Source organism: Mobula birostris, chromosome 8 (assembly GCF_030028105.1).
Source record: "Mobula birostris isolate sMobBir1 chromosome 8, sMobBir1.hap1, whole genome shotgun sequence".
Taxonomy (NCBI): domain Eukaryota; kingdom Metazoa; phylum Chordata; class Chondrichthyes; order Myliobatiformes; family Myliobatidae; genus Mobula; species Mobula birostris.
In genome coordinates this window covers 96,010,728-96,154,906 of record NC_092377.1, presented here as the reverse complement: position 1 = coordinate 96,154,906, position 144,179 = coordinate 96,010,728, and the positions used below count along the sequence as shown (strand labels likewise).

At 44.9% G+C, this 144,179-nt stretch overlaps 3 protein-coding genes and 4 non-coding genes across 7 annotated transcripts; 6 read left to right on the top strand and 1 right to left on the bottom strand.

Annotated features, from left to right (window-relative positions):
- Positions 1 to 28,989: 28,989 nt before the first annotated feature.
- Positions 28,990 to 42,387, top strand: LOC140202255 (transcription factor Ovo-like 2). The gene is made up of 4 exons (XM_072267132.1): positions 28,990 to 29,345; positions 30,206 to 30,405; positions 32,333 to 32,519; positions 41,596 to 42,387. The coding sequence occupies exons 1-4, from the start codon at positions 29,246 to 29,248 to the stop codon at positions 41,892 to 41,894; spliced, it is 786 nt and encodes a 261-aa protein (XP_072123233.1). The 5' UTR covers positions 28,990 to 29,245; the 3' UTR covers positions 41,895 to 42,387.
- Positions 42,388 to 46,956: 4,569 nt separating this feature from the next.
- On the bottom strand, positions 46,957 to 64,080 carry mgme1 (mitochondrial genome maintenance exonuclease 1; the record flags this gene model as incomplete). Its single annotated transcript, XM_072266885.1, has 5 exons — positions 46,957 to 47,951; positions 50,278 to 50,410; positions 53,145 to 53,358; positions 54,185 to 54,785; positions 63,886 to 64,080. Coding segments are annotated over 5 exons (1,290 nt in total), but the record flags the coding sequence as incomplete, so codon positions are not given.
- A 458-nt stretch (positions 64,081 to 64,538) lies between these two features.
- snx5 (sorting nexin 5) lies at positions 64,539 to 139,774 on the top strand. The gene is made up of 13 exons (XM_072265721.1): positions 64,539 to 64,697; positions 73,230 to 73,328; positions 109,654 to 109,764; positions 111,251 to 111,372; positions 114,586 to 114,709; positions 119,348 to 119,443; positions 122,246 to 122,351; positions 122,476 to 122,551; positions 123,834 to 123,873; positions 131,402 to 131,488; positions 132,295 to 132,454; positions 135,897 to 135,982; positions 138,226 to 139,774. Exons 1-13 carry the CDS (start codon positions 64,659 to 64,661, stop codon positions 138,271 to 138,273), a joined length of 1,194 nt encoding a protein of 397 aa, XP_072121822.1. The 5' UTR covers positions 64,539 to 64,658; the 3' UTR covers positions 138,274 to 139,774.
- Positions 89,059 to 89,172, top strand: LOC140202383 (U5 spliceosomal RNA). Its single transcript, XR_011887098.1, has one exon. It is a non-coding gene; the product is annotated as a U5 spliceosomal RNA (small nuclear RNA).
- LOC140202389 (U5 spliceosomal RNA) lies at positions 95,218 to 95,331 on the top strand. The gene has a single exon (XR_011887104.1). It is a non-coding gene; the product is annotated as a U5 spliceosomal RNA (small nuclear RNA).
- LOC140202388 (U5 spliceosomal RNA) lies at positions 99,809 to 99,922 on the top strand. The gene has a single exon (XR_011887103.1). It is a non-coding gene; the product is annotated as a U5 spliceosomal RNA (small nuclear RNA).
- LOC140202382 (U5 spliceosomal RNA) lies at positions 103,479 to 103,592 on the top strand. The gene has a single exon (XR_011887097.1). It is a non-coding gene; the product is annotated as a U5 spliceosomal RNA (small nuclear RNA).
- Positions 139,775 to 144,179: the final 4,405 nt, after the last annotated feature.

Sequence of the window (144,179 nt, the reverse complement as noted above, 5' to 3'; positions counted from 1 at the left end):
CTCTCTAGCCTCCCACGTAGTCAAATGATGCACTTGCTCAGGCCCCAGGGATCTATCCACCTTACTGTGCAGTGAAATTCCAAATGCCTAATTTGAATGTCCTCCAAAACGTCACCACTTGTTTCCTTTATCTCTGAGCCACCATGACTTTCTCCTCAGCAAATACCAAGGTGAAATATTCATTAAAATACCCGCACACCTCCTGTGACTCAAGACGTAGGTAGACTTGCTCCCTCTGTAGCCACCCTTCTAATCTTACTATAGCTATAGAACCCCTTGGAATTTCCTTAATAGGCATCTGTTAGTCTCGTAAGACTATGGATTTGCGCCTTGGAAAGTTTCCAGGGCGCAGGCCTGAGCAAGGTTGTATGGAAGACCAGCAGTTGCCCATGCTGCAAGTCTCCCCTCTCCACGCCACCGATGTTGTCCAAGGGAAGGGCAGTAGGGCCGATACAGTTTGGCACCAGTGTCGTCGCAGAGCAATGGGTGGTTAAGTGCCTTGCTCAAGGACACAACATGCTGCCTCAGCCAAGGCTCGAACTAGCGACCTTCAAATCACCAGACGAACACCTTAACCACTTGGCCACACGCCAACACAATTTCCTTACTACCTGCCAGATCTAGCGTATACCCTCTGTTTGCCCTCCTGATTTTGCCCTTCAGTGCATTTTTATATTTAGCAAAGGGTTTGCTTGTCCTAGACCATCTGAACCTAATGTATGCTTCCTTGTTTTTCTTGTCTTTCTTTTTCAATCGTTTTATTAGTATCGTAATGATAAAGATTAATGTAACATAGTAATCATACAAAGTTATTGGGATTACATTGTTGTAATTATCATATATAAATATAAACCCAGTTAGTACATAGATATTAAACCTCCCAATCTTACAGGGTACAAATATTATATATAAACAAATTAACATGAAAAAGGAAAAAAGAAAAAAAATATATATACCCCCCAAAAAAAGCTAATCTAACAAGACTAACCAACTAAACTACAGAAAAAAAAGACATGGGCTGTTGTGAAACATAAAAAAAAGAACCATTAGTGTTGTTGACTCCGCTCCCCTCAACATAGACTGAAAAGAAATAGAATAAGTTTGGAGAAGGTCAAATTACATCATATGGAAGTGTTGAATAAATGACCTCCAAGTCTTTTCAAATTTAATAGAGGGATCATAAATAACATCTCTATTTTTTTCTAAGTTTAAACACAACACAGTTTGAGAGAACCAATGAAATGTGGGTGGGGGGATTGATCTCTTTCCAATTCAGCAAAATGGATCTTCTGGCCATTGGTGTAAGAAATGAAATCATCCGACGAGCTGAAGATGTTAAAAGATTTGGTTCTATCATTGGTAAACCAAAAATTGCAGTAATAGGGTGGGGTTGTAAATCAATACTCAAAACAGTTGAAATACAGTAATATCAAAGATATTTTTCCAGCATTTTTTTAAAAAAAGACATGACCAAAACATATGAGTTAAAGAAGATATCTCAGAGTGACATCTATCACATATAGGATTTATATGAGAGTAAGAACGAGATAATTTATCTTTAGACATATGAGCCATATGCACTACTTTAAACTGTACCAACGCATGTTTAGCACATATAGAGGATGAATTAACTAATTGAAGAATTTTTTCCCATTTTTCAATAGGTAAAGTAATCTTAAGTTCCCCCTTCCCAATCACTCTTGACTTTATTAGTTACGTCTGGACGTATTTTCATAATTATATTATAAATGTTTGCTATTACACTTTTCTGAAAAGGATCTAAACTTAAATTTTTTTCCAAAATATTCGATGAATATAAATTCGGGAAGGTAGGAAGAACAGTATTTTTAAAATTTCTAATCTGTAAATATCTAAAGAAATGGGATCTCGGCAAATTATATTTATTAGATAATTGTTAAAAAGACATGAAACAATTATCCAAAAATAGATCACAAAATCTTTAAGTTTTTCTTGTCTAGAGCCACGATAACATTCATCAGCCAAGATTCCCCAAACTTGTCCAGTTTACCCTTCAGTCTAACAGGAACGTGTTGCTCCTGACCACTTGATATCACACTCTTGAAAGCTTCCGGTCACCCATTCATTCCTTTCCCTTCAAACAGGCTCCCCCATTGACCTCTGCTAGATTCTGCTTAATTCCCCACAAATTAGCCCTGTTTCAGTTTAGCTCTCTAACCTATGGATCTGGCTTATCATTTTCCAGCACTATTTAAAAAATAGTGGAGCTATCACCTTTTGAGCCAAAGTGCTTCTTGACTGCCTCTTCAATTACTTGCTGTGCCTTGTACCCTAAGAGGACGTACATTATTGCACCCTCTCAAGTAGATACTGACTCTGGAAACTTTTAGTTTTAAAACTTTCTTCAATGCATTTCACAATCTCCTCCCCATCCAGGCCCATTACAATCTGGGTGGTCCTGTCAATACCAGGGAAATTAAAATCTCCCACTAATACAGCCCTATTATTCTTACAGCTATGAGCAGTTTCTCTATATACCTGTGTGTGTGTTGGAGGAGGAGGGAAGAAAGGGGTTCTATGAAACAGCACCACAAGAGCATCTCTCCCCTACCCATATGGCTTCACCGGATGATCCCTCAAGAATATAATCTCTAAATACTACTGTTACACCCTCCCTAATCAAAAAGGCATCACCCACTCCTTACTTACCTGTAGCTTAGTCACTCTTTGGCTTCTGTATCCTGAAATGTTGACTGCCAGTCCTGCCCTTCTTTCAGCCATGTTTCTCTTACGGCTGTAACATCCCATCCTGAGAACCAATCCATGCTCTTGGTTTGTCTGCCTTAATTGGTAAACCTCATGTATTGAGATAAATGCAGATTGCCTGCTTTTACTGAGTCCTTGCTATTGTGATTAGTAAACTTACTCTCGCTGGCTACTGCTTTATCCTTTGACTTAGTCCTGCTCAGAGTCCCACCATCCACTACCTACCCCCGCCCCCCAACCCTCACCCTGCCAATCTGGGATACTGGCTCCTCTCTGGTTCACATGCAACTGGTCCCCCTGTATAGATTACCTCTGCCCCAGAAGAGATCTCAATGGTCCTGCCCCCCCCGCCCCCCCACACAAATCCTCAGCCACAAATTCATCTGCCCTATCCTTCTATTTCAGCCCTCGCCACCATGTGGCACCAGTAATTATCAGCAGATCACTACCCTTGTGGTCCTGCTTTTTAACTTTGTACCTAACTTCCTATACTGCTTTTACACGACCTGATCCCTAGTTCTACCTCATCCGTCTGTACCAACGTGTACATAACCTCTTGATGCAGGAGAGTTTTCGGCAGCCGCCTGGGGGCATTCTTGGCACTGGCACTCAGAGGGCAACACACTGTCCTGGCATCTCTTCTGTGGCCACAGAACCTCCTGCTTGTCTCCTCCTCTGTCAAGTCTCCTGTCTGACTGTACCCTTTCCCACTGAGCCTGAGTGCTGGTGACAGTGCCAGAGATCTGATTATTGCTGCTAGCCCCTGAAAGGGAATGCCGCTTGAGCAATATCCGAGGACGGATACCTGCTAGTGAAGGAATGGCCACCGATGAAGCCTGAACAGATTCCCTTCTCCCCCTCTCCTGGTAGTCGCCCATCTATCTGAAGACTGTATCTCAGGTGTGACCTCCTCAGTAGATGTATCATCTCTGACAGCTGCCAGCTTCCTGGATGATCCTGAGTATATCTAACTCTTGCTGCATTTCCATTACCTGGTCAATCAGGAGCTGCAGCTGGATGCACTTCCCACAGATGTAGACACTGGGAGCCCATGAGGTTCCTTAACTTCCCACAACTTGCAGAAGGAGAATTCTGCTGCCCTAACTACCATCCCGCCTACGCTGAGTCAACAAAATAAGACCTTACCTTTTCACTGAAGACTTTAAAGATCCACTCTCACTCCTGAAACCTGGGCCACTTACTCAGACTCTTCACACCGAAGCCTCTTAAGCCAAAGCCTCAGCTCCCCACTCGGTTGACCACTCTCACAATGGCTGCTCCAAAATTGAGATGTATTCTAGAGGTCTTAATAGTCTGGATGTTGTGAGAACATCTTTCCATATGGAAGCTAGAATTTGGGAGATAATTACAGAAAATTCTGGAAGCATTCAGCAAGCCAGGCAGCACCCATGCTTCAAGACCTAGACCTCAATTCCTCCACGTGCAATTGGATCCTCAGTTTCCTCACTTGCAGACCGCAGTCAGTTTGAATTGGCAACAACATCTCCTCCACAATCTCCATTAGCACAGGCACACCACAAGGCTGTGTGCTCAGCCCCCTGCTCTACCCGCTTTGCACTCATGACTGTGTGGCTAAGCTCTGCTCCAATGCCATATTCAGGTTTGCAGATGGCAGCACTGTTGTAGGCTGAATCAAAGGCGTTGACAAATCAGTTTATGGGATGGAGGTTGAAAATCTGGCTGAGTGGTGCCACAACAACCTCTTACTCAATACCAACAAGACCAAGGAACTGATTATTGAATTCAGAAGGAGGAAACTGGAGATCCATGAGCCAGTCCTCAACAGAGGATCAGCGGTGGGGAGAGTCACCAACTTAGAATTCCTCGGTGTTATCATTTCAGAGGACCTGTTTGTCCTGGGCCCAGCACTTAAGTACAATTACGAAGAAAGCACAGCAGCACCTCAACCTCCTCAGGAGTTTGTGAAGATACAGCATGACATCTAAAACTTTGACAAACATCTATACTGCAGATGTGTGGTGGATGTATATTGACTGGCTGCATCACAGCCTGGTAATGGAAACACCAATGCCCTTGAATGGAAAATCCAACAAAAAGTAGTGGATACAGCCCAACCTATCACGGGTAAAGCCCTCCCCACTTTGAGCACATCTCCAAGGAGCGCTGTTGCAGGAGAGCAGCATCCATCATCAAGGACCCCCACCACTCAGAACATGCTCTCTTCTCACTGCTGCCATTCGGAAGAAGGTACAGGAGCCTCAAGACTCACACCACCAGGTTCTAGAAAAGTTATTACCCCTCAACTATCAGGATCTTGAACCAAAGGGAATAACTTCACTTGCCCATCATTGAAATACTCCCACAACCTATGGACTCACCTTCAAGGACTCTGTCTCTGACGTTCTTGATATTTATTGCTTATTTATTATAATACTTTATTTCTTTTTGTATTTACACACTTTTACACACTGGTTGAAAACCCAAGTTGGTGTAGTCTTTTATTGATTTTGTTATGGTTATAGTATGCCCACGAGAAAATGAATCTCAAGTAATGACATATGTATATATACTTTGATAATAAATTTACCATGTATTCTGGGAGAGCCAGGAAAAATGTTTTGGGTACTTCAGCCTGAAATATTAACTCCTTTTCTTTTCACAGATGCTGCCTCAGCCAGTGATCACAGGCACTGTAGAAGTGATGAGCTAACCGTGCCCTTGCACAATGGAAGAACATAACGTGAAGTTAACTGAGAAGCAGAAAAGTAATCACAAAAATATTTCAACCATGTAGCTGATCTGAATTTCTGAGGATAACTACAGTACCTCGGTCTCACTTCAGGCAAGTCTATTGGTGTCCTGCTTGAATAAAAGCAAATATTGTTGCTTGGACACCCTGTTTTGTGATATTTTTACTTATTAAATAGAAGTACAGTTTTACACTTGCAACTTGGTGATTTTGTGCACAGATCAGTGCTCCAAGACCTTTAAATGTACACAACTGATTTGGGTTGAGAAAAACCTACTCGTATATAAAATCTATTCAGAACTTTATTTTGTTTACACAGTTTGGGTTTGTGAGCATTGATGATCTGTTGTCTGTTGTGTCCAACAATGACAGCGAAAACCTGTGCGGGTGAGCTTTAAAGCGGGAAAGCCATTGTACTGGGGCAGTTCCGCTCTCTCAATCTCGGAAGTCTGGGGTCTAGTGGTACATCGCATCTGAGGCCTTCCTTGGTTGCAGTGGATCACCACGACTTCTGTGCCTTGCCATGCCCTTCACTCTCTACGAAGTGTTGCAGAATTGCCTTCCTAGCCGTTGCATCTCACTGTTGATCTCGTCCACCAAGTCTGCTGTAGCTGACCTTGCATGCTAGGATAGGAATATCCCTATCTCACTGGGATATGGGGCTGCCCTAATCTGGTTTAGCCCAGCTATCAAACCAGTGTGCCAGGGTGTGGCCACTTGTAGGTGAACCTAAAGCAGAGGCCCTTTGTCCTTCTTGGTGGTAGAAGTCACGTGCTTGCAGAGAACTTCTGTGGCTACCTGTTTATATGTTGCAAATAGTTCAATTCACACCCACAGTGCACCAGTGGTAGACAGAAGGAATTGATGAGGTGCCAATGGCTCAGGACTAGAAACTCCCACTTGCTTTTCCAAATCTCTGCAAGTACCAGATTTAGGTAAAACAAAACTCAGGGGACATCCCAGGACCAATGAAGGAGAGAGAGGGGAAGGTAGAGCCATCATGCCAACCAAGATGCTATATAAATTAGTCCCAGCTGCCTGTGTTTTGCCCATATCCCTCCAAAGCTTTCCCATCCATGTGTTTTCCAAGTATCTTTTAAATGTTGCTGAAGTGCCTGCCTATTTGTTTCAACCGCTTGCTCTGGCAGTTTGTTCCTTGTACTGACCACCCTACGGATGAGAATTTTGCCCCTCAGGTTCCTCTGTTCTTGATTCTTCAACCCTGAGAAGAAATACTGTGCGCATTCACCCTATTTATACCCCTCATGGTTTTAAACACCTCTATAAAATCTCTTCTCATTCTCCTAGGAATAAAGTCCCTGCCTGCTTAACCTTTCTCCGTAACTCTGACCTTGAGTCTTAGCAACGTCCTTGTAAATGCATTCCTACCAGCTTAATGGCATTCTTCCTCTCACAGGGTAACCAGCACTGAACCCAACATTCGAAATGCAGCCTCATCAACGTCTTGTACAACTGCAACAGGACTTCTCAACTTCTATAATCAATGCCCGGAACAATGAAGGCGAGCAGATCAAAAGCCTTCTTCATCGTCCTGTTTCTCTGTGACATCCACTTTCAGAGAACCACGTACTTGTATCCTTAACATGCTGTGCTCTACAACATTCCCCAAGGCTCTGTCACTTGCTGTGAAAGTCCTGCCCTCACTTGTCTTCACAAATACTTATCAGAATTAAACTCTATTTCCCTTGCATTGGTCCACTTACCCAGTTGATTAAGATCCCGCTTTAATTCTTGATAACCATCTTCACTGTCAATAACACCACCAATTTTAGTGTCGTCTGCACATTTTCTAGCTTTGCCTTGTATATTCTCAACCAAATCAATGATTGCAGTTATTGATTATTGCTAGGCCTGTCAGTAGCTCTCCATTCTCCTGAATCGCTTTCCAAGCTGACGGTGTATTCAAGATAATCTGCTGTTCCTTCACCGCTCTCTCTAACTGGCTCACTGAGTATTCCTCTGTGTCAGAATGTTGTGAACTTCAAGTTCCACAGCAAAGACTTCGGCACGAAAAATCCAATCTAATGTTTCATTGCCCCAACCTGGCCAAGAGGGTGGTTATATTTTGGACTTCTTTACAAGATATTTAGATGAACAGCATAGTTGTATTTAACATGAATCAAATAAACCTATGAGGGGAGAAAGGATTAAAACGTAAGAATAGATCCTTAGAGTTGCGCCTTCACTCAGTGAGATCTCAGCTAACCTTCTACCTCAGTACCATTTTTCCACACCATCCTCACATCCTTTGATTCCCATAATATGCAGAAATTATATTGATGGGATTAGACAGAGAGGAGTGAAAAGGGAATCATGTCAAGCATAAATATGACATAATTCAATTCTGCAAATACTTCCTTTTAAATTAACCTGTGGGGCAGAGGAATCAGTGACATGGTTTCCAATTAAGAGTCCTGGAGAAATCAGCAGTTAGTTACTTCTATAAATGCTGAGGTTATGGTGGTAGTGATATACAAGACTGTCAGGTAGAAAGTTCTAAGATAATGTTCAGTGGTGATAAAAAAGATTAACAATATATTTCCAAATCAGTGTGTTACCAGCATTGCGAGTCTTTTTAATTGAATTGACTTTATTTCTTACATCCTTCACATACATGAGGAGTAAAAATCTTTATGTTACGTCTCCGTCTAAATGTGCAATGTGCAATTTGTAATAAATAATGTGTACAACAGTCAATATAGCATAGAAATACCATTGTGTCAGCATGAGTTAATCAATCGGATGGCCTGGTGGAAGAAGCTGTCCCGGAGCCTGTTGGTCCTGGTTTTTATGCTGTGGTACCGTTTCCCGGATGGTGGCAGCTGGAATAGATTGTGGTTGGGGTGACTCAGGTCACCAATGACCCTTCGGGCCCTTTTCACACACCTGTCTTTGTAAATGTACAGTAGCATAAAAACGGGAACAGACTCAATATGATAGAGCTGTACAGCACCGGACGGGCCATTTGGCCCATTATGGTGTGCTGGCTGCGATGCCAGTCTACACTAGTTGCCCTCCTTCCTGTGTATTATCCCGCCATCCCTTTCATATTCATGTGCCTATTTAAAAGCCAAACTGTATGCTTCCACCACTATTCTTGGTAACCCATTGCAAGCACCTACCCCTTCTTTATCTCCTTTTACTTAATATAAAATGCCTTGGGATTCCCCGTGAGCTTCTCCACCAACAACTTTTCATGGAACCTGTTGGACTTGCCATTCACCTGCTTGTGCACATTCTGCCTTATCCTGTCGTAATTTGCCTTCCCCCATGATCCGATTTAATCCTTACACATTCTCGCATTTATTTTCCCGCAAGATCTGATTTAGTCCTTACACATAACTATCTTAAAACATCATGAGTTGTGGTCACCATCCCCAAAATGCTGTCCTGCTATCGGAAATGTCACTGGACCTGGCTCACTTCCCCAAACCAGGCCTTGTATGTTTTTTCCGATAGTTGGGCTCTCCACAGACTGTTTCACTAACCCCTCTCAGATGCACTGAATAAATTCCATCCCATATAGATACTGGGAAGTATTGGCAAACTTGTTGTTTTTGAACCTTCCCATAATGTGTCCACATATTTGTTCCTCCAACAAACTGGGTGGCCTACAGTATAATGCATTCTGATTTTGGAACTCTGCCCAAAATGCCTCAGCGGATGATCCCTGCAGTGTGTCCTCAGAGTCTCTGCAGTGGTGGTCTCCTTTATCAGTAGTGCCACCTTTCCATCTGTTTCACTCTCCTCTCTATCACGTCTGACGCAACAAATCCTAGCATATCAAGCTGCTGGTCCTATCCCTCATGCAACTAGGTTTCTATAATGGCAACAACATTGTAAGCAACACACATAAAAGTTGCTGGTGGATGCAGCAGGCCAGGCAGCATCTCTAGGAAGAGGTACAGTCGACGTTTCGGGCCGAGACCCTTCGTCTGGACTAACTGAAGGAAGAGCTAGTAAGAGGTTTGAAAGTGGGAGGGGGAGATCTGAAATGATAGGAGAAGACAGGAGGGGGAGGGATGGAGCCAAGAGCTGGACAGGTGATTGGCAAAGGGGATATGAGAGGATCATGGAACAGGAGGCCTAGAGAGAAAGAAAGGGGGAGGGGGGAGGCCCAGAGGATGGGCAAGGAGTATAGTGAGAGGGACAGAGGGAGAAAAAAAATAATAAACAAACAAATAAATAAATAAATAATGGATGGGGTATGAAGGGGAGGTGGGGCATTAATTACAACATTGTAATTCCATGTTCTGATCCAGGCTCTAAGTCCATCCTCTTGATCCAGAAGACCCCGAGCACTTAAATAAACAATTTCAGCCCATCAATCCCACCACGTTTATCTTGGCTGATCTATAACTCAACTCCATATACTGACCCTTTCTCTACAGAATTTGATATACTTACTTAACAAATATCTCTATAAATCTCAGCTTTAGAGGTAATAATTGACTTTGCATCAATGGTCAATGTGCAAGACAGTCCCACATTTCTCTCATTTTCCACATGTAAAAGTGTTTTATAATTTCAGATCTGAAAGATTAGGCTTTCAGTTTTAGAACATGTCCTCCAGCCTTGGACTTTACAGCCAGTGAGAATGGTTCTTGTAATCTACCCCCAGTCTTCCTTAACACCTTCAATCAAATCAGCACAGTCTTACAAGTTCCACGGAACACAACAGTTATGTAATCTTTTCAAGCAACTTGACCCTTGGAGTCTAGGTATGATTTTGATAAATCTACTCTGTGCTCTATCCCAGACCAACGGCTCCTCCCTAAGACGTGGTACCCAAAATCACACAGATTACTAATGGGTCATCTGATCAGGAATTTACATTACTCTGGTATGAAAGGCCTGGACAAAGTGGATGTGGAGAGGATGCTTCCATTAGTAGGAGAATCTAGGATCCAAAGAGACAGCCTTAGAATGAAGGGATGTCCCCTAAAAACTGAGATAAGAGGGGTGGTGAATCTGTGAAATTGATTGCCACAGAGGGTAGTGGACGCCAAGTCATTGGGTGTATTTAAGGCAGATATTGATAGGTTCTTAATTGGCAAGAGAAGAGGTGTTAAAGGGTTATGAGGAAAAGGTGAGAGAATGGGGTTGAACGAAAAATATAGTCCTGATTGAATGCCAGAGCAGACTTGATGGGCCGATTGGCCAGATTCTGCTCTACTATCTTGTATCTCTGTGATGGTCATCTCCATGGCGCCGAGGCTAAGAATGCCCAGATGCTGTGCTCCTAATATGATGAACTGAGGCTTTGGGCCTACTCTGGGCTGCTCCGGGGTTCAGATCTGAGGACTCGCTTTTGCTTCAGAATGCTGTTGTTCGCTTCAATTGTCTGTTTGACTTCCTTTCCCTTTTCTCTTGTGCATTAAGTTTGGTCTTTTACTTTCATTTTTATTCTTTTTTTCCTTAAATTGGGTTCTTTCAGGTTTCTTGCTTCATGGCTACCTAAGAGCAAACAAATCTCAAGGTTGTATAGGTTATGCATTCTTTAAAAATAAGTGTACTTGAAACTTATGGTCTCGTATCTCGTTGTCATCCCGTCCACTAGACGTAAGTGTCACCATTCCACTGGTCTTCCTGACTGTTTTCTTTGTCTGTCCATTACATCTATATGGACCCTACGCATTTTTGCTTCCAAGGTTTCACCATCTAGAAGGTACTTTGTTTCTCATTTAAGTCCTCACCTTTTCCTACATTGGAATCCACATTGTCACAGATTTGCATATTTGTGCATTCTGTTAGTATGTCTTTGTAATTTAACACCTCTATCTAGATTCATTAAAATGCTGCTCATCGTTATATTGTTAGCAAATTTGAATAGTGAATTATTGCCCAACATCAGTAGTTAACGTCCAAATAACAAGAGTATCAGTAATTATCCCTACTTTTTGCCTTCCTGATCAGCTGGAACAATAATTGAGCTTCAATTTTTGTCCTACATTGAAGGATTTATTGAATGTTTTCTGAAAGATTATACAAATAACCTTCATATATAATTTTCTGTCTGCCAGTTCTGTCGCTTCCTCAAAATCTTCATTTTGGTTTTATGACATGATCTAAACTTTACAAATCCATACTGGCTGTGTCTGAACAACTACAGACATTCAAACTGCTCATTCGTTCCTTCTTCAATTATATGTTCTGGTAATATTCCTAAAATAGATTTGGAGTTTACTGGTCTAAATTACCTGGCTTTTTTAAGTAGAAGAGTAACATACAATTTTACAATGTAAATTAATTTGATTTACAAAATGAGAAACAATGGAAGATTACTGCATCTGTAATTTTCTCTCTTCCTTGAATTTGTTGGGATGGATGCTATCTGTCCCTGAGGATTATTATTTTGTTCACACTATTTTTCAGTGATCGTTGTCCCTGATTCAACATCAAATCTGTTGAAATGTTATCCCTGTCCTCTCTGGAAATGTCGATGGAAATTAATCACTCAATGGGTCCACCACTTCTTGGTTTTACTAGCATAACTATAAAAGACATTTTGATAATTTCACTCTCACTTGCGATATTGTTCTCATATTTCCTTATTGTCGCTTGTAATACAAGTATCATATTAATTTTTTTCCCCTGAGCTCTTCCCTTTGATGTATTGTCACCTTACTCATCAGCAGATTTGGTAAATTTACCATCACTGCACCACCATTTTCCAAACCTAGAACTTAGCAGCTGCTTTGGCATTCTCCAACTTTGAACTATTTTGAATTTAATCAGATTGCAATCATTAGATCAATGTCCTAATATGTTTATGCTAATTTATATCTTGTACACAACTCAAATATAAAATGCTGCTGGGGGCATTCTGATAAAGAGGCTTTGGCGTGCTAACTAAATTGACTGCATGTTTTTGCCCTGAGTGACAATAATGGTGTACTCAACTAGGTCTAGCAAGGGCAGTGAAGTCCATTAAACTTCTAACTGTTCTCTACAGATGGTGGAAAGAAGTCGGGTGGGGGGGGGGGGTGCAGGTCCCATCAATGATTTCACAATATCCGACCTATTCTTGCCTTTGTACTTACATGGTTCATCTGGTTAAGTTTCTGGTTAAAAATTAGTCAATGATGATCGTGCTGTTGGATTTCACAGGGAAAGTGATTAGACTCTCTTGTTGGAGATTGTATTAGCTTTCGATTGTGTGGCACAAACATTTCTTGTCACAGAAGCCCATGCCTGACTGTTACCCAACTGATTGACGTGGGCACTGACTGAAAGTGAAAGGGCCAGGACATTACTTAGAGACGCAAGAGACCGTAATGCTAGAATCTGGAGGAACTCGCAGGACAAACACCATCTATGGATGGAAATGGGGAGTTAAAGTTTCCGGCCAAGACCCTTCATCTGGACTGGTGCACTTTTAGTGTTGGACAATATCTGTGACTGCTGCTCCTATCAACCCATTCAGTCTGAGATATTCTCTTTGTTTTACCTATCCCTACTCACCTTGGCCGCTCCTGAAAACTAACTTGTTTTTCTCAGGTGAAAAGCCCCGGATCTGTAATGTCAGTTGTTTGTCTTACCACAGATGCTGACTGACATGCTGAGAGTTTCTAGCGTTTGCTGTTTTTGCATAGGACATTAATGTGAAAGGTTTCCTGAAAGCTTTCTTCATTTGTGCAAGATTGGACTTTCAGCAGTATTCCCCCTGCCTTCTGTCACTAAGGCTCCATGGTACTGGAACACCCTGGGGAAACCATGAGATCAGAAGGGAGGTACTTTAACCTCCACACAGAAAGTTCCGGGTCCTGTCCTCAGGCAGTGCTGGGTCGATACTAAAGCTCGAAGCCCAAGGGTTGATCGGAAGTCCGGAAGTTAAAGTCTGATGACCAAAGTCCTGGATCAGAGGGTCTGAAGTCCAGTGGGAGTCACAGGCCTATTGTCTGCAGGTCCGCTGGAGGCCGGGAGGCTTGTCTTGGAGTCGACTGTCTGTGTGTGTAAGAGGGAGGAAAGGGGCTTAGTTTACTGTTGTTGTTTTGTTGCTTGTTGTGTTCTCTGTTGTCCTGTTGAGCACTGTGCACATGCTATACTGGCACCAGAATGTGTGGCAACACTTGCGGGCTGCCCAAGCACATTCTTAGGCTGAGCTAACAAATAGAATCTGAAGCAATGCACACAAAATGCTGGAGGAACCAAGCATCTACAGAAGAGAGTAAGCAGCTGGACGTTTTGGGCCAAGACTCCTCATCAGGTCTGGAAAGGAAGGGGAGAAGTCAGAGTAAAAAGGTGGGGCGGGAGGAGAGGAAGAAGTACAAGGTGGTAGGTGAGAGTTGAAACCAGGAGAGGGGGAGAGGGGTGAAGTAAAGAACTGGGACCTTGATTGGTGAAAGAGATAAAGGGCTGGAGAAGGGGGAACCTGGTAGGGAGAGGATAGAAGACAATGGAAGAAAGGGAAGGGGGAGGTGCTGGGCAGGTAAGGAGATAAGGTGAAGGGGGGGGTGCAATTACAAGGAGTTAGAGAGATCAATGTTCATGCCCTCAGGCTGGAGGTGACCCAGACGGAATACAGGGTGTTGTTCCTCCAACCTGAGTGTGGCCTCATTGTGGCAGGAGAGGAGGCCATGGGAATGGTCATGTCAGAATGAGAATGGGAAGTAGAATTGAAATGGGTGGCCACTGGGAGATCTTTGCTTTCTGTGGCAGGCGGAGCAAAGGTGCCCAGCGAAGTGGTCTCCCAATCTACATCAGGTCTCACCGATATACAGGAGGACACATTGGGAGCACCAAGTGCAGTAAATGACCCCAACAGCCTCACCTGGAAGGACTGTTTGGGGCCCTGGATGGTGGTGAGGGAGGCGGTGTAGGGGCTGGTGTGGCACTTGCAAGGATAGGTACCAAGAGGGAGATGAGTGGGGAAGGACGAGTGGACAAGGGAATCACGTAGGGAGCAATCTCTGCGGAAAGTGGGGGAAGGGAAAGATGCATTTGGTGGTGGGATCCCATTGGAGATGGTGGAAGTTACGGAGAGTTAATGTGCTGGACACAGAGGCTAGTAGGGTGGTAGGTGAGGACAAGAACAACCCTATCCCTGGTAGGGGTGAGGGCAGATGTGTGAAATGGAAGAGATGCGGATGACAGCAGTGTTGATGGTGGAAGAAGGGAAGCCCTTTTCTTTGAAGAAGACATCTCCGTTGTTCTGGAATGAAAAGCCTCCTCCTGAGAGCAGATGCGGCAGAGACGGAGGAACTGAGAGAAGGGGGATGGCGTTTTTACAAGTGACAGGGTGGGAAGAGGTGTAGTCCAGACAGGTGTGAGAGTCCGTCTCTTCCCACCCTGTCACTTGAAAACCCACTGACGCTCACTGCTATCCGGACTGCTTTGGGCTTCTGCAGATTTTCTTGGGTTATGGAAGTCAGGCTAACTGGCCTATAATTTCCCTTATTCTGCCGCCTCCTTTGCCACCTTGTTAAAGAGTGAAGTGACATATGCAATTTTCCAGTCCTTCACAACCATTCCAGAATCTAGTGATTCCTGAAAGATCTTTTAAAGTCTCTCCACAATCTCTTCAACCACCTCTTTCAGAACCCTGGGTGTGCAGACCATCTGGTGCAGGTGACTTATCTGCCTTCAGACCTTTCAGGTTCCCAAGCACCTTCTCCTGAGTAATAGTTACTACACTCACTTCTGCCCCCTGTCACTCTCTCATTTCTGGCAATCTGCTAGTGTCTTCCACAGTGAAGACTGACGCTGTCAGTCATTTCTTTGTCCGTCATTTCTTTATCCCCCATTACTACCTCTCCAGAGTCATTTTCCAATGGTCTGATATCAACTCTTGTCTTTCTTTTACTCTTTATATCTTTAAGAAACGTCTTGTATCTGATTTTATATTATTGGCTAGCTTACCTTCATATTTCATATCTTCTGCCTTTATGGCTTTTTAGTTGTCCACTGTTAGTTTTTAAAAGCTTCCCAATCCTCTACCTTCCCACTATTTTTTTGCTATATTATTGTATATTCCTCCTCTTTTGACTTTATGTTGTCTTTGATTTCCCTCGTTAGCCATGGTTGCCTCATCCTCCCTTTAGAATACTTCTTCATCTTTGGGATGTATCTTTCCTGCGCCTTCCGAATTTGCCCCAGAAACACCAGCCATTGCTGTTCTGCCATCATCCCTGCTAGTAGCCCCTTCCAATCAAATTTGGCCAGCTTTTCTCTCATGGCCCTGTACTTTCCTTTACTCCACTTTAATATTGATACATCCAACTTTAGCTCTTTCTTCTTAATCTTCAGGGTCTATCATATTACGATCACTGCCTCCTAATGATTCCTTTTACTTAAGTCCCCTAATCAAATCTGGGTCATTACATAACACCCAATTTATAATTGCTATTCCTCACAAGCTCAACCACAAGCTGCTCTAAGAAGCCATCTCATAAGCATTCTACAAATTCCCTCTCTTAAGATCCAGCACCAACCTGATTTACATCCCTTTTCTATCTCCTGTTGTAATTTGTCTACTGGTTACTGTTCAGTGGCCTGTATATAACTCCCATCAGGGTCTTTTTGCTGTTGCAGTTTCTTAACTCTACCCAGAAGGATTCAATATCTTCTGATCCTTTGTCACCTCTTTCTAAGGATTTGATTACATTTTATATCAACAGAGCCACCCCATCCCCTCTGCCTTCCTGCCTGTCCTTTCAATACAACGTGTATCCTCCTAAGTATGATCTTCCTTCAGCCTCAATTCAGAGGTGCCCACAACATCATACCTGCCATTCTCTAACTGTGTTACAAAACCTTATTCCGTATACTGCATGCATTCAAATATAATACCTTCAGTCCTGTATTCATCATCTTTTTTTGATTTTGACCCTCTGTTACACTTTAACTCATCCCACTGACTGCAATTTTGCCCTATCATCTGCTCAACTTTTCTCACAGTCTCACTACACACATCATCTAATTGTATACCAACTGCCCCATCCTCCCCTATTATTCTGTTCCCCGTCTCCTGCTGAGTTAGTTTAAACCCCCCCCCCCCCCACAGCTCTAACAAGCCTGCCTGCAAGGATATTGGTCCCCCAAGGGTTCTGGTGTAACCCATCCCTTTTGTACAGGTTTTACCTTCCCCAGAAGAGATCTTAGCACCAGACTGTAAGAAGTCCATGACACCAGGTTAAACATGGATACGGCAACCTTCTGATCACCAGAGGAATCTCGATTCTTCCACCTTGAACAATACCTGGAGGAAGCATTGAGAGGAACAAGAATACAGAAATCCACTCTGGTGTGTTCAAGTCTTTAAGGTCTACAAGCATCATGTTGCATGACTTTTGATATATTGTTGTGTCAACCACTGCCATCAGTTGAGAACTTCTAGCCTGGCATCTCATTACTTGTCCTTCCAATGTGGAGAAGAACCGATGTGCACCGTGTCAGTGATGAACCTGGCATGTTGCTGCTGTGAAAAAGGGGAAGTCATCATGAAGAGATGGGATTTGCTAATAGTGGAAACATTGGCATACTGGAAATGTATGAGAGGTTACGGATAGTTGTTTTGTTCACGGACTGGATGGAGATGTTCCCCAGAGCAAATTGATGTCCTGGGAGAGGCAGAAAAGATAAAATACACTTGTTGCTGAACACTGCCTTACTATTTTTGCTCTGTGTGTAAATACACACACACACACACACACACACACACACACACACACACACACACAAAAAGAAGATGGTGGCCAGCGGCCACTCCGGTGGTGATGTCTGTTATTTGTCAAGTAGGGTGCCGTGCACAATGCTGATTTGATGGAGACGGACGTGAGAGCACAGAGGAACATCTGATGAAACTTCTGAAATGCCTGCTTCGCTGCTGCTACTGTGTAGTCTGAAATCTCCGGAGGAGAAGGCCCTGAGTCCTCGGCTTTGCTTGTTGCTCAGCGGCCGGGGCGGGGTCGAAGCACTCGGCAGAGGATGGTGCTTGGAGAGGCTGTATCGGAGGGCTGGTTGGAGGCTTGGAGTTTTTGGACGGACTCAGAGTCCGCTGCGGTCGGGTGCTTCCAATGGTGCTGCATCGGCAAGTTTGCGGCGCTTGGAGGTTCGTGGCAGGGAGAGTTTCTCCCTTCTGCCGCCTGCGTTAGATGATGAGTCTATCGGGACTTTGAGACTTTTTTATACCGTGCCCATCGTCTGCTCTTTATCAAATTATGATATTGCTTTGCACTGTTGTAACTATATGTTATAATTATGTGGTTTTGTCAGTTTTAGTCTTGGTTTGTCCTGTGTTTTCTTGTGATATCATTCTGGAGGAACGTTGTATCATTTTTTAATGCATGCATTTCTAAATGACAATAAATGAGGACTGAGTGTCCTCATAATCTAATCTGATTACAATAAGAATGTGTATATACATTTATTGTAATGTATAGTATTTTATGTTCTGCTACCACAAAATAACAAATTTCATGACCGTGATAATAAACCTGATTTTAACCGAGTTGGAATTGAGTAGGTGTGATATAAGGGTTGGGTAACTGACTGTCCCATTAACGTTATTCATTGTCATGCTTCTATTCATTACTCATCAAGATTAATGCTTGATCTAAACCTGTGCTTTCTTTAACGAAGAGATATCTGAGATACTCCAGAAGTTAAAAATAGATTTTCTTGAGGCTTACAGCTAGCACTCCGTGAGTCTAGACTCGGACAGGAGATAGGAGCTGTATTCCTATTTACATGCACACAGTTTTGCAGTATCCTTGATCCCACCTTCATCCAGTGACTCAGATACATTCTCGCAAGGAGACAAACTGGATAGTACACAGTTTGCTTTTGTGTCATTCCACAACATCGAACCACCATCAACTGATACCCGACTAAAGCAGCAAAGACCTCGCTCAGCAAAGATTTTCCTGATCCATATATTCAGTAGCATGCTAACAGTGTCTGTACCCATGGTGCAAAGTGAAATGACTGTTGGTAGCTCAGAGGTCTGGAATGGTGTGCTGCAGGTTCATGGTTGCATTCTTTCTGCCTTGCGGCACATCATCTGATCCTTGGAAGGCTAAATTGTCAGCAAACTCTCCACAGGGAAGTCATATATAAGAAGCAGTTTATTTTTTTTGTCATTATCCAACTGGACCCAGCTAATATGAATAGCATACGCAGTACACCTGAGTACAATGAAATTCCTTGTCTGCCTAAGGTCGTAGAGTAAAGAGTACACATGATAATAATTAAAATACAATAACTACGACAAAGAGCATAAAACAATAGAATGGTGCAAAGGGTCTGAAGAATCTGAAGTAATGTGGGGGAAAAGGATATGAAGTCACAACAACTTAGAGAGGAAGAGTTAAGAGAATGCGACAGTGCCGCAGAGAAGATGGTGTGAAAGAAGCGATTGATTCATGAGTCTGGGAGGATTGGGGAAGAAGCTGTTCTTGAGTCTGGTCATCCTGGCTTCTGATCTCCTGTGCCCGCTCCCACAAGGTACAGTTTCAAGTTCAAGTTTAATTGTCATTCAACCATACACGTGAGTACAGCCAGACGCATTAGTGTTTCCCTGGGGCCAAGGTGCAAAACACAGAACCGACCGTCACACACAGAACATAGCACATATAATCATCATAGCAGAAAAACAAACAATTACAAAAAGCATTTAAATCTAATAATACAGCCCAAGTCCCTGAGAGTCATGGTCTGTAGATTGATGGCGCACGGATGTTGGCCTGGAGCCCTGTTTCTGTAAGGACAGCCCGCTGCGGTTCCCTGTGTCGCGCAGTACGGCTCCGGGCGAAGGCGATCCAGTCTCCGACCGAGTGAACACTGGAGGCAGTACCGCCGGAAGGGGCTAGCCCGCAACCCAGCGGCTCACAGCCATCTCCAGCGTCTCCTTCCTCAGCACCTGCAACAGATGACTCCAAGGCATGAATGAGGGCTGGATCCATGCCATAACCAAGGCCACACAGTTCCCCTGCCATCAGTCTCACCAATAAGCCACTGAATCAGATTTGTAGTATTCTACAATGTCCAACAGGGTCTTGTGATCACAACAAAAACACCCTGCACTGTCTGTTGGATTACACACTGCCACCGATGCCTTCTGCCCGGAGTGGCTGAAGCAGGCTACAACACAATGCACAACGTCCAGCTCCACCACCACTGAGCATCTCGCTAGTGGGGTAGATCTACGGTACTTTGTGTTCTTAATATTCAGCAATGTCTGGATGGACAGTTACACCTTTGGTTGGACCCAGAGAGGTGGTTGCATTTGAGCATGCTACCTTACTGGAAGCGTAAGAAGAGGGGAAAGGGAAATGGCCGGGGTAACGGGTATCCTTGATGAAAGTACTAATCTTCCTGATGCAAGGCACCATAAAGACAGACTGGATGGAAGGAAGTGATGGACTAGGCTGTGTTTAGCACTTTCTGCAGATTCAGGCAGGCGGGGCTTGGGACCAGCCTGAGATTCAACCTGTCGGAATACTTTCTGTAGAAGTTTTGAGACTATCCTCGTGGAAAGGCCAAATCTTAGATGCCTAAGAAAGTAAACATACTGATGAACTTTCTTGATCACTGCGTCAGTTTGGAGGGACCAGGAGAGGTTGCTGGCGATAAAGATGCCAAGGAATTTGAAGCATCACTATAGCAGCTCCATTAATAAGGACAGTGTTGAGTTCAGCACTTTGCTTTCTTGATTCCACACCAACTCTTTCCGCCTTCTGGTGTTGAGGGCTGGGTCACTGTTCGAACACCATGACACAAGGTTCACAATCTCTTTCCTGTATTCCATTTCATCATTGCTGTTCATCTGGCTAACAATTAGCAAACTTAAAGATCAAGTTAGGTAGTGAGGTGTGGACATGCTATTTTAGCGCTGGAAATGTGGCAATGCTTATGGGCTGCCCAGCACAATACTTATGATTAGCAATCAGGGTTCAATTCCTGCTGCTGTGTGTAAGTAGCTAGCGCATTCTCCACATAACTGTGCGTGTTTCCTCCGGGTGCTTTGGTTTCCTCCCTCATTCCAAAGATATGCAGTTCGGCTTCATAAGCTGTGGCGTGTTAGCGTCAGAAGCATAGCAACACTTCTGGGCACTGCCCATCACAATCCTCGCTCACGTGATTTGATGCAAAATGGTGCATTTCACTGTTTGCTTCATGTGCATGCGACAGATAAAGCTAATCTTTATCTTTGAATTTGGTAGTGTACCAGGCCACACAGTCACGGGAATACAGACAGGAGACTGAGCACAAATCCCATAATGCTGAAGATATCTAGGAACTCTGGCAAAGAATTCCACAGAAACACCACACTCTGGCTAAAGAAATTCCTTCTCATCTCTGTTTAAAGGGACATCCTCTATCCTGAGGCTGTGCTCTCCAGTTCTAGAACACTTAATCAAACAATATATATATATACAAGATTACTCAAATACTATTGAAACATTAAATATACAACACTATCAAATGTTCCCCACATATTAACCCTTTCAGTCCTGAAATCATTCTTGTGAACCTCCTCTGGATCCTCTCCTATGCCAGTACATCTTTTCTTAGGTAAAGGTCTCAGACTGCTCACAATACCCTGAGCGTGGTCTAACCAATGCCTTATAGTCACTGGTCACCAGAAGCGAACCATAAAAAGCCCCCTCTATTCCAACTCTCTGCCTCCTGACAGTCAGCCAATCTTCTTTCCATGCTAGTATCTTTCCTGTAAAATTATAGGCTCTTATTTTGATATTTTTTTTATTGAGATACAGCTCCTATCTTGTAAAGCAGCCTCATGTGTGGCATCTTGTCGAAAGCATTCTGAAAATCCAAGTAAACAATATCCACTGACTCTCCTTTCTCTATTATTTCCTCAAAGTATTCCAACAGATTTGCCAGGCGAGATTTTACCATGTGCCTCCAACTACCCCGAAACCTCATCCTTAATAATGGATTCCAACATGTAATCAACCACTGAAGTCAGGCTAACTGACCAAAAATGTCTTTTATTTTTCCTTTCTCCCTCCTTGAAGAGCGGCGTAACACTTGCAATTTAACAATGCTCTGAAACTATCCCAGGATCTAGTGGTTGTTGAAAGATCATTACTGATACCTTCGCAATCTGTTCTGCTACCTTTTTCAGAACCCTGGGTTTAGCCCATCTGTTCCAGATGATTTAAGTACCTTCAGAATTTCTCTTAAATGTTGAAATCGAACCCGCATCCACCACTTCCGCTGACAGTTCATTCCACACTCTCACCACCCTCTGAGTGAAGAAGTCACCCCTCATGTTCCCCTTAAACTTTTCACCTTTCACCCATAAATCTATGACCCCTAGTTCTAGTCTCAACCAAGCTCAGTGGAAAAAGCTTGCCTGGATTTATAATTTAGTATACGGTACTGCTGTCAAATCTTCCCTCGTTCTCCTACACTTCAGAGAATGAAGTCCTAACCTATTTAATCTTTCTCTATAACTCAGCTCCTCAAGTCCCCACAAGGTCTGTGTAAGTTTTCTCTGCATTCTTTTAATCTTACTGACATCTTTCCTGTAGATAGGTGATGAAAACTGCAAGCAATACTCCAAATTAGACTATACTGACGTCTTACATAACTTCAACATTACAACACAATTCCTGCACTCAATACTTTGACTGATGATCATTTGAAATATTCTGTTCACTCTACTCAGCAACTTGTGGCATATGTGTACATCAGTGATTCCCAACGAGGGATGCTTCATAAGGTTTTGTGCCCTCAGGGGACGTGAGGGGAAATAGAAGTTGTCAGGGTGTTCAAGATTCTTGGGAGGTTGTAAGCAGCACCCTGACTTGAGGCAGGAGGCCTGACCAACTGTTAGTAGAGCAGGCATTTCCCAAAAAAAAAGAAAGAGGCACTGGAATACAGGAAGAACCATAGCTCTGCATGCAGTGAGCACTCGTCGTCACCACACGTCTGAATCTCGGCAATCTCATCTGACCTTACCAACCGAACAGACCTTATTGGGAATGCATAAACTAGCAATCAGGGTGCCCAAAGGTTTCCCTTGACTCGCGGCACAGAATGAGTTCATGCAATTTAACAGTTGGCAAGTCAAGTACGTCCTCTCAAACTTTCTCTACAGATCTACAGAAAACAGGTCGTGCAAGGATACAGTGCTGGCCGAAACCAAACGGTGAATCTGGCGATCCCGACGATTGCATTTCAGGTGTTCAGAACAACCTTGGATTCATATGTGCAGTCAAGAACCATCTTATGCAATTGGTCAATCATGCTAACTGGAATAGTATAAGGGTAGCTTGCCGAACACCAGCTCTATCCCAATTAAGATTCAGATTCCAATCTGAATCCTTGTCAGCGTAATTTTCACTGTTGTGATCATCTTCGCCTCATCGTTCCTCTGTGTGCCGCTACCATCGTTCCATCCATGTCAACTTGCTGCCGATAGCATCCGATCAGCATCAATATCCAATAACATTCCCAGTTTGTATTAACTTTTTATTTTAATTTAACCCCATTAATGATGGATAAATATGTACGGCACAATTTCTAGGAACCCTTGAATTCTAATCCTGCTAAGAAAAAGAAAGTGCAGAAAGTGTGTCAATACAATGTTACGTACCTGGAGAGTGGTTTTATTCTGTTCCTGTCAATCCAGCAATGCCCCATGTGTCCTATTTGTAATGCTGTACTGTCCAATGACACTATGAAACCATCAAGGTTGCCGGAACGCTTGACTGGAGGGCAGAGTAAAGTCAAGATGACACTAAACGGCGACTCCTCTGCTTGCATCATTGGAAACAGCTTTATTTCTATCTTTGATATCTCTTTTTTCCCTTTTCAAGGTTCTTTTGAAGACCCTGACCTGAAGTTACACTCTGACTTCGGTTCTTTGTGGGAATGGGACCCACTCTCGGGGCCTCACGACCAGCCAAGGACACGGCCTGGAAGACTAGCATGCCTTCAGGGTGCTGGATTTTTGTGGTTATGGAGACGGGCTGATTCAAGGCCGAAGCCTCTGACTGAGGCGTTGCGGGAGAATAGGGAACATCGAGAGCAGTGGGTTAGATGCTGGCTGTGTGTCCAGAGAAGTGAGCCTTTCTGGGGCCCATTCTGAGTGAAGAACTCGGAAAAAGCGACGCAACAGATATTTAACACCATAAATCAGTGAGTTGTTTGTTATGTCTCCCCTCTCACTGTGAAACGGGAACACTTCTTTTTCCCTTATTAGGGAGAGAGAGAGCCTATGGTATATCGAATTCCTGGGTGAACGAGTAGTCTTCGGGGTACTGCATGCTTGAGTGCTTTGCTGCATGCTTGAGTGCTCAGTGGAGGGCGCTGATGTTTTTTGCGGGTGGAGGAGGGGGAGTCATTGCCTTGCTGCTGCTTGTACGTGGAGGGGAGCTGGGGGGGGATTTGGGGTTCTAACGTTTAACTGTCGTTCATTCTTTGGGGCACTCCTCTGTTTTTGTGGATGTTTGCAAAGAAAAAGAATTTCAGGATGTATGTTGTATACATTTCTCTGACATTAAATGTACCTATTGATCCTATAAAAGAAACCCTGAAAAGGCTACTTTGGTATCACTCAATTCCTGAAGATGAAGGAAGCATTTGAAAAGCATTGCACACTCCAGTCATTTGCCAAGAAAGCTAAAAATGACCTTGATAATGGTCTCATTGCTTCCTATAACATTTCCAAAATGATAGCAAAGTGTGGAAAATCCCATACGACTTGTAAAGGATTAATAATGCCTGCTGAATCGGAACTGCTCACCACTGTTCTCAAAATGGATATCAGTATTTTAAGATCAATTCCTCTGTGTAATAACTCTGTAGCTCGTCATATTGTTGAAATGAGTGAAGACATTGAGGATCAACTATGCACAGAACTACAAAAAAACAGAGTTTGGGATACAATTGGATAAGTTAACTGTGTGAGACAATGAAGCATTGTTGAAGGCATATGTATGGTTTATCAAAAATGGAAAAGTTTATGAAGAGATTCTCTTTTGTAAAAGTTAAAAACAAATATCAACAGAGAATCAATCTACAAAGAACTCAAAATGCACATTGAGAATAAAAGTATTCTAATTAGGAGCATGATTTCTTGTACAACAGATGGAGCACCATATTTGACAGGTCGCCATGCTAGTTTAGTGGCATTAATGAAAAAAGAAATTCCAACTCTCTTTGTAATCCATTGTGCAATTCATCATCAAGGTTTGCAGCCAAAAACTCAGCCTGTAACTTTTTTTCAAACATGACTCTTGTAATATCTACTGTCAACAAAATTAAGGCTCATCTATCAAATAGCAGAATGTTTCACCAGTTGTGCCAAGATAGCGATAGAGTGTTTAAATGCCTGCTTCTTCACACTGAAGTCCATTGGCTCTCAAAAGGCTGCTGCTTTAAAAATTTCTTTGATCTTTTTGACACTGGTTGAATTTTGTTCAAAGTTGACAAGACCTTGGGAAACAAGATTGAACTTCTACATGGAGATGTGGCATACCTAGTCGATCTGTATGGCAAAATGAACATTCTAAATATGAATTGGCAGGATGAGAATTTCACTTTAATCCAGGCCAAAATGCAGTGTCCACTTTTATTGAAAAATTGGAAATATATAGGCAAAAGATTGGGAGAAGAATGGCATTCTCTTTCACAGACGGTGATATGCAAGTGTACTGCTTACACCTGCAGTCACTGAAGAAGGATTTTCAGAATCAATTCATGTATTTGTAATTAACCCATTCCTTTTCAAGGTGGAATAACAGGAAGAGAGCTTGCAGGAAGAAATTATTGAAATTCAGAATGATGAAGAAGCAAAAATGCTTTTTTCAAAAATGTCCTCTTTTGTGGTATATGGCGACACTGTCATATGAAGTTTCCTGGTCTTTGGAGAAGAGCCAAACTGCTCTTCATTGCATTTCCATCCTCCTATCTTGTTGAAAGAGGCTCCAGTGCAGTGAGCCACGTACTCACCAAGAACAGAAACTGCTTAGACATTGTTACATATGGGGACTTAAGTCTTTTGCTGTCACACGTGAACCAGACATTTCAACTCTTGCTAAAAACCACCAAGCTCAAGGATCACATTGATATCATTGCGGCCAAAAAGTTCTATTCATAAAATTCAAAGGAACATCTAAACAAGCCTGATGCATTTTGGAAACAAATCCTGTGGACTGATGAAGTTAAAATAGAACTTTTTGGCCGCAATGAGCAAAGGTATGTTTGGAGAAGAAAGGGTGCAGAATTTCATGAAAAGAACACCTCTCCAAATGTTAAGCACGGAGGTGGATCAATCATGCTTTGAGCTTGTGCTGCAGCCAGTGGCACGGGGAACATTTCACTGGTAGAGGGAAGAATGAATTCAATTGAATACCAGCAAAGTCTGGAAGCAAACATCACACCATCTGTAAAAAAGCCTAAGATGAAAAGAGGATGGCTTTTACAACAGGATAATGATCCGAAGCACACTTCAAAATCCACAATAGACTACCTCAAGAGGTGCAAGGTGAAGGTTTTGCCATGGCCCTCACAGTCCCCCGACCTAAACATCATCGAGAATCTGTGGATAGACCTGAAAAGAGCAGTGCATGCAAGACAGCCCAAGAATCTCACTGAACCAGAAGGCTTTTGCAAGGAAGAATGGGTAAAAATCCCCCAAACAAGGATTGAAAGACTCTTAGCTGGCTACAAAAAGCATTTACAAGCTGTGATACTTGCCAGAGGGGGTGTTACTAAGTACTGCCATGCAGGGTGCCCAAACTTTTGCTTCAGCTCGTTTCTTTTTTTGTTATTTTGAAACAGTAAAAGATGGAAATAAAGAAGTTTTCTCGCTTAAAGTATTAAAGAAATGTGTCATCTTTAACTTTATGCCTTTTGGAAATCAGTTCATCTTTTACTGGCTCAGCTGTTCACAGTAACAGAAATTTTGACCAGGGGTGCCTGAACTTTTGCATGCCACTGTACATTATTAAAGACTGACGATCAACCAATGTGCAAAATAAGACAGATTGTGCAAAGATAAATACTGGGAACGTGTATTGTAGAGGCCTTGAAAGTGAGTCTGTTGGCTGTGAAATCAGTTCAGAGTTGAGGAGAGTAAAGTTATCGGTGCAGGTTCAAGAGCGTGACGGCTGAAGAATAATATCTGTACCTGACCCTGGTGGTGTGCGACCTGCAGCTCCCGTATCTCCTGCCTGATGGTAGTAGGGAAATGAAGGAGTGGCCTGGAATGAGGAGGTCCGTGATGATGGATGCCGCTTTCCTGCGGCAGTGCTCCCTGTAAATGCGCTCCGTGGTGGGGAGGATTTTGCCTGCGATGGTCTGGATGGTAGCCACCGTTTTCTGCATTGGGACCGGGTTTGATGGAGGTACTGTATGTTTTTGGATTATGCGATGGTTGATCCAGCAATCATGTGACAGGGGCATCCCTATCGGCTCTTCCCTTCACCAGCCCACCAAACCAACACCAATGGTATACCCGTGAAAACAAGTCATTCAGTAAAGAAATGCGAAACCAACCCGAGGGAAAGTTCGTTATGCAGTTTTCTACACAAACGTTTCTACATTCAATTTGAGCACAAGTTTCAAAAACCAACGAATTTTATCAGTAAGTCACCTTTGTGCCTGCTGGAAGATTGTTACTCGCGTGTTTTTGACTGTGGAGTTACTAATCGTTCGCACAATACTATTTTACTTTGACCACAACTGCAAAACTTGGTCGGCCCGAAACTTGGTGGTCTGCCAGCTGACGGAGATGTCCGTGGGAGAATGCTGCCGACTGGCACACTCTCGTCTGCAGGAGTACGTTCTGAGGGATGCACTCAAACTTGGTGCAGCCACCGCGAAGGCCCGGTGGGGAAGGAACACAGTTTAACGTTCATCACCCGTTGTGTGGGGAGGAGACCTACCCTCATCAGCGGTGTGGACAGATAATCAACATGGTGCCCAAGGAGTGGGTGGAATTGTTAATTTGGGAAAGTATTAGAGCCATTGCCTGCCTTTATTGTTGAAAATTTTGATTGTTAATAAGTCTTAACTCTTGACCAAGGGTTGAGAGTAAACGCATGATTTACTGTAAACATCTTTCATTTGTAAATGAACAGAGTCAACGCAAAATTTTTATTGTTAATAACTGTATTGAATAAGGACTCACAGTCAACGAATGGTTTTCTTTTCCTGTATGTAATTATTTTTATTTTGTAATATTTCTGAATAAAGTATTTTTGGAAAAAAAACTTGTAGCAGTGACCAGCAGCCCAATCATTGCCAGCAGAGCGGCGTACCTGTTATTTCATACCCTTGCCCGCAGCCACTCTTCTGCCCATGGATGTCCGTAAGGCGAAAACAACTATTTGCTCCCAGTGAGATTGAGAGACAAACCCTACGGTTTAGTGTTTCGCGCGGCTTTTGTGCAAGTGGAAATTCCTAAACCGTTACCACGTGCTGGTGACGCCTGGTTTAGTCAACGGGAGTGAGCAAGAGGTTCTCGGTAGAGTGTCTATTCAGCCGAAACGCGGCGTAAATGTCTGGGAGTTAAATTTTGTAGAAGCGCATAGAGAGATGTGTACAAGAGACTATTAATCTGGTTAAAAACGAAGCGGCGGTGGTGACGGTGGAAGGCGAGTGGGGTGGCTCTTCACACCACAGCAAGCGATTAGCAGTTTTGGAACTGACACAATGCAAGAACACGCTAGGGGAGATTTGCTAAATAAATGAAGCAACGCGCCCTGAACCGGAGGAAGGGAGATCTCTCTCCGGCAGTGGAACTCGCGTAGGTTAGCCTGCCTGAATACGGTACACGAAGTAGCGCCTCGCTTCTCCAGTTCAGCTGACGCTCTCTGCACCCCGTGTGGAAATAGAACCGCGCGGTTTGATACTTCATGCGCGATCCTCGATTTGGGCATCACCTTTTCAGAAGGTGTGGGGTGGGTTTAAACGGGGAGGAGAGAGGGAGGCGGTACACTTTCCTGCCGTTCAATAAACTGTTTGCCCTTCTCAACGACCAGCCATATTTATTACAAGAGCTGATATGATCTCAGATTTCATCTTAACAGGAAGGGTGGTAAATGCTTGCAAACCCCTTCCAGGCATTTAAAAAAAAATCCAGGTATGCACTTGGATTGGCTGCGAACACAGTCAATCCCGATGCAGTCCAGCACCGGAAAACCCCACACCGCTTTCTCTCACTTCACCTGGTTAGCTCGTCTAAATCTGGGGGTGAAAATCGCAGAAACTCTATAAGGGGGAGGGCAGAATACAGCGAAAACTTGGGATGATCAAAGTTTGGTGAAATATGCTACCGGTCAATGAGTAAAACATCTTTGTTGGAAGAAGCATATCCTTATATTAAACGTGTGCAGAGCACAAAAACCAACAAAGGTCGCTGTATCGTTGGCCGTTTTGCAAACATCCGTGCGATGAGAAGGGCAGGGAACAAAACGAAGCTGTACCAACCGGTCAGACAGGTACAAGGGCTTGTTGACACCGTTATTTTCTCAGAACGCATGCGCCCTCGCAAATTTCCTGTTGTATTTTCAATTACAGGAGCAAACTTTTTCCTGTTAGCGCAAAGGTAGCTGGCCAGGTGGGTCTTTCTCTCAACACCTCGCCTCGCCAAGCCTTCTCTAAAATAAAGCAAAGACTCCGGAGGAAGCGGGATCGGCCTCTCCCCAGACACCTGGAGGCTCGGGACTTAGCCTGGAGAAGGATCCGATTTGTATGAAGGAAAGGGGGGTCAGCTGGAGGTAGGAGGGAACCCGGCTTCTGCTGCATCCCCGCCGAGCGCTCGCAGCCATGCCCAGGACATTCCTGGTGAAAAGGAAGGAGCCTTATCCCGAGATCCGCGACTGGAACGGGCTGCCCGACGAGGAGCGCGCCGACACCTACATACCAGGTGAAGCGGACGTGAGCAGGCTTGGCCGGGGGTGAAGGTGGCCAGAGCTGGGGGTGGGGGGGGGGTGAGGGCGCGGGGGGGGGGGGAGGGGTGCCGGGGCAAGGAGAGCAGAGGAGAAAGGGAATACGGGATAAAAATAGGGAGAGGGGCAGAGACTATTGACTGGCCTTCTGTCCCGCGCACACAAAAAAAAGCCCTCTCACTATCAGCATCAATCTACCTTTACAGCCTGTTGGGAGAATGCTCGAACAAGGTCCAAACAAGTACAGCGGGCAGAGCCCGTGAAAGAGGCGCAGTCTCACGGTGGTCTAACACTGAGCTGAAGACGAACACTCTAGCCCCCCTCCCCACTTCTTCATTTGGGCGGGTTTCCATCTCGGAAGAGAACGGGGAGCTTTCAACGGGGCACCGCAATGCTTCCGGATACCGAAGTCCCATAAAAGGGCAGGTAGTGTTTATACTGCAGCGTGGGCGCTCTCTGCCCTCTGATTCCACCAGTCTCCAGGTCTGTTGGCAGATTCGAGGAGGGGGAGGGGAGTCGGCGTCTTCGTACACGGAGGGCACCCCCTCCCAACCCACATTGTCGCTTAAAACTGCAACCTGCCAGCGTAAACATAACGGGACCCGGGGCCCCGCTCCGCTTCTACAGGCGCCGGCCAAGGGTCGAATTCATGGCGGGTATCACATTGCATTCCTTTCAGTCGGAGACTGATCGGAGTGCCCGACAACACCCAGAATTCAAACAAACTAAAAAAAAAATCACAACCCATTGTTCAAACTGCTCCCAACGGCCAACGGTCCCCGCAACGATCACCCTGCACCGGTCACCGTTGTGTAAAAGTTTTATTTCCCATTTCCAGTCATTTTGAATAGTTTCCCGGGTTACCAAGAAGGGAAAACCGAAAATACCGCACCTGGAACAATCGGTTTGGACGAACTGTTAAACGATTCAAACGAGCGCCGCCTCCTTTGCAAGACCGAACCGGGCCAGGAGAATGCTGAAGAGCAAGTTCTGGAGTCGGAATTCAAAAAGCGCAGTGTCTTGCGAACGAAAATCAAGGTAAGGCCAAGCTGCTGGAACTCTGGTTAATCATCACCAAACTCGGCAAAGTAAAGAGAAATCTTCGTCTCTAAACGAGACCCAGAGAGCCGCGCATTAATAAGGACCGCAAGGTAAAGACCCCCCCCCCCAAAAAAAATACCTTGGCATAGCAAATAAAAATTACCTTCAATTTATTTAATACAGTGCACATTGTTTTAATATATTTTATATCAGAAATCGAAAGTAACATATTCATTTTAGTGTATTGAAATTGCACACTAAACAAAATCACAGGCATATATTAATGTATGCCTGTAATATAACGAATAATGTGAAACAATATCAAGTATGAATGAAATACAGATTTTCGTTATATTAAACATTATGTTAAATCAAATAGGAAAACGTTGCAAATGCTCAGCAGGTGGGAAGAGAAACAAGGTTAACGTGACTGAGCACCTGTACAGCGTCTCCAGCTTTTTTCTTATTTTCATACATTGTTATACAGCGAGGGAGAGATCCATTTTTCCCTAAAAGCACCTTCTGTAGCTTATTTTTATAGTCGTACATTGTAATATGTGTACTACATAACTGGACAACATTAATTATTTTATTGATCAATCGAACGAAATAAACTGATCCACTAACTCGCTCTGTGAGTTATAGTTTTTAAATTTATTATTAAAAGTAGTATTTATTATTTCCGATTACACATCATATTTAAGAAGCAAATTCAATCTGCTCTGTAGAATTTAATATCACTGGGCAAACCGAATTATCCGATTGTGCATTATGTAAATATTATATGATTGAATGTGGAGCGCCTTGTATAAAACATTATTTCAGTTGTGCCTACGTACAATCCAATTTATTGATCACACTACAATCCTTTATCAACTTACTAAACGTTGAAGTTTCAATCATAAATTGTAAATTATGATTCCATTACAATTTTGTGTATCATCTTTTAGCACAGAATTAGTTCAAAGGATCCTTTTTTGCTGAATTGAAGGCTGAATCAGCTCTATAAAATTAGCAGAGCAGTGGAGCAGCTCAAATTATTAGCTTCTACAATAAATTATATTTAAATTGTACAGTTCAGGCTGTCCAATGCCCGTGTAAAATCTACAGAACTTATTCAACTTGTATTATATTACACAGCATATTGTATAATTGGAACTAATGTTATGCAAACTATATTATTTACAAATTCATACATGATATTAAACGTAATTCCAATTACATTATTTCAGATTGTATACACTATATGATACCAATTAGTTATTTCGGCTTGCACATATTTCAGATTACACTTTATATAAAAATATAAATTGCATCACTTCAGATTATATATTAAATAAAGTTTAATACGGTACATTATTCCTGATTATGTGTAACAGTAATCAGGTATTATGCTAATTTCATATTATTTACTAATTAATAAGTCGCTAATCAATTATAAATTTTGTTTTATACTACATAAAGACAATTCAATTTGTATATTTTTAATTATATACACACAGAGTATTAATTGAAATGTCACTCTGAGTAAAATAAGCCGAACCTTCTCAAATTCACAATTAGTATTAAAAAGATGACGGTCCGACATACAACTGATTTGCTTGTAGAGAATTGAAAGTGTGTTGGAAGAAAGCAGAGATTCACGCTTTCGATAAACGGCGGTTCGGTATCCGGGAGTCTCCTTTGACTTTTGGTTAGTGAAGCTGGTTAATTGGTTGAATGAACGATCATGTGTGGCGTGTGTACTGCAGCCTCCTCAAGGTCACACCACTTTATTGAGACTCTTGTGTTTTTGTAATGGACTGGAAAAGAGGGTGGACTTGTGGTATCGTTGTGCTCCTTCTGTCGGGTTCTGCGTGCTCAGAATCTGGTTCTAACGGTGCAGCTAATTAGTGGCTTCGCTTCCCCTTCCCCCCTGCAACAGATCACAACTGGCGAGTGCAGCGAGGCCACCTTCTGCTGCCAGGTGTGCAGCAAGGGCTTCCGGTTGCAGCGCATGCTCAACCGGCACCTCAAGTGTCACAACCAGGTGAAGCGCCACCTATGCACGTACTGCGGCAAAGGCTTCAACGACACCTTCGACCTCAAGCGACACGTCAGGACGCACACTGGTACGTCTGTCCGTAAACCCCACCCACGGGGACGTCCTCACTGAGAGCGTCATGGGAGTAGTAGTTCTTTTCAGATGCTTTGCATTATGACCTTTAGAAGTCGTCAAAGTCATGGTATATTTTTATCAAAGTACATATATGTTACCATATACTATCTTGAGATACATTTTCGTGAAGGCATTTACAGGAATATAAAGAAATACAATAGAATTTATGAAAATCTACACATAAAGACTGACAAATAACAAACAAGCAATGTGCAAAGGTGTGTGAAATACAGTATGTGTCATAGTGTCAAATGGGAGGATAGAAGCACATCATACAAAACGCTGGAGGAACTTAGCAAGCCAGGCAGCATGAGTGGAAAGGATTACACAATCAACATCTCGAGCCAAGACCCTTTATCAGGACTGGAAAGAAAGCGGGAAGAAGTCAGATTAAGAAGAGGTGGGGGGAGAGTAAAAGCTAGAAGGTGAAAGGTGAAGCCAGGTGGGTGGAGGAAGGAGGGATGAAGTGAGAAGTTGGGAGGTGTTGGATGGAAAAGGTAAAGGGCTGGAGAAGAAGGAATCTGATAGAGAAAAGAGTGGACCATGGGAGAAAGGGAAGGAGGAAGGACACAAGAGGGATGTGATAGGCAGGTAAGGAGAAGAGAAGAGGTAAGAGGGAGCCAGTGCGGGGAATGAAAGAAGAGAGAAGAAAGGGAGAAGGGGGAAAAATTACTGGAAATAAGAGAAAACAATGTTCATGTCTTCACCCAGACAGAATATGAGCTGTTGCTCCTCCAACCTGAGTGTGGCCTCATGATGGCAGGAGAGGAGCCATGGACTCACCAGTCAAATGGGAATGGGGACTGGAGTTAAAATGGTTGGTCAGTGAGTAATCTTCCTTGTTGCGGAAGTGCTCGGCAAAGTTGGCCTCACCAATGTATAGGCTGCCACATCGGGAGCACTGGATACAGTAGATGACCCCAACAGATTCACAGCTGAATTGTTTCCTCAGCTGGAAGAACTGCTTGGGGCCCTGAATGGAGGTGAGGGAGGAGGTGAATGGCTAGGTTAAGCACGCCTTCTGCTTGGTAGGGCTAAGTGCGAGGAGGGAGCTTAGTGGCAGGGGGGTCTCAGAGGGAGTGATCCCTGTGAAAAGTACAGAGTGGAGGGAAGGTAAAGATGTGTTTGGTGGTAGGATCCCATTGAAGACAGATGTTGTGAGGAATAATGTTGTGGATGCTGAGACTCATGGGGTAGTAGGTGAGGACAAGAGGGACTCTGTCCCTGTTAAGACGCTGGGAAGAGGGGGTGACGGTGAATGTCTAGTAAATTGAGGAGATGCAGGTGAAGGCAACATCAATGGTGGAGGAAGGGAAACCCAGTTCTTTGAAAAAGGAGGACATCTCTAAAGTTCTGGAAAGGAAAGCCTCGTCTTGGGAACAGATGTGGTGGAGATGAAGGAACTGAGAAAAGGGAATGGCATCTTTCCAGGTGGCAAGATGTATAGACAAGATAGCTGTGAGAATCAGTCAGCTTATAAAAGATATTGGTAGACCTTTTGCCCCAGAGATGGAGACAGAGAGATGAAGAAAGGGGAGAGAGGTCCCAGAAGAGGAGCAAGTGATTTAAGGGTAGGGTGGAAGTTAGAGGTAAAGTTGATGAAGTTGACGAATTCCATCACCCCCCCCCCCCACCAGTCTTCTAAACTCTACTGAGTACAGGCTCAGAGCCATCAAATTCTTCTCATGTGTTAACCCCTTAATTCCTGGGTTCATTCTCGTAAACCTTGTCTGGACCCCCTCCAATGCTTGCACATTCTTTCTTAGATAAGGGGCCCAAAACTGTTCACAATACTCCAAGTGCGGTCTGACCTATGTTTTATAAAGCCTCGGCATCACATCCTTGCTCTTATATTCTGTCCTCTTGCAATGAATGCTACCAATGCATTTACCTTCCTTACTACTGATTCAATCTGCAAGTTAACCTTGAGGGAATCCTGTCCTAGGACTCCCAAGTTCCTTTGCACCTCTGATTTTTGAATATGCTCCCCGTTTAGAAAAAAAGTCTGTCATTATTCCTTCTGCCAAAGTACATTTCCATACAATTCCCTGCTCTGTATTCTCCTAATCTGCCTAAATTCTCCTGCTTCCTCAATACTACCTGTCCATCCACCTATCTTTGTATTGTCTGCAAAGTTAGCCACAAGGCCATCAATTCTATCATGGAAATCATTCACATGTATCGTAATGTGAGAAGAAGTAGTCCCAACACCACTCCCTGCAGAACCCTGGCAGCCAACCAGAAAGGCCCCATCTCCTCCCACTCTGTGTCCTGCCGGTCAGCCAGTCTTCTGGTCATGTTGGCATCTTTCACATACGTAATATCACAGGCTCTTGTCTTGTTTAACAGCTTCATGTGCAAAATCTTGTCAAAGGCTTTTTGTAAATCAAGAAAATGTCATCCACTGACTCTCCTTTCTCTATCCTGTCTTATTTTTTTTCCTCAGAGAATGCCAACAGATCGGTCAGGCAAGATTTCCCCTTGAGGAAACCATGCTGACTTTGGCCTATTCTATCAACTGAACCCAAGTACTCCAATACCTCACCCCTAATAACAGAAATCAACTACTGAAATCAGAAACTGATCCATAATTTCCTGTCTTTTGCCTCCCTCCCCTCTTAAAGAACGGAAGTGATATTTGCAATTTTCCAGCTGTACAGAATCATTCCAGAATCTAGTGATTCTTGAAGGATCACTACTAATGCCTCCACAATCTCTTCAGCTACCTCTTTCAGAACTCTGCGGTGTAGTCCATCTGATGACTTATCCGCCTTGGACCTTTCAGCGTCCAAAGCACCTTCTCCACTGTACTAACAACTACACTCAATTCTGCACCCCGACGCTCGAATTTCTGGCACACTGCTGGGGTCTTCCACAGTGAAGACTGATGCAAGGTATTGAGTACAGGAGATGGAATATTACGTTGAAATTGTACAAGATATTGGTGAGGCGTAATTTGGACTCGTGTGCAGATTCGATCACCTACCTAAAGAAAAGATGTAAATAAGGTTGAAAGAATACAAAAAAAATTCACAAGAATGTTGCTGAATCTGGAAGACCTGAGTTAGAAAGAAAAAATGAATAGGTTAGTACTGTACTTTATTCTTTGGAATGTAGATGATTGAGAGGAGGTTTGATAGGGGTATACAAAATAATGAGGGGTATAGATAGGGTAAATGCAAGCAGGCTTTTTCCACTGAGGTTGGGTAGGACTATAACCAGAGGTCATGGGCTAAGGGTGAAGATGCATGCAGAATCAATTTCAACGTTTAAGAGAAGTTTGGATAGGCACATAGATGGTAGGGCTATGGTCCAGGTGCAGGTCGATGAGAGTAGCCATGGTTAAATGGTTAGACACAAATTAGATGGGCTGAAGGGCCTGTTTCTGTGCTGCACTTTTCTATGACTCTAAGAAAATACTTAAGGAGTTCATCCACCATTTCTTTGTTTCTTATTACTACCTCTCCAATGTCATTTTCCAGCAGACCAATGCCCAATCTTGCCTTTATTCTACTCTTTATATACTCTATCTGAAAATCTTCCCGTACATATCCTCTTTTAATGTTTTACACAGAGAGTACTGGATGCATGGAATATGCTGCCAAAGTTGGTGGTAGAGGCAGATACATCAAGGACATTTAAGAAAAACTGGGATAGGCACATGGATGAAAGGAAAATGGAGGATTATATGGAAGGGAAGGGTTAGGTTGGTCTTGGAGTAGCCTAAAAACTCAACACAGCCTGTACTGTTCTATGGTCTATATTTTTTGTTTTGTTATTCTACTAATTTGTGTGATGTTATATTCTGTTTCTTTTGCTTTTATGCTGTCTTTGGCTTCCCTCGTCAGACATGGTTGCCTCATCCTCCCTTTAGAATGTTTCTTCTTCTTGGGATGAACTTATCCTGCTTCTTCCAAATTACTGTTGTTTACTTGGCTTTTTAGAAGGCCTTTGATAAGGTGCGGCACATGAGGCTGATAAACAAGAAAAGAGCCCATGGCATTATAGGAAAAATACTAGCATTGATAGCAGGTTGGCTGACTGGCAGGGGATGGAGAATGGGAATAAAGGCAGCCTTTTCTGGTTGGCTGTTGGTGACTAGTGATGTTCCACAGGGGTCAGTGTTGGGACCAATTCTTTTCACGTTATATGTCAATGATTTTGAGGATGGAATTGATGACTTTGTAGCCAAGTTTGTGGACAATACAGAGATAGGTGAAGGTGCAGGGAGTGCTGAGGAAGTCTGCAGAAGGATTTATGACAGATTGGGTGAATGGGCAAAGAAGTGACAGATGAAGTATAGAGAATTGTATGGTCACTCACTTTGGTAGAAGGAATAAATAAGTAGTGTACACTATTTTCTAAATTCAAAAATCAGATGTGCAAAGGGACTTGGGAGTCCTTGTGCAGGATTCCCTAAAATTTAACTTGCAGGTTGAGTCACTTGTAAGGAAGCCAAATGCAATGTTACCCCTCATTTCAAGGGAAATGGATTATAAAAAGGATGGTATGTTGAGATTTTATAAAGCACTGGAGTATTGGGAGCAGTTTTGGGCCCCTTATCTAAGAAAAGATGTGCTGGCGTTGGAGAGGGCCCAGAGGAGGTTCATGAGAATGATCCCAGCAATGAAAAGCATATCATATGAGGATTATTTGATGTCTCTGAGACTTTACTCATTGGAGTTTAGAAAACAAGGGAGATCTCATTGAAAACCATTGAACATTGAAAGGCCTAGATAGAGTGGACGGGGAGAGGGGAGTGGGGGAGTTGTCATACGCTGTCGTGGGGAGAACATACAAACTCCTTGCAGACAGCAGCAGGAATTGAACCCCAGCCTTCCAGCAGATGTTACATTACTGTGCCAATCCTTGGGAGAGGCAGCTCTGGAGAAAGTAGGGTTCAGGGAGAGTGAATGGAGACAGAGAAGAACATTGCAGGGACAATAGGTGGAGAGGGCCAGAGGGGTCTAGGGAAATGGGTTGTAGCAGGGTAGCGATAACCTGGTGATTGGACTAGTCGCCTTGACACAGATGACTTACATTGCCGGTATTTCTTTACACTTGTGTGTCCCCTCTTATCATTGTTTTCATTACTGTGGAATTCATATTTATTGGTCATATTGAGTGGAACAGGATCCGATTCAGATGGTGAATGAATCCTAAGAACAATAGTCCAAAAGATATCTTACATCTAGCACCTTATTTTCCATAGATTCATCAAATGTGTGCTACAGAATATCTATAACCAATACTTACTCAGCATTCTTCTTCACGAAAACACATTCCACCGCGTCTATTTTTTTCGGAGTAAAGGCATTGAGTGTGACTGAAAACCTCCAGAAAAGTACTAGAGTTGGTGGCTGCTGTGGGTTTAATTTGGTGACTTGAACCTGGAGTCACTGTGTGTAGAGTGTGAAGCCTAATAAACATCTGATACTGAGTGCAGTGCTGTGTCTGTGTCTGTACCTTCAGGTGCCCAGACAGTCAGCTCTGCAACCTCCCCCAACCAAAACCCTCCCATTCTTTACTCCTAAAGACACTCTCAAAAAGTGAATCTGTGACCACTTCAATTAGTCTTCTCGTCCAGGCTCCTGGTGAGACTGTTCTAGCAGTATTACGGCAGTTTTGGTCTCATCATAGAACACTACAGCACAGACAAGCCCTTCAGCCCATGGTGCGTTTAACCTACGCCAATATCAACTCGACCACCGCCTCCCGCATACCCTGCATTTTCCTTTTGTCCCTGTGCCTACTTAAGTCTCTTAAATGTTTCTAATGTATCTGCCTCTACCAGCAGCACATTCCACACACCCACCATTCTACAGGTTAAAAGAATTACCTCTAACGTTCCCCCCATTCATTTCCGCAATCACTTTAAAATTATGCCCCTCTTGATCTCTCAAGCTTCTCGGCTCAAAGCAGAATGACCCTAGTTTTGGAAACTCCTCTCTGTATGTTACACAAGAGCTGAGAGCTTCCAGTCAGTATGACAACGGGGGCTGAAGTAGCCCAGCGAACCCCCACACTCTACAGACACCGCCTGACCTACCAAGTGTTTCTAGCATTCACTTCTGCTCCAACTAGGAATGGATACCTCCTACGTAAAAATAAAAATTTCATTAGCCACAGAGTGAGGAAGTGTTGAAGGTGAAATTTCTGACTGGTTCAGTGACATTGCTAATGTGGCCTGTTAAACCCATTTGTATTGTTGTTGCAGCCATTTTCTCACCAGTACACTTTTTTACAACATGTACGTGTTTACTGCGGGCCGACGGGGCCGTGGTTGGCAGCTCATCTAGAAGGAAAACTCTGATTTGAAACCCCCACTGCCTTGCGGCTATACCCACTCATGGGGAAGGCTTTGGGAGCAAATGCTGAGGAAAAATCCAGAGCTGGAGTCCTTGAGGCAGTCCTACGTTGATTCACTGCTGACTGGCAACCCTGTGACGCTGCTGACAGAAAACCATATTGATCTCCGACATTCCTTTGGATTCATCAGCTGCATGGGTGGGTTGGGGGGCCTGCTGCATGGGCAACAGCTTGCTCTCCAAATCGTACTGCCCAGGTTTGTGTAGACAGCAAGCATGCGACATCCATGATTGACCTTGATCAACGGAGGGCCTATCTACATGTTTACGGTTTTACTTTCACCTCTGGAAGGAGTATGGCAGGTAGTAAATCTGATTATTGAAGGGTCGGCTGTGGAAAGGATGAGCAGCTTCAAGGATCAACATCTCTGAGGGTCTATCCTGGGCCCAACATATTGATGCAATTATGAAGAAGGCACACCAGTGGCTACATTTCATTAGGAGTTTGAGGAGACGTGGTATGTCACCAAAGACTAGCAAATTTCTGCAGATGTACTTAGGAGAACATTCTAACTGGTTGCATCACCGTCTGATATGGAGGAGCCAATGCACAGGATCGTAAAAAGCTGCAGAGGGTTGTAAACTCAGCCCGCTCCACCATGGCAGCAGCCTCCCCAGTATCGAGGACATCTTCAAAAGGCAGCATCCATCATTAAGGACCCCCATCATCCAGGAGTCACCCTCCTTTCATCACTGCCATAAGGGAGGAGGTACAGGAGCCTGAAGATACAAACTGTTTTAGCAACAGCTTCTTCCCCTCTGCCATCAGATTTCTAAACTGACAATGAACCCACGAACACTACCTTACTGTTGTTGCTCTTTCTGCACTACTTTTTTATATACACTCAGTGGCCATTTTACTAGATATCTCCTGTACTTAATAAAGTGGCCATTGAGTGTGTGTTAATGATCTTCTGCTGCTGTAGCCAATCCACTTCAAGGCTCTTCTGCACACCACTGTTGTAACAGGTGGTTATTTGAGTTACTGTTGCCTTCCTGTCAGCTTGAACCAGTCTGGCCATTCTCCTTTGATCTCTCTCATAACAAGGAGATTTTGCCCACAGGGTGTTTTTTTTATTTTGCAGTATTCCCTGTAAATTCTGAAGACGTCTGTGCATGAAAGTCTGAGGAGGTCAGCAGTTTCTGAGATACTCAAATCACCCTATCTGGCACCAACAAACATTCCCCAGTCAAAGTCACTTAGATCACATTTCCTTCCCATTCTAATGTTTGGTCTGGGTGACAACTGAACCTCTTGACCATGTCTGCATGCTTTTATATGTTGAGTTGCTGCCACATGATTGGCTGATTAGGTATTTGCATTAACAAGCAGGTGTACAGGTATAAGGAATAAAGTAGTATATTTATTATAATTTATAATATGTTTTGTGTATTGCTCTGTACTGCTGCTGCAAAACAACACATTTTATGACATATGTCAGTCATAATAAACCTGATTCTGACATTGCTGCTCCCAGGGAAGACAGATGTACCATATGAGAGATTGAAAAAATCTAGTCTGTGTTTTCTAGAGTTCAGAAGAATTTTGAGGTTCAACAAACAAGCTGCCGGGGGAACTCTCCGGGTCAAGTGGCAAATGTAGTCAGTCTTAGGGGAGGAATTGTCAACACAGATCAAGATCCTGCCTCCAAGTTCAGTGTGGGGAAGGGTGGTAGCCAGCATAAATTGCCTCTGGACGCCACCTTTCACCGTGCTCAAATCCACGCAGGTAGCATTACTGTAATGCTATTATAATGGCAGGGTTGAACTTCTGCCATGATCCGTAAGGAGTGTGTAAAATTCTCCCTGTGACCATGTTGGTTCCGGTTCCCTCCCACATTCCAAAGACACACTGCTCAGTAGGAGAATGGTCCCATGGGTGTAATTAGGTGCCAAGAGCTCACTGGGCCAGAAGGGCCTGTTACCTTGTTGTATCTCTAAATATGGAGGTTAAACCACTGAGTTCGCTCAAAACAGGGATTGATAGATTTCTGGATTCTTGGGGAAATCGAGAACCATAGAAAAGTGGCAGAGGTGGAAGATCAGACGTGATCCCACTGAACGGTGGAGCAGACTTAAAGTCCAAGTGGCTTACCCCTGCTTGTGATTCTTTGGTTTTGACATCCCATGACCATTGTTACCCCTTTCATTAGCCCTGCCCCCCCATGTGATGTAAAATGATTGGTTGTCTGTCATATCCAGCGGTGACAGAGCCTTTGCAGGAGAGTTTTTAAAATGGAAAAGCTGTTGCACTGGGGCAGTTTCACTCTCTCGGCCTCTGATGTCTGGGTCCAGTGGTTCAAACAGCTGTCACAACTGGTATATTCCTTGGTTGCAGTGGATGACTATGACTTCTTCTGTGCCTTGATATGCCCTCTGTTCTTCATGAAGCACTGAATCTCATCTACCTAGTCTGCCGGAGCTAACTTGCAATGTAATAAAATACAAGTTGTCCCCTGGACATTGCATGAGGCTCAACTTATTTCTGAAACTTCCTCAGAGAAACAAGCTCCCCTGGTACTGTCAGCAAGGTATTGTGTACCTCTATAGTCTGAAAGCTTTCTTCAGTCAGAGAGAGTCCATATTATGGAGAAGGTGAAGGTATGGTAATAAAGTTGAAACTGTTCATAAAAGCTGCAATGTTTTTTATTTCCTGTGTAGGTATTCGCCCCTACAAATGCAGCCTTTGCCACAAAGCCTTTACGCAGAGATGCTCCTTGGAGTCACACCTGAAGAAAATCCATGGCGTGGCACAGAAGTACAGCTACAAGGAGAGAAGAGCTAAGCTCTACGTCTGTGAGGAGTGTGGCTTCACAGCCATAAACCAAGAGGACCTCTACCTCCACATGAGGCAGAACCACCCAGAAAACCCCCTGCTTAAAAAGACTTCCAAGAAAATAGCTGCCTCCTTGCAGAAGAAGTTGCTGCACAACAGTGATGAGAGCAAGGACTCTGAATAGGAGCAAAGGTATTAGTGCCTACACTGAAGCTTCAATGCTTTAACTTGATGGTTGGTGCCAAGGAGATAGTTCCTGCTGTGTTTCCTATCAGTGTCAACCAATCCCCTTTGACCTGTCTGCCAGGTAGATGAATCAGAGAGGATATTTAGGCTGTTGCTGATACACAGAGATCAGATCATATTTTCAGGTCCTGTGAAAAGGAGATTAACTCTAGGGCCCTACAGTCATGGATGGAATCTTTGTCCTTCTATCCCGTGTCTGGGAAGGTGATGGTACTTACAATTTGACCCAATCAATTGAGCCTCTTCAAAGGACAATTACATTAAGGCTCAGTGTCTGAGCAATGTGTGGGGCTTTTCAGCATTTCTCAGCAGTCTTTCCTGTCAATCATCTTCTTTGCTCTTTAATTTTTGGTTCTGGGTACATTTAGCTCCAAAGTATGCACTGTATCCACTTATAAATTTGTGAGGTTGGAAAATAAAACATGCACATAAAGGAAAAACATGGTGAACTTCCAATATTTTGTGCAAATTTCTCAACTTTCAGAGATCTTCAAAATGCTTTACTAGCCAGAAAAAGTACTACACTTTGTAAAAATAAATACTTTACATGAAGACACAAGGTGTTGCAGATGCTGGAAATCCAGGGCCACACACACAAGATACTGGAGGAACTCAGTAGGTCAGGCAGCATCTATGGAGGGGAATTTTTGAAAACAGTTGACATTTTGTGCTGAGACTCTTCACCCAAACTGGAAGGGAAGGGGGAAGAAGCCAGACACAAGAAGGTGGGGGAGGGGGGAGGGTTACAAGCTGACAAGTGATAGGTGAAGCCAGGTGAGGGGACGGTGGGTGGGTGAGAAGCTGGGAGCTGATAGGTGGAAAAGGTAAAGGGCTGAAGTAGGAGATATTTGATTGGAGAAGAGAGTGGACCATGGGAATGGGGGAGGGGCACCAGAGGGAGGTGAGAAGTAAGAAGAGAAAGGGTAAGAGGGGAGCCATGGCAAATGGAAAAAGAGAGAAGGAGGATGTGAGGGAAATCACTGGAAGTTAGATAAATCAATGTTCATGCCGTCAAGCTAAAAGCTACCTAGACATGAGATGTTGCTCCTCCAACCTGAGAATGGCCTAAGCCATGGCCTGACATGTTGGAATGGGAATGTGAATGTGTGGACCCAGGGAAATCCTGCCTGTTATGGGCGGCGTGAGGGGCTCGACAAAGCAGTCCTGCAGTCTACATCGGGTAGCATCTATGTAGAGAAGGCTGCACCAGGAGCGCTGGCCACAGGATATGACCCCGAAAGGCTTGCAGGTGAAGTGTCACCTCACCTGGAAGGCCTGTTTGGAGCCCTGAACGGTGCTGAGGGAGGAGGTGAAGGGGCAGTTGTAGCATTTGTACTACTGGCAGGGATATGAAGATATGATTTATAGTCAATGTCTTCCCAGTCCCTTCAGCAGTTACATATTCTGCTTGAAACTGTTCTTAAGAATCACTTCAGAAAACAAAGTTGGGTTGTTTATTCTGCAGATTGCATGTCAACCACTTCAAACCACATTGTCAAGGTTGTGGGGCTTTGACTGTGTTCTGACTGCAAGAAGCCTCAGTGTTGTCTTTGTAAAACTTCCAAGTAGCTCTAGAACAGGGATCCACAGACCCCTCAGTTAATGGTAGGGGTCCATGGCATAAAAATGTTGGGAAACCCTGCTCTAGAATGTTCAGTCTTGAGAATTAATGAAGAAAAGGATTCCTGGTTACAAAATGGCCATCGTACATGCCAAAGGACTTTAGTACCGATGATGGAAGAGTGGTCAGTGATGTAATGCAGGAAGCTGGAAACTGGCAATTTGCATACGTCAAGGCCACAAGAGACAAGATGAGATAACCTTTAAGAGATGCTCATTTATGAATGATACAGTATAGACCCTTCAGCCCACCATGTCTTTACTAGCCATCAACCATATACCAGCACATGGTCTATAGCCTCCTCTGCCCTGGCAATTCAAGGAGAAATCTAGACATTACTGAAATTTTGTGTCTCTTTCTCCATCCCACTTTCAGACAGGTTCTGAGACCCCTCTGGGTGCAGAGGTTCTTCCTTCAATGCCCTCTAAACCTTACAGGAGGTAGTAGAAGCAGGAGTAGGCTACTCACCCCTTCAAAGGCTATTCTGTCATTCCATATGATCATGGCTGATCTGCCCCAGGCCTCAACACAGTGCCAATTCCCCAAACGTTCAAAGATCTTTCTACTTTCCCTTTAAATATCCTCATTGATTTTACCTCCATAATCCTCCCAGACAGAACATTCCAGAGATTTACCAATGCCTAAGCGAAGAAGCTCCAACTCACCTCAGTTTTAAACAACTGCCTACTAATCTTGTAATTGTCTTCCAGTCTTGAACTGAAACATCTCAACATCTACGCAGTCAAGTTCCCACAGAATCTTACATACCTTGAACAAGATCACCGCACTCTCAGTGAAAGAAAAATATTTATCTTGGTTATGAATGGCTGACCCACGTGAGATATACCTCTGGATTCCCTGCACCAGAGACAAGGAAACATCACTGATGGATTAGCACGATGGACAGGGAAATGACTGATGGGAGTTTAATCCAGGCAAGAGGTCTGGTATGGGTCAACAGGACTCAGAAGAATAACAGTTTAGCATGGACTAGATGGGCCAAATGGCTGTTTCAGTGCTGTGGTGACCTATGACTCCAAGTGTGAGGTGTTGCACTTTAGAGGGTCAAATCAAAGGAGAAAGTGTTAATGGTTAACAGTTAATTGCAGACCCCTAATTAAGGTACAGAGTAACCAGTTCCATAGCTCATCAAAAGCAGGAACACAAGTGGAGGAGGTGGTAAAGACGTGTATGGCATGCTTGCCCTCATTGGTAGGGGTGCTGACTATAAGAGTAAGGGACTCATTCTGTAGCTATATCAAACATTTGTCCAACTGTACTGGGACTACTGTGCGTGGTTCTGGTCACCCCACTTGAGGAAGAATGTGAAGTCTGTGGAAAGGGCGCAAAAGAGGTTTACCAGGATGCTGCTATAAGGAAAGGATGGAAAATCTTGGGGTGTTCTCCGTGGAATGTCAGAGGCTGAGGGGAGACCTAATAAAGGCTGTTAAAATTATGAGAAGCATAGGTAGGATAGACAGAATCTTATCCCTAAGGTAGAAATGTCAAAACCTTGAGGACATGCTTCTAAGGTTAGAGGGGGAAAGTTTAAAAGCATCGTGAGAGACAAGTTTTTTTTAATGCAGAGGGTAGTAGGTATGTGGAATAGGTATAGGTTACTGGAGGCGGTAGTGGATCAGGCAGCTTGGTGGAGTTTAATAGACTTTTAGATAGAAATGTGACTGTGAAGGGAGTGGAGAGATATGCATAATACACAAGAGGAGGACATTGGCATCAGGATTGGCCCAATGGCCTGTCCGGTGTTGTACTGTTCTATGTTCCCTGTATCCACTGTCAAGTCCTGTAAGAACTTTGTGTTTCAATGAGATCACTTCTCCCTATTCTGACTTTTGAACAGTATAGGTCTACTCTTACTAACCTTTCCTTGTCAGACAAACCCTCCATCTCAGGGATGAATCCTTGTTGGACTCCCTCCATCACAGGTATATCCTCCCAGTAGAAACCCTAGAGCTGCACACAGTGTTCCAGATGTGGTCCCACCAGGGAGTCATAATTGCATTAACACATGCTTACTCTTCTACTCAAATCCTCGTGCAAAAAGGTCTACACCCTATTTAATTACCTACAAGCTTGCTGTGCCAGTGCATTAGAGACAGAGTACTACAGGACCTACAGCTGATACAGTCCATGCCATTCTGCCTAGTCTGGGTGACCACGGCCCTCCATGTACTTATCCAAATGCTGAAACAGAACCCGCATCCACCACTTCCGCTGGCAGCTTGTTCCATACTCTCTCCAACCCGAGTGAAGATTTTTTCCCTCAACCCAGGACCTTTAATTCTGGCCAATCTTGGAGGAAAAGGCCTGCTTGCATTTACCCTATCTATACCTCTCAATCAAATCACCCCTTATTCTTCTACACTCCAGGAAACAAAGTCCTAACCTAATCAAACTTTCCCTATAACTCGGGTCCTCAAGTCCTTGTAAATTTTCTCTGCAAACTTATTAATATCTTTCCTGTAGTTAGATGAACAGAACAGCACATATACTCCAAATCAGGCTTCACCAATGTCTTACACAACTTCAATATAACTTGTGTACAGGTCTCTCTGTGCATCAACATCTTTCAGCTTCTCACCATTTACAATGTACCCATCTTCATAGTTGTTTCTACCAATATTCACAGATTTTCTCATTTCTTCACATTATATCCTGTCTGCCATATCCCTGCCCGTTCACTTAGCTTGCCCACGTCATGAAGCCTTGCTGCATCCTCCTCTAGCTCACACTGCCACCCAGTTCCACGTCATCAACAAACCTGGACATACACCAAAGCCCATTTTATTAGGTACACCTGTACACCCATTCATTCATGCAAATATCTATAATCAGCCAATCATGTGACAGCAACTCAATGCATAAAAGCATGCAAATATGGTCAAGAGGTTCAGTTGTTCAGGCTAAACATCAGAATGGGGACGAAACATGATCTAAGTGACTTTGACCATGGTGCCAGATGGGGTAGTTTGAGTATCTCAGGAACTGCTGATCCTCTGCAATTTTGATGCACAGTAGTCTTTTCAGTTTACAGAAAATGATGCGGTAAACAAAAAAAAATCCAGTGAGCAGCAGTTCTGTGGGTGAAAAATGCCTTGTTAATGAAAGAGGTCAAAGGAGAATGGCCAGACTAGCTGAAGCTGACAGGAAGGCGACAGTAACTCAAATAAGTACACATTACAACAGAGGTGGGCAGAAGAGCATCATGGAATGCAGAACACGTTGAATGTCAAAGCAGATGGACTCTAACAGCAGAAGCCCATGAACATACACTCAGTGACCACTTCATTAGCTACAGGAGGCACCTAATAAAGTGACCACTGAATACAGATTGAAAATGAAAGACAAATGAATCAAGTGATAAGAGAAGACAACTTTATGCAGTAAGTCATCAGGATATGAATACAGTAGACGCAGTAGTGGCCGCTTCAATTGTAGAGCAAGATACATCTAACAGGAAACCATCTCCAGGGTTATGGGGACAGGTTGTAGAACGGGACTGGATGGATTGGTCTCACGTAGAGCTGGTATGGTCTCATTAGGCTCAGCGGCCCTTTCCTTGTCTTTCTGCTGAAAGTGTTTGGATTGCTTCAGGGCACACACCATACAGCAGTTTCTTTACACTTCACTTACACTGACAAACCTTGCCCCTAATAAAAGCAGAGATGTTGAAGTATGTGTTCTTCTGCTTTGCCAGTCAGATAAACATCTATTTATTACCGTTTTGACAGCAGTGGATTTGGTGGGCTGCTGCAACTACTCCACGACCGAATCTTGGGCTTCAGTCTATATCCACCAATGATGTCACCAAACCTTAACAGTTCATGATGACTGCTGGTCGAGGATACAGTAATAGAAACGGTACATAGGGAAGGTTGCTAGTAATAATAGTGCTGTCAACAGATGGAAAGACATGGTTTGATATCTGTCTCCTCACATGCTCAGGCTGGTTCAAAGTACCCTAGAACTGATGTAATAGGGAAACAGGAACAGGAGTAGGCCATTCAGCTCTTCAAGCTTGCACTACCATTCAATATAACTGTGGCTATTCATCCAAATGTCCTGTTCCTGCTACCTCTCCATATCCCTTGACCTCTCAGAAAAATCTTGAACTTGTTCTCGATTATATTTAATGATTTGACTCGTGCTGTATCAGGAGTCACTTTGGGCACCGAGCCATGGTGTTGGTTTCCCAGTCACTCGCTCCTCTCACATGGGAGTGCCAATCTTCTCCTGGTAATTCTGCAGCCGAAGCAGCCACCTCTGCCAGCAAGTGAGAAGCAGCTTTGGCTCCATGAAGTGTGCGTGTGCCGGCCTGCCGTCCTTGTAGGCCACCACGATTAGTCCCTGCTCAACCTGCCACAGTTAAAGGAAAACACATTACAGGAGCAGCACGAGTAAAGGAATTCAAAAATAAATTTCAACATTGAACCAAAGAGCTGGAGGCTGCTCAGTTCCAGACAATCACTACAGTACTCTGCTGGGGCAGCACCTTGTGAATCAAATGGTATACCATAAGACAGAGGAGCAAAATCAGGCTACTTGGCCCATTGCGTCTACTCCAACATTCCATCATTCCTGTTTTATTATCCCTCTCATCCCCATTCTCCTGCCTTTTTCCTGTAACTGTTGATGCTCTGACTTATAAACCTTAACTTTAAACATACCCAATGACTTGGCTTCCATAGCTGTCCATCGCAATGCATTCCACAGTTCACCACCCTCTGGCTAAAGAAATTCCTCCTCATCTCTGTTCTAAAGGGGCACCCTTCTATTCTGAGGCTGTAACCTCTGGTCCTTGGCTGGCTCACTATAGGAAACATCATCCCCACGTACACTCTATCAAGGCCTTTCAATATTCAATAGGCCTCAATGAGATTCACTCCCTCCATTCTTCTAAACTCCAGCAAGAACAAGCCAGAGCCATCAAACACTCTTCATAAGCTAACCTTTTTATTCCTGGGATCATTTTCATGAATCTCCTCTTGACCCTCTCCAATGCCAGCTAAGGGACCCAAAACTGCTCAGAATACTCCAAGTACAGTCTGCAGTCTGACCAATGCCTTATAAAGCCCAGCACTACATCCTTGCTTTCATATTCTAGTCCTCTCAAAATGTTAAACCAGTTAGCTCCTCAGACTCAACCAGTTGAGTGCAAACCACCTCCAAGACCTGTCCTACACCCCCACCCCTCTCCCCTCGCCCCAGAAAATCTGCTGCCTGTTTGAACGGAACCACCGGCCTCCAGTGCTACCCTATGTGGTATATTCTGCACATTAGCCACTAACCAGCAAACATATTCCTGTGTCGCCTTTGATACTTCTGCCTTTTATTCTGTATTCACTAGGTCTTAAGCCCTCTGCTAATGAAAACAATTTCTCTCCATCTGCTTCTTCAAAGAATGTGGGATTTTACCCTTGTGTCCTGGTCGACACATACCCTTCAATTACTGGGTCCGATAATTACTGGGCCAGTTTCCGAGTTTTCCCTCACACCCTGACTGTCTTATCAAGTTGGTATAGTGCTGGTGATCTTGGTGAGCAACCTCAACTAATGCAAGTTCATCACTTAGGGTTTCCAACTATATTCAGTGTACAGAGATCTGCCATCTCTTGAGGACTACCAAGTAGTTACTGACAATTGCTACCATAGTTATCACTCTGGGCATAAAGCATCACTCTCTGGCCTAACAGGAGAGCTTAGAATCAAAGTCCTCCAGCCATTGACCTCTAGATTTCAATGGGAAAAAAACTCCAGGTGCCCAAAGCCTGGGCAACACCCTTAGTTATACCCTTATACTGCAATACCCTTACAAGGATCATTAACTTCGGCGAAGCACCAAATAGCGAAGGGTGTTCCGTTTCCCTGTCCCACTTTAAAGCCACAGAATATACACAACATCTTTCATAAACAGAAGGAGCGTGGAATTCTGCAGAGCCCTTCACAACCATAACCACAAAGCATTTGTCTCTGAACACGATTGAAGACTGTTCATTGTCACTCTTCAGTACACAAGTGTAAAAGAGAACAAAATGATTGTTACTCTGGATCTAACGCAGAATTAAAACAACACAATATGCATAAAGAGCACAATAAAAAATAAAACAAAAAAACACAATAAATATAAATATAAAAGTAATCCTATAAAACAGTGTACAAGTAACTGTTCTCTACAGAGAGTGCACGTGAAGTGAGGCTCGGTGATGTGTATTTAGAGGTGGGTTCATGGGTGAAGGTGCTGATCATCCTGACAGCTTTGGGGAAGTAACTGTTTTGGAATCTAGTGGTTCTGGTGTGGACGCTGTGTAGCCTTTTTCCTGTTGGGAGTGGAACAATGTACATGAATGAGGTATAGTTGCGATTTTAAAATAGTAAATAGCCCATAAGCATAGATCAAACCTCTGCAGACATAAACTAACAGCTGCTTTACAGCAGGAGCAATAATAATTCCCCAGGGCAAGAGCCCCGTGGCACAAAGGGACTGTTTACTTCTCCCACCAAGTCAAATGGGGGTCTTGTTCTGGGAGAGGGCAGACTTGGCAGTGCTGCACAGAGTGCCAACCTAAATTTTACTCATGAGTTTCTGAGTCAGGACTAAAACTGGCAATCTTCTGATGAGAATACAGACCTTCACACCACTCTCACCAGCTAATGTCCAATGAAAAGAATGAGGTGAGCTGACCTGGAAGTCATAGTTGTTGTCGTGGTTGAGGGCCCCAGCATACGCTGCCACCTGCAGCGGGTTGTCGAAGGTGTTTCGAAAATAAGGCTTTGGTTTCTCCGAGGTTTTCCAATCAATGACGCACAGCTTGCCCCTGCATAGAATACATGGCATCAGATACACTGGCATTAGTCTTACCCGTGCTAAAGTGACCCTAAATCTGTAAAATGATCTTACTGGGGGACAACTTATTGCTGAAAGGGCAAAGGCAAGTGGACCGACTCGTTGCTTCCTGCACAGCTTATACAAGAGGAATTCAACGGCGTCTGCTGGCCCAGATTCCACTAAGTTTCAAGCTTAAAAGGCAACTTCCTGGATTGACAGAGGAAACACAGAGCTTGAGTGACAAAAAGTGCAAGCTTGTGTCCGGCTGTGCTAAGTAAGCTGATGATAGGTATGGCATCAGCTGGGTTGCTGGACTTCCTTTGGCTTCCTGGGATTGTAAGGCAAGAAGCTGGATCCCAATTAACAGCCGGAAGTTGAAAAATGAATGTGAGGAGTTAGGGTGGGGGTTGGACTGGATGTTCATGCCTGGCCTATAGTAGCTGTGGCTGAGGGTTTGCACTTCGATTTGTACAATCCTACTTTACAGGAGATGAAATAAAAAGAGCCTCAAAAGACACCTACCCATTCTGGATATTAGTCTAGTAAACTTTCAGAACCATATTGGATCGATTGCGAGAATGTGTGGTAAGCTCACGGTGGGTCCTCTACACGCAGAGGGCTCTCTCTTTTGGTGCAGACTTTTGAGTGTACATGTTTTTGTCGCAGCAAGCCCAGTTTGTCACTCCCACACTGCAAGTTACGCTGTGTGTACCATGGCTAACATAACACAGTGAAAACATTTAATCCTACTGCTCCATTGTCATCCTTGCTCCAAGCATAGGTGACAGTTTCTTTTAATGGTTTTCAAAACATTATCATTCTTCGTTAAATAAGGAGACCGATTTATTCTACACAAGCAGTCCTGGGCTCCACAAGGGTTCCATTCCTAGGAACTGTCTGTAAACTGATTTTTCCATGTCAGAAGTGACCAAATTCAATGACAGTCCATGACTATGAACACTTTGTTACTGTCTTTCTCCCAATGGTCACATCCAGTGGCTAGTTCTGAAGGCCTTAAAGTATCGATGGATTTCACATCGTTTGACCAAGTATTTCTCAGGTGTCAATACAAGAGATTTGCCTTGTCAGTTTCCAAACAGAATCTCTCAACTGACATCTTGTTGTCAACCAGTAGCCCGAGTTCTTCAACAAAAGCACCTGTTTGATTAATGCAGGAACATTATATGCCAATACCTCTGCCCAAAGACCTGTTTGTTGTCTTTTGAATTAACTAGCTTGTGTATTGATTTCGACAGCTAGAACACAACATCCATGGTTGACCTCGACCAACAGAGGGCCAGATGAATTAGCTTAGCTGCTACTGCTATTCCACAACTCCTGAGGGTATTTGCATTTCTGTAACTAACTCTCTGCCTGGAAAAAGGCTTGGAAATTTATGGGAGAATTTGTTTAAAGCTGGATTTCCATAAATCAGGTCTTCTGTAACCTGGACTAACCAATGCCCTCTAAGTTGAAGCTTCACCTCTACTTTTGTATCCAATTCCCTGGGTAACAAACAATAACATTCTGAGCAATTTTGGGCCCCTTATCTAGAAAAAGGATTGGAGAAAGTCCAGAGCAGTTTCACAGGAATGAAAGGGTTAATGTGACTATGGACAGGATGTTTCCTGTACAGGGAGAATCTAATACCAAAGGGCACAGCCTCAGAATAGAAGGATGTCCCTTTAGAACAGAGATGAGGAGGAATTTCTTCAGCTAGAGGGTGGTGAATCTGTGGAATTCATTGCACAGACAGCTGTGGAAGCTAAGCCATGGGGTATAGTTAAAGTGGAGGTGGATAGGTTCCTGATTAGTAAGGGCATTAAAGGGTACAGGGAAAAGCCAGGAGAATGGCATTGAGAAAGATAATAATAAATCAGCCATGATGGAATGGCAGGGCAGATGCAATGGGCCAATTCTGCTCCTATGTCTTATGGTCTTATAACACTTGCTAAATGCTTTCTATACCTGAATTCTAGTCTTTTGTGAATCTTGCACTGGAGGCCCAGATCTTTTGTATCTCAACTCTGCAATCACTCATTAATTTTATAATATTTTTCTTTTCCCTGGCAAAATGAGATATTTTACATTTTCCATCATTCAACCCCGTGCTAAATCATTGTCCTTTCAATTAAACTATATGTGGGCTCCACCGTAGCATAGCAGTCGGTGCAATACTATTACAGATCGGGGTATCGTTGTTCAGAGTCCAATTCCGGCACTGTCTGTAAGGAGGTTGTACGCTCACCCTGTGATCACATGGCTCTCCTCCCACAGTTCAAAAATGTATTAGTTAGTAGGTTAATTGTTCTTGGACATTTGCCCTGTGATTAGGCTAGGTGTTGAAACTGGGCTTGCTGGGCCCTGTGGCTCATTAGGCCGGAAGGACAAGTTCCGCGCTGCATCGCTAAATAAATAAATAAACAAACAGATAAATAAATAAATAGGCATTAACCTCCTTGTGTTCTATTCACAACTCAGTTTCCTATCTAATCTGGTGTCACCACCAAAATTAGCAACCACGTCACCGGTGCCTTTACTAAAATCATTTATGTCAAATGTTGAAGTGAAGGCTCTAACGTGAGCTTTTGTATCACACCAGTCCTATCAATCTTCTCTCGAGTCCCTCCAACAACCATTCTTTCACTACTAATGTGTCCTGCAGTCAGGCAGGATTCTGTCAATCATAAAACCTGTCAGTGGAACAGAGAGGCAGAGCTTACCGATACTCAGCCACACAGTCCACCAGGCCTACATAGTGTAAAGGCAGATGATTCACCGCACTCTCCAATACTCTGGTTCCTTTAACGTCTTCCAGGACACTCTTTACACTTTGCAGGTACCCTGCTACATCCTCATTGCTGGTCTGCGGAATTTTGGATGACAGCAGAGCATCCTCTAAAGCAGAATGGAAAAGCTGCCCTCGACTGAGAATGTCTAGGGAAATATGGAAAGAAAGTATTTGCCTTCAGCATCCAATGCAACAAGGAGAACAAGCATGACAATGGATAGCATATTTAAAAACAATAAAAAAACTAGCATTTACAGTGCCCTTAAATTCCTAAAACATCTCCAAACACTTGGACGTGATAGAGCGGCAGTGATAGCATTACTAGTCATGAAAATGTCACAGCAGTGCTCAGTCAGGACAGACTGCAGAGCTCATCTACAGAGGCTTCATGGGTAGAACTCAGGAATAAGAAAGGCATGACCATATCAAGGGATTATAGACCACCCAACAGTCCAAGGCAGTTAGAGGAGCAAATTTGCAGAGGTCAGACTGTTTCAAGAAACATAAGGTTGTGATACTAGCTGATTTTAACCTTCCACATATTGGCTGGGACTTTAAAGGGCCGGATGGTAAAGAGTTTGTCAGATGTGTTCAGGAAAGCTTCCCTACTCAGTACATAGAAGTCAAAACTAGAGAATGTGATACTAGATCTCTTCCACCCATCACCTCCCAGCTTCTTACTTCATCCCCCTCCACTACCCACCTTCCCCCCCTCACCTGCTAGCTTGTACTCTTTATTCTCCGCCCACCTTCTTATTTTGACTTCTTTGCTCTTTCCTTTCCAGTACTGATGAAGGGTCTTGGCACAACATTTCAAATATTTATTCTTTTCCATAGACGCTGCCTGACCTGCTGAGTTCCTCTAGCATTTTGTGTGTGTTATCTGGTTAGCTGCCTGGGTAAAAGCAGATATGAATATTCATCAGGAATTCTCGTTGGCATTGAAATGTCAGGATCTCAGAATACACTTACTTTGAGTGTACGCTTTAAAGCCATCTGGGCCCAACTCCTTCATCATCCTCCGTCTCCATCTTTCCAGATAAAAGGCTTGCTCCAAGCTCATGGTCAGCCGCAGGATCTGCGTCACGCTGGGCAGCCTGGCCATGGTGCTGTTCCTCTGCAGAGGAATCCTCAGCGGTGGCTGGACAACAGCTTCTGGCTCACGCTCAGGACAGCGCCGCTCACCGTTCAGGAACGGAGGCAGATTCAGGAGGCTCTCGGGTGCCGGCTCTTCCCTAGCCGGCTTTGATTTGATGACAGGTCCATACAAAAGGGCATCCTCTCCCAGCAGGGTCTCAGGAGTCTGCGGACTGACTCTCGTCGAGACAACAGAGCGGACCAAGGAGGCATATTTCTTATGGTCTACTTTCTCATATTTGTTTTGGTCCTTTTTCTGGCAATGGAGGCACAGGGAAGTACAGTAACTGTGTTGCAAGGATACCAGCTCTTTCAGGAGTGCACCATTGTACTGTTTCAGAGAACCCCTGGCCATTCCACAGGTAGCAAGACTCAGCACCCCGAAGTAATTCATCCTCCAGTGTGATTGGGAGGAACCAGTCAGATCCTCTTCATTCTGCAACACAATACAAGATTAACACTTTCCCTCTGACGTCTGCAACAGGACTTCAAGAAAGGGTCTTGGCCCAAAACACTGACTCCTTATTCCTTTCCGTAGATGCTGCCTGACCTGCTGAGTTCCTCCAGCATTTTGTGTGTGTTACTTAAATAATGTGAAAGGTTTTCCAATTTTTCTTAGGATGCTCCAGAACACTCTACTACCAATGAAACATTTCTCAATCGACTGCAATTCTTTTTGTGTTATGGACGCCACCTGTTGACATCCCTGCCTTGGGATGCAAGATGATGCTGGAGCACGGTAACTCACTGCAAGTCACTCTTCACAGGTCCCCTCTTTAATTCTGTAACAACTCTTTTAAATCCAAACTAGACGACTCGAAGAATTGCTACACTTTATTCTGCATTTTGTTTTCCCTTGTACTACCTCAAGGATCAACTATATACGCCATACACATTTAGATGTATTAGAAATTTGCTGTGACGCCTTTGCAGGACATGCAACGAAAAAAACATTCAACAATTATAAAGCATTATATAAAAATAAGTTACAGGTTAAGTACAGACACAGTATAAATGTGCATACATAAATACGAGCATGTATTTACAATGTAAACAGCTTTGTAAAAAGTGGTTTAAAGTGTTTACAGTGCAGTGCAATGACTAAGCTGATAGATAGAGAGGTGTGGGGGTGGCTAACAAGAAAGACTAAATCAAATTAACTGCCTGGGGTAAGAAAGTCATTTGTTTTAATAGCCCTGGAGTGCTTTTCAGAAGGGAGCTTTTGGAAAAAGGCAGTTTGCAGGGTGGGTAGTGAGTGCAATAATTTTTCCTGCCCTGTTCTTTGTCCTGGACATATATTAGCCCTGCAGTGATGGTAGACTGCAGCCAACCACCTTCTCAGCTGAGCTGCAGTGCTCAAGACACTGCTGTAATGAAGTGATCTGTATGGATGGCATGCCCAACAGTTTTTCCACTGTACCTCGGTACCTGAGACAAGAATGAAAATTTACGTGACAGAAAATGGTGATGGGTTGGTGTGTCCACAGCACAAGGATTGCCAAATCTTTGTGTGTGGCCTTATGAAACCAGACTCACTATTTTGCTGCTCACAGTAAGTCCTTCATCTTCACAAGCCCACCACCCCTACTGGGGCATAGGCCGCCGAGTGCAGCTTGCCTGAGTCTACTGTCCTGGGCTGAAGGTCAAATAGCCCTGCGGCCTCCGCTTTCAATACACGACTTCACACGTCTTCTCGGTGAAGATATTGCTCTCTCAGGGATGAGGTCTTTGAACCTTCTGTTGGCGTTTCTGTAGCTCTGGGTTTTTACAGGACGGAGTTGCCAGCCCCATGCCTAACCTTCCTCTTTTTGTAGTCAGGGTCTGGATCGTGCATAATGGAGTTGCTAACAGCAAGTAGTAGGAGATACCTGTGCACCATAACATATGGAATGACTTTCTTGACTGCCAGCTGTTGCACTTTCATGCTTCTGTCAACGTTACATTAACGAGCAAAAAAAATGTTACAGGAAGGAAAAATATCATAGCTGTAGTGTTTTAGCAAACTGTGAATTAATCTTATGCTGAATAAGTTAATAAAGAAAACAGAAGTGTTTCAGGGAGGTAATGGATTGCTTCAATGATTAACTAAAAATCTTCATCAGTTCTTTGCCCTTATTCTTGTAGACTTCCCTTTGAAGATAGAAAATCAAAGTTCATTTACATAAAGTTTGTAAACTAGTTAGGGTCATAAAGAAAACTTTTGGCTATAAATCAAAGCATTCAGTGCAGGAGATGGGATGTTATGTTGAAGTTCTATAAGACACTGGTGCGGCCTCATCAGGAGTATTGTGTGCAGTTCTAGTCACCTACCTATAGGAAAGACCTGAGATATAAGGAAAGGTTGATTAGGTTAGGACTTTTTCCCCCCGGAGTGTATGAGAATGAGGGGACATTTGATTGAGGTATATAAAATTATGAGGGGTATAGATAGGGTAAACGCAAGCAGGCTTTTCCCTCTGAGGCTGGGTGAGACTAGCACTAGAGGTCATGGGTTAAGGGTGGAAAGAGAAATATTTAAGGGCAACATGAGGGGGATTGTCTTCAATCATATAGTGTTGCGAGTGTGGAACAAGTTGCCAGAAGTAGTGGGTGGGGGAATCAATTGCAACATTTAAAAGAAATTTGGGTAAGTACATAGATGGGAGGGGTAGGGGGGGCATTAACTTGTAGAAAGAACTGAACATATAAACTAGAAAGAAATAAAATTAAGATAATAAGAGCTATCCCAAGCATTTGGTAGCTCAAGTAAAAGCCAGCTGAGGCATTCCACAGGAAACTAAATAAAGGGACTAAGCAAATCTCAACTAAGTATTTAAGCAAGGAAAGCAACACATCAATGAACTTCCTTTCCTTCTGGATATTTTGCTGAACACAAATATAAAATTGGAGTTACTGCTTCTGCCTTCTTACTAGCTTTGTTCCCATTGCCATTACTTAAAGTGACCCACGAGTTATGCTGTAAACAAGGTTTAAAAAAATGTGAATCTCCAAAGACAAGTTTACAAAGAAATCATTCTCATGATACGGGCATTGCTGGACCTTATCATCTGGTGGTAGTCATCTTTCAAGAAGACTTTCTGCAGAATGGAAGGCAATAAAAGACTAATCACAAAATATGAAGGATGTTTACGAACCAGATCGTTGTTGCAATATTTTTATGGCCTGGTCACTTCTTGCTGGTGCCAATGCACTTATTTCTTGACTATTTAAATAAAACCCTGAAACCAAATCTTCGAACTGTCACAGTGGACGAAGGTAGCACCTGTCCTGTCATTCAATAAGATCATGGCTGATCTTTTACCCAATGTCCACTTCACTACACTAATCTCATGTGTATCGATTTGAAAACATAGCCATACTTCAATAACCTTTTGTACTGGTAATCCAACGTTATCAGACTTTGGGGCTGAACATGTTCAATAAAGGGACAGCACCAGTGTGGGCTCAGCATTTTCCAGTTTGAAGACTTCTCCATCTTCAGTAGCCCCATGATTGTAAATTACTTCAGTGACATAAGTCACCCCTTGCTATCTGCATATACTGTATCTGTTTACAGGTTAAAACAGAGTAACTTTAGCTTTTGTCATCCCATTCAGTAATTGCTATGTTTCAAAACCACTGAAAATGGATGGTTGCCTTCAGCATCTGTTCATTACACAGATTTCATTTACTTCAATAATCACCATACACGATATCGGACATATTGCAAAAATGTCAAAGAATCGAAGAATGACAGGGAATTTCAAAATGAGTGATTATAGGCGTGTCAGCATGCAAATGTTCCCAAGAGGAGAACGTGCTGATAACGGGCTTACATTACCAGTATCTATAAAGAGGGACAAAAAGGGAATAGAATTAATTTATGTATCATAACCTCCGGACAGCTCAAAGCACCTTACTTTGAAGTTCGTGTTGTATTGGGTGGTAGATTTGTGGAATCCATTGCTACAGGTTCCTGTAGAAGCCAAGTCATTGGATATATTTAAAGTGCAGGTTGATAGGTTCTTCATTAGTAAGGGTGTCGAAGGTTATGGGGAGAAGGCAGGAGAATGGGGTTGGGAGGGAAAGTAAATCAGCTCTGATGAAGTGGCAGAGCAGACTTAATGGTCTAAATGGCCTAATTCTGCTCCCATGTCTTATTTTGATTTTTGCAAATGAAATGAAGTAAAGCATTTATATTTACCAAAACCCGTAACACACGTTATTGAACTCCTAAACCCATGCACAAAAGCATGTTAAAAATCCTTACGTAACAATGTCATCATGTCAGACCAGTCTCCTAAAATGAAACCCAACTCAATATCGGTGGTTGTGAATTATCTACATTTCCCCCAATTACGTTACCCCTCAAGGGCCCCACTAGATTTCACTAAAACGGGCATTGTGTGCCTCTCCGGATCTGGGATGAGCCACCCGGCTTGGGTCCTGTGTTCCATGGGTGGAGGAACAGCAGACGTCTCTGACTTGTTCACAGGTGCGTTGACACACTCGTGGCCATGTTGTGACAGCAGGAGCATGGTAGTGGAATACTCCAAATCTTGGTGGGCCAGTTTAAAGCAATCTATCAAAATACATTCTCGTTTATCCCTCTCATCTATGATAAAAGTCTTTTCTCCCCATTCCAAAATGCAGAACAAGCCATCATAAGGAGGCCTAAGGGGGTGTTGGTGTGCGTTACGGCTGACGAAAAACAAACGAGGTAGAATGTAACCGACACACACAAAATGCTGGAGGAATTCAGCAGGTCAGGCAGCATCTACGGGAAAGAGTACAGGCGATGTTTCGGGCCGAGACCCTCCAAGCAGAATGTAGGTCAACAGGAACCTCAGAGTGCTGTATGCCATGATGTGAGGTAGGAATAGGTGCAAAGGAAATGAATTTACTGAGGAGGGTGGAACGCAGTTGAGTGGCTGAACAAGTGGTCGTGGCCTCAGGAGTGAAATCACCTCGCACTAAACACAGCTGCCCATATACTGACTCAGCCAAGGACAACTGCACGTCCCCTTTTGGAGCAGTTCTGACCCCCAGCAGAACCCATGGCAGATGATCATGCTAACACTCATTGGTCAGGGAAGCCCTCAGAGCAGCCTTTAAGGAGCAATGAAACCACTCACATAGGCCATTGGGCTGTGTGTGATACACTGTGGTGTGATGTAGCCTAACGCCGAGATTCTGGGTCATCGCAGCCCAGAGGTCTGAAATGAATTGGGGACCGTGTTCAGAGGAAACATCAGAGAGGGTGCCAAACCAAGCAACCCAGGTGCTGATGAAAGTCCGAGCCACGTCGATGCTAGAGGGATGACCTCTGACCATCTGGTGCATGGAGTGTTGGGGGGGGGGGGGGGGAAGAAGACCTACAAGGTCCACATTGACATGGTCATAGCATCGCTCAGGGACCTCAAAAGGTGTCAATAGTGCCTGAACACGACACAACAGTAAAGTTTTACCTGCTGGCACTCCAGACAAGCTACAGTCCAAATGTGCACATCCTTGCTGAGGCCGTGCCAAACAAACTTTAGTGCAACCAGTTTCTGTGAGGCCTTCCAACCTGGATGAGAAAGGCCATGTACGAAGTTGAAAACAGTCCATTTCCATGCAAGGATGACTGGTTGAGACATCACACAAGAGAGAAACCCCAGCTTCCCCAAACTTAATGTCAGCCAACCAGAGGCCCGTGACTGCTGGTTGATAAGCCTGGACCTCTGGGGCAGTAACTTGGTAGGCTGCCATAATCAACCCCTATGTGTATGGCCTCAACAGTTGGCTGTGAGAGGCAGTCAGCCATGGCATTATTTTCCCCCTTGATATGTTGTATATCGGTTGTGAACTCCGATACGTAGGCCAGGTGGCATTGCTGCCGGGCAGACCAAGGGTCTGATATTTTAGCCATTATGTGCACAAGAGGTTTGTGGTCAACGAACGGGTGAAATGGCAGACAGCCAGATAGAAACCGAGAAGCTCGCGGTCAAATGTGCTGTACTTCTATTCGGGGGTGACGTAGCTGTCAACTGAAGACGGCAAACGGCTGCCACATGGCTCTGCCCAACTGTTCATGTGCAGCACCCACAGCACAGTCTGAGGCGTCAGTTGTAATGGCTATGGGTGCATTGGGGAGCGGGTGCACCAGTAGGGTCTTGTTGGAAAGAGCTCATTTGGTGTCATCAAATGCTCTGGTCATATCCACTGACCAGTCAAGCACTTGATTAGAGATATTGCCTTTAAGTACTGTACACTATACAGGGGGAGCATAAGTTCAGCTGCTTGTGGAAAGAAGTGGTGATAGAAATTCACCATACCTAAAATCTCCTGAGGTTTTGCTGTAGCACTGGGTGGTGGGAAATCCATAACAGCAGCTAGCTTTGATGGGAGGAGTTTGCAGCTTCTGCAGAAATGCAATGGTCAAAAAAGTCAATGGATGACAACCCAAATTGGCATTTGGCCGGGTTAATAATCAACCCACGCTGGCTTAAGCACTCGAAAAGTGTGCAGAGATGAGATACATGCTTGAATTTGGACGCATTGGCGCCAAGTATGTTATCCAGGTAAATAAAAAGAAAATCTAAGTCTTTTAATAGAGTCCACCATCTGTTGGAAAATCTGTGCTGCATTTTTCAGTCCAAACGGCACGCGCAGAAACTCAAATAGGTCAAATGGGGTTATCACAGCCATTTTGGGAATATCCTCTGAGCACACAGTCACCTGATTAGCCCCCGACTAGCTCGACTTTGGAAAAAATTAACTTTCTGGCTCGGTGTGCCAAAAAGTCTTGGATGTGTGGGACTAGACAATGATCGGGGGTCATGGCCTTGTTAACATATCGGTAATCCCCACTTGTGTGGCAACCACCATCACATGTAGAGACCATATGGATGGGTGAAGCCCAGGGGCTACTCATCCGGTGTACAATTCTGAATCTTTCCATGTTGACCAACTCAGCCTTTGTGGTTGCCAGCTTTTCTGGGTCCAGTCTACGTGCACGGGCATGGACTGGCAGTCAGATGTGGGAATGTGGTGCTCGACCCCATGTTTTGCAACTGTGGTGGAGAGCGTGGGCTTGGTGAGGTTTGGGAATTCGCCCAGCAGTTCGCCATGGTGCATGTGCTTGATAGAGTCATTGTGGGGAACTTACTGGGGGAGCAGGTTAATGAAACAAAGCCCATTAACACCCACAAGCCAGCGGTTCTTAAGATCAACTAAAAGTTCTTGGGCATACAGGAAATCTGCACCGAGCAGCGGTCTAACCACGTTAGCCAGGACAAAGTCCCATGGGTAATGTCACCCACTGAAGCAGTATCCTGTTGTGTCCTGTTGCCATTGGCGGCCTCCAGAGAGACTTCACCACGCTTTGCCTTCCCATCGATAGGCGATGTTGGCAGCACACTCACTTGAGCACCCGTGTCACACAAGAAGTGTCTCTCTGAAAGGGTGTCTCTGATGAACAGTAGACGACACTGGCAGCTGGAACCCACGGTGTTCACAGACCTCTGGTGTCCCGATGTGCTGGCACTGTCAAAGCTGCTAGGCGGTTGGCACTTCCTAGCGCCCCTACCAGAGCGAGCATGGTAAAAGTACAGACCCCATGTCATTTGCTTTGCTGCTGCTGGCATCTTATGATGGGGGTCCTGCTGACCAGGCTTATTGAGGTAGAGAAAGGAGAAGGAAATATATACCACTACCTAGCTGAGTGTAGACTATAGCAGGCTCCCTATAGTCCATCACGGGTGCTCAAGTGAAATATATAAGTCTTAAATAATCAAAATATTTTTTCTTCCCCTGGTAGGGATATCGAAAATAAGATGGTTTAAGTTGATTGATATTTAAAGGGGAAGCTGAGGCGCAAGTTGTTTAATTTTTTCCATCAAGACATCTGGAATGAACTGCAAGAGGAGGAGGTGAAATGAGGTTTAAGAGGCATTTAGACAGACATTCAAACAGATAAGGTGAAGAAGGATACAGTCCTAATGCAGGCAAATGCGATTATTGTAAATGGCCAAAAAGATCAGTGTGGGCAGACAGAAGACTCTGTTTCTGCACTGTATGACACTGACTTTTCTTACACCAGGGGTTCGCAACTTGTGGTCCACGGACCCCTTGGTTAATGGTAATGGTCCGTGGCATAAAAAAAGGTTGGGAACCCATCTTAACGGTCCCTTGGGATGAAGAGTCTCAGCCCAAAATGGCAACTATACTCTTTTCCACAAAAGCTGCCTAGCCTACTGAGTTTTGCATTTGTGTGTGTTGCTTGGATTTCCAGCATCTGAAGATCTTCTCTTGCTCGGCTTGCCTCCACTCCAGTTTCTGAGATGAGTGATGAGCCAACATGGGAGCTGCAAATTCTTTTGGAGATGATAAAGCAGTGGCCCAAGTGGGTGGGTGGCTCAGCAGTTTCAAAGGTGATGCTCTCTTCTGCCATTCACATACAGCTTCCCACATATGAACTTGAGGTTCTCAATACCACGCCAAATGCTCCTTCTGTACTCTAAGCACTCACAGGTATGTTGCATTTCTCCCCCCCCCAGGAGCCTTTGAGTACATTCTTCAATTTAGAATTCACAGCATTCTCAAAATCTGTGCACAATCAAACACAAGAAAATCTGTAGATGCTGGAAAAGAAGCAACACACACAAAATGCTGCTGGAACACAGCAGGCCAGGCAGCACCTATAGGAAGAAGTACAGTCGACGTTTCAGGTCAAGACCCTTCATCAGGACTAACTAAGAGATATTAAGAGATTTGAGAGAAGGAGGGGGAGGGGGAGATCCAAAATGATAGGAGAAGACTGGAAGGGGAGGGAAGAAGCTAAGAGCTGGAAAGTTGATTGCCAAAAGGGATACAGAGTTGGAGGGGGGATGGATCATGGGGCGGGAGGCCTAGGGAGAAAGAAAGGGGGAGGGGAGCCCAGAGGAAGATGGAGAGCAGGCAAGGAGTGATTGTGAGAGGGACAGAGAGAGAAGAAAAAAAAGGGGAGAATAAAAATAAATAAGGGATAGGGTACGAGGGGGTGGTGGGGCATTAACGGAAGTTAGAGAAATCAATGTTCGTGCCATCAGGTTGGAGGCTACCCAGACAGAATATAAGGTGTTGTTCCTCCAACCTGAGTGTGGCTTCATCTTGACAGTAGAGGAGGCCGTGGATAGACATATCAGAATGGGAATGGGACGTGGAATTAAAATGTGTGGCCCCTGGGAGATCAGAATTAGGGTTATGAGGATTATTTGCACGGGAATTGGTTTATTATTGACATACCGTGAAAAACTTTGTTTTGTGTGTGTGCCATCCAAACACTCAAATGCATTGCGGTAGTAAAAACGAGAATAATGTAGAAAGTAGTGTTACAGTTACAGGGAAGGTGCCGCTTTTGGTAGCACCTGAGAGTTGAGGGCTAGAGTAGATCATCCAGGATCTACAAGTGTACAGATCCTGTCCTTATTTTCCTGAGTAAGCTCCATTTTCCCACCACGTCCCAAATCCCTCCCTTTCCTTACTGTGTTCGAACAAACTCAACCATTCGCAGCCGCGCCACCGGACGAACTCACCGCCCGCGAATACAAAGGCAAAGCCGCTGCTCCCGCTCCGACCAACAGAAGGGCCGGCCCGGGTCCAGGCAGAAAACCATTGCCTGAGCAACGCAGCAGGTCAGGCAACAGGTACTGATCCGCTGGGTTACTCGGGCACCTTATATGCCTTTGCTCAAGATGTCCAACATCCCGTGGGTAACCCACTGCCTGAGGTACTCACTCTCCGTCACTCCGTCACAACACGTCCGTTGCCCGCTCGACGGCGGCGTTGCCCGATGGCTGCTGGGAATTGTAGTCCGTTATAGGCAGAGATTATCCTATACACAAGAGATTCTGCAGCCGTTGGAAATCCAGAACAACACTTAAAAATACTGGAATAACTCAATAGGTCAGGTCACATCAGCAAATAATCGACATTTCGGGAGAAGACCTTTCTTTTGGACTACACTTACCATAAATCACGGCGCGGAAGCTGACGCCTACGTTATTAAAACTCCCGGAGGTGGAGCCTTACCACAAAGGGCGGGCAAATTCCCAATGTACTTTTTTTTTCCCACCCTACCGGCGCTGTCTCCGGTTGATTGATGGTGCGCTGGACCAATAGTAGAGCAAGGCCCTGAGAACCGCCCGGTCGCTGCATCAATGGGAAGGTGATAAAGGCGGGACCTCGCGCGGAGCGTTCGTGGAGTTTTGTTTGCTGGGGGTTAAGTAGTTAACTTTTCCACGTTTACCGCGGCGGCAATTGGGGTGTATGTATTAGGTTTGGTTTCTTTTTTTTGCAAGAGGGAGCGATGTCTGATAGCCCAGCTGACCTGAGTGAGAGTAACAAGGTATGTGAGGTGTTTGTTGTAAACTAGTCGTTTTCTGCTTGTTCATAAACAACGTCTTCTGCAAGTTAAGGGACTGGGTGAAATTTAGTCAACCACAAGTCTCAACACAAATGAGATGGAATTGAACGTTTGCGGATGTAAGCGGTGTCTTTCTAATGAACGGTCGCATGTCATTTCACATTTAGTCGCTCTTTGCGATGAAGAAAATAAGCAGACATTCGTGCAACTAATGTAACGAGTTGGGTTAAAACTCCACCCCACGCTCTGCTGATGTTTGAAAACTTGTTATTGGTTTTAACAACTGTTTCGGACTCTAGTGAGCATTTTAATCGTGGAGTCAGAAGATGATGGTGCATGCGGTGCAGCTGTTGTGACATCTTGATGGAATTATGCGGTTCCCGTGTCCAGAACCATGCATCCATTTTCATTTCAGGCTCTGAATTTGATGTATGCTGTTAAGGCATCTGTTTTTGTTAGTGTCTAAGTACTGCATTAGCATAAATATAACCCAGTGAAGTGTGACAAAGGTCTAAGGCGGTTAAAAATATAGATGATTTACGTGAGTGGGCGTAGATCAAACCGATACAGTATAACTTGGAGAAAATTTGAAATTCTCCACTTTAGTTGGAGAAATGAAATATTTAAATGAGAAAGATGGTGGAGCTCCGAAATACACATCGATCCGAGTGTCCTCCTGTATGTGTACAAGAGCTTAATAAACGGGTGAATTGGTTTATTGTTGTCCTATGTACCGAAGTACGGTGAAAACAACTTTGATTTGCATGCCATCCATCTGTAAATTGAGGTAGTACAGGGAACGCAGCCACAGAGAAAGGTGCAGCAGACAGGGTACAAGGAACACGATGAGGTAGATTGTGAAGCTAAGAGTCCACCTTATCGTACTAGTCTTGTAAAAGCGCTGTCTTTGATCCTGGTGGTGCTTAGTCTTCTGATTCTTCTACCCGACGGGACAGGGGCAGGGTGAATGTCTGGGGTTGGAGGGTTATGGGGGGGAGGGGGTCGATGGGATGAGGCAGACCAGCGGTTTCTGAACTAGAACGGGCTGAATGGCCTTTTCCTGTGGGGTTCCGCTCTCGAGGCCTGATTCCCAGGTCGGTGCTGACCTCCGCAGGCGAGCTGGCGGGAAGAGGTAAATGGGCAGGGGTTCCTGTTGCTGGTTTACTGAGGGTGAACCATTGTCATCCAGAACAATGGAAAGGTATGGGTTAACAAGCACATGGTGGGGAAGGTGATAAACAGGATATTCCAGTGGGGTTAGACGAACAACACTGGGAGAAGGTTGGGCTGAACCATAAACACTGGCCTCTTTCAATGCTGTAAATACAAAATTCTGGTAGAAGCACATTTTGTTAAGAGTCACCGAACACTGCAGCTCTCCGTCCTACCAAGTCCATGGTGAACTTTTATTCTGCCTAGTCCCATTGACGGACTCCAAGCCAAATCCATCCCTCCCCCCCACCCCCGCCCATACCCCAACCATCCATGTCCTATCCAAACTTCTCTTCAGTGTTGAAATCAAACTGCATCCACCACTTCAGCTGGCTGCTCCTTCCACACACTCACCACTCCCTTAAACTTCTCACCTTTCACCCTTAACCTTGGCACTTTGGTTCTAGTCTCTCTCAACCTCAGTGGAAAAAGCCTGCTTTCATTCACCCTATCTATTCCCCTCATAATTTTGTATATCTCTATTAAACCTTCCTCCACCCCCCCCCCTTCCATTCTCCTAAGCTCCAGGTTATAAATTCCTAACCATAGTCAACTTTTCCCTATAACTCAGGTCTTTAAGGCCTGTTCTTGCTCCTCACCATCCATCTTGGATATGTAGGATTTGCAACGGCCCCAAAGTATTTGAGCTATTGCTGGGTGCTAGACCATACCTGTGCCCAGGCTTCAGCTCCAGCAACACCTGGCTTGCCTGTTAGCAGAGTTCAGTGGAGAACTGCAAACAGAAGATACCTTTGTTTTCAAAATGAGATGTTAATCCCAAACTCCTGTTTGTGGGTGCGAAGATAAAAACTATGGTTCTAATTGTGGAGGTTCTCTTGGTGATCTGCTCGACGATCATTCATAATGGCTATAATTATTTTCTATTCCATCCTTTGGAAGGGAAGCAGAGAAAATAAAAAAAAAAATCCTGGCAAATATTTGAACTTTTCAGTGATTTTTTTTCATTTCTTCATTATGTGCCATGTTGTATAACTTGGACAATCATGGTCTTTCTGTGATCATGATTGTTCTTGGCAATTTTTTTTCTACAGAAGTGGTTTGCCATTGCCACCTTCTGGGCAGTGTCTTTCCAAGACGGGTGACCTAGACGTTATCGATATTCTTCAGAGATTGTCTGCCTGGCGCATATATACCAGCTGCTCTCTTGGTGACCTGCAGGCTAGCAGAGGGAAGAAGCGCCTTTCACCTCCTTTGGTAGAGACGCATCTCCACCCTGCCACTCAATATTTTATTTAAAAGGGTATTTGATTATTATCACATTGCTTAATATGAAGGTCTGTTGTGGCAGAAAACCACTTTTCTATATTACAAAGGGCAACAATTCAGAAGTACTTAACTAGCTCTGAAGTGCTGTTGGATCCTGCTGCTATTGCGATCCAGTCGTACTTTGGAGGTTTAAAATGAGCCATAAGGCTTGTTGGGTACATAAACACAAGTGGTTCTGCAGTCCTGAAGGGCCTCAAACCAAAGTGTTGCCTGTCTGTTCCTCTCCATAGATACTTACTGACCTGCTGAGTTCTTCTATCATTTTGTCTGTGTAAAATTTGTTGTTTACGATCGTTTTATTAAGTGTTAAAAGAATGGAGAATAGAAAGGACAAAGCATGTGTGAGAGAACAAGAAGTAAAGGGAAAGAGAGAAGAGCAGGGAAAAGAGATAAGACAAAGGAGATGGGGTCTTGTATCAGACAGACAAAAGCGAATTCCATTGATAAGGTTAACCAGTGACTAGCCACATTCAAGTCATGTGACACCATCACTGAAGCAGGTTTCCATAAAATTACAGAGCCAACTGTAACTACTGAAAAAGTCACCTAACAATCACACGTGCACTCGGTGGCCACTTTATTAGAGACTCCTTGTAGCCCTTCCACTTTCAGGTTGATGTATTGTCTAGAGACTAAATGATGCTTGGTCTGAACAACAGCTGAACCTATTGACCATGTCTGCATGCTTTTGTGTGTTGAGTTCTGCCACATGATTGGCTGATTAGATATTTGCATTAACGGGCAGGTGTACCTGATAAGGTGGTCGTGTATAAAAAGTGCAAACAAGCGTTAGAAAGTCAAACCACAAGAAAGTAACAATTCTACACCTCAATCCATCAATACTTTGAAACATCATGCAGGAATGTGAAAGACACTATGTAATACAACAATTAGTCACTTGACATCAAGGCTGCCTAATGTAGAGTCAGTCATGTAGAATAACAGCAGAGAAACAGGGCTTTTGGCACATCTAGTCCATGCGTAGTCTCTTCAACTCGCACCTGGACCAAAGCCATCCTTACCCATCCTATCCAAACTTCTCTTGCGTGTTGCAATCGAACCTGCATCCATCACTTCTGCTGGGAGCTAACTCCGCCCTCTGAGTGAAAACGTTCCCCCTTAAATATTTCACCTTTCACCCTTTACCCATGGCCTGGAGTCCTAGTTTCGCCCAACTTCAGTGGGGGGGGGGAACCTGCTTGCATTTACCCCTGTCTATTCTCCTAAAGCCCCCCCCACTGGGGCATAGGCTGCCAACAACAGCTCGCCCAAGTCCTCTATCCTGGGCTAATAAAAGGTTCTGCTTTCACTTCATGACTTACTACGGAGTCATTCCTCTCTCAGGGATGAGATCTTTGGAGCTTCTGTTGTTGTTTCTGTACTCTGGGTTTTTACATGAGATTGCTAGCCCATTCCCAACCCTCCGCCTTCCACAGCTGGACTTGGTCCTTCCATGGAGGAGTTTACCCCATCTATAACCCCGTGATGTGTACTATCAGATCTCCCCAAATTCTACTACACTCCAGGGGAAAAAAAGTCCTGACCTATTCAACCTTTCCCTGAAATTCAGGTCCTCATTGTAGCCTTGTAAATTTTCCCAGCTGTATACTTCCAATCCCATTGATGTCTTTCCTGTGGGTAGGTGACCAGACTGCACACAATATTCCAAATTTGGCCTCGCCAGTGTCTTGTACAATGTGAAATAAAATCACAAGGTGTAGGAAATGCTAAGGCTGGGCAGCATTTGTGGAAGAAGAAACTGAATTGTCATTTTGTGTCAAAGATCCTGTCTGTTTAGATTTCTAGCATCTGCAGTTCTCTGATTGCCAATTATAATGTGTTAATGTTTATGGTTAACTGGGGTAGAAGCAGCTGTGTGAATGTTTATGGTTAACTGGGGTAGAAGCAGCTGTGTGAATGTTTATGGTTAACTGGGGTAGAAACAGCTGTGTGAATGTTTATGGTTAACTGGGGTAGAAACAGCTGTGTGAATGTTTATGGTTAACTGGGGTAGAAACAGCTGTGTGAATGTTTATGGTTAACTGGGGTAGAAACAGCTGTGTGAATGTTTATGGTTAACTGGGGTAGAAACAGCTGTGTGAATGTTTATGGTTAACTGGGGTAGAAACAGCTGTGTGAATGTTTATGGTTAACTGGGGTAGAAACAGCTGTGTGAATGTTTATGGTTAACTGTGGAAAAGCTGACGAATGTTTTTAAATTTTTCATGCCTTTGGGTTTTTGAATATTTTGAATGGCCGGTTGGTGAATTGGTCACAAATTTCCTCTCTGACAGGAGGCAGTATGTGGGACTAGGTAAGCACATCTTCACATCCTGCTCACTCAGCACTGGTATACAACAGGGGTGTGTTCTCTCACTTCTGTTTTCTCTATACACCAGTGACTATGTCTCCAGTGAATCATCAGTTAAACTGATAAAGTTTGCGGACTGTCATTGGACTATTCACCAAAGGCAACAAATCCAAGTGTAACCAGGAGGTAAACAAGCTAGTGTCCGGGTGCATTCGTGACAACTTGGAGCTGAACGCTCTCAAAACTGTGGAGATGCACATCAGCTTCGAGAGAGATGTGCCTCCTCTCCACCCACTCCTCATCACAACTCTACAGCCAGCACTGTTTCTACATTCAGATTCCTGGCCTTATTTCACAGGACGTCATGTGGGAGAATCCTTTATCTCCTCCTTTAACAAAAAGGCTCAGCAGAGGATGTACTTGTTGGGACAGCTGGTAAACTTCTATCTTCCCCAGAACATCCTGGTGTAATTCTACACTGCCATCACAGGGAGCATTACTGTCTGGTTAGGTGCAGCGTCCCCTCAATACACGAATTTGTGCATATTTATTTCATATATGTACTTTAATGTCTAACTTTGTTTTATATAATTCTAATTGTTGAATGTTGTTGTTGCATGTTGACCCCTGACCAACACAATACAGCAAATTCCGAACACATGTGAATGTACATGGTGCGTAAAGCTGTTGAGATCAGCAAGCGCAGTTTCTTCTTACTGTGGGGATCGTAATAATTCTCACTTGCCCTTAGCAGTGACGAGCTAAATTCTGGGTTTGGCTGCTGCTTTCACCTGGGGACGACATGAGCAACTTCATCTGTCAAAGCCACGCAGTGGCACAACCTAATGTGAATTGGGTCGAGATCTTTTTGCTTGGCTGTTGCTCAAGAAAACATGATTTTCATTTGCATGGTTTCAAAATTTCAAAGCAAATTTATTATCAACTAGGGGAAAAAAAAAGGAATAAATTTCAAGGGCATGAGATGAAGAGTCTGTGAAAGTGGTTGTGGGAACATTTCAATGGTGGTGCAAGTGATGTTATCCCCTTTGGTGCAGGGTGATTGGGGGGTAGTGACTGTTCTTGAACCTGGTGGTGAGAGTCCTGAGGCTCCCGTACCTCCTTCCTGATGGCAGCAGCGAGGAGAGAGTCCCTGATGGTGATGCTGCTCTCCTGTGGCAGCATTTGATGTAGACGTTTCGGGCAGTGGTTTTGTGTTCCTCTGCTGGAGAGGGAGTTCAAAGTGAGGTGGAGCAAGTGGTGCTCCCCTGTGTGAGTGCAGTGCCCTGTGTAGCTTCGCTCGCTGGTGCAGCGGCTGTAAACAAGTGCCAAATGCCTCAGCCTCTTCTGTGTGGGGCTGCCTTTCAAGTCCTTCTCACATCTGCGCCGTCCCCGAAGCACGCCAGTGCTTTGTGTCAACACAGTTGCTCTTGAAGTGTTATCACTGCTGTGGAAGTTGCATGGAAAGATCCCACTTAACCAGGTAGCCTGTTTGCCGATGCTAATTGGGAAGTGCTAATGTTGTGGGATTTCTGCATCTTGGTTTGGATTAACACCTCGCCTCTGACAGTGCATTCCTCCCTTAGCATGGCCTAGGTTCAAAGTAAAGTTATTATCCAAGTGCATACATCTCACCATATACTCCCCTGAGATTCATTTTCTTGCAGGCATTCACAGTCAAATAAAGAACTACAATAGAATACTTTATACTTTATTGTCGCCAAACAATTGATGCTAGAACATACAATCATCACAGTTATATTTGATTCTACGCTTCCCGCTCCCTGGAGTACAAATCGATAGTAAATATTAAAAATTTAAATTATAAATCATAAATAGAAAATGGAAAGTAAGGTAGTGCAAAAAAACCGAGAGGCAGGTCCAGATATTTGGAGGGTACGGCCCAGATCCGGGTCAGGATCCGTTCAGCAGTCCTGTCACAGTTGGAAAGAAGCTGTTCCCAAATCTGGCTGTACAAGTCTTCAAGCTCCTGAGCCTTCTCCTGGAGGGAAGAGAGACGAAAAGTGTGTTGGCTGGGTGGGTCGTGTCCTTGACTATCCTGGCAGCACTGCTCCGACAGCGTGCGGTGTAAAGTGAGTCCACGGACGGAAGGTTGGTTTGTGTGATGTGCTGCGCTGTGTTCACGATCTTCTGCAGCTTCTTCCAGTCTTGGACAGGACAACTTCCATACCAGGTTGTGATGCACCCTAGAAGAATGCTTTCTACGGTGCATCTATAAAAATTAGTGAGGGTTTTAGGGGACAGGCCAAATTTCTTTATCTTTCTCAGGAAGTAAAGGCGCTGGTGGGTCTTCTTGGCAGTGAACTCTGCTTGGTTGGACCAAGTCAGGTCATTTGTAATATTGATCCCTAGGAACTCAAAGCTTTTGACCTGTTCCACCGATGTGAACTAGGTCATGCAGTCCATACTCCTGAAGTCAGCAACCAATTCCTTCGTCTTGCTGACGTTGAGGGATAGGTTATTGTCTTCGCACCATGCCACCTGGTTCTTAATTTCCTCTCTGTACTCAAACTCATCATTACCCGAGATACGGCTTACAATTGTTGTGTCATCAGCAAACTTATATTGAGTTTGATGGAAACTTGGCTACACAATCATGGGTGTACAGTGAGTACAGCAGGGGGCTGAGTACACAGCCTTGTGGGGCACTGGTGCTCAGAGTGATTGTAGAGGAGAGCTTGTCCCCTATTTTTACAGCCTGGGTCCTGTCTGTGAGGAAGTTGAAGATCCAGCTGCAGATCTGAGTACTCAGGCCCAGGTTCCAGAGCTTAAGAATCAGTTTATTTGGAAGGATGGGTTAGAATCAATGAAAAGCTGCACACACAGACTGACAAGCAACCAATGTGGAAAAAGAAGAGAAGCTGTGCAAATAGAAGAATAAATAAATAAAACCGAACACCTGAGACTATCTGTTATAAACCAGTTTTACCACCCTGTCGATTTTTGGCTAGATAGAATCATGATTTGTCTTTCTAATTATTGTTAGAATTAACTAGAATAATTAATTATTAATTCCAATTTTAAGAGTAAAATTATTAAAGCCAAACTCTACCATTCTGCAGTTCTATTGGAGATAATATAGTGAGCAGACTGAGTAAGTAAAACACAAATGCTGGAGGAACTCTGCATCTATGGAAAAGAGTAAACAGTTGACATTTTGGGCCTGGTATTGCAATAAAATCAATGGATTTGAGGGGAATGTATATTGAGTAAAATTATAGTTGTATATCATGGAAGTGGGCACCCTGGCACTGAGTACTTGGCAAACAGTGTCCCCCTACTTACACTTAAGGAGTCCGTTAGTCTTGCGAGACCATGGATCTGCACCTGGAAATTCTTCAGTCTCCAGGGCGCAGGCCTGGGCAGGGTTGTGTGGAAGACAGGCAGTTGCCCATGCTGCAAGTCTCCCCTCTCCATGAAACCGATGTTGTCCAAGGGAAGGGCAAGCTTGGCACTGGTGTTGTCGCAGAGCTATGTGTGGTTAAGTGCCTTGCTCAAGGACACAACGTATTGCCTGGGCTGGGGCTCGAACTCACAACCTTCAGGTCGCTAGTCCAATACCTTAACCACTTGGCTAGTGTACTTACTCTAGATCTAAATCTTCACAAGTTAAATTCAAATCCAATTGCTCACTCTGGTAATCTGCATTGCAGTGAAAGTAAATGTCCTCTTTTTAAAACTTACAGAAGGCTTCAGTATCCATGGAAGGAGAGCCCCTGATGCTGGTTGACATTCCCGACGCGCTCAGCGAGAGAGAAAAGGTTAAATTCACAGTTCACACTAAGGTAGGTGATCCCTGGCAGACCAAGTGTAACATGGAGTCTGAAGGTGCTGCTCCACAGGTTCTGGCTGCACTTCAGACCCCCCCCCCCCACCACACTCCTGATTTCCTGGCCCCCAGTGTAAGGGGTTGGGGTGGGGTTGGTGTGAGTCGCTTGGGGGATCTCCGGGCAGGCCTGCCCGAGCTGATGGCCTGTCCCTCTTCTGGGATGTCTGTGTCCGGGTGTCTTTGGAGAAGGAGCAAGCAGTCTGTAAGGGCACAATGTTTAAAAAGAGCATTTTAATCTGAACCTGTAAATAGTTATCATGCCTTGCCTATTGTATAGTTTTTTTTTTGTTAGTGAATAAATTCTTGTTTTTAAAAAAAACTGGCTCTTGTTGATGGGAGCCATAGCAATGGTGGTCAATAAGCAAAGCTGGTGTTCAGGGTCCAGTGGAAAAACGGCTCGCAGTTGAAGTGATGCAAAGTTTTATCTGTTTTCTTGGAAGAAGGATATATATCTGACAACTGACAAGGGGTTCAGTTGTTGTTCAGACCAAGCATCAGATTGGGGAAAAAATGTGATCTAAGTGACTTTGATTGTGGAATGACTGTTGGTGTCAGACGTGTGGTTGAGTATTTTGGAAACTGCTGATCTCCTGTGATTTTTATGCACAATGGCCTCTAGAGCAGAGGTTCCCATCCTCGGGTCCACAGACCCCTCAGTTAACAGTAGGAGTCCGTGGCATTTAACAAAAAAGAGGTTGGGAATCCCTGCTCTAGAGTTTACAGAGAATGGGGTGGAAAAACAGAAAGAAAATCCAGTGAATGGCAGTTCTGTGGGGGGGGGGGAATGCCTTGTTAAGCAGAGAGGTTAGAGGAGAATGGCCAGACTGGTTCAGGCTGACGGGAGGGTAACAATAACTAAAATAACCACGTGTTACGACAGTGATGTGCAGACGAGCATCTCTGAACGCACAGCACGTCAAAACTTGAAGAGGTTGGGCCACAGTAGCAGAAGACCACAAACGTATACACATAGTTGCCACTTTATTAGGTACAGGAGGTAGCTAATAAAGTGGCCACTGAGTATATAGTTAATGGGTATTTCTAATGCGTTATAGTTTTGTTATCGTGCTTCTCTTGACTCGGAACTTTGGAAGAGTTGGTCGTTAGCTGGACAAGAGGTGTCGGAATGTCCCCACTGAACCATTGAGGAAGTGAGCTCTCTGGTGTTGAAATCGTGGGCCTGGAAGCCACACAGAACTGTTGTCCTTTAGATTTTGTAGACGTTTTCAAGGTCAGCTCAAGGCCAAAGAAAACAACATCCCTCTGAACCAAGGTGCACAGTACAGTACGTATACTCACACAGAACAGAAAGTAATATTACCACAAATAAATTAACAAATCATAATATGCATTTATGACACAAGCTTGAAAAGTAAACATTTTAACACTACTGGTTCATATGTGGTGGCAAGGAGTTCAATAGTCTCTTGGCCTGGGAGAAGAGGCTTTTTCCCATCCAGCAGTTCTTGTCCTAAAGCTATGGTACCTCACACCTGATGGTTGGGGATCTTTGACAATGCCAAGGGTCCTGCATACAGTGCACTCTGGATAGTTAACTCGGAGGGGTGGAAGAGAGGCCCTGATGATTCTCTCAGCAGTCCTTGTGGTTAGACGCCTTGCAGTTCCCCTTCTAGATGTAATATACAGCTGCTCAGGAGACTCATGCTGTTCCTGTAAAAGTTGTTTAGAATGGGGCAGGGGGAAGCCTTGTATGCCTCAGTCTCTTCAGGAAGTGCGAGGTTGCTGTGCTTTCTTGATCAGAGGTGGTGTTAAGGGACCGGGTAAGATCGACACAGTTTAACTGGGGAAAGGATGAAGTTTTGGTTTTCTATTAAATCTTTGTTTGGCCTTCAAGAGAATCAACATCTGATTGAAGAGTCAGGTTGTATTTGAGAATTTGAGTTCCTTGAAGTTCTATAATTAATTATACATCCTGCAGAGGGCTGTAATACGCCTAGATGCGTCTAAACAGCCGGAAATAGAAGATGAAGAGAGGAAGCGCAATGTGTTCCACTGTGTTGTGAAGCAGCCCTCCTGTTACCTTGCTGTTAGTAATGCTAGATGCAGATGAAAAATTCTCATCCTGACCCTTCATAAAGAAATTATTCACTACCCCATCTTCAGTGTGTGCATTTAACAGGAGCCCTAACTTCAAGTCTTTCCTGTGCTGTAAGCTGCAGCCATGTTTATAATTGAAATAGTCACACTAGTTTTAAAGCCGGCCTCACTTTCTCCATAAGTTATTCTAGCACTTCTTCCAAGAATGCAGAAGAACAGACAATTTAAATTATTTTCTGCATTGTTCTGATATTTCTACCCGCTCACAGTTCTGTATTTTCTTTGTCCTGATTGTCCCTCATTGGGAACCTAATTGCGCAATTGTTTAATTTCTTCCTCAAATCGTACATTGAGTTATTTTGTGCATTGACTGTGGGTTTACCCACGTCCAGAGCTCCTCAGAATATAAGACCATGTGATTGTATGACACAGGAGCAGAGATAGGCCACTCGGCCCATCGAGTCTGCTCTGCCATTCCATCATGGTTGATTTACTATCTCTCTCAACTGCATTCTCCTGTGACCTTTGACACTCCTACTAATCAAGAGCTTATCAACCTCCGGTTTAAATATACTCATTCACTTGGTCCCCACAACTGTCTATGGCAATGAATTCCACAGATTTACCACCCTCTGGCTATAGAAATTCCTCCTTTTTTTTCTAATGGGGCATCCTTCTTTTGAGATTGTGCCCTCTGATCCTGGACTCCCCCACTGTGGGAAATATCCTCTCCATGTCCAAACACAAGAATATCTGCAGATGCTGGAAATTCAAAGCAACACATGCAAGACCCTGAAACATCGATCATTTACTCTTTTCCATAGATGCTGCTTGGCCTGCTGAATTGCTCCACCATTTTCTGTGTTACCCTCCACATTCAATCTTGCTAGGCCTTCCAATATTCAATAGGCAATAATGAGATTACCCCTTGTTCTTCTGAACTCCAGCGAGTATAGGCCCAGAACCATCAAATGCTCCTCGTACATTACCCCTTCCTTCCTGGGCGCCCTCCCCTGTGGGGCCCCGCCTCTGGGCGCCCTCCAATGCCAGCACATCCCTTCTTATCTAAGGGGCCGAAAACTGCTCACAATACCCCAACTGCGGTCTCACCAATGCCTTGTGAATCCTCAGCATTACATGCTTGCTGTTATATTCTAGTCCTCTTGCAATGAATGCTAAATATCTGGATTCAGTGATAGGAAAGAAGCTGTAGAGGAGCTTGAGTTTTCCAGTCTCTTGATCTTGAAGGGGAAGATCAAAGACTGCTGCATTTGCTAATTTCTAGTCTTTCTTCTATTTGTTTTTTTAAGTCCTTGTCTCATATTTTAAGAGCACAGATGTTTATCAGATCCTGCCTTAAAGACAAATGCTCTCAACGGTCCTGATCAATGTAACTGATAGAGTATGGTTGGGGTGTGGCAGCATGCCGGGAGATAATTTGGCCATGTGGGAATGACTGAAAAGGGGCAGGTTGTTTTGCAAAGTCCCCTTTTTTCTTTTCTTTTGTATGATAGTATGCGGAAGTTGCTGAGAATTGAACTAAAGGTTTGCAAACTGTGATAAATCTGATTTCTCAGCATAATTTCTCTTACCTTCAATGCTTTGTAGTTGCTACAGCACACGACTTACATTGCAGAAGTGAGTGACAAGGGGATCGGTTAGATAGCGGTGACTGACATTGTTGCAAGAGTGGAGTATCAGATCTCATGGTTAGATAAGTCTTGAGCTGTGGTCTCGCTGGATGAACTTTGCAACAAGGAGGGGGAGTGATCGTAGTTTTGGGTCTCCGAGGCCAGTATTCTGCCGAATGAGCAGTTTACTCATCACGGTGACAGTCTCCCTCAGTATGTTGCTTGAGTGCCCTCGCAGCCATGTGGCACTGCCAAACCTGGGCAGGTTAATTCGTGTGGAAAGCTAAGAGTAAGAAAGAAGACCACAGACTTGGGAGCAGAATTGAGTCATCTGGCCTATTGAGTCTGCCCTGCCATACTATCATGTCTGATTTATTGTCCCCCTCAAGCCCATTCTCCTGCCTTCTCCCAGTAACCTTTGATGTCCTTATCAAGAACTTAACCAGCCTCCTCTTTAAATTCCTCCTCATCTCTGTTCTAAAGGGATGTTTTTTCCTATTCTGAGGTTGTCCTCTGGTCCTAGACCCCCCCTGCTAGCGGAAACCTCCTCTTTACATCCACTCGGGCTAAACCTTTCAATGTTCAATATGTTTCAATGAGATCTCCCTTTATTCTTCTAAACTCCAGTGAGTACAGGCCCAGAGCCTTCAAACGCTCCTCATTGCTGGGAAGTTCTTCACATGAAATGGAGCACTGATATGCAAGTATTACCTGCCAAGTATTGGAACTGATAGGGAAATGAACAGTCCAAGAATGCAGGCATGAAGGTCAACAAAGGCAATGGTTTTCGTCCAAGCCACACCAGCAAAAAAATATTGTCACATATACTGAGATACAGAGGAAGAACTTGTCTTGTATAGCATTCTTACAGATCAATTAATTACAACAAAGCATTAAGGTAGTTCAAGGTAAAACAATGACAGAAGGCAGACTGAAGCGTTTTAGTTGGAGAGTGCAGTGCAGGTAGTCAATAAGGAGCAAGGTCATTACATATTGGTTGTGAGAGTCCACGTTGTTGTACTAAGGAACCATTCAATAGTCTCATTACAGAGGGACAAAAATTGACCTTGAGCCTAGTGGGACATGCTTTCAGGCTTCTGTACCTTCTGCTTGGTGGAAGGGGAGGGGGAGAGTGAATGGCCAGGGTGGGGTGGGCTCTTTGCTTATACTGGTTGCTTTTCTGAGGGAGCAAGATGGGTAGATAATCATCCTCGGAGGGCAAGCTGGTTCCCGTACTGTGCCAAGCTGTGGTCACAACCCTCTGCAGTTACTGGCAGAGCTGTTGTCTCCGATGCCTCTGGGTGGGAAGCTTTCTATGGTGAGGGTCAAAGGCCACATGCCAGGTTTCTTTAGCCTCCTGAGGTGCCAGAGGTCCTTCTTGGACGTGGCTTCAATGTGGTTGGAACAGGACAGACTGTTTGTGAGCAAAACACATAAAAGTTGCTGGTGAACGCAGCAGGCCAGGCAGCATCTCTAGGAAGAGATACAATCGACGTTTTGGGCTGAGACCCTTCGTCAGGACTAACTGAAAGAACAGCTAGTAAGAGATTTGAAAGTGGGAGGGGGAGGAGGAGATCTGAAATGATAGAAGACAGGAGGGGGAGGGATGGAGCCAAGAGCTGGACAGGTGATTGGCAAAAGAGATATGAGAGGATCATGGGACAGGAGGCCCAGGGAGAAGGAAAAGGGGGAGGGGTGAAGCCCAGAGGATGGGCAATATCGGATGGGGTACTAGGGTGAGGTGGGGCATTGGCGGAAGTTAGAGAAGTCAATGTTCATGCCATCAGATTGGAGGCTACCCAGATGGAATATAAGGTGTTGTTCCTCCAACCTGAGTGTGGTTTCATCTTTACAGCAGAGGAGGCCGCGGATAGACACATCAGAATGGGAATGGGACGTGGAATTAAAATGTGTGGCCACTGGGAGATCCTGCTTTCTCTGGCGGACAGCGTAGGTGTTCAGCGAAACGGTTTCCCGGTCTGCATCGGGTCTCGTCAGTATATAGAAGGCAATATGTAGACTGTTTGTGATGTTAATTCTCAGGAACCTGAAACTCTCCACACTCTTGACCTTGCACCGTTGATGTAAACAGGAGCATGCGCACCCCCTCCTTCCTGAGGTCAATGACCAGCACTTCTGTGTCGCTGACATCGAGAGAAAACTTGTTGTCCTGACACCATGTCACTAGGCTCTCTATCTCCTTCCTGTACTCTGACTCGTTGTTTTTTGTGATTTGGCCCACTCTGGTGGTATGATAAACCTGTATGTGGACTTGGAGCATGAAACTGGTCATGTAGACACGAGTGTGCAGGGGGGCTGAGGACATAGCATTGTGAGCAACCATTGCGGAAGTGGTGCTGCCAATCCTTGATGGAGGGAAGTCAAAGATCCAGGTGCAAAGCAGTCTCAGGTCAAGGAGTTTGGAGATGAGTTTGCTTTGAATTATAGTATATAAGTAGATAGTGTAGAGTCGGTGTCTTTACCTGTCCCAGATGCTCTCGAGATGAGTATAGGGCCAGGGAGATGGCATCCACTGTAGGCCTTATTCGTTGGTAGTCAGATTGCATTAGGTCAAGGCTGTCTGGAAGGCTGGAGTTGCCGTGTACCATTACCAGCCTCTTGAAGCACTTCATGATGGATGTCAGCCAATGGGCAGTAGTCACTAAGGCATGCTACTTTTTTTCCCCCTTCCTTTTAAAAAAAAAAAGTTCAATGTACAATTATCAAAGTAATTTGTACATTATACAACCTTGAGGTTTGTTTCTGTACAGTCAGCTACAAGGCAAAGAAACCCAAAAAAAAACACTGTGCAGAGGGGAAAAATCGCAAATAGTGCAAACAAGAAATGCAAGCCAATGGTGTTCTGAACTGGAATCCAGAAAGAGGGTCTGTCCACAGACCCTGAGTTTGGTGCAGAGTCAGGTAAACCTTGCAGAGCAGTGAGCTGAATTGGCCATCACTTGCCTCGGGCCCTGACACCCTGACTCTTTCAATCTGGCCCGGCGTCTAAATCATCATCCAATCATCCGGTTCAGTCAGTCGCCTCGATACACTCTAGGGCCTGTATCTCGCCAGCTTGATTCGGCCTGGCGCTGAAATCGTTGTCCAGAAAAAGTGATTAACAAAGTATTTAGTTGTTTTCTTGCCCAAAGTCGCTGAGATTCACCAGAACCATCTTAAATTAGAATCTGAAGTTCTGTGATGATAGTTGTCTTCTCAAAGCAGGTGAAAATATCAGGCTGAAGCGGGGAGAGTCAGTAAATACTTTGCCAGCTGATCTGTGCTGAGCCAGCGCGAGATTTAAAATGTGCACGGGGCCTTTCAGGACTTATCGATGGGCTTCAGTCATCCTGAGCAGTCGCTTGTTTTGAGGAGAGCCAGCACGAGGTTTTAAAAAGCGAGCAGGCCTTTGGGGACTTCTTGGCAGTCTTCAGCCATTGGGATTTATTTGGCAATTTGCGACGGCTAACCAAGAGAAGTTAGATTTAACAGGAGTGGCCATTGTGTGAGTGGACCAGTGTTAGAGTGGAGGGTTTGAGGCTCCTGCTCAAGAGGGTTAGGCATGAAAAGGCGAAGGCTTCAGGTAAGTTTCTTCCTTTGTCATTAGTGCATGGCTAGTACAGTGAGAATGGGTCCAAGGTCAGTGGTGTGTTCTTTGTCAGAGGTGGGAGATCTGGGAGACCTCCAGCTCGATGACTACAACGGCATGAGGTGCATCTAGTTGCAGCTCTTACAAACCATGTTAGGGAGCTGGAGTTGCAGCTGGATGACCTTTGGCTTGAGAGAGGTTGCAGAGGATGTTTGCTGGGGTGCTGGCTAGACTACAGGGCGTGCCTTATGAGGATAGATTGAATGAGTTAGGGCTTTTCTCTTTGGAGTGGAGGAGGATGAGAGGTGGCTTGGTCGATGTGTACATGACGATAAAAGACATAGAGCGGACAGCCAGAGACTTATTCCCCAGGGTGGAAACTGCTAATATAAGGGGGTATAATTTTAAGGTGATTGGAGGAAAGTATAGGGGGGATGTCAGAGGTAAGTTCTTTACACAGTGGTGGGTGCATGGAATACCCTGCCGGGGTAGAGGCCGATACATTAGGGACATTTAAGAAACTTAGATAGGCACATGGATGATAGAAAAATGAAGGATTATGGAGGAGGGAAGGGTTAGATAGGTTAAAAGATTGGCACAACATCATAGCCCAAGGTCTGTAGTGTGCCATAATATCCTGTGCTTGTTAGCCAGGGACGCCATCTAGGTTTATTGCCACTGGAATATGCCATAAAACATTGTCGCAGGAAAGCAGCCTCCATCCTCAGGGACTCCCACCATCCAGGACATGGGAACAGTTGTTACCTCTCAGCCCTCAAGCTCCTGAACCAAAGGGGATAACTTCACTCGCTGTATCATTGAAATATTCCCACAACCTATGGACTCACTTTCAAGGGCTCTTTATCTCAAGTTGTCGATATGTATCGTTACTATTTCTTTCGTTTTATATTTGCACAGTTTGTGCATTTTGCACACTGATTGAATGCCCAAGTCAGTACAGTCTTTCATGGGTTCTGTTATGCAGAATAATAATCCATTATTATTCTACAATGGATTTACTGAGAGTGCTTTGTAAGTAAATGAATCTCAGGTTGTAAATGGTGACATATATGTTGTTCGATAATAAATTTACCTTGAACTTTGAAATATACTGTATTGCTGCTGCAAAATAACATAATCCATAAATTCAGAAAACTGTAACACAAAAGTAAGTGAAGAGTGGGAACAGATGTCTGCAGTGGTGACTGTGGGTTCAGATGTGTTGGAGTCTGTCAGCGTAGGTGGTGACATTCCAGTCCTCTTCTCTCCCGAATGTGCATGGGATATGTTAAGTGCATAAGTACGTGCTGTTGTCTGATTTTGTAGCCTGCAATCCCTGCCACAACTGATCTATAGTTTGGGACCTGATTTTTACTTTTCGCCTGGTATCCCTGATAGCTTAATGGAAGTTTCGTCTCCATTTCTGGTTAAGATCAGATCATTTTATTTGAAAGGTGCCTTGTGTAGCTGGATCCTGGACTTCCTGTCAGATTGCCGGCAGGTGATAAGAGTGAGCTCCCTCACCTCTGCCTCTCAACACAGGTGCCCCTCAGGGCTGTGTCCTGAGCCCCCTCCTTTATTCTCTGTATATCCATGACTATGTCGCCACCCACAGCTCCAATCTGCTAATTAAATTTATATTGGTTGGCCTAATCTCAAATAATAATGATGCAGCCTACGGAGAAGTCATCACCCTGACACAGTGGTGTCAAGAAAACAACCTCTCCCTCAATGTCGTAAAAACAAAGGAGCTGGTTGTGGACTACAGGAGGAACGGAGAAGGGCTAGCCCCTATTGACATCAATGGATCTGGGGTTGAGAAGGTGAACAGCTTTAAGTTCCTCAGCATAAACATCATCGAGGATCTTACGTGGTCTGCACATACCGGCTGTGTGGTTTAAAAAAAAGCACTACAGTGCCTCTTTCACCTCAGACGGTTAAAGAAGTTTGGTATGGGCCTCCAGATCCTAAGAACTTTCTACAGGGGCACAATTGAGAGCATCCTGACTGGCTGCATCACTGCCTGGTATGGGAACTGTACTTCCCTTAATCGCAGGACCCTGCAGAGAGTGGTGCGGACAGCCCAGCACATCTGTAGATGTGAACTTCCCACTATTCAGGACATTTTCAATGACAAGTGTGTAAAAACGGCCCAAAGGATCGTTGGGGACCTGAATCACCCCAAGCACAAACTGTTCCAGCTGTTACCATCAGGGAAACAGTACCGTAGCATAAAAGCCAGGACCAACGGACTCCAGTACAGCTTCATCCATCAGGCTAATAGTTGTATTTCTATGTTATATTGACTGTCCTGTTTGTAGATACTATTCATTATAAATTACTATAAATTGCACATTTAGACGGAGACCTAACAAAGATTTTTACTCGTGTATATGAAGGATGCAAGTAATAAAGTCAATTTAATGCCTAGACTTCTGTCGGGAGTGGATCTCCTGGTTCCTCCATGGTTTCTAGTTGTGCAACACTTAGATTGTCCTCTTTGGTACACAATCCTCAGTACGCTTACTGAGAAAGTCTGCGATGCTGTTGACACACGGAGCCGGCTACTGGGTCTTTACGGACTCAGCAGCGCGATGCTACTTTCCGCAGTGGGCCCTCCTGTTTCAGTTTCTGTTTGTGTGCTGGGCGGAGGAGCTGATTTACCGAAGGGTGGGTGGCCCAGTCAGTGAGTTTGATGGGTTGTATGGCAGTGGTGAGGGGTGTTTGGGCCCCTGGTGGAACAGGAGACACGCTGGGAGTATTTTTGGTAATACACCGTTGAATTTGGCCTGGTTGTCACCAGCAGTGGTGGAGAGAGCTCAGCATATCCTGTTTTAAAGACTGTTGGCCACAGAGTGCAGTGCTTTGAGTGCAGGCTTCACGTGGGTGGATGCAGACTGTCGTCAGGATAGTTGATCTCAGACAGGAAGTATGGACAGCAATTAACTGTTGGATATTCCAAGCTGGCTGATCAAGAACTCACCAGGGTAGTTGCATCTGAGCACCACGTTGGTTAGGAGGCAAACCCCTCTGTTAGCCTGAGGACACCGTATGGTCCATTAGGTGCATTACGAAGCCCTCTGGTTGCACGGCTCAGTCGGGTGAAGTGGCTGTAAGCCACGTTTCGGAGCGACATAGCACCCAGTTCTCGTTGGTCGTTCAGTCTCGCTCTTCAACGTTGTTCTCAATGGCTTGAATGTTAGATCATAGCATAGTGGGGAGGGAGCACTTGAGCCTGCATAGTTTCAGCCTTTCCTGCAAGGCCCAGCCCTCTTACCACACTTCCAAGGCAAGTGGCTGCATCCAGGCGGTTCTGGGAGTCCTGGAGTGGAGCCACATGGATTGGAAGGCAAGTGACTGCTTAAGGACACACCTGGAAGACCTGGAGTGGATTCATTTGCACTGGAGATTATGTGTCTGCTTAAGGACTTCACGTCAAAGTTGCTGGTGAACGCAGCAGGCCAGGCAGCATCTCTAGGAAGAGGTGCAGTCGACGTTTCAGGCCGAGACCCTTCGTCAGGACTAACTGAAGGAAGAGCTAGTAAGAGATTTGAAAGTGGGAGGGGGAGATCCAAAATGATAGGAGAAGACAGGAGGGGAGGGATGGAGCCAAGAGCTGGACAGGTGATTGGCAAAAGGGATATGAGAGGATCATGGGACAGGAGGTCTGGGAAGAAAGACAAGGGGGAGGGGTGAAGCCCAGAGGATGGGCAAGGTGTATAGTGAGAGGGACAGAGGGAGAAAAAGAATATATATAAAATGCATGGTGTACGAGGGGTACGAGGGGCATTAATGGAAGTTTGAGAAGTCAATGTTCATGCCATCAGGTTGGAGGCTACCTAGATGGAATACAAGGTGTTGTTCCTCCAACCTGAGTGTGGCTTCATCTTTACAGCAGAGGAGGCCGTGGATAGACATGTCAGAATGGGATGTGAAATTAAAATGTGTGGCCACTGGGAGATCCTGCTTTCTCTGGCGGATAGAGCGTAGGTTTACTTATCCATCTGTTATTTATTTATTATTATATATATTTTTTTCTCTCTCTCCTTTTTCTCCCTCTGTCCCTCTCACTATACCACTTGCCCATCCTCTGGGCTTCCCCCCCCTTCCCCCTTTCTTTCTCCCTAGGCCTCCCGTCCTATGATCCTCTCTTATCCATTTTGCCAATCATCTGCCCAGCTCTTGGCTCCATCCCTCCCCCTCCTGTCTTCTCCTATCATTTTGGATCTCCCCCTCCCACTTTCAAATCTCTTACTAGCTCTTTCAGTTAGTCCTGACGAAGGGTCTCAGCCCGAAATGTTGACTGTACCTCTTCCTAGAGATGCTGCCTGGCCTGCTGCGTTCACCAGCAACCTTTATGTGTGTTGCTTGAAATTCCAGCATCTGCAGAATTCCCCTGTGTTTGCTTAAGGACTTACCTAGAAGACCAGGAGTGGATTCATCTGGACTGGAAGGCAAGTGATTGCTCTAGGACAGACCTGGTAAACCAGGAGTGGATTTAGCTGGCCTGTAAATGGCTGTTCCCCCACAGGTCTGAAGGTCGTGGAGGAGATGGTAAGTCGTGGGGGGGGGGGGTGTCTCATAGCCTTGGCATCAGAACTTAGCCCTAGGTGCTCCGCAGGGTCAGGGTTTCTGATCTGGAAGGTTCTCAGTTCAGATTTGGCCCCTGCTGCCTGACATGTAATTGGGCCTTGGGAGTTTGGTATCAGATACACCTGCTGGTTGGGCCTTCACTTCAGTAGGTCCTCAGTAGCGTGTCTCAGGCGCTCCAGTCGACCCTGGTTTGGCGGGGGTTCTGCGACATCAGCTCTTCACCCTGCACAGGCTTTCACTTGGACAGGCCTGACCTGGGCTTCACTGGCAATTTCCATCTGAGGTCGGGAGCCTGATCAGTCACTCCTGTGAGCAGATTTAAATGAAACAATGTTAGTAATTCTTAGAGATGTAGAATTTGGGTTTAGAAGAGAACAGTTGTAATAGAAATGGAGAGTCGATTGGCAGAGAGCAGCTTGCAATGAGTTATCATGCTCTGGTGTCATGGAGTGTGGCTTAGACATTTGTAGGCGATTGTCCCCAACTCCAAGGCATATGGATTTCATTGGCTTGCTGAGCAAGAACTCACCAGGGTTGTCATATCTGAGCACCACGTTGGTTAGGAGGCAAACCCCTCTGTTAGCCTGAGGACACTGTATGGTCCATTAAGTGAATTACGAAGCCCTCTGGTTGCACGGCTCGGTCGGGTGAAGTGGCTGTAAGCCATGATTCGGAGAGACATCGCACCCAGTTCTCTTGGGGAGGCTAGTCTCACTATTCTATGTTATTCTTGATGCCCCCAAATCCTAAGAACTTCCTACAGAGGCACGATTGAGAGCATCCTGACTGGCTGCATCACTGTCTGGTATAGGAACTGTACTTCCCTCAATCACAGGACTCTGCAGAGAATGGTGCGGACAGCCCAGTGCATCCGTGGATGTGAACTTCCCACTATTCAGGACGTTTACAAAGACAGGTGTGTGAAATGGGCCTGAAGGATCACTGGGGAGCCGAGTCACCCCAACCACAAACTGTTCCAGCTGCTACCATCTGGGAAACGGTACCGCAGCATAAAAGCCAGGACCACCAGGCCATCAGACTGATTAATTCATGCCGATGCAACTGTATTTCTGTGTTATATTGGCTGTCCTGTTTACATACTATTTATTATAAATTACTATAACTGCACATTTAGATGGAGACATAACGTAAGGATTTTTACTTCTCATGTATATGAAGGGAACGTCGGCTCAGACCATGAGAGGCCTGCGTTGGGCATGTTCATGCCTTACAAGGCGCAGATTGGAAGTCTGTGTGGGGCGCCACTCCTCGCACAGACTAGAGCAATGTGTGATTAAGTGCCTTGCTCAGGGACACAAACACGCTGCCACAGCTGAGGCTTGAACTAACGATCTTCTGATCACTAGATGAACGCCTTAACCACTTGGCTATGTGCCTATGTATATGAAGGATGTAAGTAATCAATTCAATATGTAGCCCCATCATCAAGGACCCGCACCATCCGGGCCACGCTCCCTTCTCACTGCTGTCTTCGGGCAGGAGGTACAGGAGCCTTGGGTCCCACACCACCAGGTTCAGGAGCAGCTATTTTCCTCAACCATCAGGCTCCCGAACCTGTGCGGATAACTTCACTCACCTCAACTCTGAAATGACTCTCTTTCAAGGATTCCATAACTCTATTTATATACTTTTTTATTATTTACACATTGGTTGTCGGTCTTTGTTATTTATAGTTTTTCATAAATGCTGTATTTTAGTTTTTGGTAAATGCTTGCAAGAAAATGAATCGAGGTAGAATTTGGCAACGTATACCGTACTTTGGTAACAAAGTTACTTTGAACTTTTAGTGTTAGTGCTGCTGCCATTGTCAACACTGTCCGCTTACGAAGCAGACAGTCAAAGTGCATGCCTTATTGCATCAGCCTTCAAGCATTCTTCTGCCTAATAACTTGGCGTGTTCTGACCCGTCACAGTGCCTGCAGAATGGGGCTGTTGTGCGTTCAACACCAAGTACTGCTCTTCACCCGAGTGTGTCAGGGTCTGGAATAGCTCGAGTGAGTGGTAACCTACCTGATCAACACTCCCCTCTCCCCCCACATATTTAAATCTACAGTGTGGACAACTTCAGTGAGCTACCACTCCGTGTTATAAGAGGATTTAAAACTTTGTTGAATTTTGGAACTACTTGTTCTATACACAGCCAGTTAAAGTGATGTTCCCCGGGGTGGCATGCCCAGGCTCAACCCCATTCTCTCCACTTGGCCTGTCTTCCAGTGCCCCACTTGTAAAGATGTAGATTTGGAGATGCAACACAGTAACAGCCCCTTCTGGCCCAGTGACCATGCTGTCCCATGTGACTTGTTAACCGGCGTGTCTTTGGACTGTGGGAGGAAACCTGAGCACCTGGAGGAAACCCATGCAGTCAGAGGAGAACGTACAAACTCCAGTGAACCTGGGTCACTGGTGGCATAACCTGTAAAACAGGTCCCCCCCCCCTCAGAATGGCTTGCCCATCTTTTTCCAGAATCGATGGCTTAAGTTGCTTTCTTTATCCAAGGGCCGTTAACAGCCTGTTGCTCTTTGCTTGAAATGCTTCTTAATCCCTGTGTCGCAGGAATAAGAACTCCCAGCTGACTTGAGAGGCATGGGTAACAGCGACAGCATAGCATGCCTTGCACTATCTTTGCATTGCATTTAAATGTGAACGTGAAGAGCTGTGGGCTGGGCTGGAAGGAGAGTTTAGGTAGGAAATATCTTTTGACCAGAATGGTCAAGAATCGGGGAGAATGCCTCACTGCCAGATCTCAGCAATAGGCACCAAGATCTGACCTGGCTGCTGGTGAAGGGGCCCTCCCAGTCAGATCCTTCCTGTACGCCCAGAGCATCATCCTGACCAGGTGTAGCTCACGGATGCCGTAATGAGGGTGAGACTGTTGCTCACCCCTGCGGACTGTGGGTTTGCCAAGAGGGCGTGGTGAAAGATTGCAAGGGTCTGTTTTCCGAGCAGCAGCGTGACCGAGGATCTATGGGTTGCTCCCAGGAACACACACATGGAGACGAGCATCGTGCTGCTGTCAGATCATCGACTCAGTGAAAAATGCCCGAGACTTGTTAGTCTACCAACACACGGAGATGTCCCAATGCTGCCTACTGGCACATTCCAGGCTCCGTGCTGAGGGACACACGGAAACCTGGTGCAGCCACTGCAAGGGCTCGGTGGGGAAGGACCACAGTGTAGGGTTCATTCACTACAGGAAAGAGAGGGGCCGGGTTGGGTGAGGAAGCCCCACAATTAATGTATTAGTGAACCACCCCAGGGGTCACATGAGTGCCAACAGTCCTATTGGTTTTAAGGAATGGAATTGACACTCTAACACATTGACTGTGAATGCAACAATGAAAAGGTATTGTACGGTTTAGTCTTGTAATTTATATTGAGTAAAGTTTATTTTGATAAAAAGATTCTTATGTACAGTATCTACTTTTCCCTGCCTGACCCAGGATTTGTTCTCCGTAACACACAACACACCAGAAAGAAAACCAGCGGAAGTTCACTGTACCTCTTCCTAGAGATGCTGCTCAGCGATTTTTGTGTTGCTTCAAGTTCAGCCTGTGGCTGGTCACGCCCCACCCCCTTATTTACATACCACAATGCTTTGCGCAAATGGAAAAGATTATAATTCTTTTTGTAATTCGCATTTAGACGAAATCAACTTTCTACTGCTTGGAGAAGTTTTGTTAAGTCGTTGTTTCTGTTCCAGTGTGATTTTGGTTACAATTGTAACCAAAAGTCGTATTTACTTTAGAAGGGTAGGGGATGTGTGAGGAGAGAATGGAGAGGATTCAATGTCAGTATACTCTGGTTTCTCTTCAGATCGTATAAATCTTTCGCCTTTTACTAAAGATTTCCGTGGAGAGGAACACTCAGAGTCTCAGACAATTTTTTGTTGCCCTGCTTTGGTAGGGCTGGTCTAATGTGAAAAATAGATTTTATTATGATTTGCTTTCAGGGTGTTAAATCAAATGTCAGTGGGCTTGACCACCTCCCCTCTGTCTGCCACAACGGACAGGATCTCCTGGTTGCCAGCAACTCTGCTTCCCATTCCCGTTCGGATATGTCCATACATGGCCTCCTCTGCTGCCATGATGAGGCTGAACTCAGGTTGGAGGAGCAACACCTCATATACCATCTGGGTAGTCTCCAGCCCCTTGGTATGAACATAGAATTCTCCAACTTCCGGTAATTCCCTATCCCAGTTTCACTCTGCCCCCTCCCCCAGCTGCCTATCACCTCCCTCATGGTTCTGCCTCCTTCTACCATTGTGTTTTCCCCTATTCCTTCACCTTTCCTGCCCATCCCCTCCCCCATCCCTTTATCTTTCCCCTTACTGGTTTTTTACCAGGAACCTACCAGCCTTCTCCTTCCCACCCTCCCCCCACCTTCTTTATAGGGCCTCTGCCCCTCCCTCTTCAGTCCTGATGAAGGGTTCCGGCCCAAAACGTTGACTAATCATTTCCAAGGATGCTGTCCAACCTGCTGAGTTCCTCCAGCGTGTTGTGAGTGTTGCTTAGTAGGTTTGATTTTGTACCATATAGTCTATATTATAATAAGGGCTACTTTGTTGTAGTAATACATCGTTGCATGCGCTATTAGGCATGTGTTGATCTGTACGTGTGTGCCGAGTTTGGTTTCTGCCATTAAAGAACCATGAACCTTAGCTCCTGTCTCCAGCGTTTTTATTAATAGCATTGTTGTGTAACTAGGCCACGTACACAACAAATTGGCGACGAGGTTAATGAACCTACATCTTATCGGAATGCTGGGTTTTAGTTGATAACGACACTGTGAGGAAGAGCGGAAGGAGTGGGAGAAGGAGGCAGAGCAAGGCCGAAAGGAAGCGAGAGCACAGCCGGGCTCGGGAACGTCAGGAGACCAAGAGACACAGTCGGAGCTGCAGCATGTCCAGGCAAGGCCACAGCCGGCGCTGACCCCTGGGGCTGAGGGAAATAAAAAGGAGCAACACACGCATCTAGACGGAGTGCGCTCGTGGCACTAGTAAAAAGGACACGCGAGTCGAAAAAAAGGATAATTAAGGGGAGAGCGGAGCTTAATTAACATAACAAAGATGGCAATGGTTGGAACCATTACAGCATTTGATAGTGGCATTGAAGACTGGGCAACTTGCATTGAGAGAATGGAGTTATATTGTGAGGTTAACGGTGTTAATGATGAAAAGAAAGCCAGCGTCTTACCCAGTATTATGGGAGCAAAAACATAAGGCCTGCTATGGAGCTTGTTAACCCCTGAAAAGCCAGCTGCCAAAACATTCAAGCAAATAGTAGACACACTCTAATAGCATTTAAACCCCAAACCACTGATCATTGCTGAAAGATTTAAATTTCACAACCGGGATCAGAGCAAAAATGTAAGCATTTCTGAATATTGTGCTGAATTGAGCAAATTATCAGAACATTGTCAATTTGGAACTGGTCTATCAGACGCATTGAGGGACAGGTTAGTGTGTGGCATGCACTGTGAAACCACACAGAAGAAGCTCCTGGGTGAAAAAGAGCTTACATTAGAGAAGGCGCTGAACATTGCAATATCAACGGAAACAGCCGCACGAGGTGCTTCCGAGATACAACAAAAATCCCTGGAATATGCTACAAATAAAATGTCACTGAACAGAAATGAAGGAAAGAAATGTTACTGTTGTGGGAACAGGTCACATGACCCTGATGACTGTTGGTTTAAAGAAACAATGCAGAAACTGTGGCAAACAGGGCCACACTGGCAGAGTATGCAAAGCTAGTAAACAGCAGAAAAAGGACAAAATACAGAGGAACAAGAAATCCCAGAAAAGAAAATATAACAATGTACACAAAATGGAAGAGAGCAGTGCTGATGAAAACGACTCAGACGCAAGTGAGTTGTCTTGTCTGCAACTTCACAGTGTGAAAGAGTCAGATGATCGAAGAGTAATATGGATCACGCCACAAGTGGTGGGTGTGAGACTGAAAATGGAGTTGGACACAGGCTCAGCTTTAACAGTGATCTCTGTACACGACTACAAACAACAGTTTTCTCACATACCTCCGAAACGAACTAAACTACTGCTAAAGATTTACACAGGACAGAAAGTGTGTCCCAAAGGCAAAATTAAAGTGACAGTGACCTCTGGAGACAAAACACAGCAGCTGAACCTCTATGTACTGAAAAATGGAGGACCACCATTGCTGGGATGTGAATGGCTCAGGAAGATCCAGTTGGATTGGCACACTATCAAAGCACTAGATGTGTCAACAAAGGAGGGCAGCTCGGGGTAAACGATATCCGCAGCTCTCCTCTCACCCATTGTCGACTGTTACAACAATGAGGAGGAGCTAGACAGCGTCAATGATGAGGACGAACACAGTACCTGTGGCCGCGACTCGGATGAAGATATAGTGGATGCAAGTGAGACAGATATTGCCAATAAGCAGGATGATGAAGACTACCTGGAAGTAAAAGAGCAGATGTACCAGGAGAAATTGACATCTCTCAAAAGACAGCTACAGCAGTTACAGGAAGGCACTTTGCAGGAGTATCAGAAAAGGATGAGGAAACTACATCAACAATACAAGGAAAGAATAGGAATTGAAGAGCTTTTTCTACAACTGGAGTCAGAACAAGTGGAAAAGAATACTATAAAAGAGAAGAAAGCAGCAGTGAAAGAATTTGAAGATAAAAAGATTGAGTTAGAAGAAAAGAAAAAGATGATTGAGAATGAGAGGCTAACAGTGGAACTCACAGGAGTTTCCATTGGAGGTAAAGCCAATAATGACTAGGAAACTGAGGAGGAGACCTAATGACCCTGTTCCAATTACAGACAAAAGACGAGAACCTGCACCTGTGCAGTTAAATTACTTGTTAACAGATAATAGAAGATCTGTGAACTCTCAATAAGCTTAAATCTCCGAAAAGGCCATCTCCGTATTGATGGGACGATGGAGCAGACTTGATGGGCCAAATTGCCAAATTTGTTCCTATGGTTTATCGTCTTGGGGGTTACGTTAAGCTTGGTGTGGCCAAAGCAAGTATTTCGTGGAATGACCCTTCTGACACTGGACAATGAGGGGCTAGGTCCCTATAAATTAAACATTACTGAAAGCATTGACTGTGTCATGTAAGACGAAAATGGTTGTGTGGTTTAGTCTTGTAGTTTTTATTATGGGTAAGAGGGTAGGATAAAGGGCGAATGTGATTGCTGAAAGTGGGTGATCAGCATATGTTGCAGGTAAAATCTCTGCGTCCCGGGCTGAAAGACGGAGTTTTGGTCTGTAGGAGAATGAAGGGTTATCCCCAGTAGGAAGGAAAGAGTAGCAACACTCACAACACGCTGGAGGAACTCAGCAGGTCGGGCAGCATCAGTGGAAAAGATCGGTTGACGTTTTGGGCCGGAACCCTTCGTCAGGACTATAGGGGGAAGGGGCAGAGGCCCTATAAAGAAGGTGAGGGGAGGGTGGGAAGGAGAAGGCTGGTAGGTTCCAGGTGAAAAACCAGTAAGGGGAAAGATAAAGGGGTGGGGGAGGGGATAGGCAGGAAAGGTGAAGAAGGAATAGGGGAAAACACAATGGGTAGCAGAAGGTTGTGGAACCACGAGGGAGGTGATAGGCAGCTGGGGGAGGGGGCAGAGTGACATAGGGATAGGGGAAGGGAGGGGGAGGGAATTACCGGAAGTTGGAGAATTCTATGTTCATACCAAGGGGCTGGAGACTACCTAGACGGTATATGAGGTGTTGCTCCTCCAACCTGAGTTTAGCCTCATCATGGCAGTAGAGGAGGCGATGTATGGACATATCTGAATGGGAGTGGGAAGCAGAGTTGAAGTGGGTGGCTACTGGGAGATCCTGTCTGTTGTGGTGGACGGAGTGGAGGTGCTCGATGAGGCGGTCCTCCAATCTGTGTCGGGTTTCGCCGATGTAGAGGGTTTTCTATTCCAGGACATGTCAAATGTCCGCTTTCTTTAAGGATCATGGTTTCCCTTCTGCTGTCATTAATGATGCCCTCACCCGCATCTCCTCCATTTCCCGCACTTCGGCCCTCACCCCGTCCTCCAGAGTTCCCCTTGTCCTCACCTACCACCCCACCAGCCTCCGGATCCAGCACATTGTCCTCCACGACTTCCACCACCTTCAACAGGACCCCACAACTAAGCACCTGTCCCTCTCCACCCCTCTCCGCTTTCCACAGGGATCTGTCCCTCCGCGAATCCCTGGTCCATACGTCCCTCCCCCCGATCTCCCACCCGGCACTTATCCCTGTAAACGCAAGTGCTACACCTGTCCCTACACCTCCTCTCTTGCCACCATTCAGGGCCCCAAACAGTCCCTCCAAGTGAGGCAACACTTCACTTGTGAGTCTGTTGGGGTCATCTATTGCATCCGGTGCGGCCTCCTCTACATCGGTGAAACTCGACGCAGATTGGGGGACCACTTCGTCGAGCACCTCCACTCCGTCCGCCACAACAGACAGGATCTCCCAGTAGCTACCCACTTCAACTCTGCTTCCCACTCCCATTCAGATATGTCCATACATGGCCTCCTCTACTGCCATGATGAGGCTAAACTCAGGTTGGAGGAGCAACACCTCATATACCGTCTAGGTAGTCTCCAGCCCCTTGGTATGAACATAGAATTCTCCAACATCCGGTAATTCCCTACCCCTCCCTTCCCTATCCCTATGTCACTCTGCCCCCTCCCTCAGCTGCCTACCTCCTCCCTCTTGGTTCTGCCTCCTCCTACTATCCATTGTGTTTTCCCCTATTCTTTCTTCACCTTTCCCGCCTATCACCCCCCTGCCTCCCTTCCCTCACCCCTTTATCTTTCTCCTTACTGGTTTTTCACCTGGAACCTACCAGCCTTCTCCTTCCCACCCTCCCCCACCTTCTTTATAGGGCCTCTGCCCCTTCCCTCTACAGTCCTGACGAAGGGTTCCGGCCCAAAATGTCGACCGATCTTTTCCACTGATGCTGCCTGACCTGCTGAGTTCCTCCAGCGTGTTGTGAGTGTTGCTTTGACCCCAGCATCTGCAGATTATTTTGTGTTTAGGAAAGAGGAGCTGAGGTCAGGTCAGAGCAGCCATGAGTTTACTGAAGGGGGTCAGGCACGAGGGGCCAAATGGCCTCCGCTTGCTCCTTGTTTTCCGGTCTGGGTGTTGCCCACGTTTCCCATTTTGGGCTGTCAGTGTAGGCTAAAGGGATCGGGGGTATGGAGAGAAGGCAGGTACAGGGTTCTGAGTTGGATGATCAGCCATGACCATACTGAATGGCGGTGCAGGCTCGAAGGGCCGAATGGCCTACTCCTGCACCCATTTTCTGTTTCTTTGATGTAATGGGTAACACATATCGTTCATAATAGAAACTGTTAACATTATTCACAAACACCGTCTTTGAGTTGTGATCACTTTAAGAATCGGTGTCTGACCTAATGACGTCAGTGTAAGGTGACTGCTTTTGGTTTGTTGGTAATGGAAGGGCCGTTTGTTCAGCACATAAAATTAACCTCGTGTTTTATTCACAAATCCGACACTAGGACGTCAAGATGTCCCGAGAAGAATGCTGCGGGAGCCTGTGCTGTATTGCCTGGTTTATTCTTGTAATTTATACTGTGAATAAAGTTTATTTTGATAAAAAGATTCTACTTTTCCCTGTGGATCACATTGTGACCCAGGATTTCTTCTCCGTGACACACAACACATCAGAAAGAAAACCAGCGGAAGTTCAGCCTGTGGCTGATCACGCCCCGCCCCCTTATTTACATACCACAATGCTTTGCGCAAATGAAAAAATATATATAATTCCTTTTGTAATTCCCGTTAAGACTTTGTAAATCAACTTTTTGCTGCTTGGAGAAGTTTTGTTAAATCGTTGTTTGTGTTCCAGTGTGATTTTGGTTACAATTGTAGCTGGTCGTATTTACTTTAGAAGGGTAGGGGATGTGTGAGGAGAGAATGGAGAGGGTTCAATGTCAGTATACTCTGGTTTCTCTTCCGATCGTATAAATCTTTCGCCTTTTACTAAAGATTTCCGTGGAGAGGAACACTCAGAGTCTCAGACAATTTTTTGTTGCCCTGCTTCGGTGGGGCTGCTCTAATGTGCAAAATAGATGTCATTTACCATTCACTTCCATGGTGTTTCTTCCATTGAAATTAAACCTCGGTAGGTTGGAGCACCATTGCCACAACAAACAGGGTGCCAGCCATTTCAACTCTGCTTCACATACCCATGCAGGTATGGCCACAGTTGCTGGTGAAGGTAGCAGGCCGGGCAGCATCTCTAGGAAGAGATACAGTCGACGTTTCAGGCCGAGACCCTTCGTCAGGACTAACTAAAGGAAGAGTTTGTAAAATTCACCAGCAACTTTGATGTGTGTTGCTTGAATTTCCAGCATCTGCAGAATTCCTGTTGTCAGATATGTCCACACATGGCCTCCTCTACTGCTATGATGAGGCTAAACTCAGGTTGGAGGAGCAACACCTCATATACCATATAGGTAGTCTCCAGCCCCTTGGTATGAACATAGAATTCTCCAACTTCTGGTAATTCGCTGCCCCTATCCCAGTTTCACTCTACCCCTCCCCCAGCTGCCTATCACCTCCTTCTACTACCCATTGTGTTTTCCCCTGTTCCTCCTTCACCTTTCCTGCCTATCCCCTCCCTCACCCCTTACTGGTTTTTCACCTGGCACCTACCAGCCTTCTCCTTCCCACCCTCCCCCCACTTTATTTATAGGGCCTCTGCCCCTTCCCCCTACAGTCCTGATGAAGGGTTCTGGCCCGAAATGTTGACTGATCGTTTCCACAGATGTTGCCCTACCTGCTGAGTTCCTCCAGCGTGTTGTGAGTGTTGCTCAGTAGGTTTGATTTTGTACCGTATAGCCTACATTATAATAAGGGACTACTTTATGTTTTAGTACTTAAAGTACATGTTTTGAATCTGCCAATTTGTGGATTGTTTAATTTATTCCAGACAATAGAATGAAGACCTATTTACTTCAGTGCCGGACAATCTAGAGAAGAACCCCTCCCCCCAGAGACTTGAGTTATAAATGGGTCTTAGACCAAAAAATGGCTTGTTATAATTGGATATTATTACCTTACTTTTATAATTTGATATTAAGTTGCTAAGTAAACAAATGGTAGGCGTTTGTATGTTAAGGGTAAACATATTTGTTTAGCATAATGTCCCAGTTTATTTAAAAAGAACAGTTGATACACTATTAAAATAAAAGGGGAGGAGAGTACCATATAGCCTACATTATAATAAGGAACTACTTTATGTTTTAGTATCACGGCGTTGCATGTGCTATGTTACGTAACTGGCAACAATAAATATCAATCGAGACAGGTTATATAAAAACAACCAAACATTTATACACGGATAAACGATAAGGTAAAAAACAAACGAAAACCTTAACCGGAAGTTAACCACTATGCAGCCGTTCACCAACTCGTCACTCGGCACTGGTTTTTAAAGCGTTAACTGCGAAAACAGTTCTTAAAGCGATAAAGGCAAATATAGTTCTTAAAGCGATAAATTCAAAAGTCCAACAGATTTATACGTTCAATTGGGAGAGATGTCTCTGGAGAAGAATTTCTTCATAGACGCGACTTTCCTGCTGGTTCTGTCCACAGGATTCACGATGCCGAAAATAAACAGTTTAAAACAACTGACTTTAAATTCTTTTACAGAGAGAGCTTCCTTTGCATGAACTCTTTGCTCTTTTTGGCAAGAGTTATCCTCGATGCAGGTAGCTACTCCTCCAACGAAGACTCAATAGGGTCGATCCTTTATTAAACTGCCAAACGATGCCGACTCCTCTCAATCCTTCGATCCTGTACTTCGATAGGTTCTTCAGTCTCCCTTCTACTGTTGGAATTGGGTAAATCAACACCTAGCAAAAATTTCCAGTCCAATAATATTGTATCTTGCAATAGAACGCACACTGTTTTAAAAATGAAACTGCGTCACAAAAACAAACACGCAACAGAAACGGAGACAACACGTTCTACCTGGAAATCTACAAACTAAAAGCCTACTGCATCATCTGGGTCAACCCTTATATATCCATGGTGCACATGTCATCACGTGACCTCACATCGGTGGGAAAATCACACCAGGTGACCTCTAAAAGACCATTACATTATTCTCTCAAAAAAAACCTTGTGCATGTAACAGCTATTAGGTGTGTATTGATCTGTACGTGTGTGCTGAGTTCAGATTCTGCCAGTAAAGAACCATGAACCTTAGCTCCCATCTCCAGTGTTTTTATTAATAGAATTGTTGTGTAACCAGGCCACATACACAACAGATTTGAATGAGGAATGAAGTGTCTTGACTCACTTGTGGACACTCCACACACTTTGGGGTCTGCCCAGTGCTTGTTGCTCTTCCAGTACAAGAAGTGAATGAACCTTCCTGACATGTTACAGGCTGTGTAAGTATATGTTAAGGCATTGGTCAGACTTCACTGAGAGATATTGTGAACAGTTTTGGACCCCTTTTGAAAGAAAAGACAAGCTAGCATTGTTCATGAATTATTCCGGGGATGAAAGGGTTAACATATGAGCAGCGTTTGATGGAGTTTAGAAGAATGAGTGGGAAACCTAACAAATATCGAAAGGCCTTGAATCTAGGTCATGGGAAGTCTCCACGACCTGAACTTGAAATAGAGGACACAGCCTCAGAATACAAGGATGTCCCTTCAGGATAGAGATGAGAAGGAATTTCTTTAGCCAGAGGGTGATGAATCTGAAGAATTCATTACTACAAAGGGCTGTGGAGGTCAAGTCATTATGTATATTTAAAGCAAAAGCTGATAGGTTCTTGATTGGTAAAGTGTGGAAGTTTATGTGGAGAAGGCAGGAGAAAGCCTTTGAGAGGGAAGATAAATCGGCTATGATGGGGCAGACTGGATGGGTCAAATTGCCGAATTTGTTCCTCTGTCTTATGGTCTTAGGGGTTACGTAGAAGCTTGGTATGACCAAAGCAAGTATTTTGTGGGATGACCTGCCTAAGGCCCTTCTGATACCGGACATCCAGGGGCTAGGTCCTGTGTACAATAAAACATGACTGAAAGCATTGACTGTCTCATGTAAGAATGAAAGAGGTTGTGTGGTTTATTCTTGTAGGGTAGGATATAGGGCAAATGTGACGCTGAAAGTGGATGATCAGCATAGACAAATCCCCAGGGCCAGATGGTCTGCATCCCAGAGTGCTTAAGGAAGTAGCCCAAGAAATAGCGGATGCATTAGTGGTAATTTTTCAAAACTCTTTAGAATCTGGATTAGTTCCTGATGATTGGAGGGTGGCTAATGTAACCCTGCTTTTTAAAAAATGGCCTCCGCTTGCTCCTTGTTTTCTGGTCTGGGTGTTGCCCACGTTTCCCATTTTGGGCTGTCAGTGTAGGCTGCAGGGATCAGGGGGGTATGGAGAGAAAGCAGGTACAGGGTTCTGAGTTGGATGATCAGCCATGATCATACTGAATGGCAGTGCAGGCTTGAAGGGCCGAATGGCCTACTCCTGCACCTATTTTCTATATTTCTATGTTTCTATATTGCAGGTAAAATCTCTACATCCCAGGCTGAAAGATGGAGTTTTGGGCTGTAGGAGAATGAAGGGTTATCCCCTGCAGGAAGGAAAGAGGAGCTGAGGTCAGGTCAGAGCAGCCATGAGTTTACTGAAGGGGGTCAAGCACGAGGGGCCAAATGGCCTCCGCTTGCTCCTTGTTTTCCGGTCTGGGTGTTGCCACCATTTCCCATTTTGGGCTGTCAGTGTAGACTAAAGGGATCAGGGGGTATGGAGAGAAGGCAGGTACAGGGTTTTGAGTTGGATGATCAGCCATGACCATACTGAATGGCGGTGCAGGCTCGAAGGGCCGAATGGCCTACTCCTGCACCCATTTTCTGTTTCTTTGATGTAATGGGTAACACATATCGTTCATAATAGAAACTGTTAACATTATTCACAAACACCGTCTTTGAGTTGTGATCACTTTAAGAATCGGTGTCTGACCTAATGACGTCAGTGTAAGGTGACTGCTTTTGGTTTGTTGGTAATGGAAGGGCCGTTTGTTCAGCACATAAAATTAACCTCGTGTTTTATTCACAAATCCGACACTAGGACGTCAAGATGTCCCGAGAAGAATGCTGCGGGAGCCTGTGCTGTATTGCCTGGTTTATTCTTGTAATTTATACTGTGAATAAAGTTTATTTTGATAAAAAGATTCTACTTTTCCCTGTGGATCACATTGTGACCCAGGATTTCTTCTCCGTGACACACAACACATCAGAAAGAAAACCAGCGGAAGTTCAGCCTGTGGCTGATCACGCCCCGCCCCCTTATTTACATACCACAATGCTTTGCGCAATTGAAAAAAAAAGAATATAATTCCTTTTGTAATTCCCGTTAAGACTTTGTAAATCAACTTTCTGCTGCTTGGAGAAGTTTTGTTAAATCGTTGTTTGTGTTCCAGTGTGATTTTGGTTACAATTGTAGCTGGTCGTATTTACTTTAGAAGGGTAGGGGATGTGTGAGGAGAGAATGGAGAGGGTTCAATGTCAGTATACTCTGGTTTCTCTTCAGATCGTATAAATCTTTCGCCTTTTACTAAAGATTTCCGTGGAGAGGAACACTCAGAGTCTCAGACAATTTTTTGTTGCCCTGCTTCGGTGGGGCTGCTCTAATGTGCAAAATAGATGTCATTTACCATTCACTTCCATGGTGTTTCTTCCATTGAAATTAAACCTCGGTAGGTTGGAGCACCATTGCCACAACAAACAGGGTGCCAGCCATTTCAACTCTGCTTCACATACCCATGCAGATATGGCCACAGTTGCTGGTGAAGGTAGTAGGCCGGGCAGCATCTCTAGGAAGAGATACAGTCGACGTTTCAGGCCGAGACCCTTCGTCAGGACTAACTAAAGGAAGAGATAGTAAGAGATTTGGGAGGGGGAGGGGGAGATCCGAAATGATAGGAGAAGACAGGAGGGGGAGGGATGGAGCCGAGAGCTGGACAGGTGATAGGCAAAAGGGATATGAGAAGATCATGGGACAGGAGGCCCAGGGAGAAAGACAAGGAGCGGGGAAAAACCCAGAGGATGGGCAAGGGATATAGTCAGAGGGAGAAAAAGCAGAGAAAGAATGTGTGTATATAAATAAATAACAGAAGGGGTACGAGGGGGAGGTGGGGCATTAGCGGAAGTTAGAGAAGTCAATGTTCATGCCAGCAGGTTGGAGGCTACCCAGACGGAATATAAGCTGTTGTTCCTCCAACCTGAGTGTGGTTTCATCTTTACAGTAGAGGAGGCCGTGGATAGACATGTCAGAATGGGATGTGGAATTAAAACGTGTGGCCACTGGGTGATCCTGCTTTCTCTGGCGGACAGAGCGCAGGTGTTCAGCAAAGCGATCTCCCAGTCTGCGTCGGGTCTCGCCAATATATAAAAGGCCACATCGGGAGCACTGGACGCAGTGTATCACCCCAGCTGACTCACAGGTGAAGTGTCGCCTCACTAGGAAGGACTGTCTGGGGCCCTGAATGGTGGTAAGGGAGGAAGTGTAAGGGCATGTGTAGCACTTGTTTCGCTTACAAGGATAAGTGCCAGGAGGGAGATTGGTGGGAAGGGATGGGGGGGAAGAATGGACAAGGAAGTCGCGTAGGGAGCGATCCCTGCGGGAAGCAGAGAGGGGGGACCCATCCTCTGGGCTCCCCCCCCCTTTCTTTCTCCCTAGGCCTCCTGTCCCATGATCCTCTCATATCCCCTTTTGCCACGCTCTTGGCTCCATCCCTCCCCCACCTGTCTTCTATCATTTTGGATCTCCCCCTCCCCCTCCCACTTTCAAATCTCTTACTATCTCTTCTTTCAGTTAGTCCTGACGAAGGGTCTTGGCCCAAAATGTTGACTGTACCTTTTCCTAGAGATGCTGCCTGGCCTGCTGCGTTCACCAGCAACTTTGATGTGTGTTGCATGTTCTTGATTGGTAAAGTGTGGAAGTTTTTTGTGGAGAAGGCAGGAGAAAGCATTTGAGAGGGAAGATAAATCGGCTATGATGGGGCAGACTTGCTGGGCCAAATTGCCGAATTTGTTCCTCTGTCTTATGGTCTTAGGAGTTACGTTGAAGCTTGGTGTGGCCAAAGCAAGTATTTTGTGGGAATGACCTGTCTAAGGCCCTTCTGACACCGGAAATCCAGGGGCTAGGTCCTGTGTACAATAAAACATGACTGAAAGCATTGACTGTGTCATGTAAGAATGAAAGAGATTGTGTGGTTTATTCTTGTAGTCTTTAATTATGGGTAAGGGAGGGTAGGATATAGGGCGAATGTGATTGCTGAAAGTGCAAGTATATTGCAGGTAAAATCTCTGCATCCTGGGCTGAAAGACGGAGTTTTGGTCTGTAGGAGAATGACGGGTTATCCCCAGCAGGAAGGAAAGAGGAGCTGAGGTCAGGTCAGAGTAGCCATGAGTTTACTGAAGGGAGTCAGGCACGAGGGGCCAAATGGGTTCCGCTGCTCCTTGTTTTCTGGTCTGAGCGTTGCCCACATTGCCCATTTTGGGCTGTCAGTGTAGGCTGATGTAATGGATGACACATATCGTTCATAATAGAAACTGTTGGACATTATTCACAAACACAGTCTTTGAGTTGTGTTCACTTTAAGAGCCGGTGTCTGACATAATGATGTTAGTGTAAGGCGATTGCTTTTGGTTTGTTGGTAATGGAAGTAAAGGGCCGCGGCTTATGTTAAGCACATAAAATTAATCTTGTGTTTTATTCACACAATCCTACAGTAGTACATCAAGATGTCCCGAGAGGAATGCTGCCAACTGGCACATTCCAGGCTCCGTGCTGAGGGACACACGGAAACCTGGTGCAGCCACTGCAAGGGCTCGGTGGGGAAGGACCACAGTGTAGGGTTCATTCACTACAGGACGGAGAGGGGCCGGGTCGAGTGAGGAAGCCCCACAATTAATGTAATAGTGAACCACCCCAGGGGTCACATGAGTGGCAACAGTCCTATTGGTTACAGCAACATTCACAACACGTTGGAGGAACTCAGCAGGTCGGGCAGCATCCGTGGAAAAGATCAGTCGATGTTTCGGGCCGGGACCCTTCGTCACGACTGAAGAGGGAAGGGGCAGAGGCCCTATAAAGAAGGTGGGAGGAGGGTGGGAAGGAGAAGGCTGGTAGGTTCCAGGTGAAAAACCAGTAAGAAGAAAGATAAAGGGGTGGGGGAGGGGATAGGCAGGAAAGATGAAGAAGGAATAGGGAAAACATTGGGTAGTAGAAGAAGGAGGCGGAACCATGAGGGAGGTGATAGGCAGCTGGGGGAGGGGGCGGAGTGAAATAGGGATAGAGGAAGGGAGGGGGAGGGAATTACCGGAAGTTGGAGAATTCTATGTTCATACCAAGGGGCTGGAGACTACCTAGATGGTATATGAGGTGTTGCTCCTATACCAAGGGGCTGGAGATTAAGGAATGGAATTGACACTCCGTAACACATTGACTGTGAATGTAACAATGAAAAGGTATTGCATGGTGTATTCTTGTAATTTTTCCATTACAAATAAAGTTTATTTTGATTTTTAAAAATTCTAATTTACAGTATCTGCACTTTTCCCTGTGTATCACATTCTGATCCTGGTTTTGTTCTCTATAACAGTTAACACACTAGGACAAAAAACACAAAGTTCAGTCACAAACAGGAGACAATTCTGCTGGTGCTGGAAGTCCAAGCAACACATACAAAATGCTGGAGTAACTCAGCAGGACAGGCAGCACCTATGGAAAAGTGTACAGTCGATGTTTCAGGCCAAGACCCTTCAGCAGGAGTGGAGGGAAAAAGAAGAGTCCGATTTAGGTGGAGTGGGGAGAGGAGAGCAGGAACTCAGGGTGATAGGTGAAACCTGGCGGGGAGTAAAGCTGGGAAGTGGATTGGTGAAAGGGAAAGGGCTGGAGAAGGGGGAATCTGATAGGAGAGGACAGAAGGCATTGGACAGAGGACAGCCCCCTCATTTACATACCAAAATGCTTTGCGCCTCTGCTCAAGAATAATAATTCTTCTTTTGGTTTGCTCACGCTTAGAGTTTGTAAAATAACCTTTTACTGCTCAGAGAAGTAATGTTAAATCGCTGTTTCTGTTCCAGTGTGATTTTGGTTACAATTGTAGCTGGTCGTATTTACTTTAGAAGGGTAGGGGATGTGTGAGGAGAGAATGGAGACGGTTCAATGTCAGTATACTCTGGTTTCTCTTCAGATCGTATAAATCTTTCGCCTTTTACTAAAGATTTCCGTGGAGAGGAACACTCAGAGTCTCAGACAATTTTTTGTTGCCCTGCTTTGGTAGGGCTGCTCTAATGTGAAAAATAGATTTTTATTATGTATGGAGTGTATCCACCAATGTTCATTACAAAGCCCTGGATTTGCAGAACTATCTGGACTACACCTCTTCCCACCCCTCACCGTCTCTTAATTTCCCCCGTCTCTGCTGCATCTGCTCTCAGGATGAGGCTTTTCACTCCCGATCGAAGGAGATATCCTTTTTTAAAAAATGGGCTTCCCTTCCTCCATCATCAACACTGCCCTAAACCGCATCTTTTCTATCTCACGCAAGTCTGTCCTCACGCCATCCTCTCATCACCCTACCACCCCACCAGTTTCTCTGTCCAGTGCATAATTCTCCAAATTCTGCCATCTCCAACAGGATCCCACCACCAAACACATCTTTCCCACCCCCCCCACTCCCTGCTTTCCGCAGGGTTGCTCCCTATGCGACCCCTTGTCCATTCGTCCCTCCCCACTGATCTCCCTCCTGAGGCTTATCCTTGCAAACGGAACAAGTGCTACACCTGCCCCTACACCACCTCCCTCACTACCATTCAGGGCCCCAAACAGTCCTTCCAGGTGAGGCGACACTTCATCTGTGAGTCTGCGGTCATGTACTGTGTCCGGTGCTCCCGGTGCAGCCTCCTGTATACCGGTGAGACCTGGTGTAGATTGGGAGACCGCTTCGCTGAGCATCTACACTCCGTCCACCAGAGCAAGTGGGATCTCCCAGTGAACACCTTTTTTAATTCCACTTCCCATTCCGATATGTCCATCCATGGCCTCCTCCCCTGTCAAAATGAGGCCACACTCAGGTTGGAGGAACAACTCCTTGTATTCAGTCTAGGTAGCCTCCAGCCTCCAACCTGATGGCATGAGCATTGATTTCTCAAATTTCCAGTACTACCTCCACCCCCACTTCACGAATCCCCATTCCCTTTTCCCTCTGACCTTATCTCCTCGCCCACCCAGCACCTCCCTCTGGTGCTCTTCTCCCCTTTTTTCTTTCTTCCTGGGTCTTCTGTCTCCTTCACCAATGAACTTCCCAGCTCTTTACTTCATTCCTCCCCCTCCTGGTTTCACCTATCACCTGGTGTTTCTCTCTCCCCTCCCCCCAGCTTTAAAGTCTACTCTTCAGCTTTTTCTCCCCCCTCCAGTCCTGCCGAAGGGTTTTGGCCTGAAATGCCAACTGTATGTTTTTCTGTAGATGCTGACTGGCCTGCAGCATTATGTGTGTGTTACTATGGATAAAGTTTACTTAGAGATATTCAAAGTGAATGGGTGTGAAGGGCTACCTGATCTATTCCTGGTGTGACACCTTGGCCCCTCTCTCTGCCGTTGCATCAGGAGGTCTCTGCCTAAAGCCCGATCCCTGGAGGAAAAGTCCCAGCTGTGGTCTCATGGTTGTTGGAAGTTCACAAAGCTCCTGAACGTGGGGAATTAGAGGCCAAGCTGGAGTCATAGGTCTTTTGCTGTCTGCTCCACCTTCGAAGGATAGCAACAGCCATGGATAAGGCCGGGATGTCCTAGCGACAGACCAGCGTGAGCGAAGACTGGTGGCTGCCCCAGGGTCAGTGAGTTGTCGGTGGTTTCCAGAGTCGAAGCTTTGTATGGCAGGAAGACCAGGGTCTGATAGCCCCAGGCCCCCTCTCTCCCCCCCACCCCCCCGGAGTGGGAGGGGAGGATCAGGGCCTGTTTCGTTACTTGTTGAGTTCTGTGCTGTTCTGCCGAGCGTTATGGACATGCTCTTGTTGGTGCTGGAATGTGCAGCAAAGTGGTTGCACCCCACCCAGCACATCCCTGGGTTTGTTGGTTGTTAACGCAAATGACGCATCTCACTCTTTCAGTGTAGATGTGATAAATAAGCTTGAATCTGAACTTCATTCCAATGATTCCACAAATATGTGAGGAGGTGTAGAAAGACGCACGCAATTGTTTGTTTCCTCTTAACAGTTGTGGCTCTGTAAAAAGACCAGTACAGTTCTCCAGTCCTTACTCCTTCTCCACACTTTCTAAACATGGTGATTTTTTTAAATTTGGGAAGCAAGGACTGAATCCCCTATTCTACTGCTAAGATAAGCAGGATAAGTGATTTCAATGAGAATAAGCTACTTGGGTAACGATGGGTTTTTGTTTTGATGGCAAAGTTTAGATAACTTTACCAGAATGGCGCAGCTGCTTAGCAATAAGGGTTCCATTTCCGCCATTGTCTGTAAGAAATTTGTACCAATCTCCCCATGGCTCTGTGGGTTTACCCCCATATTCCAAAGATGTGTGAAACCACCTGGTTTCCTTGACTTCATAAACCTCGGGAATACACAACCCGGTCCCACCAAACCTGTGAGATTGAGACGGCTTTCCCACCTCAAACCCCAGTTTGTGTGGATGCTGTGTAATTTGCTACCCTGTCACAACTCAGTGCATACAATTAAAGGAATTCTATTTATGAATCTTAACTTAGCTGAACTTAAGTAAAGGAAAGAAAGAAAAAAAGAAAAAGGGCCCATTATAACCAAACAGTCAAATTGGCATGGGTTGGAGCTCAACTCTTCCAAAAGTCACACATATTCATTGATCCTCAGCTCCATCGAATCACGGTCCCCCACTGGGTCGAATCCTATGACTAGTTTGTTCCAGTGTCTTCTCTCCATCTCCTGCCAATTTTTTTTTTAAAAAAAGGACCCAGCTCACATTCCAAAGCACCGGATATCTCTAACCATAACGTAAACACTGCTTCTGCAGAGAAACCCATTACATTAGCAGTGAAACCCTTCCCAGGGGGTTCCAGGTGAGTGAGTTGGGGGCACTTGCTGTCTGCCCAGTACGATCGGATGCCAACAACTCATTTCCTTGTTTTGCTGCCCATGTCATTAATAAAGGTCATCTTTATCTCAAGAGTCCTTCAGCCACTGAGTCTGTGCTGGAAATCGAGCACCCGTTAATCCAGCGTACATTTTGTTTTATTCTCCACACTTTCCCATCAACTGCCTACAGGTCCAGGCCATCTGCTGCTGGGTGTGGGCAGAGGCAGGATTTGATTTTTAAGCACATTTTCCTTTACAATGGATTACGTTATGCTGAGCTCTTTCCCTGAGGTCAGGCAGACATTGATGCCTCTGCTTCCCCGCTGTAGTGACCTGGAGTCGATCCTGACCCTTGGGGGCAGTCTGTACGGTGCTTACTCCTTCTCCCTGTGACCCCGGGCTTGATGGAGGAACGAATGAGGGAGGAGTGGTTGAGCACTCTTTATGCCCTTGAGCTGAGGAGATTGGGGAGAGATTTGACAGAGGTATATAAAATTGTGAGTGAGGGGTATAGATTAGATAAATGCAGGCAGGCTTTTTCCACTGAGGTTGGGTGAGACTAGAACTAGAGGTCATGGGTTAAGGGTGAAAGATGAAATGTTTGAGGGGAACATGAAGAGGAACCTGGTGAGAGTGTGGAGTGAGCTGCCGGTGGAAGTGGGTTTGATTGCAACATTTAAGAGCAGTTTGGATAGGTATTTGGATGGGAAGGATACAGAGGGCTCTGGTCCAGATGCACATCAGTGGAGCTCAGCACAATAAGAGCCTGGAGGGGCTAGAGATAATTTTTCTGTGTTGTTGTGCGCTCTGTCTGACAAGAGTAGGTTGAGGCGTACAGGGAAATGGAAATCGGGGAGGCACTGGCGTCCTACAGCCCAGGTGCAGGCCTTTCGGCCCATCAAGCCCATGCTAACCACCAAGGACCCATTTCCACTAATCCTGTGTTCCTCACACTCCCATCAACACCGGATTGGATTGTACCACTGGCCCATACACTGGCAGTGCACCACTGAGAGTTGGTAGGCACCTGATGAGATGAATGGCCACCTAAGGATGCAACAACATCTAAACGCTTTCATGAACATGACCGGAACAATATTTTCCCCAACAGCTCAGTCGACCCTGAAATAGCTCATGCTCTAATTAGTGATGTCCCCAGAGACCCAGACGCTGAAGGGGAGATGTTTTGTTCTCCTGATCTCGGAGTTGTGTGAGGAATTGGAGTTATGGCAGGCAAGTCAGAATCAGGTTTATTATCACCGGCAGGGGAAGTGAGATTTGTTAACTTAGCAACAACAGTTCAATGCAATGCATAATCTAGCAGAGAGAGAAAATAATAAATAAAATAAAAATAATAATAAATAAGTAAATCAATTACAGTATACTTATATTGAATAGTTTTTAAAATGTGCAAAAAACAGAAATGCTGTATATTTAAAAAACAACGTGAGGCAGTGTCCAAGGGTCCATTTAGGAATGGGATGGTGGAGGGGAAGAAGCTGTTCCTGAATCACTGAGTGTGAGCCTTCCGGCTTCTGTACCTCCTACCTGCTGGAGGTCCTCAATAATGGACGCTGCCTTTCTGAGACACCACTCCCTGAAGGTGTCCTGGGTACTTTGTAGGCTAGTACCCAAGATGGAGCTGACTAGATTTACAACCCTCTGCAGTTTCTTTCGGTCCTGTGCAGTAGCCCCCCCGCCAATACCAGACAGTGATGCAGCCTGTCAGAATGCTCGCCACGGTACATCTACAAAAGTTTGAGTGTATTTGTTGAGAAGCCAGTGAAGTACTCCTAATGAAGTATAGCCGCTGTCTTGCCTCCTTGTCGAACAGCAGTGCAGCTGACTGGTTAGTAAAAGTAAATGAAGATGAGCTTGGTTTCCTGGCATCTAAAGTTATAATGGTAAGGATACAGGTCCCAGAATTTCACAGTTTGGTGCAGCACTTTACAGTTACTTGCACATTGTGTTTTATAGAATTGTTTTTATATTTATTTATTGCTTCTTATGCTGCTGCATCGGATCCAGAGTAACAATCACCTTGTTCTCCTTTACACTCGTGCACTGAAGAATGACAATGAACTTGAACGAGAGACAACATCCATTATCAAGGACCCCCACCATCCAGCCCACGCTCTCTTCTCACTGCTGCCATCGGGAAGGAGGTACAGGAGCCTCAGGACCCACACCACCAGGTTCAGGAGCAGTTATCACCCCTCAACCGTCAGGCTGCTGAACTGGTGTGGATAACTTCACTCACCTCAACTCGGAACTGATTCCGCAATCTATGGACTCACTCTCTCAGACTATACAGCTCATGTTCTCAATGTTGTTTATTAGTACTTACTTTTATTTGCACAGTTTGTCATCTTTTGCACGAAGTTTGTGAGTAGTTTTTCATTGATTCTATTGTGTTGCATTGTACCTACTGTGAATCTCCACAAGAAAATGAATCTCAGGCTAGTATATGATACTTTGATAATAAATTTACTTTAACATTTAAACTTTGATATAACTGTAGAAGTGATTATGTTGCCGTTCCGGGTCTTATTGCTTCTGAGTGACCTGGGGTGGTGTGGATAACAGTGATCTTCAGTGCATGTTACAGCCTTTTTGTGGTATCTGATGCTTGGCCTAAGGATGCCCCATGAGTATTACACGGGATAGGTGGTGCAGGTGTGTACGTTGGTCCTGGGGTTCGATTGAAATGGTGCTTTTTGCAGCACCATTTTGGAGCAGACCTCTCAGGTAGGTGGTCCTTTACACTTGCAATGACAGGAAACTACAGCAGGAAGCAATTTCATTAATGGTAGGAAACTATTGCTTTTCTAGAGTAAACTGTTTATTATACTTGCAATGCTACAAATTCATATTACTTCCGTTTTCAAGTTGCAGGTCTGGCTCACTAGATGTTGGCTCGATTCTCCATGCACTTTTAGTCCAGGTTCCTGTGCTCTTTTTAAAAGACCTGGGTCCCTTATCAGCACTCCTTTTAAATGTACTGGGTTCAGTGGAATGTTACTGTTTTTAGTTCCAATTAAATATGGAATATTAATAACAGAATATCTGTCCAGTTCCACGGACCCAGAGCGTGCTGGATTAACGGCTTTCTACAGTACTTTCTCTTCGCTGCTCTGACCTCCCATCCTGTGGTCAGGGGGAGACTTGCCCACCAAACCTAGTGGGCTGGGATCAAGCCAAGGGTGTGTCAGACCTGGGTGGGGAGGGGGATGTGGATGGTGTCACAGAACGAGGTACTGATGCTCATCTTCTCCTTGTACAGACCACCTTGCCATCCTTCAAGAAAGCTGACTTCTCGGTGATCCGTCAGCACGAGGACTTTGTCTGGCTGCACGACGTCCTGGTTGAGAATGAGGAATACGCCGGGATTATTGTGAGTAGACTAGAACGCGTAGCTGCCGACGACTTCTGTCCACCAGTCCGTTCTGCGACCAAATGTGCACGAGGATCTATGCGTTTGGGAGTTGAGACACGACTCACTACAGCTGGTGGATAGGTGCCCAACATTTGGGAGGGGGATGGGGGCTTAATTAGAACATAAGAACAGTACAGCACGCAAACAGCCCCATGGACCACCATGTTTTGTGACACTAATTAAGCACTGAACTGAAGTAATGCCTTCTACCTTCACAATGTCCGTATCCCTCCATTCTCTGCATACTTGTGTGACAACCTAACAGCCCCTTAAATGCCTCTATTGTATTTGCCTCCACTGCTACTTCTGGCAGTGCGTCCTAGCCACACACCACCCTGTGTACTTCCTACATTAAAAAAATTTGCTCTGCATATCTCTCTGAACTTGCCCCTCTCACCTTGCCCTCTGCTATTAGACATTTCAGCCTGTGGTTTTATATCAAGTCTCCACCACTCCGGAGAATACGACCCAAGCTGCCCAACTTCATAAGCCTCTAATCCAGCCGAAATCCTCGTAAGCCTCCTCTTCATTTGTCCTCTCTCCACACTGCCCCATTGAATCAGGAAATGAAACGTTCCTGCTGCCCGGAGTGTGAGGGAACCCCACTTTTCTGTTTTGGCTACCACACGTGGGCAGAGATATGTTGCCTTTGGAGTGGGTATATATCGCAGGTATAGAAATGATGCCAGTTTGGGATTCAATTGTATCGTCTTCTGCAAACTTCACCAGTGCTCTAGAGTTTAGTGGGTTGAGTGTTAATTCTTATTGAGGAGTTGCAAGTGAAGATTAAAAATAAAACTGCAGATGTTGGAAATCTCAAACAAAGAAAGCTGTGGAAATACTCTCTGAGGTTGGATCCCCAGAACTTTGATCTGGGTTTCCAGTATGACGTCTTTAACTCTTTTTCTCTCTCTACAGTTCTCTGCTCCTCCTTCCATAGATGCAGCCTGACCTGAGATTTTCCAGAAAGTTCAGTTTTGAGCTAAAGTGGTATAAGGGTTTGATGCCAGTGAGAATGTGGGCATACAAAGGGTGACATTGGAACTATTTCTTCACTCACTAAAGCAGAGGTCCCCAACCTCCGGGCCGCGGAGAATGCAGCGGTGCAGCGGTAGCCGGAAGGCACCCAGCACATCTTTAAGAAAAAAGCTGAGATAAGCAAGCTAATTGATTAGGTGCTGCCCGGCACATAAATGTCGGCCCAGATCAGAGGCAGCGCAAAGCAGGGATTTCCAACCTGAGCCATCAACCTTGGCTAATGGTCAGGCGGGGACCCCCTGGTTTAAGGAAACGGGGGTCAGGGGAAGGACTTGTTCTTGGGTAAATATGTGCAGGGTGAAGAGGATAATGTGAAGAGCAGTAGTTCTCGGGCCGAATGGGTATGGAACTCAAGGTGGCCCGTGCTGAGTTGACTCCTGTCCTCTCTCTGCTAACACCGTGGTAGATTCCTCCAGCGCCTGCGAGGCCTGACTTCGACGTTGCAAGGGAAAAGATGCAGAAGCTGGGAGAAGGGGAAGGATCGATGACGAAGGAGGAGTTCAGTAAAATGAAGCAAGAGCTCGAGGCGTAAGCTGACCGGAGATTGCATCCACTGGTTTCTTGTGGCATCAGGCAAAGCTGGAGGGCTGTGGAGGGGTTAACTGATGAGGGGGGGAGGGCTATGGAGAAGTTAGACAAATGGCTGGAGAGGGGTCATGTGGAGGGTTTAAACTAATACCTGGGGGGGGGGTCTTGTGGAGGGGGGGGTTAGACTAAATCCTGGGGGGTCATGTGGAGGGTTTAGACTAAATCCTAGGGGGTTGTGTGGAGGGTTTAGACTAATGCCTGGGGGGGGGGTTGTGTGGAGTGTTTAGACTAATGCCTGGGGGGGGGGGGTTGTGTGGAGTGTTTAGACTAATGCCTGGGGGGGGGTCATGTGGAGGGTTTAGACTAATGCCTGGGGGCTGTTGTGTGGAGGGTTTAGACTAATGTCTGGGGGGGGTCGTGTGGAGGGGGTTAGACTAATGCCTGGTGGGGGTCGTGTGGAGGGGTTTAGACTAGTGCCTGGGGGGTGTTGTGTGGAGGGTTTAGACTAATGCCTGGGGGGGTCATGTGGAGGGTTTAGTCTAATGCCCAGAGGGAGTGTTGAGGTGGGGTTAGACCAGTGGTTTCCAAACATTTTTGGGTTACTGCCCCTTGGTCCCAGACCATATTCCCCCTCTTCCCAGACCACAGTCCCCCTTTTTCAAATCTGTTTAAAACTGTAATTAAAATTATTTATTCAATTACAGTAAAAAAAAAAGTCATCAGTTTTAGAGTGTGCATTAATTATCCAACTATTCATTATTTCATTGCTATTTCACCTTTCACTGAGATGGATGTGTTTGAAGTGATATCAGCTTCTCAACATCAGGCTGAATGTTGTCCAGGAGTCTCAGATCCCCACGTTCAGTAATTTGCTGGCTGTTTCATTGCAGTGGAAACACAGTTGGGCATTTGCACAGAAACCGTGCTCCACTAATAATGATGTTGAAAAGGCAATTAAAAACATCTTGACCTTTTCCCACAGCGAAGCGTAGTGTTTAGAAATCTTTCTGCGGCCAAAAGTCTTTTAACCTTGACTTCAGCTCCAAGTAATTTTGTAGTGAGATCAGTTTGTTCTTCCTGTTAATTCCTCATTACAAGTGTTCAGGAGTGGATTTATTACCCAATCTGGAATTTGGATCGAGAGAAGTTCCTGAAATCTGTCTAACATATCTTTTTGCAACTCACCCAGGTGGGCACAGTATACTTGAAGATCATTATCTGGTATTCTTTCTTTCCCAACTTGGAGGCTGGGAAAATTGAAAAGATTGCAACAGCTAGAGTTGCATTTAAATAGGGTTAACTTGGACAGATGGAGAGGACTGATTTGACTTTGATAAGATTCATATCATTTCCTTGCAGTTGAAGTTTGATTTCATTAAACTGATAATTCTATAAAATAAACAATGTCGTTTCTAGCATCCTTGAGTTGATTACTGAATAAAGCATTGGAGGCTCCAAATTTTATCACTTTCAAAGTGCGGGTAAAAGAATCTCAGGCAGTTTCCTTTTGCGACTGATTTTGTGTAACAGCAAGCGTTCAAACTGTTCCTCAGTTTCAATACAAAGCTCTTCAAATAGTTGAGAATTGAGAGCATGGGACTTTATTTTCTTTGCTGCTGTGATAACAGTATCTTAAGATTTGTGCAGTCAATAACTTGTTTTTTTTGCGGCAAGATGACTGAATGGAATGGAAAATATGTTAGGTATAGCTTTTTTTTTGAAAAAAGAAATAACTCCACAGGGGACTACTCTTGTCCTAATTATGTTGCACAATGTGTTTCCAAATTCTCAAACATTTCATCTATCTGTCTTTGAACAGAGTTGTCGCTGAGTAGAATTGCTTTAATTATTTGGTCTGGTGACTTGTGCAGAACCTCCCTTACTGCTGGTAGAATCAGTTCTTCAGTTGTGTGGGACTTCCTAGATTTAGCAATGAAATGTTGTGTGAAGCACCAAGCCATTGCTGTTTTGTAGTGAAATGCTGGCAAACACATTTTTTCTGTTTCTGAAAATTTTCACGAAGTGACAGAAGATAAGCCAAGTTCTTGTTTGCTATATCAGAGTGAATCCTCTTCAAATGCCCGAGGAGCCTGGATGGTCTTATTGCCTCTTGAAAGAACCTTTTCACAACAGGCACATTGGCTGCTTTTGGTTGCCTGGTGCTGGTATGAACCCATATTGCAGATACTCCACACTATACTGCCTACACCTTTTCATTTGATCTGCTTCTGCCATTTTTGTTATGGGTAAACAGCCACAGTCAATCGCTTATTGTTGAAGTCCAACCTTGAGCGCTGTGATCAATAAAGGAGAAAAGTTCTGATGTCATCATAGCTCAGGCAAAACCTGACTCTCTGCCTGAAGGTATATAAGGTGGGGCAGAGATATCTCGGTTGGGCTGTGGCCCAGAGAAATGCGGTCAAGACCATTGGAAAGGGCTGATTCTGAACTTTACTTCATTGAATACCATACCCTAATTCATAGGAATTGTATCACTGTGTGATAAGAGTACGGGAATTGTACTAGCTGCTACTGTACTGCAGTAGGGAGCAACAATAATGCACCGAAATAACAACACCATTCCTTCATTCCCAATTACCCATGATATGCCAAATACAGAAGTGTCACCTTGCTTTTCAACAACCTAGTGAACTTCGAGCAAAGTCCAAGAGATTAGTGGGTTAGCAAGAGATGAGGTGATTACGTGATCATTGTAATCAATTATGAGGCACTGAGAATCAAGTGCTTATAATAAGTAATTCATTTCATAAATTAAGTCTGTAATCCCCTCAGCTACCCCCTTCTTACTGAGTAACCCCCCCCCCACCACCATCATCTTTATCTTTATCACCCCTCAGAAACTCCCACCACCCCCAGGGGGTGATATTGCCCACTTTGGGAACCACTGGGTTAGACTATTGCCCGGCGGGAGGGAGTTGGCGCGGTGAGATTAATGCCCACAGAAACGACCAGGATTGCATTAGCCGGATGAATTTATTGAACACTAGACTTCAGCAGTTTCTGATTGCGGTGCCAGTCTGTTTTAAAGTAGAATGTTGCTCTAGAGTTGAGTGGCTTGGTGAATTTAATATTTTGTGTTATGAGCGCTTGCTTATTTCCCTAGCCGGCTGTCTGTTATGGTATTTATTGCTGCTGCGATGTAGTTGCAGTACAATGTCTCCTGAGATGTTCGTCGTTTGTCTCGTTGATCAGGGAGTATCTGGCTGTCTTTAAGAAGACTGTGTCTAACCATGAAGTGTTCCTCCAGCGACTAGCAAGCCACCCTGTGCTGACCAGCGACCATAACTTCCATGTTTTTCTGGAATATGATCAGGATGTAAGTAAGGAATTTTTCTTTCTTCAATCCTCCTGCGGTGGGAGGCTAACTGGGATCCTTCGGTCTGGTCTTCAGGAATTTAACCTGCGGAATAGAAGGACATTGTTTAGAATAGAGAGGAGGAATTTCTCCAGCCAGAAGGTGGAATTCATTGCCACAGACAGCGGTGGAGTTCCTGTCATAGTGTATATTTAAAGCAGAGGTTTATAGGTTCTTGATTAGTCAGGGTGCCAAAGGTTACAGAGAGAAGGCAGGAGAAAAGGGTTGAGGGTGGTGATCAATCCACCATGATAGAATGGCGGAGCAGAATTGATGGGCCGAATGGCCATATTCTGCTCCTACATCATGTGGTGCAGTAGATCACAGACGTGAAGTCTCCAGCTGCCTCATTTTGTCCAGAATCCTGGATCAACATTGCAGGGAATGTGTATTAGGGCTTGGAGGCAGTGTAACGAGGCAGCAGATTCCTGTGTAGCTGGTCCAGTTGTGGATAGGCAGACCAAGGAGGGGTGAAGGGAGGGTTTACTCATCTCCCAGCTCCATCCATCCCCTCCAATGTTGAATGGTTCCCTGGTACAAGATCTGCCACTTACATTTGTGTATTAGTTATTTGATGTGGTATGTTGGTCAGGGCATGATGTACAACAAAAGAACAACAACATTCAACAATTATAAAGAATTGTATAAAAATAGAAGTGTAGATATGTGTTCAAGTACTGGCATGTATTTACAATATAAACAGCTTTATAAAAAGTGCCTTTAAGTGTTTACAGTGCAGTGATGAGGGTAATGGTTCGAAGGGGGTGTTGGGGGTCCTAACTAGAATGGCTGATGAGATTAACTACCTGGAGTAAGAAACTTCTAAGATGGTGTGGGTTTTTTTTTGTTTCGATAGCCCCGTTTTAAAAGGCAGTTTGGGTGAGTAATGTCCGCAATGGGTTTTCCTGCCAGCTGCTTTGTCCTAGAAACTGTAATTAGCGGCCACTTTATTAGGCACCTCCTGCCTGCGTCTAATAACGTGGCCAATTTGAGCGGTTAGAAATTCTGCCGTGATGGTAGACTGCAGCCAATGACCCCTCTCAGCTGTCCGGACAGTTCACTGTGCTGAGACAAAATGCACTCTTGACCTCGCCATCAACCCCTTTATGACCTGCACCTTATTGTCTAATTGAACTTCACTCCGTCCGTACTTGTTGCATTTTATTCTACGTTCTGCATTCGTCTCACTTCACACTGCTCCAATGCACCGTGTAATGAATTGATTTGCATGAACAGAATGCAAAACAAGCCCGTTTCTATGTCTGTACATGTGACAATAACAAACCAATCCCAATTCAGTCTGCCCTTCATCCCTTACTCCTCGGTTCAGAACCAGGTTTACCATCACCAATATGTTGTGAAATGCATTGTTTTGTGGCAGCAGTACAGTGCAATACACATAAAATATTATAAATTGCAAGAATAAATGTATATTTAAGAATAAATTGTGTAAATAGAGAGGTAGTATTCATGAGTTGGTTCATTGTCTGTTCAGAAATCTGATGGAAAAGAGGAAGAAGCTGTTCCTAAAATAGAGACTGGGAGACTGTTTCCCTGAACACCTACGCTCTGTCTGCCAGAGAAAGCAGGATCTCCCAGTGGCCACACATTATAATTCCATGTCCCATTCCCATTCTGATATGTCTATCCACGGCCTCCTCTACTGTAAAGATGAAGCCACACTCAGGTTGGAGGAACAACAGCTTATATTCTGTCTGGGTAGCCTCCAACCTGATGGCATGAACATCGACTTCTCTATCTTCCGTTAATGCCTCACCTCCCCCTCGTACCCCATCTGTTATTTATTTATTGTGTGTGTGTGTGTGTATGTATGCTTTTCCCCACCTCTGTCCCTCTCACTATACTCCTTGCCCATCCTCTGGGCTGTTCCCCCCCCCCCCCACCTTTCTTTCTTCCCGGACCTCCTGTCCCATGATCCTCTCGTATCCCCTTTTGCCAATCACCTGTCCAGCTCTTGGCTCCATCCCTCCCCCTCCTGTCTTCTCCTATCATTTTGGATCTCCCCTTCCCCCTCCAACTTTCAAATCCCTTACTCACTCTTCCTTCAGTCAGTCCTGATGAAGGGTCTCAGCCTGAAACGTCGACTGCACCTCTTCCTAGAGATGCTGCCTGGCCTGCTGCGTTCACCAGCAACTTTGATGTGTGTTGCCTAAAATGTATATTCGTGGTTTTCTGCTGCTGTAGCCTGTCCACTTCAAGGTTCAACGTGTGTGTTCAGAGATGCTTTTTTGCACGCCACTGTTGTAATGTGTGGTTATTTGAGCTACTGTCGCCTTCCTCTCAGCTTGAACAAGCCTGACCATTCTGTTTTAATCTCTTTCATTATCAAGATGTTTTCACCCACAGAGCTGCCACTCATTGGATCTTTTTTTTGCTTTTCACACTATTCTCTGCAAACTCTAGTGTTATGTGTGAAAATGCCAGGAGATCAGCTGTTTCTGAGATACTCAAACCACCCTGTCTGGCACCAGCAATCATTCCATGGTCAAAGTCACTTAGGTCACATTTCTTCCCCGTTCTGATATTTGGTCTGAACAGCTGAACCTCTTGACCATGTCTGCATGCTTTTATATATTGAGTTGCTGCCACATGATTGGCTGATTAGATATTACATTAACGAGCAGGTGTCGAATAAAGTAACCACTGGGTGTAGATCATGATAGGGTTCCAAAGCTGTACGATTGAAGGAACTTCAGTACTTCGATTCAGTGTTGGCTGAGGGAGAGGAAGTGGGTGTGAAGGAAATTATTCTCCAGTAGGGTCACCTGGAAGCCTGTTACCAGAACTGAGCAGAACTTGAGGTTCAAGGCCTCATTTCTAACTTCCCTGGTGATTGCTACATTTCTAGACCTGGTATTGATGGGCTGTGAGTGGCGGCTGAAAAATTAATGCTGTGGATGTAAAAGCAGAACATGAGAAGCAAGACGAGGCAGTTTCTGGTTAAATCACTAACTTATAGAGTTCTTCATTCTATTCTGGTCATCAGATTGAAGAACAACGCCAAGGGCTCGGGGAAAACCGCAGATCAGTTCAGAGAGATGGGAAAGGGGTTGTAGGGAAGCTGAATTGGGGGTCATTGAGGCAGAGAAGGTTGAGAGGAGATTTGATGGGAGTAAATGAATAGAAACTACCCGGTGGTAACAAGATAGATGATCCTTGCAGTAATTGGCAAAAGGGATTAGATGTGTGAGCAAACTAGCTCAATGATTTGTTGCAATTCTCATGGGTACAGTCGCTTTGGGTTCTTTATAGAAAAAAGGATTGCAGAGCGAAGGAGAGCAAATGTGGGGTAAATGGGCAGCTTTCTGAGCTAGCACAGGCACAATGGGTCAAATGGCCTCATGCATCCAAGAGCAGGTGCAGTCCTGTTGCTCTTTGCTGTGGCAAACCATTGAATAAATTGTGGATAGGACACAGTTTGGCTTGAGCAAAATCCAGGTAGAGGTAAAGATTCATTTTATTTGTCACACGTATGGTGAAATGTGTAGCTTGCATCAATGGCCATCACAGTTCGAGGATGTGCTGGGCACAGCCTGTGAGGGCGGCATGCTTCCAACGCCAACTTAGCATCTGAACAACTTACTAGCCTGTATGGTCTTCGGTTACAGACACCCAACATACAGAACTGTGCAGAAGACTTTGACACATGTTTAGCTAGGGTGCCTAAGACTCTTGCACAGTACTGCAGTTGTCAGGGTGGAGCGGAGAACAAGTTTGTAAATCTGGCGGGAGCAAAGGATGTTGGGAATGGTGAGGGTGGGGTGTCACAGGAGGGGTGTGGGACTGATGGCGGGGAGGTCCTGGGGCGGTGGGGGAGTGGGGGGTAGAGTTGGTGCAGGTGCAGACACACTCAGCCCTGAGACACCAGACAAGGTCACTTGAATCCAAACAATTGGTTTATTGATCTTTGCATAATATCTCTCCGGTGCTTCCCACTCCCTCCCCTCTCCCTTCCCCTTTTCCCAACCACGATCCCTCTCCCTGCCTCCTTCCCACTGTCAGTCCACAATAGAGACCCATATCAGAATCAGGTTTATCATCACTCACATACGTCATGAAACTTGTTTTCTTGTGGCAGCAGTACAGTACAAAACAACATTATTACGGTACTGTGCAAAATGTAACATTATTACAGTACTGTGCAGAAGCCTCGGGCACCCTAGTGCTATGTACCCGTCTGAGACGTTTGCACAGTACTGTAGGCGTGAAAACCAACAATATCGGATTCAAAAGCCCTTTCACTCGTGCGCTCATCCCTACAGATGGCAAAACTGCTCACACTCCTGCTCTACGGTTAGTAACTCTTCTTTCTCGTATCTTGGGTGATTTGATGTCATTCATTACATTACGGTGAAGGTATTGCTACCATATCGAGTGGATTTTTGTGCACACTCCCATTTATGAGGTGGTGGGGGAATGACATGTGGCCATCTGTAAGAATGGAATGGAACCAAATAGTGCCACCTTCACCTGTTTCCCCATAAAGTGTTTGGTGTTCTCTTTAGGAAAGAGAAGTACCCTCTTTTTCAAAAAAAAAAGAACTCGTCAATTAATCTGCCTCTCTTCTTTCCTCTTCAGCTGAGTGTCCGCAGGAAAAATACTAAGGAGATGTTTGGTGGCTTTTTAAAGAGCATGATGAAGACTGCTGATGAAGTCCTTGTCTCTGGGGCCAAGGTAACTGGACACTCTCAAAGTTCTGCAGATGTCGGAAATCAAAGAGTAATACACGCGCGTGCCCACACCCCCACCTGGAGGAGCTCAGCAGGTCAGGCAGCATCCATGGAGGAGAATAAACGGTCAACATCTCGGGTCAAGACCCTTTGGGGCTGGAAGCGAAGGCGGAAGAAGCCAGAATAGAAGGGTGGGGAAGGAATACAAAATGGCAGGCGATAGGTAAATGGGATGAAGTGAGAAACTGGATTGTGATAGGTAGTGAAGGAGGAGGAATTAATAGAGAAGAACGGACTGTGGGAGAAAGTGGAGGAGGAGAGGCACCAGAGGGAGGTTGAGCAGATGAGACGGAGGGGTAAGAGGGGAGCCAGGACAGGGAAAGGAGAAGGGGAGGGAGGAGAAAGTACTGGAAGTTAAGAGAAATTGATATTCATGCTGTAAGGTGGGAGGCTACCCAGATGGAAAATGAGGTGCTGTTCCTCCAACCTGAGAGTGACCTCATCGTGGACACTTCTGTTTGCAGAAGAAACATTTGTGAATTTGGGATTTAGGCAAGATTTAAAGTGGTGGAAAGCAGGAATTTGTAAATGGAGCGAGTGTTGGGGACAACGTGTCAGGCAGCGTCTGGAGAGAAAGACAGAGTCACTGTGTTAGGTCGAAGAGCTGGAGAGGTTAGAAATCTAGCAAACCTGAAGCTGTGGATGCTGAAGGATAGAGGGAACGAAGCAAGCATGTGTGAGAGGCGTTGACCGAGAGGAGATTGTTGACCGTTCACTTAGGCCCCAGCTGAGCACCATCTTGGCTCCATTCACAAACAATTCCATTGTAGTGCAAGGTGAGTGAAGTGGTCAGGGTGTTGCTATACTGAGGTAGTGATTAAAGTTGGGTCAAACACTGAACAGTCAAAGGGAAGCAACTGCTCTTGAACATGGTGGTGTGGGACTTCGGACTGCTGTACCTCTTGCCTGGTGGTAGCTGCAAGAATAAAGAACTTGCCAGGATATGGTTTTACTTGAATGTTATGTCTACAAACCCCATTTCCAGAAAAGTTGGGATATTTTCCAAAATGCAATAAAAACAAAAATCTGTGATATGTTAATTCACGTGAACCTTTATTTAACTGACAAAAGTACAAAGAAAAGATTTTCAATAGTTTTACTGACCAACTTAATTGTATTTTGTAAACATACACAAATTTAGAATTTGGTGGCTGCAACACACTCAACAAAAGTTGGGACAGAGGCATGTTTACCATTGTATTACATCACCTTTCCTTTTAATAACACTTTTTAATCATTTTGGAACTGAGGATACTAATTGTAGTAGATTTGCAATTGGAAATTTTGTCTATTCTTGCTTCATACAAGACTTCAGCTTCTCAACAGTCCGTGGTCTCCATTGTCTGATTCTCCTCTTCATGATGCGCCGTACATTTTCAATAGGAGATAGATCTGGACTGGCAGCAGGCCAGTTAAGCACACGCACTCTGTGTCTACAAAGCCACGCTGTTGTAGCCCGTGCAGAATGTGGTCTGGCATTGTCCTGCTGAAATAAGCATGGACGTCCCGGGAAGAGACATCGCCTTGATGGCAATATATGTCTCTCTAAAATCCTAATATACACCTCAGAGTCAATGATACCTTCACATACATGCAACTCACCCATGCCATGGGCACTGATGCACCCCTATACCATCACAGATGCTGACTTTTGCACCTTTCGCTGATAACAATCTGGATGGTCGTTTTCATCTTTGGCACGGAGAACTCGACACCCGTTTTTTCCGAAAACTAGCTGAAATGTGGACCCATCTGACCACAGCACACGGTTCCACAGTCTTTTGGTCCATCTGAGATGAGCTCGGGCCGAGAGAACTCACTGGCGTTTCTGCATAGAGTTGATGTATGGCTTCCTTCTTGCGTAATACAGTTTCAAGTTGCATTTCTGGATGCAGCGACGGACTGTGTTGAGTGATAATGGTTTTCCAAAGTACTCCCGAGCCCAGGTGGCTATAATTGTCACAGTAGCATGACGGTTTCTTAGGCAGTGCCGCCTGAGGGCTCGAAGATCATGCGCATTCAACAGTGGTTTCCGACCTTGCCCTTTACGCACTGAGATGTCTCTGAATTCTCTGAATCTTTTCACAATATTATGTACTGCAGATGTTGAAAGACCTAAATTCTCTGCAATCTTGTGTTGAGAAATGTTCCTTTTGAACTGACTAACAACTATCTCACGAATTTTGGCACAAAGGGGTGAGCCACGACCCATCCTTGCTTGCAAAGACTGAGCCTTTGATGGAGGCTACTTTTATACCCAGTCATGATACCTCACCTGCTACCAATTAACCTGCTTAATGTGGAGTCTTCCAAACCGGTGTTACTTGAATATTCTGTGCACTTTTCAATCTTATTTTAACTCTGTCCCAACTTTTGTTGAGTGTGTTACAGCCATCAAATTCTAAATTTGTGTATATGTACAAAATGCAATTAAAGTTAGTCAGTAAAACTATTGAAAATCTTTTCTTTGTACCTTTGTCAGTTAAGTAAAAGTTCACGTGAATTAACATATCACAGATTTTTGTTTTTTATTGCATTTTGGAAAGTATCCCAACTTTTCTGGAAATGGGGTTTGTATATTGGATAACTTGGATAAGTACATGAGGGAGGAAGGGATTAAAAAAAAAAGATTTAAAGAGCCAAGCTGGAAGGCTGCTTGTGTGGGGCAGGTAGGTTGGACTAGCGACCTTTCATAGTGTTTAAACTTGTGCTCAAAGTAACTTTTTATAACTCTGATCTTGTGCAGGATGTTGATGAATTTTTTGAACACGAGAAGATGTTCCTTGTAGAATATGGAACCAAAATTAAAGACACTGCACTAAAAGCAGAAAAAATGACAAAAACTCACAAAAGTAAGTTCAGATTGGCCAGCTGCAATTAATGGTGTTTGACCAATAGTAGCAAATACATTGTTATATTAAATAAAACATAAGTACTTATTTTTGAGTTGATGGAAGCTGTATCTGTTTCTCTCAGATGTCGCTGATGATTACATTCACTTATCTGCCTCCTTCAACGAGCTTAGTGCGGAAGCAAAGTCTCCCTTGACCAAGTGAGTACTTCCATGTACACACACTGGTTGTGCTTTTTCCTTCTAGGACTAAAATATCAAAGCAAGGATGTAATGTTGAGGCTTTATCGGACCCCATTTGGAATATGGTGAGCAGTTTATCTAAGAAAGGATGTGCTGGCATTGGAGAGGGTCTAGAGGAGGTTCGTGAGAATGATGCCAGGAATGAAAGAGTTAACGAGATGAACACTGGATGGCTCTGGGCCTGTACTTGGTGGAGCCTCGTAGAATGAGAAGGGATCTCACTGAAACTTATTGAATATTGAAAGGCCAAGACAAAGTGGCTGTGGAGATGTTTCCTGTAGTGGGGGAGTCTAGGACCAGAGGGCACAGCCCCAGAATTTAAAGAGATCCCTTTGGAACAGATGAGGAGAAATTGCTTTAACCAGAAGGTGGTGAATCTGCAGCACTCATTACCTCAGATGGCTGTGGAGGCCCCATCATTAAATATATTTAAAACAGAAGTTGATAGGTTCTTCATTAGAAAGGGCGTCAAAGGTTATAGGGAGAAGACAGGAGAATGGGGTTGGGAGGGATAATAAATCAGCTATGATAGAATGGTGAAATAGACTCAATGGGCCAAATGGCCTAATCCTGCTACTATGCTTTATGGTCTTGTGGGATTCCCAACAGTAGAGATGGACCTCCCTGGATGTGGGTTTTGCTGGTGCTTTTAAAGATGAAAATTTGTCACAGGTACATCAAAACGGACAGTGAAACGTATCACTTGTGTCAATGGTCAACACAGTCTGCAAGTGTCACCACACCTCCAGAGTCAACGTAGCATGCCAAAACTCACTCATTCTAATCGTACATTTTTGGAACGTGGGAGGAAACCAGAGCACCTGGAGGAAACCCACGTGGTCACGGGGAGATGGTACAAACCCTTAGTGCCTGGTAAGCCTCCGAAGTCTGTATGACAACGGATTTGCCCCGAGGCTCCTGAATTGGAATGGACTGTGGGGATACACGGCCAGACAGGGAGCGGTGTGTTGTACAGAGATGCTGCTGTCTGCAGTCACCTCCAGGTGGTGAATTGGGCAGTCCCATCAGGTGCTTCGACAGGTTACTACGGTACGTTTTGTACAAGGGGTGCGTTGCAGCTGGCGAAGCGCTAGGATGCAGGCCAACTCTACCTTGCCTTCGTTTCCATGTTTATGCCCCCTCTTGGGATCCCCAGCCACACTGATTGCTCCTGAAGAGAAATCAAGCAGGGAGCCTGAAGCCATTGTTTAACTCAGAGCTTTTCTTTTTAATTTTCCAGTCACTACGTAAAACTTGCTGAGCTGTTCGAAAAGCTTAGGGTAAGTCTGGATTCCTTTAAGTACCAAATGAGAAAAGGGCAGATAGAAATTGTTTCATTTATAACGTTAAAACATTGAAGCATACCGTGAAATGCATCATTTGTGCCGGGCTCCACAAAGTGTCGCCATGCTTCTGGCACAAACATAGTGTAGCCACAGCTGACTAACCTTAAGCGTACATCTTTGAACTTTGGGAGGAAACCCATGCAGTCTCACGGGAGAATGTGCAAACTCCTTACAGACAGTGGCAGGAATTGAACCCCAATCTTACAGCCGGCGCTGTATTAATCCTACACTAACTGCTATGTTATCGGTGTAAAGATCGGAGCACCCCAGCGTATTAGTGTTGTTCTGGAGCATGGGGACAGGAGCCATGTGGCTCTGGGTCCTTCAGTGTCCTCGTGGAGAATCTGTGCCGGCTGCAACTGTGCCCAACACAGACCAATCAATCATTACTCTCTGGAATCAATTCAAAGTAAAGTTATTGTTGTGCCGTGGATGAATTCACCGGAGAGACAGTCACTGGTAGATACAAAGCAGCTTCTTTATTTGAGACAACAAGGTACAGCAGGCATCATACGGACGGAGAAGCTTTCGGTAGAAAGGTCTGCCGGCCCAATGTGGGCTCTATTTATATGCTAAACACAAAGGCAATCGCTGCTTACAAAGTTATAGACAATGCTTTCTTTTGAAGCTACATACAAAGCATCACACCTTCTGACTTCATCCTTTCCTCCTGACGCCAACATGTCTGGGTTGGTACTCGCAGCCTTTAGGAGTGCAAATTAAATCCATAATACATTTATTTGGTATTTTACATGCTAACATAGAGGACAATTAATATTTATAAAGTATAGATAAGGCTGTCTTCGAAACTACCTGTAAACTCACACTTCCATGCACAGCGTCTGGGCTAGTATTCCGATATTAACAGCTTTTAGGAAATGCATTGTTGTGAACTCAATCCACAGTACTTTGTCAAACAGAAGACTGGTGGCCAAAGTCATTTAAGTGTAAATGAATCATCTACCCCAAAACTCACTCTAAAAGGTCCCTCCTCTTGGCCCTCCTGGACAAAAATTAAAATTGTACCAGGAAAGGCCAACCTAGGAGGATCTGCTCAAGTAGGGCAGCAAAAATGCCTTGTCTCAAAATTAACCCCCCAATTTTGTGTGCCTTGATATCTATCCTAGCATTCCCTAATCGCTACCTACCAAATGTTAAGCAGAAAGGCTGTTCCAAGTCTATAAGTAGCAAATACTGACAAACATCCAATGTGCAAAAGAGGATAAACCATTCCGTAAGAAATTATAACAAAAATAGTACTGAGAACTTGACTTGAGCCCTTGAAAGTGAGTCTGTAGGTTGTGGAATCAGTTCAGAGTTGAGGTGAGTGAAGTTATCCACACTGGTTCAGGACCCTGATGGTTGAAGGGTAATAACTGTTCCTGAACCTGGTGGTGTGGAACCTGTACCTCCTCCCCAATGGCAGCAGTGAGAAGAGAGCATGGTCTGGATGGTTGGGGTCCTTGATGATGGGTGGTGCTTTCTTGTGGTAGCGCTCCATGAAAATGTGCTCAACGATGGGGAGGGCTTTGCCAGGAATGGACTGGGCCGCATCCAGCACGTTTTGTAGACACTTCAATGCTGGGCATCTGTGTTTCCGTACCGAGCCATGATGCATCCAGTTAGAATACTCTCCAGAGAACTGGGTGACATGCCAAATCTGTGCAAATTCTTAAGAAAGCGCTGTTGTGCTGGTTATTCTGCTTGCCAATAGCTTGTGTATCACTTTGCTTGGGGTGGCACCCAGAGTAGGTATCGCAGTCCCCAGTCTGAGGCTGGCTGAGTCTGTCGTGACCTTCCTTTATCAATGGAGCAACTCCTTCCAACTGGATCACTTAACATTAATTTGAAATACATTTGCTCAAATTCAGCAAGTTGAGGCAAAAATTAGACTTGTATCTAATTCACATTTGCATGCCTGATGCTTTGGGGAAACGTGCAGTCAGTACGGGGAGGGGAGGCAGTCCTCTGCTTCAGCAGCTTTAGATTCTGTTTTTCAACAGGTCAATTTAGTGGGATAGTTTTCTAATGGTTTAAGGGTAAATAATTACTTGGTTAGCTTGCATCTACATTGGGTAGCCATGGTAACAGGGTATTCAGTAACAGGGGTAGTTCTGGTCTTTATCTGAAATTGGGAGGAGAAAAATGATTTTGCAGCAACTTTATGCTGCTGTAAATTTACAGAAACAAAATGGCAGGAGGCATTTTAAGTTTAAACGAAAACATAACTAACTTCATTGTCAACCAAATGTAGAACATAGAGTTCGTAGAAACCTTCATGTCCGACAATGGCTCTGAACGTGAACCCCAATTCAATGTTGGTGGTTGTGAAATATGTAAGTTTCCACCAATTACTTTACCCTGCACAATCTCCCCTGGAATTATGAGCCAGTAGTTTGGTCGGCTGCCACGCAGCATGGCCAGCCCCTATGTGTAGGCCTCAATGACTCAGTCAGCCATGGCATTATTTTTCCCCTTGATATGTTGTATATTAGTTGTGAATTTTGATATGTAGGCCAGGTGGTGTTGCAGACCTAGGCTCTGATATTTTGGCTATTACGTGTGCGAGGAGTTTGTGGTCAACGAACGCTGTGAAATGACCTCCTCGAAGAAAACGAAAATGGCGGACAGCCAGATAGAGATCGAGAAGCTTGCAGTCAAAAGTGCTGTACTTCCTTTCGTGGGGACGGAGCTGCCAGCTGAAGACGGCAAGTCGCTGTCACACGCTTCCAACCAACTGTTCACACGTGGTACCCACCGCACAGTCCGAGGCTCCAATAGTGATGGCTGTAAGTGCATTAGGGAGCGGATGCACCAGCAGAGTTGTGTTGGATAGAACTCGTTTGGTGTCCTCAAATGCTCTGGTCATGTCTGCCGACCAGTCAGACACTTGATTAGGGGAATTGCCTTTAAGCACACTATAAGGGTGCAGAGGAGATTTACGAGGATGTTGCCTGGATTGGGGAGCATGCCTTATGAGAATATGTTGAGTGAATTTGGCCTTTTCTCCTTGGAGTGACGGAGGATGAGAGGTGACCTGATAGAGGTGTATAAGATGGTGAGAGGCATTGATCGTGTGGATAGTCAGAGGCTTTTTCCCAGGGCTGAAATGGCTAACATGAGAGGGCATAATTTTAAGGTGCTTGGAAGCAGGTACAGAGGAGGTGTCGGGTAATTTTTTACGCAGAGAGTGGTGAGTGTGTGGAATGGGCTGTCGGCGGTGGCGGTGGGGGCGGAAATGATAGGGTCTTTTAAGAGACTCCTGGATGGCTACATGAGGCTTAGAAAAACAGAGGGCTATGGGTAAAGCCTAGGTAGTTCTAAGGTAGGGACATGTTCAGCACAGCTTTGTGGGCCGAAGGGCCTGTATTGTGCTGTATGTTTTTTATGTATCTATGTTACGGGGGTGGGGTGGGGTGTCATAAGTTCAGTTCGTGGAATGAAGTGGTGATAGGAATTCACCATACCTAAAATCTCCTGTAGTTAGTAGTGAGGGGTGGTGGGAAATCCATAATAGCGGAGACTTTTGATGGGAGGGGTTTGCACCTTCTGTAGAGATGCGATGGGTGAGAAAGTCAATGGTTGATGACCCAAACTGGCATTTAGCAAGGTTGCTAATCAACCCGCGTTGGCTTCAGTGCTCAAAGTATGTGGAGATACGATGCGTGTTTGGATTTGGATGCACTGGCAGCAGGTACGTTATCCAGGTAAACAAAAGGAGTCTTTTGATGCAAAGCCCATCAGCCGTTGGAAGGTCTGTGCTGTGTTTTTCAGCCCCAATTGCATATTCAGAAACTTAGAGACCAAAAGATGGAAGGAAAACGAGAAGAGGAAGAAACTGTGGAACTGAAACAAGAAATTAAACCCCTTGCTCAATTTCTGTTTTGGGAATGTCCCCTCTGAGCATACGGCCCCTACCTCAGTCAACTTCAGAAAAAAAATTAACTTTTTGGCTAACCGTGCTGAAAAGTCTTGGATGTGTGGGACAGGATAACATTTGGGGGGGAGGATGGTGACCTCGTTAAATCATCTGTAATCGCTACATGGGAGGCAACCATCTCTGGGCTTAGGACCATGTGGAGGGGTAAAGCCCAAGGACTATTTGACCTGCGTACAATGCCGAGCCTCTCCATGTTGGCAAACTCTGCCTTCGTGGTTGCCAGCTTTCCTGGGTCCGGTCTATGCACACGAGCCTGGACTGGTGGGCCCGTTGTGGCACTGTGGTGCTCCACCCCATGTTTTGTGACTGTATTGGAGAATGTGGACTTGGTGATATTTGGCAATTTGCCCAGCAGTTGAGTAAACTCCCGTACGGTGGTGCGTGCACTTGACAGAGTTGTTGTGGGGAACTTACTGGGGGAGCAGGGTAACGACCCAGGGTCTTTGACATCCACAAGCCGGCAGTTCTTAAGACCAACCAGTCCTTGGGCACAGAGGAAATCTGCACCGAGCAGAGGTCCAGCCACTTTAGCCAGGCTGAAATCTCATGTCACATCGTCCACTGAAGCAGAGTGACCCATAACTCTGGATCCTGCTACAGTCGGCAGCCACCAGAGAGCTTTATCACTCTTTGCCTTGTGATCAATAGACGACACTGGCAGCTGGAGCCCGCAGTGTTCACAGACCTCTGCTCTGATGTGCTCCACTGTCGAAGCTGCAAGGTGGTCGGCACTTCTGATGTTCGTACCAAGGGAGCCTGGTGAAAACACAGACCCAGTGTTGTCTGTTCCACAGCCACAGGGGGGTGGGTGGGTGTGTGTGTGTTGGCGGCCCTGCTGACTGGGCTTATTGGAGGCAGGGAAGTATGCACCTCTGCCTGGCTGAGTGAAGACTCAGCCATTTTAGCAAGCTCCCTTTAGTCCTTCACGGGTACATTAGTGAGGGCTATGCGAACGGGGTCAGGCATTTGCTGCATGAAGAGTTCTTTAAAAATAAAACAAGGAAGGCGATTTCCCAGGAGAGACAACGTGGTCTGTTAGCTCTGCTGACCTAGTGTCCCCCAGGGCTGGGTAAGGAGAGCAACTGTTTGGCGCACTCAGGCTCCGATGGTCCAGAAGTCTAATGGGTGGGTCTTCAGCGGCGATATTTTTCCTGTTCAGGTGGGTGTTCAAGCAGAGTCACCACTCATGTTGTGGTGGAACTTCCGAGTGATGCTATTACTTAGCAAGGTCTGGTGTCGTCCGCGGAGATTTCTTGCAGTGTGTACCAGGCTCCGGCTTGTACAAACCAAGCGACGGCATTTTTATCCCAAAACTCCAGCAGTTTCAACTTCTGCATTGGCTGACACATTGAATAACTCTGGAATTGTCCTAGAGCATTGGAGTCACCAATGTAGGTTTTCGCAAACAAAACGGCGAAGGCATTTTAAGTTTAAGGGAAACCATTACAACTCCTTTACTGCCAACCAAACAAAGAACATAAAAGCGCGGTTAAAAAAAATCTTATATCATGACATCATCACATCAGACCAGCCTCTTAAAGTGAGCCTCAACACATTGTTGGTGGTTGTGAATTGTGTATGTTTCCACGCAATACATTGCCCTACATAGACCCTCTTGCCCTTTGATTTGGAAATTAATAAGCAGGCGCTGATCACTCCTATTAAGCTGAGAAGTCCACAGTGAGCCGCAAGATGGGAGAGATTTCAGTGGACATCCTTTAACATTAACCCTTGGTGCTGTGTACTGAGTACTAAGCAAAGGAAGGTAGTTAGTGTGGTCTTTTAGGTTAAGTGTCACTCCTAGGCTGCCACAAGAAAGCAGGATCCATCTTCAGTGACCCTCCCCATCCAGGCCAGGCTCTCATTTTGCTGCTGCTTTCGGGAAGGGGGGTACAGTAGTGGTGGGTCCCACACCACAAGGTTCAGGAACAGTTATTACTCTTCAACCATCAGGCTCCTGAACCAGCATGGGTAACTTCACTCACCCCAACTCTGAACTGATTCCCTAGTCCATGGACTCACTTTCAAGGACTCTACAACTCATGTTCTCAGTATTATTTATTACTGTTCACTTTTTTGTGTTTGCACGGTTTGTCTTTTGCACATTGGTTGTTTGTCCATGTTTCTTTTGTTTTTCATTGAGTCTATTGTGTTTGTGTCAGTTGTGGATACCTGCTAGAAAATGAATCACAGAGTAGTACACTTTAATAAATTCACTCTGATGTTTTAATTTTCAACTCTAAATTGGAATTGGTAGTGATAGTCCAGGTTTCCCACACCCCTGGTCATCATCCTTGGTGCATTGTTGGTTTGTTTCGCCTATTCTGAGATCGTGGAATTTGCCTTTCGCCGGCTATGCTGGCATTTATTGTCCATCCCCAATTGGCCCTGAGTCATGGAGGTGAGAAAACATCAAGGTTGCTGCCAAGACTAGAGGGCGTGAGTTATTACTAACCAGGCTAAGTCTCTATTCCTTGGAGCATGGGAGATTGGTGATGCCCACAGTACTGTCCAAAGGTCTCAGACATATCTACGTTTCTATATCTATATGATATCTGCACAGTACTGTATTTGTCAATATGGAGCAGAGTTTGTAAATCTGGTGGGAACTAAGGGTATTGGGAATGGTGATGGGGCGCCCCGGGAGGGGTTTTAGAACAGGAGGCAGAGGAGTTCAGAGGTGCGATGTGCAGGTGCAGACAAAGGCAAGGTCATTTGATTCCAAACAGTTGGTTTATTGACTATTACCGAATGTCTCTCTGGTTCTTCCCACTCCCTGTCCCCTCCCTTCCCCTTTTCCCAACCATGATTCCCCTCTCCCTGCCCATTCCCACTCTCAGTCCACAATAGAGACCCATATCAGAATCAGGTTTATCATCACTCACATATGTCATGATTTTTTTGCATCAGCAGCACAGTGCAATAAATAAAATTACTACAGTTCTGAACATGTCTTGCACATCATATACACATACACCAAACACATACCTAAGCCCTTTGCACAGTACTGTACACGTGTTTAAAATGACGAGACATATCTAAGATGGACGGTAACAGTCTATTCCCCAGGGTAGGGGACTCTGGAGCTAAGGGTGAGAAGGAGAAGCGTTTACAAGGCCCTCAGAAGTAAGCTCTTCATGCAGAGTGATGAGTGTGTGAAATGATTTGCCAGGAACAACAGTGTTGTTTAAGAAGCCCTTGGGTGGGTATATGTGTGGAGGTGTGGAGCTTGGAGAGATGCGAGCCAAATGCGGGAAGTTGGGATTAGCTGGGTGGGCACCATGGTCATCCGGCTAATCTTTCAGCCTGGGCCTGTATCCATGCGGTATTGATCTGTGACTGTCGATTGGTCTGTATCCTCTCACGGTGAGACGTGGTGCTGCTCTTTTATGCAGCTCACCTCTATAATCAAACATTTATGCCTGGGTGTGATCAATGAATTTGTAGCTGGCTTAATCACAAGACATGGTTACCTTTCACTGCTGTTTTGTCTTTCTGCTCCCTCTCGCTCCGGATCCACAGAAAGTAGAGGGAAGAGTCTCCAGTGACGAGGATTTGAAGCTGACGGAGCTGCTGAAATACTATGTGAGGGACATACAGGCGGCAAAGGTAACGTGGCTCTCGGCAGATCTTGCTGTCCTCTGCAGGGTCTTGCGGTCGGATGCCTTGCAGCTCCCGTGCCACACAGCGGTGCAGCCGGACAGAACGCTGTGGACGGTGCTCCTGTAGGAAGTCGCTCGGGAGCCTTGCACACCGCAGTCTGCTCAGGAAGTGTGCCTTCTCGACGAGTGAGGAAGTGTTGTGGAGCTTTCCTTTAGAGGCTTTGTGCACAGACAGAGACTTGGTGTTGCGGGGTCTGGGGCTGCCAATTCGCCCGCAGCTGGTGAAGGTCACTGGGGCATGGGAGGGCTGGATAGTAAAGGAATAGATGTGGCTTGTTTCAATGGGGAGGGTGGATTTGAGGAGCTGATGGTCCTACTTCTGTTTGCTGTTGGATCCTGATGCTTTTGTGATCCAAAGGAAGTCAGGAATGAAGCATTAAAAATGCGTTGCTCACGGCTGTTTTATGAAGTGTTACTGGAACAAAGAGGAAAAAAAAATTTAGTCATGGTCAGACTAGACATAACAAAATTCCATTGATAACAATTAACCTATAAAGTAGCCACAAAAAACTGAGATGTTTCTAGAAAAATACAGAAGCAACTGTTCTGTAATTACTGAAAACCTCTCTGAACAATTACATGTACATTGGTGATTATACAAAAATGCAAACAAGCACCGGAAAGTTGAACTACAAGAACAATAACAATTCTACATCCTAATAGACCGCTGCCAAGTCACGCGTTTTCCAGTGTTGGATGAGGTTTGCTGCTTGCTTACCTGGATTTGAGTCTTGTGTTTGCATTAATTTGTAGGATCTTCTGTACAGGAGAGCCAGAGCTCTCGTGGACTTCGAAAATGCCAGCAAAGCTCTGGACAAAGCACGGATTAAAGGCAAAGACGTGAAACAGGCAGAGCTCCACCATCAATTGTGCTGCCAGAAATTTGAGAAGCTGTCAGACTCTGCCAAGCAAGGTACAAGCCCCCTAATGTCTCGGGAAGTTCCCTCCTTCACAACCAGTCAAATAATCGCTGAAGTATGAAATGTTCACTGCACAATATTCTTTTCCATTCATAGCCTCTCAAGTAACAAATTTGTATGAGGGTAACTTAAGCATCCCGTAAGTGAGTTACCTCGGCCTGGGCCTGTGTGGTTTCCCTTTGCATTCAGACCTGCTGCAGCTGCTTCCCTCTGGAGACAGCGTTCCTGTTGTCCCATCACTGATGGCCATCCCTCCAGCTAGACAAGTTGTCTAAAGCTTCCAGTCCCTCCGTCTCCACCTCCGGGAGGCTGTGGTGTGGTGAGTGAAGCTTCTGGGTCACAGCTCCAGTGTCCCAGGTTCAGAGAAGCAGAATTCAGCCATTAGGTCCATTGTGTCTGCCCCACCATTCCATCGTGGCTGACTTATTATCCCTCTGAACCCCACTCTCCTGTCTTCTCCCCATAACCTTTGATGCCCTGATTAAACAAGAACCTTTTGACCTCCACTTTAAATGTGCTCAGTTACTCAGCTTCTACAGCTGTATGTGGCAGTGAATTCCACAGATTCACCACCCTCTGGCTAAAGAAATTCCTTTTTGTCTGATATAAATGGATGCCCCCCTATTCTGCGGCTGTGCCCTCTGGTGCTGGACTCCCCCACTATAGGAAGTGTCATCCCCACACACACTTTATCCACACCTTTCAACATTCAATAGGTCTCATTGAGATCCTTTCTCATTCTGCTAAATTGCAGCAACTACAGGCCCAGAGCCGTCAAGCAGTCCTCATATGTTAACCCATTCATTCCCAGAATCATTATTGTGAACTACCCCTAGACCCTCTCCAATGCCAGCATGTCTTTTCTTTGATAAGGGGCCCAAAGCTAGTGCTGTCTGACCAATGTCTTGTAAAGCCTCAGTATTACATCCTTGCTTTTATATGCCAATTCTCTCAAAATTAGTGCTAACATCATTTTTGCTTTCCTTACCACTGGCTCAACCTACAAATTAACCTTTAGGGAATCCTGCACAAGGACTTCAGCAGACTCCCTGCTTCCTCAAAACTACTTGTCCCTTCACCTATTGTCGTATCATCCACAAACCTGGACACAAAGCCGTCAATTCCATTTTCCAAATCATTCACAGATAACATGAAAAGAAGAGGGCCCAACACCAACCCTTGTGGTACACCCTAGCCACTGGCAGCCAACCAAAAAAGGCCACCTTTATTCCCACTAGTCAGCCAATTTTCTATCCATGCTAGTATTTCTCCTGTAATACAATGGGCTGTTAGCTTATTCAGCAGCCTCGTGTCTGTCACCTTATCAAAGGCCTTCAGAAAATCCAAGTAAACAGCATTTAAAGACTCTCCTTTGTCTATCCTGCCAGTTAGTTCCTCAAAGAATTTCAAAAGATTTGTCAGGCAAGATTTCCCATCTAGACAACCATGCTGGACTTTGGCCTATTTTATCATGTTTCCGTGCTGTAATTGTTATATGGTTATATATGTGCCTCCAAGTACCCCGAAACCTCATCCTTAACAGTGGAGTCCAATGTCTTCCCAACCACTGAATTCAGGCTAGCAGGCCTATAATTTCCTTTCTTCTGCCTCCCTACCACCTTAGAGTGGAGCGATATTTGTAAAAATTTTCCAGTCCTCTGGAACCATTCCAGTACCTAGTGATCCTTCAGAAATCATTATTAATGCCTCCACAATCTCTTCAGCCACCTCTTTCAGGACCCTGGGGTGCAGACCATCTGGTCCAGCTGTCTCATCTATCTTCAGACCTTTCAGCTTCCCAAGCAGCTTCTCCTTGGTAATAGTAACTACCCTCACTTCTCCATCCTGACACTCTCGAGTTTCCCACTCTTGGGATCCAGGATCCAGCGGCAACCCAATTTTCCCAATCTATCTGTATACTGAGATCACCCTTTGCCTATCGTACCACTGCCTTTATTGTGTGACTTTCCATCTCCCGTTGTAATTTGTAGCCCACATTCTGGCCAGTGTATAACTCCTGTCAGGGTCTTTCCACTTAGCCACAAGGTTCCAAACCTTCTGATCCTTTGTCTCCTCTTTCTAATGATCAGATTTAATTTTTTACCAACAGAAATGCGCACCCCCCCCCCAATTGCCTACCTGCATGTCCATTCGATACAAAAGGAGAGGGAATAAACTACAAGGAAGAGAGGGAGGGGAAGAGATTCTCTAAAAGACTCAAAAGACTGAATGCTCCCCTTTTGTCACAGGGAAACCATCCTAACTACAATGTTTGTTTCAAGAAAATACTAATAAACTGAAGTGCTAACAGTCTTGAAATAGCTTCTAAGTTCCACGATGTAATTCAAGCTTCAAGTAGAATTATTTTTCTGAAGTAAAATTCTATGACATGAACATTAACATTTGTCTCACTTGTGAGCTTGGTGCCAGTTTATTGTGGACACGTGCAAAGACAGAGTGAAAAGCATTTGTTGACATGTCGTCAAGACAGGTTACTCCATGCGTACAGATACTACAAAGCAGAACTGAACAAAGAATATTCACTCAGTGGCCACTTTATTAGGTACAGGAGGTTTCTAATAAAGTGGCCACTGAGTGTATGTTCATGGTCTTCTGCTGCTGTAGTCCATCCTCTTCAAGGTTTGACGTGTTTTGCGTTCAGAGATGCTCTTTTGCATGCCACTGTTGTAACGTGTGGTAATAAGCATCCTTCTCCAGATGTGTAAAGACCGTGTGTAGAGCTGTGGCTATTGTGTCATCTGTCGATCGGATGTATCAGTAGGTGAATTGTAGGGGGTCCAGTGTGGGTGGTAGCATGCTACAGATGTAGTCCTTGACCAGCCTCTCAAAGCACTTGCTTAATATTGAGGTGTGTGCGACAGGGTGCCAGTCGTTCAGACATGTTACCTTGGTCTTTTTAGGTACTGGAACAATGGTGGATGTTTTGAAGTAGGAGGGCACTCTACACTGGGAGAGAGAGAGATTAAAAATGACTGTAAACACACCTGCCAGTTGTGCCATGCACACTCGGAGTACCCTCCCTGGGATGCCTCTCTAAGAAACGCTGAGACCGTTGTGTGTGAAAATCCCAGGAGATCAGTTTCTGAGATACTGAAACTACCCCATCTGGCACCAACAATGAGTCCACGATCGAAGTTATTTAGGTTGTGTTCCTTCCCCATTCTGATGTTTGGTCTGAACAACAATCGAACCTCTTGACCATGTCAGCATGCTTTAATGCATTGAGTAGCTGCCACATGATTGGCTGATTAGATATTTGCATTAACAGACAGATGGACCTAATGAAATAGCCACTGAGTATAGTGTAGAAGTTACTGGGAAACACATGACAACATCTTTCTTAGTTAGTCTTGTCCTTCCACATATTGCTCTCTGAGTTTTGATTATTGTTTCTCCCCCCCCCCCCCCCCACAGAGTTGACTGCTTTTCGAAGCAGAAGGGTGGCAGCGTTCCGCAAAAGCTTGATTGAGATGACCGAGCTGGAGCTGAAACATGCCAAGGTGAGTAGGCCGCAGGATTGACCTTCCCGCCGCAGCGCATGCTGGTGGAGGCCTGGGTTTGACGACAGTTGTCACTTTCTCCTCCAAACAATGCACACGCTATCACAACTTACCTCAAAGTTCCTAGTCGAATGAACTGTAGTGAACAGACCAAGCTATCAGTAAAGACCTTTCTGCATTCAGATGTACTCCAGGACTTATTTTAACTTTAATTACTTTTAACTATTTAATATATAACTGTTTTCAGTTTTTTCTATGCTTATCTTATACTGCTACCGCAAAGTTAACAAATTTCACGACATATGCTGGTGATATTAAATCTGATTTGATTTAAGATCTTTAACTCTGTGCAAGTGCCCTGTTTACAATGGTAGAATTGCAGAGACTCCGAGCCAGAAATATCTGATTACTCATGACTTTTTAATACAGTTTCAGACCTGACTTGTTAGTGTGACCTATAAGAGGGTAAAAGTTCTGGATGGCTTCAGAGCATCAAGGACTACGGGGACAGAGATGCTCCTTATTGTTCAAAGTTCACAGTAAATGTGCCATCAAGGGGCTCTGAAATTCGTTTTCTTGCAGGCATTCAGAGTAGAACAGAGTAACACACAGAATCAATGAAAAAAAACACAAAGGCAAACCACCAGTGTGCAGAAGACAAATTGTGCAAATACAAAATAAACATTAATAATAACAGATAAATAATAATATTGAGAACATGGATGGAGACTCCTGGATGGCTACACGGAGCTTAGAAAAATAGAGGGCTATGGCTGAAGCCTAGGTAGTTCTAAGGTAGGGACATGTTTGGCACAGCTTTGTGGGCCGAAGGGCCCGTATTGTGCTGTAGGTTTCAATGTTTCTCTGAGTTGTAGAGACCTTCGAACTGATTCTACAAACTACGGACTCCCTTTTGAGTTGAAGTGAGTGATATTGTAATATATTGTTAATCGGACGTTGGGCAGCAAATAATGCAAGCCTGCACCATGGATGTGAAAGCAAAATATTGTAATACTGGAGATGTGAAATGGATGTGGCAATGTCTGGAACTCTCCATGGGAGAGATGCTGTGCTATGGAGACTCTGTGTGTGTGTGTGTGTGTGTGTTTGTGTGTGTGTGGGGGGGGGGTGAATGGAGGGGAGAGTTGGGAGAATACAATACAGGGAAAAAGTTATTTTGGTGGGATTGCTTTGTGAACCATCATGGACTTGTTGGTCTGAATAGTCTCCTTTATCAAGTGGACATGGAGAGGATATTCCCTGTAGAGGGGAAGTCTAGAAGTAGAGGACACAGTCATAGAATAGAAGAACAGAGATGAGAAGGAATTTCTTTAGCTAGAGAGTGGCGAATCTGTGAAATTCATTGCCATAGACGGCTGTGGAGGCCCAATCATTTGAAGAGAAGGTTGGTAACCTACCACAAGTGTCTAGGAGTACCATTGGAAGCCCTTGCAGGTACGTACCCCACAGAGCAGCACTGGAGGTCAGGAGCAAAGCTGGGTTGGTGGAGCAAGGAGATATCAGCTTGAACTCATTAAAACCTACTGAATATTGAAAGGCTTAGATGGAGTGGACATGGAGGTCATGTTTCCTATAGTGGGGGAGTCTAGGCCCAGAGGACCCAGTCTCAGAAGAGATGGACATCATGTTAGAACAGAGAGGAGGAATTTCTTTTGCCAGATGGGGGTGAATCTGTAGAATTCATTGCCACACTTGGCTGTGAAGGCCAAGTCATTGAGTGTATTTAAAACAGAGCTCAGTAGGTTCTGGGTTAGTCAGGCCTAATTCTGTTCCTGTGCCTTATGGTCTAACTGAAGTGCCACTGTCTGATAAAACTCCTCTGTTCAATCAGGATCAGGTTTGTTATCACTAATGTGCCGTGACTTTTGCTTTGTGGCGGCAGTACAGTGCAATACATAAAATACTGTCATTTGAAATAAAATATATTTTAAAAAATCAGAGCAAAATGGGGAGGGTGGTATTCATGAACCATTCAGAAATCTGATGGCAGAGGGAAAAGGAAACGGTTGCTAAAATTTTGTGTGTACCTTCAGGCTCCTGTACCATCCTCCCTGGTCCCTAACAGTAGAGTGAAAAGGGGGCATGTTTGGGGGGGGGGGTAGGGCCCCATTCCCACCCCCAGAACGACATAACTCGATTTCCGAAGACTTTGTGCTGCATCAATTCACACTTCACTTCACCTTGCACCATCAAAACAAAATCCCTGTTTCTTTTTGTTTCAGAACAACGTACAGATGCTGCAGAACTGTTTGACCGCACTGAGTAACTAGTGGCGCGTGACTGAATGAGACCGGAGGTCCTCACACCGGCCTTACTTCGCCCACTGAAGGGACTTGTTTATAACCTGTGGCCCAAAGTCATTGCTACCCTGGCTGCTGCTGCAGTGACTACCATCACGAGATGGGCTACACTCTGTTGTTTAGCAGTGTGCATCTCTGCTGCGGCTGCTTAGCTCCTGAAATCTTGGATAAAGTGTGAAGTTTTTTTTTTGAAGAAGCTAAGCTTTGATCCACACAAGTGCCTAACCGTTGTGGTACTTCAGAGTTCCAAAATCGAAGCTGGACCAAATTTTGTAAGGTAGTGTTCTCCAAAGCAATTTTAGTTTTGATACAAATAGCAAGTGTTAAATGGACCTTCCACAGTAATGCAAGCCTAGATTAATCAAGTGACAGTTCAAATCAAATTGGGCAACTGTTTTAACAATTATTCCATTGTGTGCGAGGACCAATTTTTTTTTCGCAACTGAGTCTTCACGTTTGTAACACTGCACTAACAACTTCTAAAACTCGTTCTTTTTCTGATCAAATCCTCTTTTGGTTGGACATGCGGACAAAACGATGTTATTCCATTTGCTTCCTACAGTAAGTACAATTTGCAAAGAGCTGAAGCTGAAATTTGAGCAGTCGCAAGCTTTGCGATGCGACTGCCCAGATGTACGTTGTTTGTAGTTAACACCCCTCTAGTGTCAAATATGCACCTCCACCCCCTCTCCTTTGAACTCTAGCTACAAATCTTCTAACTACTTACTTTGGGTAAAAGCCCTCTGAACTGGACAGCTGCTTGAAAGTAATTATGGCGTGCTTTTTCAGTTTTGCTCATTAGAATCCGAGTGCAAGATATTATTGGGATGACTTCATTATGATGAGTTGGAGGAGGAAGGATTCGTTTAGTTGGGGATTGTAACCCCAGTTCCTAACCTGGTGTCTGCCATATCAGATAACAGTGGATGAGCTTCTGTTGAATTTAGAGAATGTATGCTAGCATTGCTGCCAGTGTCTGCATGTATATCAAACAATATTCCACCCCAAACTTTGGTTCTGGCTTGTTTTTACAGTCGCAGATCTCACTAGTTCTCCGAGTTAATCGTATCTCTCCTTGTTCCTTCTCTCTTGTTGCTCCCCTATGTTCTCCACCTTCCCCTGCCCCCACCCCTGAGCTGATTTCTCCCTGTTGTTGATCATCCTTTGGTTTAAGACCAGAAGCTTTGTTTTGAAGACAACTGGTTGGTGAGAGTGATGATTAGGTTGGCAGGTAAAGCTCCTGGTGCCTGTTCTGGCCCTCACTGTGATGGGATAGAAGCCGAGCAGTGTGCTACAGGGCTGCATTCCTTCGCTGCACCCCTTCCCCATGCCAATAATGACCAAAAAACATCACTGCTGTTTCTAAGACTTTTTGTATTGTGCATCTGCATTAGAGCATGTTTTTGCCTTGGTGTTTTATCACTGCAAAGCCTGTCTGAAGAAATTTGAACAGTAAAGTCATTTGAAGCTGCTCTGGTGTCTTTATTTTTATTGTGCTGAAACTGATGATTGTAAGTGTTTAAAAGCTGAGTATACACTCACTGGCCACTTTATTAGGTACACCTATACACCTGCTTGTTAATGCAAACATCGGACTGTGGGTGAAATGTGATCTTTGACTGTAGAATGATTTGTTGGAGCCAGAGTATCTCAAACTGCTGATCTCCTGTGATGCACACCCCCACCCCCCAAAAAAAACCCACAGGCGTCATACTCTTCCCTCCCCCTCACTACCATCCTCTGCCCAACCAGGCTCGGGTGGCGTGTGCACGCGCCAGCTGGGTCACCCGAGGGAGAAGAGTCGATGGGTACTGGAAAGGCTACTTTGCACCACACTTCAACTAGATGTAACACCTGTGTAGTGCTTGTCTCCTGTGACTGGTCACTGCACTCTTTATGAGGAAAATCAAATTACATAGTACTACACTAGGTGATAGCAGGCCACCAGAAGCTCTAGATATCGAAAGCAGGCAGTGAGCAGAAAACACACTTCCAGAGGTAAACTTTATTAAAAATAAAGACACAAGATATACAAAATATTTACATGAGTAAGAACAATTCAACATTCCAACGTTCTGTTTGGGTTCCAAATCTCAGATTATCAACAAAAACCGAATTCCCGTTTAGTTAGAATCAGTGATATTCACAGAATAGCCTTTGTTACTCCAATTTCTCTAATTAGATCTAGTGTTACTCCCTATTTAAAGGTTTACAGACTAACCCTTTTTTTAAATCCCTAGTAAGAAAACTAATTGAATTCCTTTTCTAAGTATTGTGTTTAACTTCAGTTTCAGTTCAAGTTAGTGTCTACAAATTGAAATTTAAATTCAAAATAATATCTATACAGCTTGATTCACAACAATTCTCCAACATCACAACTTCTAGGCACAGTAAATCTCGTTCGATAACTTATCAAAGCCTTTGCAAACAATCAGTTCTTGCAGAAAATCAAATTCAGATCCTTCAAATGAAAATAAACTTGTACATCCATCCGTATTAAATCCTCTGCGTCAGTACACATTTCGTTCCCATCTGGGGTGGCTCGCCATCTCGTTTCTTGTTTCATTGGATGAAATAGTGGAACACCCATGGAAAGTCGATTCACAATGCAAATCCCTTGGTGTGATTTAACAGAGCTAATTCACGGTTACATGGTAGAGATTTTGGACACTCATCTCTGTTGATATTGTCTCGTTACAGCTGCTGCTTTTATAGCTGTAGCTTTAATAAATCTTTTATCGCTATCATTACTCCTCCAAGGGTTTCACCCTGAGGTTTCCAAGTAAGTAGGGCAGAGATACTCACTACGAATTCCTCTTTTAACAGTTTATATCCTTAGTTTCTAATAGCTTGCTATGTTTCTCTTGCTTTCCTGCGCTGTGTCAGCCACGCCTCGTTCTCACGTAGCTTTTTATCTCAAGTTCTTTTAAAATTTGGTAAACCTCGTGTTCATTCCTCCGCAGGTGGAGCTTTCTAACATTGCATCTTTTGGTTTAATTAACCAGGGTTACATAGGCATCCAGTTGGAGACTAGTACTGGTAACCTGGCTGGGAATTGCCTGTGCTAAGTTCAAAGTTCACGGTAAATTTATGATCAAATTACGTATATCCTCACTAGCCACTTTGTTAGGTACACTCATTAATGCAAATATCTAATTAGCCAGTCCTGTTGCTGCTATTCAATGCATAAAAGCATGCAGACATGGTTAAGAGGTTCATTTGTTCAAACCAAACATCAGAATGGGGAAGAAATGTGATCTAAGTGACTTTGACCGTGGAACAATTGTTGGTGTCAGCTGGGGTGGTTTGAGTATCTCATAAACTGCTCATCTCCTGGGGTTTTCACACACAACTGTATGGAGAGTTTACAGGGAATGGTATGAAAAATAGAAAAAAAAATTCAGTGAGTGGCAATCCTTTGGATGAAAATGCCTTATTAGTGAGAGAGGTTAGAGGAGAATGGCTGATGGGAAGGAGGCGGTAACTCAAACAACCACACGTCACACAGTGACTGGATGCCACAGTAGTGTAGCTGTTAGTGTGACACTATTACATCTTGGGCCATTTGGAATTTGAGAATTCAGGTTGCCGGCAGGTGGTAAGAGTGGGCTCCCTCACCTCTGACCCTCAATACAGGTGCCCCACAGGGCTGTGTCCTAAGCCCCGACTTTTACTCTCTGTATACCTATGTCTGTGTTGCCACCCACAGCTTCAATTTGCTAATTAAATTGCTGATTACATTGATTGGCCTGATCTCAAATAATAATGAGGCAGTCTGCAGAGAAGAAGTCACAGTGGTGTCAAGAAAACAATCTCTCAAAGGAGCTGGTTGTGGACTACAGGAGGAATGGAGACAGGCTAACCCCTATCGACATCGATGGATCTGGGGTTGAGAGGGTGAGCAGCTTCAAGTTCCTCAGCATACACATTACCAAGGATCTCACGTGGCTGTACATACTGGTCCTGTGGTGAAAAGAAACACAACAGCATCTTTCACTTCAGAGGGTTGAAGTTTGGTATGGGCCCCAAATCCTAAGAACTTTCTAGGGACACAATTGAGAGCATCCTGACTGGCTGCATCACTGTCTGGTATGGGAACTGTACTTCCCTCAATCGCAGGACTCTGCAGAGAGTGGTGCGGACAGCCCAGTGCATCTGTAGATGTGAACTTCCCACTATTCAGGATATTTACAAAGACAGGTGTGCAAAAAGGGCCAGTGGGATCATTGGGGACCCGAGTCACCCCAACCACAAACTATTCCAGCTGCTACCATCCAGGAAACGGTACCACAGCATAAAAGCCAGGATCGGCAGGCTCCGGGACAGCTTCTTCCACCAGGCCATCAGACTGATGAACTCAAGCCGATACAATTGCATTTCTATGTTATATTGAGTGTCCTGTTGTACACACTAGTTATTATAAATTACTATAAATTGCACATTTAGATGGAGGTGCAAGTTAAAGATTTTTACTCCTCATGTATATGAAGGATGCAAGTAATGAAGTCAATTCAATTCAATTCCAGTGCTGTCTGTAAGGAGTTTGTACATTCATTCCCTGTGACCATGTGGGTTTCCAAAAATGTACGGGTTAGTGGGATCAGCTGTCATTGTAAATAGTTCTATGATTAGGCTAGTGTGAAATTGGGAGTTGCTGGGCAGTGTGGCTCATTGGCCCCATGCCTCGCTTGTATCTTTAATTAAGTGTAATGTTAATGTTTCAACTCAGTCAGTCTTTGTCAGGAAGATGAAAAATCTTGCGCATTTGACAAATGTCGTCCATGTGAAATGTGAGCTCAGTGTCTCTGTCCACAAACCTGACTTGAGTGGTCAGGACAGACATGGTGGGCTGAAAAGAATACTCTGTAGACTATCTGCCACAGTGCAGCACTTGGTTTGGCATCTGGTATATTAAAAAAAAATGCAGATACTGTAAAGCTGAAATAAAAGCAGAGAACAGCAAAGACAAGATGCTCCTGATGCTGGAATCTGCACCCAAGAACAAAGAAAGGACTCTGGGTCGTGCAGCGTCTGTGGGAGTTTGTTGTGGTGAAGAACATAATGTCACGGTTTCAGGATGAAAGTCTGTGTTAGGACAGGGAATGAAAAGGGAAGATGGACAGTAAGGGGAGAACGGAAAGGCTGAAATAAGATTGCTTTTCTTAGCACAGGCATGGAGTGTAAAGAAGACAGCTCTAGTCAGGCCTCAGCCGAATCACTGCTGAATTATACAGAATGGAAATGGCATTCAGAAGAACAGTTGTTACCTTCCCCACTCCGGCCTACCAACTATCTTTTCCAGCAGGGGACTGACGTATGTGCATGCTCCCTCTTCCTACTTGCTACAGTTTGCTTTTGCCCTCCAACCTTTGAGTGATGTGGATGCTGATTGTTCAGCCCACAGCACAACATGAGCCCGGGACACTTGACACCTCTCAGTCATGTCTCCAAGGTGAACCTGGCTGGGAGAGAAATGGTGGTCAGCTTCCACTCCTGAACTTGGCCACGTTTGGGTGGATTCCCGTCCTGGCGAAGAGTCTCAACCCAAAATATCATCTGTTTTATTCATTTCCGTAGATGCTGCCTGACCTGCTGAGTTCCTCCAGCATTTTGTGGATGTTGCTCTGGATTTCCAGCACTTGAAGGTTCTCTTGTGCTTTCCATTAAAAGACTGTCCAATTTCAACAAACATTCACAGTAAGTTGATCATCAAAGTTTGCGTATGTCACTATTTACTACCTACAGATTCTTTTTTTTTTGCAGGCACTTGCAGGAAAAAGAATAATAAGATGGGGAGGGGAAGGAGGACTATCTAGAAAGTGATGGTTGAAGCCAGGTGGGTGGGGAGAGTGAGTCATGGGGGAAGAGAAGGAGGA

What these genes read in the sequence shown, in the direction of transcription:
- LOC140202255 (XM_072267132.1), top strand. Translation starts at nt 29,246, where the DNA reads ATGCCCAGGACATTCCTGGTGAAAAGGAAGGAGCCTTATCCCGAGATC. An exon ending in CGCCGACACCTACATACCAG is followed by an intron (nt 29,346 to 30,205) that starts GTGAAGCGGACG and finishes TCCCATTTCCAG; the next exon opens with TCATTTTGAATAGTTTCCCG. An exon ending in ACACGTCAGGACGCACACTG is followed by an intron (nt 32,520 to 41,595) that starts GTACGTCTGTCC and finishes TTTCCTGTGTAG; the next exon opens with GTATTCGCCCCTACAAATGC.
- snx5 (XM_072265721.1), top strand. Translation starts at nt 64,659, where the DNA reads ATGTCTGATAGCCCAGCTGACCTGAGTGAGAGTAACAAG. An exon ending in ATGAAGCAAGAGCTCGAGGC is followed by an intron (nt 111,373 to 114,585) that starts GTAAGCTGACCG and finishes CTCGTTGATCAG; the next exon opens with GGAGTATCTGGCTGTCTTTA. An exon ending in TGGAGCTGAAACATGCCAAG is followed by an intron (nt 135,983 to 138,225) that starts GTGAGTAGGCCG and finishes TTTTTGTTTCAG; the next exon opens with AACAACGTACAGATGCTGCA.